Raw genomic sequence first — 114,579 nt, 5'->3', positions numbered from 1 at the left:
AATATTTTCATCTTGTAATAATAGAAATGATCTCGTTATTACGAGTTAATTATCTCGTTATAACGAGAAAAGATCTCGTTATTACGAGTTAATTATCACGTAATTACGAGAAAAGATCTCGTTATAACGAGTTAATTATCTCGTAATTACGAGAAAAGATCTCGTTATTACGAGTTAATTATCTCGTTATAACGATCTCGTTATTACGAGTTAATTATCTCGTTATAACGAGAAAAGATCTCGTTATTACGAGAAAAGATCTCGTTATTACGAGTTAATTACCTCGTAATTACGAGAAAAGATCTCGTTATTACGATATAATTATCTCGTTATAACGAGAAAAGATCTCGTAATTACGAGAAAAGATCTCGTTATTACGAAAAAAGATTTATATAAATGATGCATTTCTGAAAACACCTCACATTAAAATTTTGTTAAAGGTGCGAAAATGTAAAGCCTTCTTCATATTCCAGATAATTTGAAAGGGGAGATAAACTCATACCACTGGGTGCTATTTATTGTTTAATTAATCTCTTTAGAATTTTTATAATTATAATAAAAATTTGCATATTAATTTTAAAATCTATTCAATTCATAATAAAGAATAAAATATTCCCTTATGAATAATTTCACACGGTACCATTGAAAAAAAATCAACGAGCATAAAGTCTTCATAAAATGTTTATCAAATAATGCGGAGCGTAAAGACGGGACGTAAAGACCGGGGTCAAAACGCATTATAACTAGAAGTCTCAGAACTCCTACATTTCATGGAAAAAGGAGGATTGATTAAAAGTGACGTGGAACTTTGATTCAAGTCAAGAGAGATGTCGACAGTAAGTATTTATACTGTGTGATAACAAGTCTTGAAATTTAGTTTAATAGACAACCACACTATAGATACATCAACCAACCGAATTATCTCTATTGTATCGTCATTTGGATGAAGGTGTGCCTGTTTGTCAGGAGGGTGGCAGGTGTGTTTTTGACTTTCGAGTTTCAAAACGTGAAAATTCTAGTAAAATAAAGGATTGTATTATGCTAGGTAAACTGTTACTTTTGGACAGGTTATTAGATTTTAATTATATTCACATGTCTATTTCTCCTTCTGACATCTGTTCATTAACATACAGTTACATCCTGTTTGATTCTTTCATACAGTACATCCTGTTTGATTCTCCTGTTTGATTCTTTTACTCGTATTGATTGAGAAGTCACTTTCTGTTGGCCTTTTCATAGAGATCAGATCCAGTGAGGGTTGAAGTTCCTCTTCTGTCGTTTAATGTCCCAGTTGTTCATAATGTTCAGCAGAGTGGATGCTACATTGCTTGCCCAATTTCCCTATGTTCCCAAGCACCTCAAGAGCACCTGCTTTGCTGAACACGCTTAAGATGTGACACAATGTCAAAGCCTATAATTTAATATATCTCAAGCTAATATATTGTGATGGGAGAAATAATCTCAGACCAGACAGGGATTTGAACCCCGATCCCCTGAATCTAGACATGCTCTACCAACAGAGCTTAATTTCTGGTGCAGGTATTCCCAATCTGATTAAGATCAGCCGTTCTGATAGCTACCTTTTTTGAGAGCAGTAGTGTATCAGAACAACTGATTTTAATCAGACTGCGATATCCCAACTGGTCTGATCTTCACATTAGGAAATCTCAAGACTTCAAGACTTACAGTCTTTTCTTCTGATGCAAAACTCAGTGAATCAGTGGTAATCCATCTGACATTGATATAGTTTATCGTTACTATTCTAATAATTGATAGTACATGTGAATTAGTTCAGATAAAATTGTATTGCATTGATTATAGTTACTGACCATCAATAGCATTAATTATACTTCCTAAATCAGTAGTAGAGTAATATGTTCTAAAGCTCTTGGTAAGGAAAATTCCTGACTCTATGTAAATTGCTTATAGTATTGAAACTTCCTGAGTGTGTAGTTCTGTAGTATGGACACTTTTTTATTAAGTTTAGTGATATGTTTATAGCATTGATAATTCCTGAACAAATGTTCATGGTTTTTTTTTTTTTTGATTTGAACATATTTTATTATGCAAATATACATTTACATAAATGGATTAGGCAGCAGGCAATGCCTATTATATGTAAGCCTTCTCCATATCATGGTTTGCGGCATTCATTGACAAGTTGGTACTCTTTGAAAAAATGGTAATGTTCTATAGTATTGATACTTCCTGAACCAGTGCAGTAATATTGATATCTCCTGAGAAGTAGTGGTAATGTTTTGATAAAACGTTGACACTTGCTGAATCACTTTTGTAAAAATAAACTCATTGACTATTAAATCAGATCAGAAGTTCTATAGCGCAGTCTGTTCAGTCGCATTGATACATCCATGACCTGTAGCTATAAATCTCTGATAGAGATAGTTCAGGAACAACGGAATCTCATTATAAACAGAAAACTTTATTCCATTTTAAATTGTTTAGATTATAAATGGAGAACCTGAATCAATGAACCAGTGATGTTTGAATATTTAAGATCATACAAAAAATGAGTTTCCATTACTATTGGTGAGGAAGGCAAATCATCAAGATTATTTGACATCTGGATTATTAGTCCAATTACTGTACCGGTACTTGGTCCAGATTAAGCTGAATTAACGATACATGTACACCTGGATAATGGACTTGACAATTTGTAGACCACAGAGATGTACAAGGATTCTCTAAATTATTTCAATTTAGACTAGTCAGATTTGAACTTGATGGATGTACCACAAAAATAAAATTGTTAACCAATATCAGTTGGTTATACAGTAAAATGAACTGTGAAATGGGCGGTTAAGTTGCTTTTACAATGTAATATCTATGATCATTATAGTGGTATGAATAAGATCAATTTTCTTTGTCAGAACGGTGTGGAGGAAGTCTTTTTATTTGACCCTCAGCTCTTGGAGGATCTTCCATTTGAGGACCAGAAGTGTGCCACCTACAAACCAGAAATCAGCCCCACCCGCCCAGGGGATGGGCTCACCCTGAGGCCACTGTGTGTGTCAGACTTTGACAAAGGTAATCATTTTCAAGGTATTCCATTGTAATAAACGCTACCTTCCAGCTTTTAAGTTGAAAAGATGCTATATTTGAGAACATGGAGTTAATTTGAAGTGGTGAAAAATGTAGCCCACTGAATGGTTTAGAAATTTTTAGTAGTAAACAATACTGTTACTTTGTCCGTCTGTTGTTCCTTGTCGTTTTGCATTTTGTCACAAAGATGACGGCCATTCTCTTCCATTTTGTAGGATACCTGACACTTCTTGCACACCTGACGAAGGTTGGAGATATCTCTCATGAACAGTTCGAAGGTAACCGACAACCATGATGAAAAAAAGAAAAGAAAATCTGTCTGGATTTTCAAGTGATAGTTTGATACAAAAAACCAGCTTGTAGATTGTCTCCATCAATGAAGATTTTAATAAAATGCTGAATAACTACATTCTTATTTATCACACAAAAATATTCTATTTCACAGAAGTATTTTAATGCTGTGAAACATGTCCCTGTATAAGTTAAGATCATGAAAGCTTAATAATCTTATTTTGATACTTTATCAAGGAGATAATTTTGACCTGTTGTGGTATTTCAGAGCGCTTCCAAGCGATGGTGAGGACCCAACCCAATCTCTACTACACAGTGGTGATAGAGGATGATGTCACCCATCAAGTTGTTGGATCCGCCACACTGGTCAAAGAAATGCACTTTATACGTCAGTGTGCATCTGTAAGTACCGGTACTTCTGCGATACACACACCTATAAAACACTAAGTATAGCATAGAAGGGGAAATAAGGCTCCACAACAGCTTTGAGAAAAGATTCTCAAATCAGCACGAACTAATGTTTTGATTTAAAAAAATGAACAGCAATTTTAGAAAAAAATCTTACAAATTTTCAAGATTGTATTTCAATTCTTACATATAAAATTTCTCTCTATATTGGAATTATGGACTGTAGCCTAGGTCAGTAGTCTGAGGGTATATTCATTGTACTGCAAAGTTAAACAAATATATACTTGAACATTTATGAATACAGGTAATTTCACAATACATTTTAATTTCATTATTTCAATGTTAGAGCCACATACATAAAAAGTTTAATTCATGGGGTGTGAAGGACCCTTGGTTCCATTTAACTGCTCATAGTCAGCATTCCCTAATATTTTATTATCAGAACAATGAATACTCATACATGTGTACTTATATGTGATAACTGATCATATCTGCCACAGATACATTCAAATGTTGTGGTGAATAAATTTTTAATCAATTTCTCATTTTTGTGAAGAGGGGAAGAATAGAAGATGTGGTTGTGAATAGTACATATCAAGGAAAACAGCTGGGCAAACTGTAAGTATAAGTACCAAGGTACTGTATAATACTGTCAACCAACTTTTACTCTCATTTGAGAAAATGTCGTGAGGTGTGCGAAATTAGCCAGATTAAAAAAAAAAGCTTTTCCAGAAAATACCAATATTTTGGTTCACTGTATATATTATTTCAAAACAACACAAAGCATTTCTTTTTCTATGTAAAATTTAGATAAATAAACTAGCTTTTTCTAAGACAAAAGTTTCCATGCTATTTTCCCATAGGTTAATTTAATAATTGGTTAAAATGATAATATTTCTATTACCGTACAAATTGACTGTCAGTTTAAGTGGATACTTTGTATAGAGATTTACGACTGTAAGTACACCTCACTACTGCGGTTTGCTGAGTGTGTGTTCTGTTGTAGACTTGTTGACGTGCTGACACTGCTGAGCAAGAAGGTGGGATGTTACAAGGTGTCACTGGAATGTCTGGACAATCTGGTGCCATTCTACTCCAAGTTCGGCTATGTCAAGGAGGAGGGCCAAAACTACATGTGTCGGCGATATGTCCCCAAGTAGTGAACGGTCGGGAGAATGGCCCGGGACTTGTTTACTAGAATCTCTTAGGAAGCTGGATCTCGTCTCTGGATCTTGGAGATATCTGTGATACTATGTGGTTTTATTTATTTTCTTTTCAGCAGTTATGATTTTATTTAATTCTTTTCTTCACTGCATAATAAATTTAGTCCTCAGTAGGATGTACTTTGACCTCTGTTGCTGGCAGTAGAGGAAGCTGTTCATCTGTACACATATCAGCATAAACCAGAGAGCATCACATCATATTTCCCAGCATAATTCACAGAGCATAGTGTCATATGTCATAGCAAAATTCACAGAGCATAGCATCACATGTCCTCAAAGACTAGATCTTTTTGAAATCCAGACAATACAAAATGAGATACAACCAAAGATTGTGAATGATATAATGTATACAGGGGACAATACTTACGTCCATAAAATGTTTGTTATGGTGGGTATTTGTTAGTATAGCTCTGATCGTCTGACTTTCAATGTATGTAGAAGTGAAAACGTTTACTTATTTCTCACATGTATTCCATGGATTCATTGTAAATGGATCAAGAATTTATACATTGTTTAAAAATCCTTTGCTACTTTACAACAGCAGCAAAACTGTTGATTTTTATCAGTTTTCTTGGCATTAGTGTGACATTCCCTTGTATCATGGAAGCACTTTTGTTTGGTTTGGCAAAGTGTGATCTTTGTGCATGCCTTGATTTACAAATATTAATTTGATAGCCATATTTGTTTGTCCAATAAATTTCATCCCACTGTCGGGAACAGAATATGTTGTGAGTTACCATAACATGAGCTTGGCTTCACCAGAGGTTTTTAATGATTCATTGTTATTGTGTTACCCAATCAGCTTGCTGTAAAACAGACACATTTACTTGGTATGCTGAATTTACTTTAGAAAGCAAAGTTCCTCAATAAACTGTGGGTTAAGTCAAGTCACAAATCAGTCAATCTGTAAATCAGGTTCTGTTTCGAGTCTTGGTTCGAAACTGTGTGTTGGCTGAAACAGACACATTTACTTGGTATGCTGAATTTACTTTAGAGAGCAAAGTTCCTCAATAAACTGTGGGTTAAGTCAAGTCACAAATCAGTCAATCTGTAAATCAGGTTCTGTTTCGAGTCTTGGTTCGAAACTGTGTGTTGGCTAAAAGCATGCTTGCATGGTTATAAATGTACATGTATAACTGAACAATCCCAAACCTAGCACATATAGGATGACTACTTTTATATTGGATACTTAAATCAATATTCGTGTATCTTTTTGGTGCTAGGCAGGGGCTGGTAAAATTTGTAGGGTCTTTATACATGACCTGGATACAGACAATCAAGAGTCCTGTCTTAGCAATCTCGTACGAACACATGTTGAAAGCTTGCAGTAACATTTAATGCTTACATCTGCAAAATCCCAATACACACCAGTATATATGTTCCACTGTACAGTTGTGAAACATTATTACCTCAGAGTCTGTCTTCCATTTTGTGAAATGTGTTGTGTTACAATTATCAATTTTCCAGGGACACTACTTTTATCCTTTGTCAAGACTTTTAGAGAACTGGCAAAGAATACATCATAAGAATTTATGTTTTGATGTCATTTTACTTGCTGGCTTGTTTTGCACCTGAATTTTTGCTTGATCAAAACACAGAACACAAGCTGGTACTAATGAGTTGATATTTTTCATTTTGTGGTTAAAGCAATATGAGCTGCAATTTTCATGTTAAAATTTTTTTTTACGAAAATGTGTTTTTCTTCTAAAACTACCAAAAAAATCATGGTTTTAAATATCTGCAAGCTGTATTTTTGTGGGAAAGGCCTTTAAGAAGCCTTTATTGGAGCAAAATTGAATTGTTGTCGACCTGTACAAAAATTGATTTGCTATGTACATGTATTCCTATATGAATTTTTCAAACTTTATTTACCATATAAGTTTAAGTTACATGCAGACTTATCATACAAGCAGGTTTCTGCAGCAAAACAAAATTCTAAAAAATACAGCTCATATTGCTGTAAGTACTATTATCATGTAGACTTTACAATGGAATATTTTTTTTATTTGCATGCAATTCCAAGGAACATAAGTTATATTGGAGTCTGCATCTCCTGAATGGCTTTTGTAGGGCATAATAGTACTGAGGGGCATAAATTCTTGGTTAATGTCTGAGATTGTGTTACATTAAAATGTCAAATCAAGATTAAATATTCAATATTTTTTAATCAAATTTTGTTTAATTTATGTTTATTAATTGGGTATTAATACTGCATTTCATTATTACATATTACATGTATGATCTATTTACTTAACTATATATACAGTATTTATGCACAGTACAATATATTATTTACAAAAGAGGAAGAATAAATTTATTTCCATGATATAAAATGCATCTTGTTTTTATTTATCTCACTGAGAAAGGCAACAACTCTGCAAATATTTACATTATACGATCTGATTTTGGTTTATGTTAGAAGCAGAAAGACATAATTGTGGACTGTTATAGTTGACATTGATTTCACTTCTGGCACTTTGTCTATAGATTTCATTACTGGTAACAACAATACACAGGTACCGGTAGGCTTGTGCATCACGTACAGTAGAGTGTCAAAATATTTAATGTCTCAATCTCATTGATTTGGGTATATTTAGTTCGTTACTTTGACAAATTCTTATTATTCGTCATTAGTAATGGCTTAACACTATACATGATATGTAGTACATGTAATATACATGCAATTTGATTGTGAAAAGTAAATTCAGCAACAGATTGGGGATTGCAAATATATATTACAAATATATCCATATTCCACACAGCTGATGTTAGTAAATAAAAGCAGTAAGACTGACATTTTATGACCAGTTTATGTCACTGAGAATAAACACCCCCACTGGTATATTATAAGTAAAGAACACCACACAGTGAATCTGTGGCGTCAGTAAACGTTGACCACGTGGTCCTCCAGGCTGTAGCGCTCGTAAGCATGCTCCTCTTTGTGATTCTGATCGTTCAGAAGAGCTATATAGTCAATTTCCAGGTGGAACGGTCCATCCACATTGTCCATCAGATTGATACAGAAGAATCCTATCTCCGAGGTTTCGACTGGAGCCTGTTTATCCTGCACTATTCCCTTGTGACTCAAGTAAAACTTACTGAATGGAATCTGTAAAAGAAAAGGAAATCACAATTGTACTGAAACAGAATTCATGACTGCTGTTAAAAATACTTCCTTGAAATTATGAGTTATTGAACATCATCAAAAATTCTCTTTGTTTAGTAATTCTGTTAGTTTAGAAATAGTAGTTAAGAGAGATGATCCATATGGGATGGTACCTTGACTGTCTGCCAGTATGGACCTCCTCGAGTAAACATGGGGTAGTGGAACTGGTCATTCGCAGTCAGACCCATGGCAAAGTCTAAGCGGTGAGTCCTCTTATAGTTTTTCTGTAAGCCCAGCCCGTATGTTCGCCCATCACCCCTCATGCGTATCACTAGATGGGTAAAATCAGACCAGTTATAGGTTTGACTGGCTGACTGCAATAAGAAAATAGGGCAAAACTTAATCATTAAAGAAAAAAAAAACTTTGAAGTTAAGAAGCCTTTGTATAAAAGATAAAGATCAAAATTAGAATAGCAATTTTCATTTATAGGTACTGTTAGTATTATGATTAAAACTACTGAAGGTTTAAGGTAGCTGACTTCTCAACACACTAATTTAATGATATAAAAAAATCCACCATATTCTCTATGAGTACGGCTTTTTAAAAACTTATCATCTCCTTATATGATCTAAAATGTTAAAAAATAAAATAATGATTAAAGATAATTTTTTCCTCTTTTTAAAGAGGGGATAGAAATAGGGTGAACAAGGATTATGTAGATAGAATAGTCTATCATAAAAATGACAATAGTCCTATGGACCTCGTTTATCGCTGCTAAGCATAGCCTTGTCCAGTAAAATTATTCTTTTTAATAGGATTAATTATTGGCAAACAGATTCATGCGAACAGGTACTGGTAGAGAGGGTTGACAGACCCAATACTGTGCAATGTAGAATTAGATGCCATGTGTTATTATTATACTAGTGGGTAACCACAGAAGTCTGTGATGAAAACATACAGGGTTGACAGGACTCCTCAGTTGACAGTATCCTGTTCGTGTCAGCTCTCCATCCTTGGGAACATCAGTACACAAGTTCCCGTAAAACAGTGCCCTTTTGTTCCGACTCAGAGCCAGGAAAGCTCGGGTAAACCCCTGCTTATTGTCTGAATCTGAGGTTACAACCCAATCTTCAAGTTTTCTCTCACTGTCGAATTTCCAAAAATAGTTAAATTCACCGTGAAATACAGGAATTTTGTCTACACACGTAAGAGTTTCCCGGACAGATAAATCTATCTTTGTGAAAACCTTTGGAAAATTGTCTCTCATCCATCGGAATTTTTCGATTTCGGATTTTTCTCTGAATTGTGGTCTCCCTTGAAAGTCCACAGAAATGTTTCTTCTGCTTGTTTCGCGTACAGAAGAAAGTGACAAGAGATTGACACCATTATGTCTGCATAGCTGACAAATCGGTTGCCTTAGAATCATGTCTTAATTAAAATAAACAAAATATAAAGTCTGTGACACACACACGATATCATTCAGACCGAATATCCTCTGTGACATGGAACATCGAGCCCGATTCTTTTGAATTTCCTGCTTTGTCTTTCATTCATATTTCATATTTACTCATATTATTTCCATACTTTTAGAGTTTTATATAATTTAAACTTATAAGTGGTGTTTTGGACAGGAATATTTTGACAATGATTTTTTTTTCGAATCGGGATCGACCTTCTATAATATTTCCTTCTTACCCCCCTTTCTTCCTGGAATGCACAGGTTTGACAGCTGTTTTTCAGTCTAGTGCTTTGATAATCCTAATCAAAATGGGCAGCAGAGCATCTATTCAGCTTCAGGAAGCGGAATTAAACGAAATACAATCGGAGACTGGATGTGAGTAATTATTTATAACTTGGTCTTACACTCAGAAGACCATTGATCTGCATTTAGGCTTATCTGTTATAATAAAAATTCCACCCATGTTTATATTTACTGTTATTTGTTACACTCATCTACTTAAAATTACATTCTATATATACTTACAGTTTCCCACAATCAAATAGTACGCTTATACAGTAGATTTACAAGTTTGGATAAAGGAGCAATTGGATGCCTAAGGTAATAATATGTAAACTTTGCTTCTAAATTATTAAGAATGATCTATCCATTAACATATTTCATTCCAGTTCATTTTGATAGTTATATGAGATGCATTAATATTTATTCATGGGACATATGTAGTTATATACTATTATACTATGAGAGTATAAACTGTCTGACCAGTATTCAGGTTCATTAATTACATACCTTACAGAGTTGAGAAGAAGGTGATTCAGAAGTTTTTGCAAAGAATTGATAATTTTGTCTATATTGTGCTAAACAAATACAAATACACATACTGATACATAGTCTTGGTTGATGCTTCAGAATGATTTATGTATCTTAAATGAAAACAAGTTAGAAGTACCGGTATATGATGAAGTAACGGAATTATAACTGTTACAGATTATATAATATATGTTACATGTATTAACTTGATTATCTTTATTAGATAAGGTATGGAACATATTGTATACACTGTTGTTTTATTTCTATAACAAGACATATCAATGTTCAATATTGCAATGAATAATCTACTAATAATCTACTAACTTAATCTAATGTACCTATGCTTGTTATGTTGCAGTCGAGAAGATTTCCTCAGAATACCAGAGTTAGCTATTAATCCACTAGGAGACAGAATTGTGCATGCATTTTTTACTGAGAGGTAATTGTAATTGTCTCTATCATATGATTACATTAAATAGTTACTAAATGAGGGAGATGACATTATAAGTAAACATTAACCTTGTATAAGTCTTCAGCAGTTTAATTGGACCCAGTTTTTCACTTCTGATTAATCTTTGTCATAATTTCAAGCCTGCTTATCCTTCCGTGCTGACAGATGTAAAGCTGGTCAAACAGTTTTAAAGTTATAGATCTTAACATAAGGCAATCTGTATTAATATATTAATTTCAACCTGAATCAGGGTATTACATGTAATTCTCTTTTTCCAGTAACAATGAGACAGTGAACTTTAGACAGTTCATGCGAGTGTTGGCAAGGTTCCGTCCCACAAAATCAAACCAGAACAAAAATAAACTAAACACAAGAGAGGAAAAGCTGAAATGTTTGTATACAAAGTCTCTCTCTCTCTCTCTCTCTCTCTCTCTCTCTCTCTCTCTCTCTCTCTCTCTCTCTCTCTCTCTCTCTCTCTCTCTCTCTCTCTCTCTCTCTCTCTCTCTCTCTCTCTCTCTCTCTCTCTCTCTCTCTCTCTCTCTCTCATCATCCACTGCAACATGATCACCTGTTGTATATTTCATGTACTTCTATCTTTTTATGTATCCATCTTTTTAATTTTAGCATAAGGATGTGTCAATATTGAGAAATTAATCAATAAGCAAGGAAAAGATTACATTTGATGATTTGATTTAATAGATAAACCATATCATGTTTTATTTTAGTTGCTTTCCGGATGTACGATTTGGATGGCGATGACAAGATATCTAAGGATGAGCTATTGTCAGTGCTGCACATGATGGTGGGGGCTAACATTTCAGAGGAACAGGTAATGACGTTAAACAGCTTAATCTGTTCACACGTCTTTCTCCCACATTTTTATATTTGCATTTCTATTGTTCTTTCCCACTGTAAGCCCATACGGAGGAGCTGCAATTATTTCTCTATAATCGCAATTGCTCTGTCAGTATACTATGACGTCATAAAGGTGTAACGTTATATATACTTTTCCATGACGTTATACATTTAAACCACTATACGATACATCATGAGTTTTTCTCCAACTCCATTAAAATTGACGTACTTACATGTAATATTAAAACATGTTTTTGATAACATTTTACAGGAATTACTGTTATAACATATCATTGATTCTGTTAACAAATCTATGTGAATTAAAAATGATGTAATAGCTAAATGTCAAGGTCTAGGCTAATACAGGGTATTTGCGAGTGGTAAAATGCAAATATAAGTAATAAACAACGATTACTTAGTGAACATGGCGTTATGAATAGCAACTGCTCTGCAGGCATATTTTCCATGATGCGCTAGCGCGCATCATGGAATATGCCAACAGAGCAATTGCTATTCATAACGCCATGTTCACTAAATAACGTTGTTTATTTCTTAAATGTTGATTATTTGTTTACTGCATGAGTGTATTTATTGCTGCGTTAACTTGTTTTAGCTGGGCAGCATCGCGGACAGGACAATCAGTGAGGCAGACACAGACGGAGACAACCAAATCTCATTCGAGGAGTTTGTACAGGTCAGTCCCAGTTTGATAATATTGTTTACAAAACTGAATACTTGAGTCATGTGGAACTTTTTTGCCTGAATGTTCTATTCTAGTTGTTTCTCTTTTATTCTGGAATGATCCTGCTCTTATGATTTTAATGATACAGTTATCAACTCAAGAGGCTAGTTTAAAAGAAATTGAAAATGTTTGGACAGTCTTCCAAAATTGGAAGACTTTGTTTTGGTGTCCATGTCAATATAGTTCTCAAATTCATATGGCCACTAATTCAAAGATGTCTGCTGGTTCTTTTCAGGCGATGGAGAGAGTGGATGTGGAGCAGAAGATGAGCATCCGTTTCCTGCACTGATTCTGCACTTTCTGTATTACTCCCAGACTCTACTCCTCCTGCTGAGGTTGACACAAACTACACATACTTCTTCATTGTCATGCAGATAAACTTTCAGGTTTTCTTACACCTGTTTTTGTCATACAAATTTGCTTTGTTTTATTGTTATGAGTGGCTTATTCAAGCTTTATTGCTACGGGTCAGAATTTCATGCCAATTTAATATGAAATAATTCATACTTGTTAAATCCATTTGTCTTTTATTGATATAAACTTAACATTCCCTATCTCCTTGCCCTACCATTCTCTAACGATAGCTACACTTTACACTAAGGATAATGATAGCTACACTGTATACTAAAGATAACGATAGCTACACTGTTCACTAAGGATTACGATAGCTACACTTTACACTAAGGATAACAATAGCTACACTGTTCACTAAGGATAACAATAGCTACACTGTACACTAAGGATAACGATATTTACAATGTATACTAAGCTTATTGTTCACTTAATATCTTTGGTGAAATCCATGAAGAATAAGAACCTTGTTGAAATGCTTGTGATACCTATGCTAGTTTAATTGTTTATTTGTTAGGAAATTATGGCAGATAAATGTAACATGTATGTATAAAAGATAGGCATGGTAGACCAAGAAAGTCAGAATTCAAATGTTAAATGTCTGTTCTACAAAGACCTGATAAAATTCTCCAGAAAACAAAACCTAATTTTGTTATCCCTGACAAAAGTTTATGTTAACATTTTTTGAAACTATTTTTGTTGATTTGAATATTGAGAATTAAGATTGTAATTGCAGATGTACTTATTGATATGATATTTCCAGGGTACCTTGTTCGATGAAGTATTTTGATATTTTTTGAAATCCTCTCAAGATTTGGTTGATTGTCTAGTACATATACATACATTGTGTGTATAATTGATTTTACGAAATTCTGATAGTTATAGATAATTAGTTATTCCTGACACATACAAAGACATAACTTATCCTCCTCTTCTCTATCAGTTAAACAGACTACAATCAACCATTTATATAAAGAATTCTTAGATTCTGTCTTCCTAGGGAGTAGTGAGGATTAAATAACCATAAGCAATATCAGAAGAATGTGTATTGTACTTGAAGTGTTGTGATTTTTGTAAGAAATCGTCCATTACATGAATTCTGTATCAGTAATAGTTTGAAACTGGCTACTGGTTACATGAACAATTACCTGTGGACATATATATATGTAGCTGATGTAAGGTATTACATAATTATGTACATGGCATTCAGCCACAGGGAAATCTTGTCAGTCATGGGTGCGCTTACCTGTGGGCATCAGGTGATGCAAGGTGCTATAATGCAGGCACGAGTACTGTATTAATATGTCTCAGATAATTTCCACTTCATACTTACTTTATAGCAGGAAAAAAACTCGCGGAGTTTATTTTCGTTGATTTGCTGCAAATGAAAAAATCGCTATCTTTTCCAACCGTGACTTTAAGCTGCTAAATAGTACTTAATTTTTGAACATACACTGTAGGTAGATGTTGCTTTTTCTTTTTGTATACTCAAGAGTGAATATTTTTTGATTGTTGATCATGTGATAGATTATTCACTGTTATAATAATTATGTAACAATTATTTATTGATTATTCATGTAATGCCATAAATAAGTATAGGGGTGATTGTTGTTTTGAATGGATTGAAAATAATGAAGGCAGGCACTATGATTGAAATAAAATTGTCAAAATCTGTTGGTGTGTTGTGAAGTTTATCACGAAGAGAACGGTGTGGAACAAAGGACAATATACAAAATTAAAGTTCAGTGAAGAAGAGAAAATGCCTGTTACAAATAGTGTGCAAGATTTGACAACATGCAATGAGTACACAGTATGTACAGTACTGTATCACTGTGTAGTGTACATTTACTATTGCTTTGAGCTCTGAAAATATTTATGGAGAGATGTGAATTTCTCAATATGGATTGCTTGTGGAAAATTTGAACATCAGAGTACCCGTAATTATTGTGGGTGGTTGAGCAAACATTTATTGACTCTTAATTTGACTTTTGGTTGGAAAGAAATATGCAGAAAATCATTTATATAATAGTACATGTACTGGTAAAGTAGGTCATTTAGCCAAATCACAGTTAAACCTCGCATCATAGGGTCAATGTAACTCCCAGGTTACCAGTATCCTACAACATAGGGTCAATGTAACTCCCAGGTTACCAGTATCCTACAACAAAAGGTCAAAGTAACTCCCAGTTTACCAGTATCCTACAACATTTGTTAACAATAGGGTCAATGTAACTCCCAGGTTACCAGTATCCTACAACATAGGGTCAATGTAACTCCCAGGTTACCAGTATCCTACAACAAAAGGTCAAAGTAACTCCCAGTTTACCAGTATCCTACAACATTTGTTAACAATAGGGTCAATGTAACTCCCAGGTTACCAGTATTCTACAACATAGGGTCAAGGTAACTCCCAGTTTACCAGTATCCTACAACATAAGGTCAATGTAACTCCCAGGTTACCAGTATCCTACAACATTTGTTAACAGTAGGGTCAATATACAGAAATCTGTGGTTCTACACATACATATATTGCTACCGATTTTCGCGGAACTCTTTGTTTACACTCCACCTAAAGGTAGGAAAAATAGTCTTGATTTTTATATACCGACAAGTGATGGTAACTGAAAATGGTCGTCAGTCATCACAACAAGCTAATCTTGTTAGAATCCTTATGTTACCTAAAGTTGGTGCTGAAAAAGGTCTAAATTTCACACAGTGTATGTTTCATAGCATGTTAATTAATAACCATCTACAACAAGTTCATAAATAGCATTTATTTGGATAAACAAGAGGCCCACAGGCCTTGATGATCACCTGAGTACCAAAGCCATTAGATTAACATGTCAGAGTATCATGTTTGCATTTTAAGCTTCATAATGGGTCAAAACCCTAATCTGAGACTCATGTGACTGTTCCCCTGGCCACTTTTATTACTTGATGTTTGAAAAACATTATTTCATAAAAATGGGGAGGGGGGGGGGGCTACAAGAGTCGGAGGAATCTCGGATTATCTATGCATTTGCTCCAGGGGCCAAAAATTTAATCTTTTGGTAATAAGAGACCTGCAACCCTTCATAGTAAATCTATAATAATATTCACGTTGCATTTATAATGCAAATAAAATGAATACAGCTTTTTTCTACGAGTAGATAAATTCCTCAAATAGAACACATTTAATTCAATATTGCCAAGTGATAATTTACCATGTTGTTTTTAAGATGGGATTAAAATTGTTATGGATGACAAACATTACTATTACCCTAAGTAAAAATACACATCCAATGTATGGTCATATTTATCAAACCCCATCCCCTCCCATAAAAAGCCTCAACTTCAGAACTGTCCAATTGCCTAGGCATTGAATTTCACAATTTAACTTCAGGACATTATTAACATAATAACAATGCATGGCCCAGACCTTATCTCCCACAACTGTGGTGGTACAGAAAATCAATACATTTTCAACATGTGAATATATTGGCCCCACTCTAGGGCTTGAACCACTGACCCAGGGGTCATGAATTTCACAATTTTAGTAGAGGGCCTCATCGACATCATAACTAAGCATTTAGTTTTTCTCAATCAAATATGGGAGTAGACAATAAAATTTTCAAAGATTTTACTGTATGGCCGTATTGGCCCCACCCTTTGGCCTATTCCTGGGATCATAAATTTCACAATTTTAGAAGGGGGCTTCATGGACATTATAATCATTGCATTTAGTTTTTTCCCCACATGTGTGGTAGTAGAGAAGACATTGTTGAAAAATTTGGCTTTTTTTTTTTTTTTTTGCATATTTGGCCCCTAATAATTCCTAATTAAATGTGAGGAATTAATATTCATGTAAAATTGCAGGAAGCACATTGTGTTTTTTAGTATCTCACTTTTATTTTTTGGCCAGATGTAAACTAAATGAAGTTATGATAAAAATTTGGCATTCACGATTTTATGTTCTCGCTATCTGATGCCAAACAGTTGAATCACAGAATTAAGTGTAAATTAAGCGTAAAATAACTAAAGGAATCTACAGTACCCTTTCATAACATTTTCTACACGTATATTTGTTAACAATAGAGTACTCATCAAAATAGGGTTTTTACATGTAACTGCTAATTAAGAATAAATTTTACAAAGCCCTTTGTTAACAATCAACCTGTTTTCTGTTTTTGTATACCGGTACCTGAAAATGTTCTAAACAACTTAATCTTGTTAGAGTCCTTGCATCACCTAAAGCTGTTACTGATAAAGGTTCACATTTCATGTTTCATAGCATGTTTATTTATTAACCATCTACAACAATTCATAAATAGCATTCACAAAATCCACACATACATGTACATATATAACAAAGTGTACGTCATATATCTGATAAGATAAAGGTCCAAAGTCCATTCACTACACATATCCTTACAACCATACATCAAACTTCACACATAAAAGAATGAAATGAAATCATCTTTAATAAAAAGGACACAGTCCTTGTAATAGTGTCAATAAATTGCACGGTTTATCTGTTTATGACGTACAGGGGAGGGGGAATCCCTCTGTACTTGGCACAAGGCAATGCTGTAGTGACCCGGGGGTCACTGCGTCGTGTTAGAGAGTCATTCTGTCATTGTCGCCGATGACAACCATCGTTTCTAGCTCTATCACGATGAGCTGGACACAGCGAGTTTCTTTAAATGTTCCATAAACACCTGCAAACTGACGTCGTCCGTTAGCACAGCAGCACCACCGTCCTGAAAGTCAAAATACAACATGCTTAAGTAAATGTCACTTGGCTACATATTTGAAGGAGAGAGACTGTAGTTTTGGGATAACTTAAATGATAAATAATCAAGACACTCTCCATCAACCAAGAAGAATCTATAGAAAAAATAATTATTATCCAGTGCAAAAGAAAACCCAGAAAGAAAAGCTGAAAAATCATAGAAGTAAGGAGAAGAAAGTCCTATGACTACAGCACCAAATGATTTTGATAAAGAAATTTTATACTTTTAACATACATGTATGTAAATTGATGTCTTTATTTATTTGTACTGGAATAGGTACACGTATATATAAATATATAAGTGCATTTAACATTACACAAGACCTAAAAAACAAAACAGTGTGTGCTCCAGCCTTCCTGGAAATATTGTAATCATATCAAGACGGACTACAGCTGAATAATAAGTTGACATTTCATCCATGAATGACCCAACAACATTCCTATATACTGTTGTCTTTTTTCTGTCAGATACATCCACTCATGGGTAAGTTTTTCAGAAATCAACATTACACAGTTACAGCCAAGGATAAGTTGTTGAGTTATCATTCATGGAAATTACATGTACGGTACATAAACCAACAGACATTTAAACATTAAATAAAATTTCCGCATGCATTTCCCCCTCCATGCTGTACCCAGAGATGCCCATGTTAAATACCTGATAGGACTCAGATGAGCTTATGATCTATAAGAGAGCAACATAATTCACTGGACCTCGTATTAATACAATGTACTAGTATTCAACTTATTGTTTTAGTTGAATCAGTGGAATTAGATGTAAACAGCTGTTATTCCAAAACCAGTTTGTGTCTGAAACCAATCTACTTGGACAATGCTACTAAAAGGAAATTTACAATATCTGTCCCAAATTAAGACATCATAAGGAGAGAAAATACAAACCATTCCAGATGATTGCTGATGAAATGGAAAAGTCATATAAAGTTAAAGATGGATGCTACTAGCATATACTATGAACCATCATTTATAATTTAGTTTTGGTTACTGTAAAAATTAATGATTTATATGTACATGTGTAGATTTGCATTAGGTTTTTATTATGGTACATATATCAGAGAAACTACTGAGTCAATGAAGGCCATCCTTACCTGTCCCCATCCATACATGTTGTTGTGTGTCTGTGAGGGATTCACTCGGGAAAGCAAGAAACGAGACTACAATAAAGAAAAAAAAATTTACAATCATAGCACTGTCTCTCTGTCCATATTGTAAAGAAACTTAATATTTCTCCCTTAAATTGTAATAAAGCAATGGTATTAACCAGACATGAAGTGTTTGTGTGCATTACCTGGGAGCCATCATGCTCCGTGTCAATGTATCGGGGCATGGGGAACCGGGTCTGTAGGATTTCCTGAGCATCGTCCACGGGGGCGTTGAGGAGTTGTTTAAAGTTCTCATACTCTGGCTGGTCTTGGTATCCCTGTTTCCTCCACTGAGCAATCGTCTGTAACAAACAGATAAACAATGGAACTAGTGTACTCAGAGTCCTCTTTGATCTTTTACAACGGACATTCTCTGTCTCAGCACCTAGTTAACGGGTCAATCTTACCTCTCCGTGGTACAACACTATCTGGAAGAACGTGTCCATCAGCAGGATCCTGTCTGGCTGTATACTGCTGGTGTCCAGTAAAACAGGCTCGGGAGTTCCATTAAAGGAGTAGGCATACAGGATAGGTTGTATCATAATGAGGGACTGTGTCAAGTCCTCTACATTCAACATGTGTCTGTAAAGGTAAAACATGCATCATTATTACCGGGTATAATTTCAAAACTATAGATCATCTTAGTTTTTCATAAAACATAGTTTCATCCCTTTTAATAAATCATAACACCAGTAATCAGAACACATTTTAATTTTTCCAGTATTTACCGTTCTCCTAATCGTGTCTTTTATTGTTATTTATTAATTTTGAGGTCAATATTTATTAATTTTATACGATATAAAAGTGTTTGGGGCAGTTTACGCTTTAAAAACTGCGAAGCGGTTTATAAAAAAAAAATAAACTGATCCAAACCATTTTATATCATATAAAACTAATAAATATTGAATTCATTCCTTATAATTTAATTTTTGTGTCTATTAATTGTTAATAAAAACAGTCGTTTAATCTTTAAAATGACATTAAATTGTACAAAATTCAACATAACATCAAGCAGATTGATACAATTTTTGATGTTAGTCTTACTATGACGAAGGCAACATATTTTATAGTATACGATATAAAATAATTTTTTAGCCAATCAGAAAGCGTGTTACAACCAGAATTAAATTATTTCCCATTATCTTCATGTCTTACCTATAGTAGGATGTTTCATCAGGACTGTTGTTAAAAACTTGTAAAAATTGTGAGCGTCTCAGATGGAACATAAATTGAGGATAGAGAGAGAAATTCTCTGAGAAACGGAAAGAGTTTGGATCATCTTTTTGGTAATCTCCAAACTTCTGACACTGAAAGTTATAAAAAAATCATCTATTAGTATAACATATACCTTCTCTAAAATCAGAGTACTGGTAAACATTCTGGAAGAGTTCAAACTATTGTAAGATAAGTTTTTCTTTATATTTTCAGTAAAACAGACATGTGTATAATTTTATTTTCAAGAACATGTACTGTGTTTTATATTGAAGTGAGGAAATGTTCCCATTTTCGTTTACTCATTGGCAAGGAGCTAGTAGCAACACATTAGTACAACACAGTACATTAAGTACAGTAATTTCTTCACAGGACTCACCAGTCTAATCAACATTCTATCTAGCCAGCGTAGAACGTCTGGTCCGTCGTCTGTCTCCGCTCGGAACACGGCGGTTCGTGCCATCAGTACAGCCGCCGCCTCCTGATCAAATCCCGCCGCAATGTGCTGGATGTTGGTGCTAGCATCGGCCCAACTGTTGATAAGAGAAAAATTAACATGAAATAAATGTCAGGTCAAATATAACACTTAAATGTATCTAGAGTTTATATTCAATGTTACAAAATTTACTCAAAAGGTAACAAAACTAGCATATAACTTCTGGTCTTAGCTGTACACAGAATGTATACAGGTAATAGAAGAATACTTTGTGTTTTCTTTGTGGGTACTTACTTCCTGGCCAGTGTGGTGACCCTGACCCTGCGCTGTCCACTGGAGTGTTGGTACTGGGTGATAAACTGTAGGTAACCCCTCCCTCCCTGGGGAATTGGAGCATTGTGCTGCAAATAAAACAATAAACAACATTAATAAATAGTATAAAACCTCTGTAACATAAATAACATTAGATTCTTTATATCCAACTTCATTCACTCAAATGTCTGTAAATATTACATACCTGACTGACAACCTCAAAGAATAGAGCCAAGGTGGTGTTTGGGTAGAGTCCACACATCTTCCACTGGGAGGTGCCCCCCAGGCCCATCTCTGTGTCGGACACGCTCGGTCCCTTCACCCCTAGAGACACGCAGGGTCCAATGGCTCCAGACACTTTCAGCTCCCGCGATGTCTGTAACAAACAAATACAGCCATGGTCAGATATAAAATAAGAGGACGACAAACTTTGGTAAATTCGATAGCTTACTTGGATACCTGACTCGCTTATTTAAATATAGCAAAAGCTAGCTTGCCTTGACTTCCACAGTAGCACCAAAGCCCATCTTGAACTCTCCCTTAGCATCCTTGGAGAACACCCTCTGGAAAGTCTGCTTGAAGAGGGAGGTGTTGAAGGAATCACCCATCACCATGTGACCACTGTGTCAACAAAATGGGATTAGATAATTCTTATGTAAGTCACAAGTTCAACAAAAACAGCTTGTTCAATCATTGTTGTGTATCATCATTATCCAGTAATGTGAAACCAGTGAGTATTTACCCAGTGTATCTAGGACAGAACTTCATCTCATGTAATCCTGTCTGGTCCAAGGCACAAGCATATATATCAAGAACATGACCATTCTTAGCCGCTCGATTGGCCAACATCTCATAATGCTGAAATTGGAAAGGATATGCATTACATGCTGATCAAGACTTATCATGTTTAAATGATCACACACCGTTTTTCAGCCATTTCTAGGCTTCCTTTTGGATTTTTTCCCCCTACCTTCATTGCTTTCTTCATGAACTTCACATTGTCTTTCTCGATGTCTAAATGTTTCCTGATTGGATTCTTCAGCTCGTCATCAACAACCATGCCTGGTCCTTGTGTACAGGGCCCACCGGCAAACAGCATGATCCTTGCCCCCGTGTTTGGGAATGTACACTGTAATAACAGTCACTAGCTTGTTAATTGCACAATTTGATAAAATTTTAAGTATGAAAGAATTTGATTTACATGATTAACATTTTGATTCAAAATATTGTAGAATGACAACACAAAATTATAAGCAGAAATTACATTGAATCATCATTAAAAAAAAACAAATTTCAAAATCTAAAATATAAATTTATATTAAAGTATGTTCTCCTGCTTACCTCTAACAGACCCACAGCTATAGACATGGCCACACCCGTTGACCTAAGGGGTCTCTTTCCCTGGGACACGGGCCAGGGATCTCTTTGAAGCTCTCCGAGCAAGTCTGTCAGGTTCATGTCACACTTGTGAACTGGTTGTAAAAATCTGTAGAAGTAAATAAAGATATTTGTTATGACATGTAGAATTTATTGAAAAACATTGAACATGTAAACAACAGAAGGATTGGTCCTAATGAGGACACCATTATTGTTGCTGACCTGTTTGAGGGCAACTGCTGCTGCTGTTGCTGTGTAGGGCCCCTCTGTTGCTGTGTTGTACCACCCCTTTGTAATCCCAACATGTCCTGAAGGAGAAACAATTGTCAGTATAAGATGTACCAGGTACTGTTTTTTCCAACTTTAGGCGAGAGAAATTTAATTTTTAGTTTTACGGATTTTGTTGTAAAAAAGTTGGGTCGGAGGAGGGAATATAAAAAAAAAGAAAAGAAAAAGTGGGCAAACTTTTATTAATCAAAATTACATATTATTTGCTTGAACTTATAATATTAAGTTTAATTTGTCCACTATCCACTGTGTACTTTGTGTTTGTTTCAAGATCATTGGTATTTACCTTAAAACTTGTTCAGGATAACATTTTCTTTGCTTTTCATAAAAACTTTTAAGCCAAACCATGCATGGCTGACCTCCATCTTAAATACTCCATGTTATAGAGACGCTTACACTTGATTTTAAAAGCTCCCTTTGTCAAACGTTTTGCAGATTTCAAATCAAATAAAGTAATTTTAAAACCAAGATCGGTCAAACTTGAAAATTCCGGAAAAATTTCCGAAGATACGAATTTTTTTTCATTATTTTTTTTTTTACAAAATCGGAAAAATTGGGTCGGCGGATCCGTAAAACTAAAAATTTAATTTCTCTCGCCTTAATAATGTAGTTCTGGTCAATCTGGTCTATAAGTCAACTGAAAAGTCATTCCACGGCCAATGCTTACCTGAATCTGTTTAGCTGTCAAATCTTTGGTTCCCCTGAATACGTAGCTCTTTGAGCAGCCCTCACAGCCCAACTCATGGACCTGAACCATTTTCCCGTATGTTATTAATCCAATGAGGGCATTTGGTGGCAGCAAGCTCAGGGACATTTGTAAAGACTCCTACAACCAGCAAAAAATAATTTCCTTACAATTTGTGACAATTTTACTATCAATGCTTGGTCATAATGAAGCCATAAATACTTATTCATTTAGAAAACAAAAGTTGAATCGACAGATAACATTCTGTTAACAACTTTTCTCTGATGATTACCTTGACAGCCTGCAAATCCTCTTCATCCATACAGGTGTCAAGGACAATAAGATACACAGGAGGATGACATGTGGCTCTCTGAAAATAAAATAATTTTCAGGTAAGTATTTTATAACATACAAAAGCAAGCAAAAAAAGGTTTTATAAGTTGTCTTTCAAACCAAAATCAAATTGAAGTCATCTACACTTCCCTATATGTCTTTATTTATATAACACGTCTTTCCTTTTTATTGGTTCTCGTTTAAAGTATGAAATAATCATGAACCTTACAGTGATTGTGTACTCCAGTGTTGAGAACTGTGGGATGATCTCAGCAGGCTGGTGTTGATCTGAAATAGCTGCATACTGGGGCGGAAACTGAAATTAAAAGCTTCATAATTCAACAGAAAGCACACGGCTTTAAAAATAACAATCTTCACACAATACTGACTGTGATACCTAATATTTGGAGATAATATGATAATTATACTTGTTGTGTACTTTTTTACTCATTTATTACAATGAGTCAAGAAGTACAGCTATGAGCTTTTTCCGTATGCAAGTCCCCACACAGATTACATGTTAAAACATTATGGGGATAAATTGAAGCTAAGATTACAAACCAGTTAAAGTTTAAATATAATTATGCATGTAGCATTCATATGACATACAGTAAATAAAAGAACATACCGGGTTTCTTTGGAAACAGAAGTTGCAGGCCCAGACCTTAGCCCTGTAATCCACCTGACAGAAAGGGTTAAGGATGGCTCGACATGTAGGCCTAGTACACAGCACTGGGTCGTACTGAATGGGTGGCAGATCTGGCCGCTCTTTCAGAGGTGTAAACAGACATCCTAGTGGGACCACCATACGAGTGGCCTCAATACGGCTGGAGGGCCAGACGTTCCAGCTGAAGCGAACGCCATCTCTGTCCTCATTCTGTTGGATAAATTCTTGATAGGTAGCCATTGAGTACCTGGTGTAAAAATCAAGAACAAATTTCATGTTATTGTATAAGTATCGTAGATTGTTTAATATAAATCTTTACACAAATCAAGCCGGTTTTAATTCAATAGCAAGATATCATGTACCTCCTCTCTCCTATTGAAAACACCCTCATTTTTGATTCAAAATATATAAACTGACCAGTGTAAAATTTTAGTCAATAATTACCTCCAACAAAAAATAGGCTACGTGTATATTTTGTTGTAACGTAAAACGGGACAGTCTGGAATGCCACGTAATTTTCCAAATGGCCAAGTTGACGTCACTGGGGAATCCTTTTCCGGTTGTGGATAAGTCGTACATCAAATCGAGGATGTCAAGAGAAAGCCTGGCTGCCTGAATTCTTTGGATAGTTTGCAGCCATGGCAAACTATGTCATCGCAGTTCATTGTGGTATTTCTTATTCTTAGTTATTACATTTGTTTTCACACATGTATTTAACCAAAAGTTAGTACTAGAGTGGTAAGGTAATGCGAAAGTGATTTGATGTTGGTAAATCGTGCATAATTTTAGTCGATCTTTTTTCTTTTTAGCTCACCTGAGCATGACTTACTGTCTACCGAAACAGTTATTAAGATTCCTAATTGACTATTACTTCTGGTTGACTTTTATTTTGGACACCCCCTCCAAAAAGTAGGGCCCAAAATATTTATTATAGTTTCTTAACATGTACTTAAAGCTGCATGGTCAAAATTTTTCGCTATAATAGTAACAATTAATTTTTCATACAAACCAATCGTCTTAAAAAGTTATAGCCTTTTTACACCAGCAGAATAGGTCTCCTTTCAAAGTTAGAAATATTCAAAGTAAATAAAAACTAGACAACACTGAGATGGTGACCATCTCAAAGGGCCCCTCTTAAATAATGGACAATAGGATGAAAAGCATTTCAGAGAATTTTGTTTTGACCTTGACCTATAATTTAAAAATTTTCCAGATGGCATAAAACTTTAAATTCAATCTCATTACCCCTAACATACAACCTAAGCACGGTTAAGCAAATGGGAAATAATTTAGTCTGAAACTGATTATAAAGAGATCGATCTGCTTTGACCTTCACATTGACTTGGTTCAAAATATAAAGTCACTCTACACCATTAATCCAAAAGCTCTGTAAATGTGAAGTAGGGGCAGTATAGGGCCAAGTAGAAATATATATATATGCTCTGAAAAAAGTTTTTTCGTGTGATCTAATATGATCTTGACACTTAATACCTCAAACATCATTCAAAGTCACTGTACACCCTTTGATCTTTATGGGAACACTTAAAAACAAACCAAATGCAACATGGGCAGGTTTAGAAAAAGGGAACCGTTTGGTATTGTCCCATGTATGATGGAGTTTATTCAACCAGCATAATATGCATCAGTTGTAAACAAATCTCACAACTACAACATTAGGGAAAAAATGTAAACATGTTTATTTTTGATTTGCCTGCAAAACAATATGACCTTTATTTAGAGCAAATTCAAAGTTATGATATAATCATACCCGCTTGATATCGGTGGCGAATTTTAATATGGGACAAAATAACATGGTACATTTATGTCAAGTTTGTTTTAATTGGAAACAAATTTTTGTACTTTACTTCGATCCTCATTGAAATATTGCTGTATATTGACCGTGAAAACTGCTGCAATGTCTATTATTATACACATACTCAGCATAACCATTGTTTAAAAGCATTAACATTATTTAATATAAAATTGGACCAGGCAGTTTTAGTAATAGGTGTAAAGTGTAAAGTGAAGATAATTTAAGAGTTTAATGTAAACATTTAAAAAACTGAAGACAAAGAAAGGGATATAATAGATGAAAGTAGGAACTGCTCTGCCCTTGGATGAGCAATGTGACCCATGGGCCTCTCATTTTTGAAAAGTTGTTTTAAATTGTTATAATGATTTCCTAAAGCAAGTTTTGAGTATTATTGTCTTAAAAAGTAATGATTTTCATTGCCATGAACTGAAGACATCCAGACATTACTTTGCCTGTCTTTTCTGTCAATTCGAGAAAAACCAAATTAAGCGATGCATCGTTATGATACATTATTCTCAGATATGCTTTTTTTGTCAATTTCCTTTTTCCTTCTCCAGGTGCTGGGTATCACTCTAGACAAAAGGAGGAGGCATACAAGACATTGTGTAAATCCATTTGTTTAAAGGTTACATACATGTATTTTGTTTCATAATTGGAAAACTTTAAAGAATGCATGTAAATCCACCAACATATAGACAAGATCAGTCCTTTACAAAATACTTAATGTGCAGCTAATGGACTACCTTCAATTTCTATGTTGAAGCAAACTTACTGAAAATCAATTATAGTTTTCGAATTGACTGTTATTCTGTTATTTTGGCAGTCATGTTGTACTATTGTGCGGTAATTTTGTGTCACATGTTAGAGAAGGGCTCAGAGGCTGTGGAGTGTGTGACCGAGGCAGTCAAACTGTTAGAGGTATTCCTCAAGTTTTTCATTGGTAGATTGGGGAATGTGGTTAAATGTTCCTTCAATTTATTAATAATGAAACATTCACATCAAAACCATTTGTATTCATATAGGGAACTATAACATGTAAAGTTAACATGTATTCTCTTTTTCAATGGTTTATTGACATCACAATGTTGGCATACAGTCAAAATGAAATCAAATGACAGACAAAAGAAAATTATAGCATAAAGGCTACTGCATGCAAGACAGTTTTATACAATACATGTACTTCATAGTCCCTGGAACTGTTTCTCTGCATAAAACATTTTTCCAAGTAGATACATAGAAGTTTTGTAGCATTATAATCACATGGATTAACAATTTCTTTTTAATTATTTAGTGTTATTTCAAATTACATTTTATGAGATGTACACTAGTTATAAGTTTTCTTTATTTAACACTGATTTTTAGGACTCTAAGTTAACCAATGCGGGTCGCGGCTCTAGCTTAAACATCAGAGGTTGTGTGGAGTGTGACGCCTCCATTATGGAGGGGAAGAAACTCCTGTTTGGTGCTGTCGGAGCCATTTCTGGTAAGAAATCATTACTGATTATGTTCAAACAAGAAATATAATGAGTGACATATTGCAAAATTCTATCATTGATTGAGCTTGATTTAAAAAGTATGCCAGCTTGAGGTACAAACTAGAGGTACTGATTTCAGGCAGTAAACATGAAATTGTGATCTTTATATTTATCAAGGTGTCCAGAACCCAATAGAGGTGTCGGCCATGTTGATCAACAGACAGCTTGGGGAAAAGTTATCCCTGGGGAGGCTGCATCCCAGGTACAAACCAATATCTCAATCCTATCATAAGTATATAAGCTGATTTTTTCCAGTTTAGATAAAGAGCATTTTGATAGAAATCCATATACATGTAAATGTACATACAAATGGGGCATCTTGCTCATATCAAGTGTATTGAATTTCAATTATTACTCAATTTCCCAAATCTCTAGAAGCAGTGAACAAATAACGTGTGTAATCTATCATCTGCAATTCACCATTTCCTCTATAACGGGACCATATGGGTTTTACACTGACAGAAGATATCTTATGATGAATTCTGGATATCTTTGGATTTATCTGGACATATATATATATGATATGATGAATACTTTGCACAGTGTTCTTGTGGGAGAGGGAGCCAGCCAGTGGGCCGTGGCTAATGGGATACACAAGGTGGACCCTCGACTCCTGATAACAGGTGACTAGTGTAGTTAATACAAGACAGTAGACCTCAGATCTGATTTGATTTGATTTGAACATATTTTATTATGCAAAAATACATTTACATAAATGGAATAGGCAGCAGGCAATGCCTATGTAAGCCTTCTTCTCAGATCTCTTGATCTGCTTTTTGCTATTATAGAGATCTGTATTTTAATCAGAGTGCCCAATTCCTGTCTGAATAGCAGGGATTTGTTTTAAAATAAGTTTTTAATATGCAGAAGTACAGCATGTACCAATAGTTTGGAAGTGATCCCTAATTGTACATAGTTCTCTTTCTCTTTCATTTTGCATCTAGTTAATGACTGTTGACTTCTGGGTATTTGGCATTGAGTTGACATGACTGTTGACTTCTGGGTATTTGGCATTGAGTTGACATGACTGTTGACTTCTGGGTATTTGGCATTGAGTTGACATGACTGTTGACTTCTGGGTATTTGGCATTGAGTTGACATGACTGTTGACTACTGGGTATTTGGCATTGAGTTGACATGACTGTTGACTGATGTTTGGTATCAAGTTATCATGACTGTTGATAATGTTCTTTGGCGTTGAGTTATACTGTCTTTTGAATTTGATTTGTGTAGATGAATCACAGAAAACATACAATAACCACAAAAGAAAACTTGACTCTCATAACCAGAAAGTCAGCAAGAAAAGAAAGATAGATCACCAGGTAAAATAGGAATACAATAACTCTCAAACTATTTGAAATGGAAATGAGAAGATTACAGCACTTTTCTCTTTACAGATTGTGAATTAATATTTTTTTTAGCTTGTTTAGGTTGTTTTGGACCATATACATTTTTTCATAGATCAGTTTTTATCCAATATACATGTATAAGGAATATTTTTAATGGCAGTATTTTCATTCAGAGTGATGACAAAAGCGAGGAGATTGAGGACCTGCAGGAGGAGAAGGATGTTGTTCAGGATACCGTGGGAGCTGTTGTCATGGATACCAGAGGGAACATAGCATCAGCAGTGTCTAGTGGGGGGATCTCACTGAAACAGCCAGGGAGGCTGGGACCAGTAGGTTGTTAGATAAGTTTAGACATAGCAGGGCTAGGTAAATGTATATAGATCAGACCAAGTCACGGAGAGGCCAGATGAATGCAAGATATAAAACAAAAACACACCTGTACATTAATTTTTTTAATGTATGAGTAATGGCGTATGCTTAAGAAACTCTGTAACATACATGTGTATTTGATTTCAGGCAGCCATTTATGGTGCTGGATGTTGGGCCTACAACCAGAGGCCAGGAAAACCAGGTGTAGGAACAGTTACTTCAGGTAAAAACCAGGTGTAGGAACAGTTACTTCAGGTAAAAACCAGGTGGTAGGAACAGTTACTTCGGGTAAATATATGGTGTAGGAACAGTTACTTCAGGTAAAAACCAAGTGTAGGAACAGTTACTTCAAGTAAAAACCAGGTGTAGGAACAGTTACTTCAGGTAAAAACCAAGTGTAGGAACAGTTTCTTCAGGTAAAAACCAGGTGTAGGAACAGTTACTTCAGGTAAAAACCAGGTGTAGGAACAGTTACTTCAGGTAAAAACCAGGTGTAGGAACAGTTACTTCAGGTAAATATATGGTGTAGGAACAGTTACTTCAGGTAAATATATGGTGTAGGAACAGTTACTTCAGGTAAAAACCAAGTGTAGGAACAGTTACTTCAAGTAAAAACCAGGTGTAGGAACAGTTACTTCAGGTAAAAACCAGGTGTAGGAACAGTTACTTCAGGTAAAAACCAGGCGTAGGAACAGTTACTTCAGGTAAAAACCAGGTGGTAGGAACAGTTACTTCAGGTAAATATATGGTGTAGGAACAGTTACTTCAGGTAAAAACCAGGTGTAGGAACAGTTACTTTAGGTAAACTCAGTGTAAAAACAGTTACTTCGGGTAAAACCCAGCTGTAGAAACAGTTGCTTCAGGTAAATATATGGTGTAGGAACAGTTCTTTCAGGTAAAAATAAAGTTTAGGGATAGCTACAAGGTTTAGTAGCAGTAACATCAGGTAAAATCTAGTACATGTACATGAATATGGTGATGAAGCTATTGATTAAGGTAAAAATATAGTAATTAAGCAAGGTACACATAAGGTGAAGGAGCAGATACTTTAGGTGAAAAAAAAGTTTAGGAGCAGTTACTTCAGGTAAATAAAAATTGTAGTAAAAGTTACTTTATGTGAAATAAGTACATTCTAATAGAAGCAGACACTTTAGGTAAAAAAAAGTTGATGCAGCAGTTACTAGTATTTCAGGTAGCAATGAGGTATAGCAACAGATACTAGCAGTTACTAGTTCTTCAGGTTACAATAAGGTGTAGCAGCAGTTACTTCAGATAAAAAACATAGGTAATCACAGATTACAAAGCTCACCGAGACGAGACATCACCCTTATGAGACTTCACCTTTATGAGACCACCTTTATCATATTAAATGAAAATCATACTTTATGATCTTGGATATTCATGGATTCTGTTTTGACACAATATCGTATATCATCTGTTTAAAAAATGTATGATAATCATATGTTCATATTTTAATCAATACAATAATATAAAATTGAATATTGCATCCTATCATATTTACAACATATATCATATAAAACAATAAAATACCATAATAAACAATGATGAGATATGATATTGTAACGTATGATATGACATTGTATTGTGTTATATGTTATTGTATTTGATCACATAATACAATATCATAATATATAAATTAATATAGTATTATATTACAATATCATATTACATAATTACTATACATCATAACATTGAAACATATGATATAATATTGTTTAATATAAAATATTGTATGATACTGTATCATTTTTGATACATAATATGATACAATATAATTTGATACAACATTGTATCATATCAAATGATACAATATTATGTGATAAAGTAAAATATTATATAATACAATATTATATTATACATATTGTATCATATGATACAATAATATATTTTACAATATCATACAATACAATTTCATGTGATGTGATTATATATAATATTATATATAAACCAATATCATATTATACAATATCGTATAATACGATATTATATAATATTACAGTATCATATTATACAATTTCATGTGATATAATTCTATATTACAGAAACTAATATCATATTATACATCATCATATGGTACAATATTATGTAATATAAAATATTGTATCATAGGATACAATATTATATTTTGCAATATCTTATGTAATAGTATCATGTGATAAAATAATAAATTAATAATACAATATAATATTATACAATATTATATCATAATATACAATACTATACATAACGATATCATGATACAACATCATAACATAAAATATCAAAAAAATTGATACAATATCATATCGTATCATATAACTTTTTATAATATTACATATGATATTATATTGTATCATATTAAACAATATTGTTTCATACCATACAATACTATATCATAGGAATCAAGTTATATCATTTATCAACAAACACATCTATCTATCGAGCAGGTTTGAGTGAGGTAGGAGATTTCATAGCATCCTTGATAATGGAAATCAGGCTCTGCACCTGAAGCAATCTCTGCGTTTTATTTATAATATAGTTAAATCAACTATGCAAGCTATCATCTATAAAACATGTGACCTGTTCCAAAAAAACTAAACCTCATCCAGCATCCGAAACCTATGGCTCAGATTCAGCATTCAAGCCTGTCAAGTGCATCAGTACACATAAGGCGCATCTCCATGCAAGTTTGGTGAAGTTCAGACCAGTAATAACTAAGATATCATCATCAGAGGGCACTAGCAATTAAAACCTTAACCTGCTCCAGCATCCGCAACCTATATGGCTCAGATTCAACATCAATGCATGTCAGGTGCATCTGTATCATAAGACACACCATCCATTCAAGTTTGGTGAAGTTAGGACCTGTAATAACTAAGATATATTTTTAAGCATCCTTGATAATGGAGATCAAGCTCTGCATCTGAAGCTTCCTCTGTGATTCATTCATATTACAGTTTAATCAACTATACAAGTTTGAAATAGTACTATTATCTATTAAACATGTGACCTGTTTCAAAAAACTTAACCATATCCAGCATCTGAAACCTATGGCTCAGACTCAGCATTCAAGCATGTCAGGTGCATCAGTATCATAAGACGCACCATCCATGGAAGTCTGGTGAAGTTAGGACAAGTAATAATCAAGATATAATCATCAGAGGGCAACTGTTTCAAAAACTTTAACCAGCTCTAAAAACCTTAACCTCCTCCAGCATCCGAAACCTATGGCTCAGATTCAGCATTCAAGCCAGTCTGGTGCATCAGTATCATAAGATGCACCATCCATGGAAGTCTGGTGAAGTTAGGACAAGTAGTAACTAAGATATAATCATCAGAGGGCACCTGCAACGAAAACTTTAACCAGCTCTAAAAACCTTAACCTCCTTCAGCATCTTTAACCTATAGCTTAGATTCAGCACCCAAGCCTGCTATCAAAGGGCACCTGCAACAAAAACTTTAACCTGCTCCAAAAACCTTAACCTCCTCCAGCATCCGAAATCTATAGCTCAGATTCAGCACTCAAGCCTGTCTGGTGCATCAGTATCATAAGACACACCATCCATGCAAGTTTGGTGAAGTACGGACCTGCAGTAACTTAGATATTGCTATCAAAGGGCACCTGCAACAAAAACTTTAACCTGGTCCAACAACCTTAACCTCCTCCAGCATCTGAAATTTAGGACTCAGATTCAGCATCCAAGTCTTTCCAGTCCATAAGTAGGTCCAGATGCATCATCCATGCAAGTTTGGTGAAGATAGGACAAGTAATAGCTTAGATACAGGACCTGCAACAAAAACTTTAACCAGGTCCGGACGCCGACGCCGACACCGACGCCGACGCCGACGCCGAGGGTATAGCATAAGCTCCCCCTGACTTCGTCTCGGTGAGCTAAAAAATGTGTATGAGCTGTTACCTCAGGTAAAAATAAGGTATTAGTTTAGTTACTGCAGGCAAATGTGAAGGTGAAGGTGAAGGAGCAGTCACTTAAATGACACATAAGTTGTAGGAGCAGTTTGTTAAGGTAAAAATAAGGTGTTAGTGCAGTCATTTCAGGTAAAAGGAGATAAAGGAGCGATTACTTTTGTTTCAAACATAGGGTCACTCTTGCTTTTCATGGATTACAATTTTGGATGTAAACAATGGCACATATAGAATTCTTTGTTTTGCCTCAGACGGATGAATCGCGCCACATGATTGCCTTATAAATTTCTTTACATGGCGAGTGTCAAAATTTATACGGCAACATGGCGGATGTAATGTTATTTTAGTTGAATTTTTACACAAACGTTCAACCATACCTTTAATTTTTAAGCCCCAAAATATTTAGAGTAACCCCCCTCTGTCCATGACTTATATTACGATCTTACAATGGCATCCAGGTTTGCACACACGACTGACGAGGAAGGTAAAAAAACAGAGAATTAAGCTATGAATTTAATTGTTATATATTATTTTTTGTTTGTTTACATTTAAAACATTAGATCCTGAACAAAACAACACTTATTAGGTTTGTTACTGACTGTTTACAGAAATTTGTGGCATCGGCAAAGTCCACAATAACAAACCTAATTAGTAATATCGTACAACATCTATATTTGTATAGATCTGTACATACATGGTATCTTGTTCTTTCTACTTTGTCTTATGTCTGTAATCCCATGGCTGACAGTAACTGTAGTCTCTGCCTTCTGTACAGGTAGTGGTGAGCACATCATTAGGACTGTACTGGCGCGGGAGTGTGCAATGTCCATACAGAGGGAGAACAACGCTAGCCTCGGGCTGTCTCAGGGATTCAAACAGAGTCTACTAGGTCAGTAGAAACTCCGAAAAGATATAAAAACTAAAAGGTTCATTTTTAATTATACACATGCAGAATTTATAAAATGCTAGTCTGGGGCTGTCTCAGGGCTTCAAACAGAATATCATGTCAGTAGATACTTCTATGGGATACACAAGTGATAGGTTCATCTTGAAATATCGCTATACAAGAGGAAAATTGAAAGGTTTATTTATCAGGAAATGTCTCCATATGTGAAATTTTTTCAAAGTTATAGGTGACCAGTCAAAGAGCAATGCATTCAACAAGAATTGGGTTAATTATGATATTCAGACATCATTTTTCTAAGACAAATTTATTTTGACAGAGTCTGAGTTTTTATCTGAGGAGGAGGAGAAGTATGCTGGGGTTCTGGCTCTGGTCCACAATGAAGATAACACAGGTAAAAACATCACAGGTGTGACACAACACTAATTACAGGTGTTGGAGTAGGTCTACCTAGGCCTGCTGTTTAAATTCAGCAATTCTAACAATTTAAGTAATGAACAATAATGATAATTTACATACTTCTACATGTAAAAATAAAATATGTTTATAACTGAAATATTAATGATCAAGATTCTAAATTATACAAAGCACAGTAACCATATAATCACCTTGATGAATTATCATACTCCATCATGTACTGTGGAATCATTAAATTTCGTGGGGGCCAATTTTCGTGGATGACTTAAATTTTACAGGTTCGTGGGGACGTAATTTCGTGTATTCATATATATCTACAAAAGGGAATATGACTTTATTACCCTAATTCATCAATTCGTGATGGATGTTATTTCGTGGATGAGAGGTACCCACGAATTCCACGAAAAATGAGCCACCACGAAATCTAATGATTTCACAGTATCATATACAATGTTGCCTTGACCTACATGATACACTGACCATCCATGATACAAATATTATTTACGGTAAATTTTACCTGTTATAGTTTCAGTTACTGTTCACTGTTATTATTTAATGATATTTTTAACACCTTTCTTTAGATGAGAAGTTATTTATATGTTATAGTTTCTTTGTGTTCTCTGCTCACCATCCTTATTTTATGATTTTTTAAAACTCCTTTCATTACAGCAGAGGTATTGTGGGGCCACACCACAGACAGCCTGTGTGTGGGGTATATGTCCTCCTCACTCAAGAAACCCAAGGTACATATTGAATTTAAGCATCATTTAATTTCATTAGAAAGAAGTTAATTGACATGTAATTTAATGAGAGGAATAACTTAAGGAATAGACAAAACAAGTGTGAAATTATTTTACATGTTTAAACTAACAAATTTTATTTATACATAATACAGTGTAATATATATGGTAACCTTTACTCAGAAATTTGTTAATCTGACATGAAAGATACCGGTATTTACATGTATATGTATGTCATATAATGGCTGATTTCTTTGGTCGTAGGTTGTCATGTCTAGACTACCAACAGGGGGGATTCCAGGGAAATCCTTCACCATGTTGGGCATGCCTGTATGAAATGATATCCTCCAACGCAAGCGATGAAACAGCTTCTTGCTCAGAATTCGACAGTTAATCCCAGGAAGTCAGCACTCGAGTACAGTGAATGACCAAATGACCTACTCTATTCTGTGTCAAGTAGAACTGACCAGTAGGGTGTGATAAAAGAGTTCAGTGAATGAGATGAGCAGTATGAAATGACTTCTGGGTAACGTAAAAATCCGCCAGCAGATGCAGATTTCAATATTAAACACTGACCCAGCTCAACAGTCACAGAGTGATAGGCAGCCATGTTAGCTTCAAGTTCCACAGTGACAACAAGGATTTGTGTGTCAAGAAAATCAGTCCTGTACACGTAACTACATTGTACCCGAGCATAGATAACACAATGAAACAAATTAACAAATTCATTAAAATAATCTTTGTGCCTTATTTGAATTTTTTATTTCATTATTGACATGTAAATGTTTAAATCCTCAATCTTTAAAATACTGTCCCTGCAATCATAACAAAATTTTATATTCATGTCCTATGGTTCCAGTCATATTAAACTCCTGAAACAGAGTAATAGCATGCCCTTTAGAAATTCACAGTAGTTTTTTCCATGTACTTGATGAATGCAATCTACAGTGTCACAAGATGCACATACAGTATGTAGTACTGAGTACATGTCTATACTCCTGTTCAATAAATCTTCCATGCTGAATCAACTTAATCCCTGATTAATGCCACAAAGTTATTTATCCTTTTTGGGATTTAATCCCTTGTCCAGTTCCTCTTCAAGGGATTTGACATCCTTGGTGAGCTCATCGATCCTCTCGATGTCCTTCAAGGAGAACTTGGCAGATCCTCTCTGTAGAGGTTTGGGCTGATAACAAAACATAAAGTATTAAGTTTCAGGAAGGTTTACAGAAAGTTTGATGTGACAACATACTGAAAGTTCATCTGTCATTGACTGTCAACCAGTTTACCTGAGAAGGATCAGGAGACCAGGCAATGAAATTTACAATCTGGAAAGTAGCTTCTAGTCCCTCTTCTGTGCTGTACATTTCTACAAATACATACAGGACATATTTATTTCATCAACCTGTTTATTTAATCAATGCTCTCTCAACTACGGTAATTATATTTTTCAATTTTTTCCCCTTAGTTTTAGGAGCAGATTATCACCCTTAGCTAGTAAAGATAACACTCTTCTTGCATTCTATTTTTCCCCATTTTGAAATTTTCATATTTTTTCAAAAATCATATTTTTACCTCGGTATTTTTTCTCTGCTAATTCTATGGTGTTGCGATGAAGCATGGGTCTCCTAGTCCAGACACAGTTATTTTCACCCATACCTGGCCAAAATGAAAAAAACTTAATTTGAGGATAAGATTCTTTCTAAATTACACTGCATTTATTTCAAATAGGAGATAAATATTAACCAGGGTATAACTAATTCATTACCTTTTAAATCCATCATTAAGGATAACATATCATCGTATGAGGATTTTACTTCATCAACATCCTGTAATTATAAGGAATTTATTTTGAACTTGCCTTTCCATGTTATTTAGCATAAGAACCCACCGTGTTTATCGATGACAAAAATATACATGTAGATTACATAGTGTATCACCCTCGGTGCCAAAATAACAGAATCAGAAATACTGTTAATGACATCATTAATTGGTTTTTAAATTTCAGTGATGAATGTAGAAGACTTACTATAGTTAACATAGTGAATCCAGCACGATTTAAAAGGTTTCCTAGATCCCGGACATCAGTAAATGGAGAAATGTGTGGACTTATCCCCTGTAAAACAAATAAGTACAGTAATCTATGGATAGATTTAATAGGCTAGTTATTTACAGTACATATAATTTTAAATGTGCAAGTGTTGTCATTTATAGAAAATGAGCTAATTGAACTTCATAAAATAAAGATCTTATTTCTTAGTTTTGGGTCATAGTCGAAAACCCACAGTCGATCTCTCTTCTCTTACCTAAAAGCAAGACCGACCATGGGTTTCCAACAGTGGTTTTTGGTACATGTATTAGAATGAAAAGTTTTGAAGTATAGACTGGTACTGACCCCTTGTAGCTCCTGTTCTGCTAACTGTAGTGAGACCCTGAGTTCAAAGAGGGTATCCCCACCAAACATGCTCCCGATAAACGGGCGGTCAGGCTTCAGTGATTTCTGGACCTGTTCACAACACAAGCAATCATAACACTTAGTTCACTTAATTCAATAAAAAGTTAACATCTCTATGGTTTTTTGCTTCTTTAGTGATAGTAATTATAAACTTAAGAAACAATTGGATACATACGGCTTTAAAACAGCCAGGGAGATCATTCACCCAGTGTAAGCTGTAATGCAGGAGCAAATTGTCCAATTAGAACGAACAACTATAAATCTGACATCAAAAAAGGAAATAGTTTGAAAGGAAAATAACAGATACAAGATATAGTCACACAGCTCTATTGGATGAGATTACCTTAGACTACTAACAACTACATCTAGAGATTTATCTTTAAAGGGCAAGAACTCTTCATCAACAATCAGCTTATGTGTGGGTACCTCTGGAGAAACCTCTGCCTTTTTCTAAAAATAGAAACCAACAATCAAACAAGTAATTTCCCAACCACAATATTTTGAAATTTTCTTTGATTTTACAGGTTCTTGTGGATCGGTTTCAATGAATTATGAAGAAAAGAGGATGTAAAGTGTGTTAGGTGTTCCCCAAAAATTCACAAACAATTGGGCCATCTAAATTTTATTTATTCCACAGAAATATTGAAAACATATTGAGAATCATACATATTCAAGTAAGAAACTTACACCTTATTGTCCTATTTCTGACAATTTTAATTTAATTTAAAATAAGGATGGACAAACTATAAATAACATTAGATGTCAAATTCTAAAGCAGAAAATTTGTTGGTAGCTGAGCTTACTAACACTTAGATTTGAGGGCTGACTTACCAGTAATTTTTCTGACATTTCACACTGGTATATAAGTTTAGCGGTGTCCTTTGTGATGTGTCGAGAGACATAGCCCAGACCACAGCCCAAATCCACTGCCACATCAAATTCTCTGTCAAATACAATTCAATGAAAGATACATTACAGCATGCAAAATTTAAAAAAAAAAAATCAAGAATTAGAAATATACAGGGTTGTCTCTTAAAATTGAAGTAGAAGGAAGAAATTATAGAGTAGAAGGGGGGTCTGGGGGTTTAGCTAATAGCTAAATTATGTTTGAAATGCAATAATAGCTGGGTAATTTCGTCATTATAGGCGGAGGAATTCCCCGCCCCCGAGGCTTAGAGACAACCCTGAAATATACAATGTACAAATCAAAAAAGCAGAATTAACTTTCAAATAATGAAATACAAAAAAAACATTACAATACATTCAAAATAGAATCATTTAATAGAAGTGGTTAGAGAGACTTTGATGTTTGGTGTTTTCAAGTTCTGTCTACAACAAACTTTTAGAAGTTCATAGAGTTTATTTTCATCCTTTACTAAAAGCTAAACATTAATATGTTTGGATTTGTCATGACAAGATATCTCCTCAATTTTTGAACAAGATTAAACCCTTAAGTATATCTGACAAGTTTACATTATTCAAGACTTTGGAGAATGAATATCACTTCAACTTCATGTTAAAGAGCTGTAATGATGTTTTCCTGTAGTGCAACCTGTGTCAAAGATGAGAGAGTCTCAAACTAATAATAAACAGCAATTTATATCACAGATCTATCTTCTAAGTACCTTTTTATGTCCAAGAGTCTATCATATGTTCTGTATCCAATCTGAAAGGTAAAGATGAATCCTTATAAATAAGTATAGGTCTAAGAAAGATTTGCTCCGAATACAATAAATTTAATGATACTGCCAATTGGTTGACTGTATGGGATTATAATGGAGTCTTTACATTTTCACCTTTTAGTAAAAAGAGTAAATATAAGATGACAAAGAGAGGAAAGAGGGGAATTAAATTAATTGACAGTGTAAATTATCAGCATATTTACAAGATTTAAGCCTTTACCTCTTCCTTTACATATTGTGATTCTTCAAAATTTGGTAACGTGGTTGATCTATCTCTCTGAAGCCGCTTTGCTTTTCTGTCAAAGACATTCATAATATTTTCATCCTTTTTTGAATAACATTGATGACTGTGCCCGAATTTCCTCTTTAATACGTTACGCAAGAAATGCCTTTCCAAGCGCGTTTTCAACTGACACAAATTTCTACTACCCATAATAAAAAGTGTTACAGCAACTAACTATTCACGGACTCTAGTAACATTTGTTATTAAAACTTTTCATAGAATTGAATTTTCAATCGTGACCGTAATGTTTTCAATTTGCATGGGCGCTGCCATATTGTTTCGTTAAGTTCGGTGAGTCTAATCGCCGAAATGTAGACAAGATAGGTTTATTCAACATCTTTGTTCGAAATTCCTTTTATTTTTATTGCTATAAAAACTAAAACATTTTTGTTTCGATAATTTAACAGAATTTTATCATCCATTGTCAAAGATTTTGAAGATAACAAGAGGCCCAGGGGAAACATCGCTCACCTGAGTAACTATATTTTTTTACAGCGATAACGTTAACTCAAATTTATTAATCAAATACAAAGTCTCTGGATAATAATCTTGTTTAAACATGTTTTCAATGTTTTCTACATATTCTTATGTTGAAGATTGGTCCCATTTTTGTTGTTTCAGTTTTGGAGAAGAACTTTTTCCCATTTATTCATGGCCGTATGAAATTTCCCGATGCCGGCCTCACCCTTCCCCCGGAGATCATGCTTTGAACAAACTTGCATTTACACTATACCTGAGGACCCTTCCACACAAGTTGCAGCTTTTCTGGTCAAACAGGTTTTATAAATCTATGCCTGCCTAATTCTCAAAAGACGGGAGTTTTTTTTTTTTTATTAATACCAACAAATCAGTTTTCAATAATTCTAAATACACAGAATCCCTCTTTGGAAGAGGCTGGTCCTGCATTTTTTAAAACTTGAATTCCCTTTATCAATGGATTCTTTGAGCCAAGTTCAATTGCGTTCAAATCATTTACTTAGACCGTCTCCATAATCCGGCGGCCGCAAACACGTATGTAAATGGTATATCGGATGACATGATAATCGTGGGCTGTTTCGCCTGACAAAACACACAAAACGTCACGATTGATAAGATTCTGATTTATTGTTCATCACATCGAGTACATTTTCCGTTCAGCTGCTTGTGAGCCAAGATTAGACCCATATCATATATATATAAGCACCAGGGAAAGTGAGGTGTGTCGACCATTGTATCTAGTAACATGTGTTCCGGTCACCTCTTCTTGATATCACCACTGAAATACCATTGTTTGAATATACATGTATCAATAAATATTTAAGTCACAACAGCATTGTTCCATGACTTTATCAGGGACGTTTACCAAAAAAATGGTCATCTTTTCCACTTTTTACTGGACCAGTTAAACTGGAATGTAAACAATAGAAAACACGGACAGACACCGCTCATACCTAATGCTTTATTACATTTACACTATCAAAAATATATACATCATAATGACTCGTACATTGATAGACTTCTGCAACCATAAGAGATATAACAAGTCAGCAGTGTGCCCCCCCCCCCCCCACGTGTCACGGAGAACCAAACCCTCAGTTCCTCGCCGCCAGCCTGTGACTTGGCCGGATCAAGGGCTTGGACTGCAGAAACTGTAGCTCCTTCTTCAATATGGACTCCGTAGTTTTCAGAATATTTTCTTCGGTTTGTAGCTGAAATGTTCATAAATTTAGATAATTACCGTGTTGCAATTGAGGTCATTTGAAAAAAGATAACAACTTAAATTTGACTTAAATTCAGATACCGATATCAAATCACGTGTGCATGCAATCTTATTGTAAACTTTTATTAAAATCAAATGTCTGCATGTATATTCATTTAAATTTGGTTTCAGCAATGAAATCAATTTATTATTGGAAGACTAACCCTCTTAATTTCGCGCGCTATCTCCCTCCGCCGTGAGACAACTCGCTCCGTGTGTTCCAATAACTTCAACAGATTCACTGTGTCATCTTCTCTGTGTATTGCCGAAGCTTTCTCTAAAAATGATTATGAAAAATGGCATAAATATTCATATTTATCATCAACCATATGACTTTGTCATTTTGCTTTCGGCTTTAGTTATGAAGAATAAATAAATTAAAACCATTAATTAAAGTTTCGGAATATATGATGATAAAAAAACAGTACCGGTACACCGTATAGCTCAACTTATTTTGGCTTTAAAGCAGATTGAGAAACCAACAGACGTTAAAAATCGTTTGTAGGTGGACAAATTAGCGTACTTCGGTAATAACTTTATCATTGTACAGAAATCATTAACCCACAATGGCGAGACTGTCATACGTCTATGAATACTGACTGGATATTGGACTCTGACAGGATTTCGTCACAAGGGAGGAACTGTTTCGTCGGAGTTTCGAACCCAGGACCGGCTTCGGTTTGACCGCTTTCTTTGGTCCCAGTGACTTCTGCAGACCTTTTGGTTTGGATGTAGGGACTGCAGTCTTTGCCTTGGGAATGACTTTTCTCGTCACTGGCTGAATGTTGCTCATTAATGGTTTCGATTTTGATTTTTCTAAAGTAAACAAAAAATTAAAAAAACGTTGATCTTTTTTCTGACAGAACATTTTCTAAATAAATCACGTTAATTTATTCAGGTCACGAAGAACTGCTTACTACATCTATTGTTCATTAAGAATAATACACTTTATATTGTTTTCATTTAGTTTTTACCTGCATCTTGAAGTTTCCTCTTCTTTAGAATGAAATCCCATGTAATTGGGCTTGTTACAGCTGACGTCATAGGAACTGGTGTCGTCTGGGTAAAGATTTCCTACAAATTATATGAGGCGCCGTTTTAATATTTTTGAGGTATTTTCTGATATAAAAAAATAAATATTTGATATCAATAAATCGAATTATTGATATCAAAAAATAAAATTCTTGATATCAAAAAATAATTTTTGATATGAAAAAATCTATTTTGTGATATCAGGAAATCATTTTTTTGATATCACAAATTCGAATTCTTGATAAAAAAAATGGATTTCTAATATTACAAAATAGATTTTTTGATATCAAGAATTAAAGTTGATTTTTTGATATCAAGAAATCGAATTCTTGATATCAGAAAATCATTTTTTGATATAAAAAATCGAATTCTTGATATCAGAAAATCATTTTTTGATATCAGAAAATAAGACCTACATAAAATTACTATCAAATTAATGAATGCTCCCTGTGATGCAACTTTTGTAATTTGTAAGAAATTGTTTTTCAAACCTGTAGATGCATGTTAAGAATAATAATGTATACCTTATTCTAAACCCGATTTCATTTTGGCAAGGGTATACACATATACAATGATTAGCACTGCTTTCTTTGCGATTCGCTGTGAATATTGAATGGAATTCATTAGAACATGATGGCGTCACATAATATAAAGGAATTATACTGGTGCTTTCCATACATAAGACCAAAATTATCAAAACACTTAATAAATTTTTACATTAAATAAATATTCAAATAAAAAACAACAAATATTAAAATGCAAATCAGGCTCTGTAGTTCAGCAATTTAATTTTGGGTCAAGGGAGTATTCATTAAATACGTGAAATTTATTCGCCATTTTATTTGAATTTTTGATATCAGAAAATATAATAATTATTCTTGATATCAAAAAATCAGTTTGAATTTGTAATATCAAAAAATCATTTTCTGAGATAAAAAAAATTGAATTTCTGATATCAGAAAATGGATCGTATATTCTTATATAAAAAATTCGAGTTCTTGATATCAAAAAATCATTTTCTGATATCAGAAATTCGAATTCTTGATATCAAAAAATCATTTTCTGATATAAGAAAATACCTCTAAAATATTAAAACGGCGCCCCATAAAATAATACGCAACAATGCAAATATAACTTTTTCATACACCCCCCCCCCCCAAAAAAAAAAATCTTAAGGTATTATGGACATTTTCAGGTCTATATGGATGTACACAAGTTGTTAAAGATCGAAAGTGCTTCAAAACTAACTGAGATATGCCTAGATATTTGCACTATAAATATGACGTGCAAAATTTTACAATATGGTACATGTATTTGTGGGGGGTGGGGAGGGGGTTGAGTGGGGGTAGGGATCAGACAGGGATACCTTGATCCGATTACTGGACTGGAAGGCGTCCAGGAGACCACAGCTCTGGCTGTACTGAGCAATCGTCTCCGCATCATTGTTGATTCTAGCCAGAAGCTTCCTGTAAATTGGACAGTAACTAGCTTGTCTTTTGATTATTAAATCAAATAATAGTTTTTAAAACTTACGTATCTCTGAATTAAGATTTTTTTTTAAAAGGCGAAATTTTTAATTCCTTTCCTTTTACCACCATCGTTGTTTACCTGATTTCGGGTGGAATAAATCCTTGATCCGCCGTTATATCTCCAGCACTTTTTAGATCTCGGTTCTTGGCTTCAGGCGATCTCAAATTTGATATGTCTGTAAAAAAGTACAATAATTGATTTCCACACATTAACTTTACTTTACATGTAGATAGAAGGAATACCCTTTTTATTTATTTATTTTAATTTAGGAAGGAAGGGTAGTGGTATATTATCTAAAAACTATATTGATGCCTGCGCGTAGATGTTCAACTTTTTTGCGAAATAGAATGCCACAAACGCCATGTGGAAATCCACATTGCCCTTGTATATCCGACCATCTTTATAAATAAGAAGTTTTGGTATAAAACAAGAGACTTGATCATCACGCTTGCATTTTTATATAATGTTTCAATACAATCTAAAAGATACTCGTTATCTGCATGTGACTGGAATATTTCTGCGACTTTATGGCATACCGGTATTCCAAGAAGTTCTGACATTAATAGTGTATATACCCTAACCTGCATTCTCAGTTTGTGACGCGTCCTAAACATTACAATGTACCACTTTTTAGTGCCATTCGATTTTTAAACACAGAAAAATTTGATAGGGTTTGTATGTCTTGGACGGACATTTTGGCACCATTTGATATTTAGTGTCATTTGCTTTTAGACACACGAACGTTTTAGCGGCATTTGATATCTGTCACAAAGATGTTTTAGTTGCATTTGGTATCTGACACATTAGAACTGTAACGCCATTTGATATCTGACACAGGAACGTTTCGGCGTCTTTGATATCTGATACAGAGGCGTTATAGTTTCATTTGTGATCTAAGACAGAGGAACGTTTAGGCGTCATCAAAAATCTGACACAGAATTTTTTTTTAGGGTTATTTGATATCTAACACAGGAACGTTTCAGGTCATTTAATTTTTCATACACATGGACGTTTAAGCGTCAATTTATATCTGAAACAGGGACACATTTTTGAGCACAATAATATCTGACACAAGAACTTTCTAGCGTTATTTGATATCTAATACAGGAACGTATTATAACGTTTTTTATATCTGACACAGAAACGTTACAACGTCATTTGATATTTGATACCGGAATATTTCGTTGCCATTTGAAATATGATACCGCAATGTTTCGGTGTCGTTTGATATCTGACACAGAGTTGTCACACATTGATATACATGTATGAGTTACCAGCAAGCGGTGACCGTCTACCGAACTCCTCGGAGATTTCACAGAAGATCTCTAGGAGGTCCTTCAGACTCCGGGGGTCTCCCTCCGCTATGGCTTCCCCGGTGATGTGGTCCAGAGGGAGCCCGAACACGTCGTCCTCCAGTGTGTTGATCAGGAACTGGCACATGTTGGCTTCCTGTCGTCTGTTTTTGGTCTCCTTCCATCCTGTGTAAAGTATCATACATCTACATGTGTATACAGTATCTCAACAAATCGAGCAAACATTTATTGGTATTGCATGAATAAATAAATCCTCATAGAATGAGGGTAATATATTCAGTAAAGCTATTCATTAAAAAAATCAAAATTAGATGCATAAATAACACGTGAAATAATTTTTACTGGAGTTAATATTTTGCAGACGTAGAGACATAAAAATACCTGGAACTGTTTCACCCGAAACGACCTCAAACAATTGGAAAAAATGGGCGGGGCATATGTCATCTATGGACTCAAACTGCTGAAGATGTTTTAATGGTCTGAATGCTCTCTTGGCCAAACCAAGGATCTCTTGAAGGATCAAACAATCACTCACATTATGCTAATCTATCGAGCTATTTAGTTTATTTTCGCTACATCCTTACAACACGCGTTTTCTTTCGAACACGCACAATTCATCACAACTCGATCATTCTAATATTGAATCATAGATTATATGAAAACATTACCCTTTTCGAGATCCTTCACGGGACCACTCTCTATCTGTGCATGACTGGTCGCCATTTGTAGAACCGGGTCTGTGTTCATGGTCCATGAAACGTTTATTTACAGTGGACATGGTTGAGTGATTTGATGCATACCACGCATGAACTACCGGTATATATATGCTTATGCTTGTCTTAAGCTAAAAATGCCTCATAATATGATTGCTCGAAAAAAATAATGCTGGATAAAGAAAATATAGTTTTCTCTGAGTGTAAACATGTAGTTTGATTCTATGCATGGAATAACACCCTATAGCTGTAAACCCCGATAGGCATTGTTTTTTAATAAAAATCAATTTTAGCTCTTATTCAGTATATATACATGTAGTCGTAATATACACACACGAATACAGTGGTATGTATCTTAATCACAGACTTCTCAAAAGCTTGCAATATTACGCGGTTTACTAATCATCATTCTAACCGATATCTTAAACCAACTGACTATTATAGATTCCTAATTAATCGCGAATAATTTTAAATATTCGCGTAAAATCTTAACAACCGCGAAATTTGAAATCCTCCTATTATTTTCCTGTAGGTAGTTAATTCTTGAAATTTTAACAAAAACTTGATGTTCGCGATATTATATTCTTGAGATTTGATACAAATCAGCGGGAGAATCGCAGATTAAAGTACTTAGGAATCTACAAAAAATAATCAATTGAAATTTCTATTACATGACGATATTTAAATTGTTATGGTGAATAGTCAACCAAATAAACGACAAACAAGCCCTAATATCTGTATGCATGCATTTCTTATTAATGATGCGAATAAATCATTTTTTTCTTTTTCCTATTTCCCACCTTTTATTTTCTTGTTGTACCTGTTTTTTTTCGTCTTCGCTAGCCAAGGGTTTTCGGTCCATAAACATTTATGGGGAGCGAAGTGGACCGAAAACCCGTGGCTAGCGAAGATGCTGTTTGTTATTTTCCATGTCGTTTTTTTGTTCACACTCCTAAATTCTATTATGCCTTTGTAGATTAGTTCAAAATGTCTTTGTAAAACTACAAACACGTTCTATATGGTGACATCTGTACCTTGATCTCTAATGGAAAGAACTCATATAGGTACTTTGCCTGTTGTTTAATCCATATTCATTGTATTTGTATACATTATGAATAAAATTCTTCTTAAACTTAACTAATAAATTGATTGATACCAATAAATCGACTGCAAGTAACACGTGGTTTGTATTCCTTAATTAATTCTTCTCATGCACGTAGCACAGGCACCTGACGTTATATATTTCTCATATATAAAAATATATAACGTCAGGCGCCTGTGGCACGTAGTATCGTTTGAAAGGGGCGGGGCAGACATATCCGGAAGCTTGACAAGCAAAATGGGGATTTGATGGATAGTCCGTTGTACCTAAAACTTCTATTATAATAATATATGTTATTTTCCTTTTAATTTTTAGCAAACAAAATTGAGAAGGGGGGCTGGCTGGCTTGTAAAATTGCTCCTTTATGTTTCTGATATGCTATAAGATCAGTTTACGCACTTCTGATAACTTTATTTATATGAGGGAGGGAGGGAGAAAAGAGATAAAAATACAAACAGCAAAAGGATTTTTATCGTGTTTCGGTTATGCAGATAGTGAACATTGCATAAAAAAATATTGTTTTCCCTTGGACTGAAATGTCACATTTTCATTGGTTTAAACATAGCACGTGATTGCCTCATATATCTCTATATTTGTTCTGTGAGAAATAATATTAGGCAATATGGCCGTCATTGGTCGACGCTTCGCTTACTCATTTTGACATTTCATAGTATTTTATACATAAACTGCATGCTGTAAGTTCTTAAAGTATTTGGAGTTGTTGCCCTTTGAAATTCTTTAAAATTAGAGTAGTTGCCCTTAGAATATTGACGTCACATTGTTTTGTCTGGAGCAGAACAAAATGGCAGCGACGAAATTTGCTCAAATCTCTGCAGAGGAAAGGGAGAAAACATTTGAAATTAAATAGCAACAAAACATTGTAAGTAAACATGGGTAAAGCAAAGATTTTGAAAGAGTATTTGAAAGGTGAGATGAAAATTTTGAAGAGTTTAAATGAGTTAAATTGGACGAGATGTAAGGCATCTTGTACATGGCTTTGCGTAGATCATCGCTATTTGTGAATAAATATGTCGCTTGATAGTCCTCGAGAAAACAAAACACTTATTAGGTTAGTTACTGACTCACTACGGAAATATATTGGGTTGATCAATCTCATAGAAGGCTCGGCTTCGCCTCGCCATCTATGAGATTGATCAACCCAATATATTTCCGTAGTGAGTCAGTAACTAACCTAATAAGTAATAATATAAACCGCTGACACAGAACTTTAAAAGTGTAACCCATACTGATATCATACTTAATTATATAAATTCAATTGTGTTGTTGGGAATTGGACACTTTTTATTAACCATGCCCAATCAATTGCATTTCCTAATCCCAACAGGTATAGTGGATAATATTCCATTCCCTGCAAGGTTATTAAAATGCGCATTTCTAGTGGCATGTCACATTCAAGGATCATTCATATTGCACTTTGTTAAAGATCAAACACAAAGCAATCTTGGCTGGCTTGAGACTAAAAAATGTTTACAACCATTTGATTTGATAGTTTTATTGTTTAAGCTTGTTCACACAAGAGATGATTTCTTGTTGCTTTGTCTCCATCTTGTTGACTAACTCATTGAGTTCTTCTGGCAGAGATTCGGTCATGGGATCCAAATGAGCCATCTGTAGAATAACAAATCGGATATCAATATCAAGGAAAGAATATCAACTTAATCTAAATCAAGGCAATGAAATATCTGTATTTCTAACAATCCTTTGCATAACCATAGAACAATTACAATACACTGTATCAACAAAATTATCATACTTTGTTGATATCAGTATCCTTTTAAAACATAATTAAACAGATTATAACACAACTCTCTAGACAACTCTCTCAAAATGTACAGATATTACTAAATATTTTAAACTGAAACTCACACAGATATCAATATGACCCTTATACAGATATCAACAATCCTTTCATGAACATCAAAACCACACAATGTACAATACTTGCTCAGATTGGCTGTAAACTGGCCAATATCAACGAGACCTATACACTGATATCAACAACCATTTATTAAACATACAACACTTACACAGATCTACATTGTATACTTGAAGCTCATATTGATAAATCACTAACAACATGACCTTATATCTCAACATGATCAATACACAGATATCATTACATGTATATTCCTGAACAGATATAAACATAATGTTTACATGGATATGAACTGCACAGATATCAAAATAAAGTGTCTATAGATATTGAAATAACAATAATTTGTGTCTTGAAAATATTGTTGTCAATCTAATTTAAATTAAGTTGTATCAAAATAGTTTAACAATATCACCTTCATTTCAGTACACTCAGTACTTTGATTTTACCTTGATTTTGGCTTGTGTGCTTTTGAGCATCATTTTAGCAGACTGCAGTAGAGAGAGTGATTCTTGTGTGGATAAACTTTTATCACAGAAACTCAAGTACACTGGATAGAGAAACAGACAATGTAAATTAATTATTTACAACATGTTCATTTAAGATTGATCAAATTCAATTATTTCCAGTAAAAGAATTTAAAGCTAGAAACATAAAATAATTTTAAAAACGAAAAAAAAATAAATCATTAAGAATTTCTTTTAATGTCTCTATTGATCTGTATTAGGTATGAGAACTTACAATCAGCGAGCTCCAAGGATTGCTCCCCTACATTTTTACATTTGTCCACTGACTTCTCCCAGTGTAATTCTTGGGTCAAACATCTCTGTGACTTCTGTAGATACTGTAAAACCTGGAGAACAAAATTCTCTTATGAATTCATACTCCATATATACTTTTTCCAATAAAACTAAATATACATTTATTTTCAACATACATCAAATGAGATTTTCACACGCCCACCTTTTGTTGTGTTTCTGCTGTCTGTCCCGGTACACTGTTAATTAACTCAGCATACAGCCTCCAGATCTCACTCTCACCCACAACCTGACAAAATATTCAACCATCAATCATCAATGTTCTACTGTTACACTGTCAATCACTCATTCCCACGGTGAGTGTCCTACCTTTGAGGTGATCCTTCCAAACAGTTCCTTCAGAGCTTGCTTGTGGTGACTAAAAGGATTTCCCTGGGAGTCCCTGTAGTCCCCTGTACAGCCCTTCACTAAAACTCTCAAAACCTGAAATTTAGGAAGACTCGTATATGCATTTTTATATGACCTATGAATTGTTTCATAGCCAAAAACAATTATAAGCTAGGGTAGATTACATGTGTATTAATTGATGAATACTTTAGAAATGATCAATCAAAGTATAGCTAACTTCCTTTTTCCTGTAGTACCTCAATATCCGCCCACTTTTCCCTGAGGTCAATCAGTCGGTGGTAGGCTTTAATGGCCTCCTGGAACTCACCACAATCCGTGGCCACCTGTAACAAAATGAACATATAACCAGTGTTGAATAAAATCACCATGTGTTTATTTGATTTGACAATGACCTTCACATAGATAATTTTCAACACCTTAATTTTTTTTCTTCTTCAATTCTTGAATTATCTTAATAGTTTTAAAGCTTTGATAATTTTCTCAAGCTTCTTTATTACTTTTTTCATTTTGACCAAAAGTTAAAAATAATTTGGCTTGGCTTTCACTACATTGAAATAGTGTTAGGGTCATAAGCTTTCCATAAAGGGTAAATTAGATAAATGGCGAGGTGAAAGGTAGTACTAACCACCAAAAGGTTCTCCCATACTCTCCAGTTTTCATAATTACATTTTATGGATTCTTTTAATGTCAGGAAGGCTTTTTTCCTGGTAAATGAAACAATTTTTTAGACAAATGACAAATATTCTAGACAATTTGGGTAAAAGCATGCTAATTAAATTAACCTACTTGTCCTTTAGTTGTATGTAGGCTGATGCCATGTTATTCCAGGCCTCAAAGTTCTGTAAAAGCAAGGAAAGCCTCATCTTATCTTTAACTTTCTATGAACCGTTTTGGATAACAATGCACCAATTTTAACTAAAGACTTACATCAGTGTCAATATTGACACATCGTTTGAAGGCTTTTACAGCCTCCTGGAACTTCTTGGCCGCCATACAGGCACAACCAAATGTAAACCAGACAGGAACCTGAAAAACACAGAAAGTATAGCTCAATTTACTGCTTAGAAATGTACTGGTATAGAAATTAAAAAATCTGTAGGTTAATATGTGAGCTCTACTTACTTGGAGCGAGTTAATACTGAGGGATTTCTGGAAACACTCAATGCATTTCTCATACTGTCAAAACAATAAGAGAACTTTAATATATCTTTAACTTCAAACTACATGTACATATATATCTGAAAACAGAAGATTCGCCTTGTACAGAAGAAAAGGGGAGCTCTAAATTCTTGGTATACTTAATTTTTTTGTGTATATCAAAGATTCAAATTGATATTCTCATGTTTTTTTATTTTCATAAATGAAATTCTATTGCAGAAATAAACAGATCAAATTATTTTGTCAAATGGACAAATGTTATCACTAAGTTTCTGTTTAGAAAATTAGAGACTAAATGTTGTCCAACATGTCATGACCAGCTTCACGAGCCGACATAAGTGAACACCGTTGACCGGTTGTGACTAGTTGTGACTGGTCATACCTCCTCTTGCCCCATGTAGAGGTAGCCCAGACACCGCTGGGACCGGGCGTGTCTGTGTCCTGACATCTCCCACGCCTTCAGGTAATGACTGACGTCTCTTGTCACGTCGCCAAGGAAACACCACAGGTTAGGGGTCTCCTGTATTGCTAGTTGGTCTCGAATTATGGATTCGGCCTGAAAATAATGATAAAAATGATATCATATACTTAAAAGCTCTTTTTATTTTTTGGCATACATATCAAATGCACCTAAACTTAAATCACTTTTTTGCAAGGTTTTGCATAGATCAGTTTACAATATTGTATTATCAAAACCTGATAGAGGTTTAACATGGCATGTTTTAAGTTGAATAAACCTATGGTACCTTTCCCATTTTCCCTAGCCTTTTGTAGCACGTGATTACATCCTCCCAGAGTTGTAGTCTTTCAAATACTTCTACAGCGCTGCCGATCGCCCCGATACTTAATAGGAGCTCTGCCAGCTGCCTCTGTCAAACATTGAACAGCAATAATAACATATCTACACAGAATACCAGGCTCAAACTTATACAGGTCATCCATTAAAATAAAACATTCTAAACTATGGTGCTCTAGCCTAATGTTTGATTGGCTAACAGGAACTCTCAATAAATTAATTGAATTTGATGATGTAGACAAAACCTGAAATAAAAGCCCTTATACACTTGTATCATTATTATATCATGTCTATTACATGTACTAACAAGGTCTCACTGTGTTCACTGATACCTTTAGTAAACATAGATTTGTATTCCAAGGTTTAGAGGACTTACCTCCAATTTCCAGAGGGGAGGAATCTTCACAGAATAAAACAAGTAGAGTCGCTCTGTTGCCGGGGGATCACTGGACTTCCTCTGATTCACGATCTCCTTCAACGTAAAAATGGCAAAATCATGAATAAAACACACCACACTGATCTGATAACTACCGACATTTTGATGCATACCACTACTTGACGAGTTACCATGAAGCAGAACTGACCTCTATTTGCATCATGGATCTCTCCACTCGCCGTCTGCTTCCTTTCTCGAGACTTGACCTTCGATACAGAGAGGCCAAGGTCACACTCCAGCATTTAGCTTGGGACAGGATGCACTACAATGAAAAGAAATACAGGTGAGAGTGGTCACCTATACCTGTAATAGTGTTAGTATAAAGCAGGGTCAGCTGACTTCTGCTAGTCAGTGACTAGTCCCCGGGAATCACCTCTATGTGTGCTGCTGCCTCCTCCTCTGTCAGCTTCTCCTGACTGGCATGCGTCCGCAAATGATCCTCCCTTAAAAATTAAAATTTTGCAACTAATCACATTTCATGCAATTTAAAAGTATAGAATACTACATACTAATTACACACACAAATGTTGAGACTGAGTATGACCTTGACTTACATGGTTGCTAAGACAACGGCTTGTTCCACAGGTGACATGTCAACTGCAAACTCTGTGTCCGGTTCAGTCAAACTAATTTTATCCAACACTGTGTCATCATCCAAATTCAAAATCTAAAAGTGCAAGCCATATTTTGGCAAGAAGTTCTAAAGCTTACAATGTAATGATTCTGTGCATGTCAGAGCCTTGGTATTAACATTAGAGTCCTCTCACCTTAGGAATCCTTGTTTTGATGTAGTTCTCCTCTTTTGGGCCTCCCTCCCTTGTGACTTTAAGGAGAAGCTGAGCTTTGTCGTCTGTCTGAAATCTTGTTCTTTTTCCCATAGCACCTTACAATGAATTTAATGAACATTTAATGATAGATGGACTTAAAATTTTGCAAAAAAGCTGTCAAAGTATAATTTGAAAGAAAGCAAAGACAAAATAGATCTGAAATGCACTCTATTTTCGATAAATTTTTATGTAAATTTCTTTCCCTAGGCTTACCAGTTAAACTGATCTGTAGTCCTGTACATTTCTTGGCCGCCATTAAGTGTTCATGAGCCAACTTGTAATCATAGAATGTGTGACAGATGTAACCAACCTCCATGTGATACTGGACCACTAGCTCCCTGACATATGTATAAACAGGAAATAGTGTTTAGCCATTGAGAGCTTTATTTTCTAGTTTTTGCATTCACTCATCCTAACATTAGGAATATCTTTCACTCATTTCATGTGTATTGAGCCCATCATTCACTCTTTGAGTTCACAAAGGATTCACTGTGGTTACCATGCGTTCAGCTATTGCTTACTTTTATTCTTGACTTTGTAACAGTGTTTGTAACATCTTGCATTTACCATTTACTTTTTGTTCTTTGTTTGGTCTCTACATTTGCTCACCACTAACAATCCATTCAGCAAGCTGTGTTCACTGTGCATTATTACTGTTACTTTGATATTCACTCCAAATGCTCTACATTCATCCAGCATATACTCATCGTTCATTAAGCATTTGATACTGCTTTTTCCCATTTCATGAGAATAAACCTGTTCTTTCCCATTTATGAACCTTGATTAGTTACTATTCACAACTTTTGATATTTACCTGTTAGCATCATCTGTCATCAATGGCTCTTTCTTGGAGACTGATAAAAGAAAAATAGTTGTGGAAATTATATCAAACTCACAAGATATCCTGACTTATGAGAAATCGTTTGTAACAATCACTGGTACATGAATGATACTCTTCCTGTGGCATGCTCAGCAGAGGGGCTGCTACCTAGTGCTTACCAAAACTGGTGTTACAGATAAAGGGAACTTTTGTGGTCACTCACAAGCACTCACTTTACTGAAAATACCTCTGGACTTAGAGAATGGAAATCTCATTCAAAGATTCTTTTGGTTAAACTTATTTTCAACACAACTAGTACACTGTATTTCACCTGAACTAACAGTTCTGTAATCTTTTTAAAATATCTATCTTGAGTAGCTGGTATGTACGTTGCGGATACTGTAGATTCCTAATCAAGGGAAATAAATATCAGCGTAAAATCGCGAGAAGCAACCCTCACAGATTTTAGTCTCACTTTTATTTTTCAGACAGTTTTGAACTATAGGAAATAATAAAAAAAATTATAAGTGCTTGCAATTTTATATTTTCGCGATTTGATACAAAACAGCAGAGCCAGAATATGTAAAATAAGAAATTTACAGGATTTTACCTGAACCCACCTGTATCAATCAGAGTGTGCACCTGTTCTCTGAGGGAGGCACACTTGTCCTCCAGAATCTGTTGATACACATACACACTCCTCAGCATCCACCACTCCACTGTCTGTAGGATCACAACAACAACAATAATGAAATTAACAAATATCAATGTATTACATTACCTATCAAGGGCCATAATCTTACAATCATATACCAAGATCACACCAACAGAAAATGAATTAAACAAAGGCAACACCACTTTTCAACACTACCCAAGTACCAAGGGGGATAATCATGTACAAGATTCTTGGAGATTCGTGAAGCAGTAGCTGACAACACCACAAGAAAGGGGCTAGCTGTGTTTTATCCTTGAAGACAGTTAGCTACAAACAAGATCTTTATTCTCTTTAACTGTTTATACCTGTAAGTTCTGGCAGTGAGATTTACAGCTCTCCAGAACACACTGAGCTGTAAACAAGAACTCTATTCCCTGACACAGACTGTACACTTCCTCTCCATCACACATCAGCTCTTGAGCAATCTCTCTACGACACTGGGTCACCTAAGAAAAAATGAAATAAGAAATGATATTTTCAAAACTTATCAATTACAACACCATTTTCCCTTTTTTGACCAGTGTTTAGCTTTGATGTCTAGAAGATATGTGTATCAGAGAGAACACCTGTTATCAAATTAAAAAATAAAGGGGTTCAGGAATCCAAAGAGATCTGGATATCATAGCCTCCCTTTATACATGTACAACCTCTTATAAGAGCTAAATAATATTGTTAATCTCTTTAATAAACATCACTTATCTCTTGTAAGTACTTAGATAAATCAATTTAGTATATTGTAATCAATATGATAATTATGTAACAAAGACACTTTTTGCCTCTGCTGGGGTTTGAACCCGGGTCCTCTGGCATGCCAGTCCAGCACTCTACAGATTGAGCTAAAAGGTTAAGCATTAACCCACTAGCAAGAGCTAGTAGGAATGCCATATACCTGACTCTAACACAATTATGTAAGTGGGGTTTTTTTTTATGTGAGTGAAGTTAAACTTGAGACTTACATCTTTGGAACCTGACAGAAGTTTGACGATTTCATCAGATACTCCAGTTGACGGTCCAAGCCAGTTTTGACAAACAAAGGTCTGAAGACATGCAATGGCCACACACAGAATTTCCAACTCACTGAAACAAACCACACAAAAGTCATTGATCTATCAAATTTAAATTAAAAACAAATTACAACAACAACAAAGTCTCACATTCACATTTTATTACAGAATAACATTTTCAAATGCTTGGGAAAAAAGGAATTTATATGAGAATCTTTCCCAACCAATCCTGTAAGTTACCATTCTACTGTAAGTTACCATTCTACTGTTTGTTTGTCTGTCTGGGTGATGACCTTTTTCACATTTTCTGCTACAGCAGCTTTTGCTTGAGAAAGTGGTTGTTGGTGACTGTTGTCTAGTAAAGCTCTCACAATGGCTAGGTGAAATATCCTATCATAATCCCCACACAGGATGTAGTTAACTATCTCATTATTATCTAAAACAAAACAAAGATAAATTGTCAAAGATTATAAAAAATCCAAATCAAATATCGAGAGAGAGAGAGAGAGAGAGAGAGAGAGAGAGAGAGAGAGAGAGATTTTTATTTTATGACTAAAAATCACACAATAATATCAGCTAGAGTAAGGCAAAGATAAAGTACTTAATGCTGGTGCAGTTGTCAGGGTTGCTTGTCAAGCACAAAGCAATGAATACTGCCCAAGTTTCCGTTATACAGTGTTATATTTATCATGTTTATACACCGAGTACCTTACCTTGATCATTCGATTGATCTGTCGATTTCTTCGGTGTAACACTTAAAACTGACGTTTCAAGTTCTCTCAAATGTGTTATTTCGTCACCCATATTAAAACAAAGTCAAAATTGTCAATGTTTACAAATTTCACGTGTTAATCATATGGGACCCGCCATCTTTTTTTCTGGAAGGAAAAATGCATTAACTCGTACATTTTGTGATTCGTGTAAATTCTTTTTTAAATAAAAAAAATCCGCATTTGAATGTCACAACCTCTTTTCCCTTTTACAAGGATTTGAGTATTACATCCAAAAAGTAGAAATTTATCCAAAAAAAAAAGAAGGAAACATTACATGATCTCTTATTTCACTAGTTATTTTATAAAACTGAATTTAATCATTAGTGCAAAATGATCTTTATTTATATCTTTAATAGCAATTTAAAAAGTAAAAGTAACAAGTAATTAAAAGAACTCTTTAAGTTTTGGGGTTTTACATGAAAAAATTTGAAATAAAACCATTTACAATCGTTTCCTTCAAAATGCGCATAATGTCTGTCAAAGGATCGCCCGAGGCAAAATCCCGAGGCAATACATCATCATGAAATTTACAGGGGTCAAAGGCGATCAGTGTGCCGTCTTAACGCCCCCCGGAGAGACACGTGTAGTACAGGAAGGGACGGCCATTTATTTACAAACTTAACATAAGGTAAGCAATGCATATAATATCTTAATGAAATATAATTTACTTTTCAATCATTCCTTTCCGATTTCTTAACTTTATTTTGCCAAGAAAACACAAGGAGACATTCTTCTTGCATAATTATCATAAATATAAATCCACGACAAAAATAAAAAACATTGGGTTGTAACCGGTACATATGTTGGGTTTATAAGTTTAAGTTTAACATATTGTCATGGTAATTGATAAAATTCATAATTATAGTAATAAAGAATAATGTCTTTAATCATGTACTTCAATAAGTGCATGTGGTACTTTACTAAACATTTTTCATTTTTTAAGTTTTGAAAAATTACGTACTTTATGTCTTTATGTACACTTGTAACTTTTGTCATTAACCGTCGATTGATTAATTTGAGCACTTCCATATGTGAATATTACATAATCAACATGGTAATTTGATTTCTTATACCCCCAAAAATATAGAGAATTTCAATTCAATCTACAGCATACTGAAATGAAAATCACTTGTAATCTATCGCTTGTAAAACCTTTCACAAAATGCGCCTAAAGTATACAATATGGATTTCAATTATCATATTCAATTATTGCATTCAATTATTATATTCAATTATGTAACAAAATCTCAAATGTTAAAGAACATATGTGATGTATGCATAGTAATATACTTAGCACACACTTCAAAGTTCTTAGAATATACATGCATTTTATAAATAGAAGATAATTAATTATGATAATTTGACAAATTAATCAGCAATTTGGACTGATTTATTTCCTCCTTTGTAGCTAACATGCGTCGCCTGTTTCTACTTCTGGCATTGGTCGTCTGGTGTTGCTATGGTCACGGTAACCACGGACAAGGTGACCACCCGGGTCAAAACATTCCAGCTGACCAGTTCAATATTCACGACCCTAAGATCACACAGGACGAAGCGTAGGTTTACTTAACTTACCATGCAGTATTTGGTACATTGATTTTATAAACATACCGGTATTCATAGAATCAAACAATGTAATGTTACTGTTTTACAGCCACTTGAAGGAACATCTGAAGGACCAGATAGACACAAACAAACAAATGACACCAGAGGAGATGGAGTTCCACTACTTTAGGTACACCCCTTACATCTCACAATCATGCAGGGTTGAGCAGAAGATGAAATACGACATGAATTCCTAAGGCATTACTATAGTATTGGGGAAGAGGTTATCTACATTGTATATATAAAAAAGGTCCATGATTAACATTGGTCACGTAAGAAGCAATGCCCAGTTCTAACTCATTAACTATCTTGGTAGTTAACCTAATTTTTTGTATATTTATCGATGATAGAATTCAAAACATAAAGCCCGCATCCCATCGTGTTGTCATTTTCGATTTCCTATCGAGAAATGGGAACTGGGCGTCAGAATTATTTCTTCAAATGATTATGACCATGCACGAGAATAATATTCATTAAAAGTTGAAAAGAGGACACAGTGTTAAAAAATCAGTATGTAGGAACAGAAAAAATGATTCTTCTAGAAAAAATGGGGATGGGGGTGTGTGGGATACAGACCACAACCCGAAACTACGTGTGCCTGTGGGTTACACGAACGTGTATAACAATCGTTAATCGTTGTTTTGTAGGCAATGTTATTAATCTACCCTATTACGTTGTAACAAATCGTGGTCTCTAAATTCCCAGCAAAACTATTCGAACACACGTTATGATATTAATACGATCAGTTCTGTACGATAATAAACACCTTTTCCAGGTTACACGACACAAACAACGACACTAAACTGGATGGACTGGAAATCATGGCGGCTCTCAACCACATGGGACAGATGTTCAAACTCCAGCCCCAAGAGAGAGCGGGAAAAACACCAGAACAGATCGCCGCTCTGGAGGAGGAGAGACAGAAGGGGGCGCTCAAATACTTCACGGGTGAAGCCACTATTGCAACTCACTTTAATTTCAATAACATTTTTTACGCCCCAAAACTTGACTACTGTGCATCCTAATGTATACATTCCCATGATTTTTTTGTCATAACTATTTTTGTATTTTGCAGACATCATTGACAGAGTTCTTGTGACAGATGATATCAACAAAGATGGCTACATTTCTTACCCAGAATACATGAACGCCCGGAAACGTGACTTTGCGCAGTATCAGCAACAGGTGAATGCAATGCAACAGCAGCAGATGATGCAGATGCAGGCGGCGCAGTATCAACAGTTCCAACAGTTCCAGCAATTCCAGCAACAGCAAGCTAAATTAGGACAACAACAGCAACCAAATCAACAACAACATCAACAACAACATCAACAGATGAACGCGCAGCAATTCCAGCAACACCCACCCACTGGCGCCGCCAAAACCTCCTAATGATTGTCTGATAACATGTATATCATCTAGATGATCATGAAAAAACATAATCAACAAGTCCAGATCCTTATTTTGATTTCTTAAAACGGCATTTATCAGTTATATAGCAAAATTTAAAAAAAATACCGATGTTTTTAGTTAAACATAAAATCTTTTTGGATACCTGGTAAATATGAAACTCACATTTTGATGGAAAAAAGTTAAGTTGTGAATATTTGTACAGGGTAAACGCAAATATAATGATTGTTCGTATAGAAAACTTCGTAAGATGATTAGATGTTTTTACATTTGCGTGTGTTTTAAGGTTTTGTGTGCGTGTGCGTGTGTGTTTGAGTGTGTGTGAGAGATAGAGAAAGAGAGAGAGAAAGAGAGAGAGAGAGAGATGGACGGATGGTCGCAAAGCAGGTACACGACAGAGATGAAGTTTTAGCGATTGTCTTTATAAATGATGTGTCAAATTGTGAAGAATCTTGACAAACTTGTAATTCTAAACTTGTTTTTTTGGGTTAAAAATGATATTCATGTGTACATATCTAAATTCTCAATATATACCATAGTATTTATTATGATAGAAAATAAAAGTTCTTGTCATATTACTTTTTTGTTGGTTTTCAATTAAAGAACGGCTCCGCCTTTAATTAGGTCAAGTATAAAGCATGAGATTATTTAAAAAGGACTAAGACACGATTTGAGCCTAATTTTTTCAATTTTTTTTTTATCCATTTTAACGTCTACAATGGCCAATATGAATGTTCTTTTTTGCCAAAATTTTAAAGTCAAATATTGAGATACATGCGAGCTACAAAGGTTAAAATTCTTTGTTTTGTAAACAAAGCCCGAGTCCTGTTATTGTTTACAGATGTGCTATATTGGTATAAGTTTCAATCTAATGTTGCTTTTTGATGTTGATAAAATAGAACCATTATGACAATACCTTGGACTTTCGGTTGGATGTAGCTGTCTATTTCTTGCGTCAAAACAAGTTAAAAATGACGCGGTTTCAAGCGAAATATGCACCGATTTCGTAGTCTTGCCTCAAAAGCCAGACAAATCTTGTTGATTTCAAAGAGCAGTGGCTGAGTGGCCAGCAATGAAATAGACATGCAGGCCTACGTCACGTTGCTGTTTGACACAACTACCCAAAGTCCAAGCTCTTGTTAAAATGGTTCTAGTTTAAGAGCACATTGAATTAGTTTATCTTGTTTCCACAAGTTCTTTAGTCAAAGAAATTGAACTGTCTTTCCTTTACATTATTTGTAAACAAATATGAGACTCGAGCTTTGTTTACACAACAATGACTTCTTTCTTTGTATCTCGCTTGAACTTAACTTCTAACACTCAAATTTTGGTCAATCATTTAAAATGCACCAGTAAACCATTTTATACATAAAAAAAAAAGAAAGTTTCATCTCAAATCGTGTCTAGGTCTCTTTAAGGCAGGCGAACAAAGTGGCAGGCAGAGTATCATATCATTTTGATTGTGGTTTGCGATTAATAGTATTTCTTTCCATGTTTGAAAAAAAAATTATAAACTGTAGATACGAAATTAACAAGTCAAGGATTCGGAAATGTTTTTGAAAAAAATAATTACTAAAATTTCTTTAAAAAATATAAGATTAATGATGGTCCAATCTGCACGAAAAAAACCCTGAAATACCGAAAGTGCAAGCTATTAACAAAAAAATTGCATAGAGAAGGTTACTGTTATACTGGCAAAGTATTTGGTTTGAGTGATGAAATTACTATATATGTTTCCCGGAAAGCGTTTTGTGTGAGAACGTTTTGATGCTGTGACATATCGGTGAAATGATCTAAAAATAGGTTAATTTGTTAACGAAGTTATTTCACTTTACGGGAAACACAAAAGTAAACATTGTGTTTCCCGTAAAGTGAAATAACTTTGTGCTAAAAGCGATAGTGTCCGCAAGACCCCCCCCCCCCCAAAAAAAAAAAACCAAAAAAAAAAACAAAACAAAAAAAACCCTAAAAACAAAGATTTAGATATTGAAAAATTTTGTAATTGAAGTTAGTTCTAGATGCATGATTTTCTAGATTTTTTGTTTTTGAAAATGAATTGAATAACTATTTTCATATATCATGTATATAGAGTCCTCTATCGAAACTTGATTCTTCATACGAATAATCTATTGTACGAGCTGTTATGTATATATATGATCCGGAATCAATTTCCCCGCAAAACTCAAACTGTTGCCGGATTTACGGTTTAACAAAATATCGGATAACTTAGACAATGGGAGAAGAAATAAACATAACAGAAGATGAAGCAGCTTTGTATGATAGACAAATTCGTTTGTGGGGACTGGACGCTCAGAGGAGGTAAGGCCGTCACTCTAATAAGACAAAAAGGTCTGCCGAATTTCCTCTACAACTCCAATCACCTGTGTATGTAACACGGTTTAAGAAACCATACAGGGGCGTGTATTGGTATATACACGTATATGTCAACAGTATAAAGTAAGTACAAAGAACTAATACCAATTTTACATATTGTTATCAACACTCTGCGGAGGAAAAGTTGCGTAGCAAGGCCTAAAATTGGCTAAAAAAAATATTGCGTTTAGGGTAACCCTACCCCACCAACAGTCGTTTTACCGTTAACGAATATTTGCCAGTATTGAATAATTTTTAGAACAATTTTTAGAGAAAACAGAGTTAAGGTTATAAAAAAATCCAACATATAGGTAATAATAATACAGAAATAAATATTTTACCCATGTGTGGAGTTGTTTGTCATTTGCACAATTATTTACTGTATTGTAGTGATTTTATTGTCTACTATTACAACAACACTACAATACATGGGTATGGTACCGCTGGACTAGCCGGTTACCTCGTCCTACACATCCTGCGTTTACACTTGGCGGCTGCAGACTTCCAAATGGTGGTTACTGTTGTGTCTCCCCAAATCCAAAGCGCTCCATGCATGAGCTCCCCAAATTTTTAAGCGCCCCAATTACGGTTCACGAGCGCCCCAAATATCTTTCAGGGGAGCCCCAAATATCTTTCATGACTGCCCCAAAGTAAAAATTGTCATTACATTTAAGTCATAGATAATTTAACGAGTGCCCCAAAATTAGATTGTCTGATAACACACTAACGTTGGCTTAATTGAACTAGCGTTAGTAAGTCCCCAAGTGTGGTTATGTTCACGAGCGCCCCAAAATGGGTTCACCTGATTAGTCTTAACATCTCCGATAAGATTTCAATTAATGTAAACTTGGGATCATTTTCATAGGTCTCCAAAATGTGCTAACTTGATTTTGCATAGAATTTTGCTGGATTATTTTCAAGATCGCCCAAAATTCGATTTGGATTAAGGTTGACGCGAATTATATTACTAGTACTCTTAAATTGATTAACCAGTGCTCCAAAGTTTTCACATTTAAGTTAGGTACGAATTAGATCAGTGGCCCACGATACCCAAGTTTGCTCTCAAATAAGCTTTTTACATCGCTATAAAGTTAGAATTTGACTATTTGAATTATTTGGAATTTTGATTTGTAGATGTAAATATCTAAAAACCCAGGGTGATGAAATAATATTTTGAGAATGAATACTATAAATAATATCAGGGTTTGACACTAAGGCACGTCCGACCGACTTTGTCTAGTAAACGATAGGTCCGGTCGGGTTAAATGTCTGTGTACTAGCCCGACTGGTCGTGTGAAAAAAAAGTGTGCACATAATTTTCTGTAATATTAATAGAAGTAAAAGCTCTTTTCCTATCAGGCATAAATTCTACAAACCGTCATTTAAGTACAACCCAAGGACTAACCTAGAGGATGAAGTGGGGGACTTTTTGATCGGTAACTTTGTTAGAATTAGTTTAAAGTCGCCTTGTACACAGAGTTCATAATCGTGTAAATTAACCCCAAGGGCAATAAAATGATAATTATTTAATTCTAAAGACGTCTTCACAAACGCAGCTTACGCCTCTTGTTATTAATTAATCGAGTCTGTCTTATCTTGAGGGTTATAAATACGGTTGATGCAACCACATGCTGTACAAAACGATGTTAATTACTTTAAGGCTAGTGTTGATGTAACAGTGAATTTGTTGGTAACTTGTAATTAGCTAATAACACTGCCAAATTTATGCTAAAATATTATTAAATAATCACAAACCCTTTGTTTACAGTTATAATATCTTTAAAAAAAAATCAAAATCTCAACATAATGGTTGGGTTAGACTAATGCCACCAAAATACACTACAAAACAGAGACTGATATTATTTGTCATTTTAGTTAACACAGTTACAAAACATTTGATCAATAAAATGTATGAATACATCAAATTATTTAAATTGAATAAACTCCAAATAAATATCATTTAATATTTATTCGTTTGATGAGATATCGGCGCTTCTGATTGGTCGAAAAAATTCTTTGATACCTGCATCAATAAAATTTTTTGCCGGATCTACTTTTCTCAACTGTTCTGATCAAACACTATTTATAGAACGGGAATTTCCAAAATAAACACTGTCAACAAAGTGTAATGTTGTGTCTGTTTTATTGTCAGCAAACAAAATACAACTTTATAAACATACAAACTTGAAAGTCTAACCTTCAAAAATAAACAAAACACAATATCTTATTCACGAAACAGAAAATTAAGCGTCTTCTCACGATTTCGTCTGCTTGAGATCAATCAACATTACTGCGAGGCTGGCTGTTCCTTTTCCAGAATAATTATAACGAACATATAGACCCATACACTTTCACGGTAACACTGCTGTTCAAATTTGGTAACGATGATTTTTAAATTTACACAGTACCCTACATGATCGGTCATCAGAAATTCAGAATAAGCATCGTTATGAGTAAAATGCATCAACTCCTTCGGCGCATTCCAAGCGGCAGATACTAGTATACCATTTAAGTACATCACTGGCTATCTAGTTACCACAACGTTTACAAAAGTCGCTTATACATACTATTCTTTGTCGACATATCAACTATTTTCGTCCACGATCGCCTCTCCTGGCCTTGGATGGTTATGTCCAGTTGCATTTTCCACCAATCTCACATGAAAACTAGTTTTATTACGAATTTTTCTGCACAGTGAATAATATCACAAGCTATCGCATGTATTTTCCTTTCGTTTTCAATTCAGTCGGTTCAGATTTTAACTCACTATTTGTGTTTAATCCATTAAATTCAGTACAATAGCTCTGCATCAGCTGAAGGCGCATCCATTTTGAATATTGTTGCTGTTGTTGTTTTGTATTCATACGCGCCGCTTTATTTACATTATTTACATTATTTACATTTTTGATCAATGACACTTCACATTTTTTGATTTGAAAATGTTATATTAAATGATAAGAAATGAAGATAATAATTTTTCTATTGATCGACGTATCAAAGAAAAAATTGACCGGAAAACTTTTTCATCAATGCGCTACGCGCATTAATGAAGTTTTCCGGTCAATTTTTTCTTTGATACGTCGATCAATAGAAAAATTATTATCTTCATTTCTTAAATCATCAGATACATAAATTTGTAAAATTATTACTGTTATACATATGTATTTACAGTGAAATTGTGACAATTTTGATTTAAATTTTTCTTTGTTAACTTTTTTTTTTTTTTACAATTCTAGAATTTTTTTTATTTGTATGTGTTCCAAACCTTTATTATTCAATTCAATTATTTGTCCCATTTGAAATTAGCCTTGCGGGGGTATTAGTCCCATTAGGACAGTTCAAGTTATAATATAAAATGTACTGGAATGCCTCTATATAAGTTATGAAATGTTTCTGTTAATGTACTAATACATGTATATATAATGAAAAATTCATTTCAGCTTTAAAGCTACTTCATTAATCCTAATGGTTAATGTTACTTCAAAAAGTTACTTCATTAATCATAATAATTAATCTAGATTTAAGATTTAATTTCAAGTTTAATTTTTTAATGTTTGTACATATTTCTGATCTATGTCTGGGTCTAGTTTGTTTCTTAGTTTGATATACTATTTAACTTTGATAAGTCAGCCAAGAGTTATCATTCTTCATTCAATGCTTTATTAACTGGGAGTTTTAATCAATGAATTAATAAAAAAAGATACCCCCTTCAATACCAATTGTTTTTTTTTTATAGAATTTAATTTACATGTATTTTAGCATTGAATCATTATTTTTTGAAAGATACATGTACATGTACATGTAATCTCAACTGCAATGGAATAAGAAATCATTTTTTGAGTATTATGAGGTGATAATTTTTGTTGGGACATGGTCAAATCCAATATTTATGATAGATTTGACTAAGCTCGACCAAGATTATCACCTCATAATATTCAATGAATGACTTATTACTTATATTTATACAAATACAAATATATTATTGGCACAAACACAATTACAATAATTGGCAAAGGCCCAATGAATGTACAGGAACATCATTCACTGGCGTCGGAAGCAAATTGAAAGTGGGGGGGGGGGCTAGACTAATCCTGCGAGAAAAAGTGGGGGGGGGGGGGGGGGGGGCTGAACCCTCTATCATGCTATGTTTCTAATGGTTAGGTATAACTTTGCAAAAAAAGTGGGGGGGGGGGGGGGGCTAAGCCCCCCCTAGCCCCCCCGGTTCCGACGCCAATGTCATTGTTTGTTTACAATAACTGCATGTACAATATATACATAATTTTTAGCAATTGTATGATTTTATTTTAAAATATTGACATAAATATTTGATTTCCATTTATTTTTAAATTATGCAAACCCTGCTTGCGCCCCAACAATATGTCATTTAGTTTGTAGTTATAAAATAGATTTGTAGTGTTATCAGAGACAAAGACAATGACAAATGTTAATATACATGTATATATCTTTATTTGGTTAAAATTTACCATAACACACTGTACTAGATTACAGTACTTTTGATGGATATTTAATTTGCTTAAAAGCCATTTCTGTAAAGCAGGCATTTTGGTAAATGTATTTCTTGCTACCTCAGTTTATTTTTTAAGCCATAGAATTATATTATTAAAGGCTACTATTTTGATTGTGTTAATCTTATACTACATATTCCAGTCTACATTATCGGTAACAAAATCAGAATGAACATTACCCATCACATCTATTTGAATGTTTTCAGACAATTGGATGATCTTTTAAAAAAAAAAGATTAATTTTGATGAAGACATTGATATTTTGAACTCCAGTAACAAGATTTTAGTATTGTAAGAAAGTAACATATTATTATTTTCCTCTTCATACAATTTGACCAGAAGTTTGATGACTAGGTTCCTGTTCATTGTAGGCTTCGTGCAGCGAGGGTCCTGCTGATCGGGCTGAGAGGACTTGGAGCTGAGATATCCAAGAACATCGTCCTGGCTGGCATCAAGTCTATTACACTGTTAGACTGTACAGAGGTAGGTACATCTATTGGACGGCTACTGATCCACCCATACCAAAGAAAACATATTATCATTACACAGAACTTGGCTTTATTGATTTTTTATGGACTGAATTGGACCTGTCAGAAGTGTCTGTATATTTTCTCAAAGTAAAGTTGTAGTTTTCTGAAAAACTTAACTTTTATGTTGTTTTGTTTATTTTGACTTGCAGTGAAGCAAACCATTCACTAATTCAGTGTAGGTATAATGCTAATTTAAAATGTAGAGACAAACTGACAGGAAAAAATAAAATAAAGATCGCACTTATACTTGATGGATAAAGATTGATTTTCAAGTGGTTTTCAAGGTTTTATAGAAATATATGTAAAATTTTAATATCTGCCCTCCTAACAAACCTACACTAGTATATATTTGTTCCTTTATTAAATTCCAGGAAGGAAGACAATCTTTACTATACTTCTGCATGAATATGTAGAAATGAAATGTCAATTTAACAATTGGGTTAACTCTTACATAAGAACAATACATTTTTTAACAATTAACTGTCTGAGTATTGCTTAAAAAATTGAAGGTGGATTAAGGACATTGTTTACTCGGGGTTTGAGTTCTCAAATTCAGATTGTTATAAAGTTCAGTGTCATGAGTAAAATATGTGCTAAATGCAAAAAGTATTTATGAAATGAATTATTATTGACATAATATTTGATATTTTCAATATATTATTATGGAATAAGGCTCAAACAAAGTTGGTCTTTTAGCAAAACAGATGAAATTCAGACTAAATTTTTCAGATTTTGTTTTTTTTTTCTGAAAATTTTTTGTAAGTACTGTAATATTCAAAGTTAAGATTTTATTTGTTAGTCAACATAATTTTACATATTTTTTGTTGGTTTTATCTCAATTTTTCATTTAGATGATTGTATGGCATACAAAAACGATAAAAGACACCATATCTCAAAATTTTGACTATTGACCCCATATAAATTTTATGCCAGCAGAATAAGGTCAATATATATATATATATATATATATATAGTTTTATACTATTAATGTTTTAGTATTATCATCATTCAGTTTTTTGTTAAATTGAATGAAAAATGGGTAGGGATTTGAAAACTGATAGAGGAAATTCGGACTGAAATATCTATAAAAAATTGTGAATGAAAAATTAATGCTTAGTATCTATTTAGTTTCACTGCAATTCATAAACTGTATTTCAATTTTAAAAAAGTATAGCAATTTGTATTATTTTCACAATTAAGGAAATCTCAATGACAGAGTTAAATTTTTAGGGATTTTTCTTAAATTTTCAAGAAAATTTTAATGGCCCATTAACTCAAAAGTAGGTTATTGACCTACTTTTTTGAAAGTGAAAAATAACACTACATGAAAGGTCTTTAACACACAATAGATGGTTTTTCATTATCATCAGTGGAATTTTTTTTCATTCTGAGTAAACCTTAAGGGTTGTGCTTAAGTTAAAAAATTATGTACGACGGATAGAGTAAGATAACTAAGAATTTACAGAAATTTCATCCCATTTGAAGGTTTGTTTTTGGTGATATTTTCTGTTGGTTTGATGCAGTGGTTATTGACGTTTGCACCAGGCAATATTTGTCCAAGCTGTCCTATTGATTTTGCATGCTACATTATTTGACAAGATGACACAGTATGTCTGGGCTATAAGTGCATATCTTACTCCTGGTTTCCCTTGTCAATAAAATGAAACATTGCAAACAACTAGGAGTTGTATCTTTCTTTGGAAAATATCAATAAAATTATTGTAAACTATATGGTGAAATTACATGTATATGGTAATGTAGAACATAGAAACTGAGGTAAATTTTGATTTCTTGTAAAAGTTTTTCATCACAGATATCATATTATTAGTATGTATCAGAATGAGGTCCTTTCTGCCTATCTACCCTTCATTTTATCAACCTTTCTATTTGCTGATCTTTCTGTTACATAACAGACATCTGATAATACACATGATAATGCTGTGTTTTTTCAATTATAGTCAACGGAAGAAGATGGGTGTTCACAATTTCTGATATCCAGAAATGATGTTGGTAAAAACGTAAGACCTCTATGAATCTTTTTAACTTTGATGTAAAAAAAAAATCAGCAACTCCTCTTTGAATCATGAACGATTTTACGTATTTTCTCCCCTTTGATCCACAGAGAGCTGAGGCATCTCTTGAGCATGCTCAGCGTTTGAACCCTATGGTGGAGGTGATGTCAGATACCCAGAGTGCTGACGAGAAGTCGGATGAATTCTTCACCAAGTATGACGTGGTGTGTGCCACTTGCTGTAAACAGTCCACTCTCCTCAGGATCAACAAAGTCTGCTCTGATCACAAGGTCAAATTCTTTGGGGGCGATGTGTACGGTTTCTATGGCTACATGTTTGCTGATCTAGGAGAGCATGAATTTGCAGAGTAATCCACATTGTTATTTTGTTGAGCAAATTGGATTTTTTTGACATACTATATGAGTTACCCGGTAAATGAAAATGAACCAGTGTTTATTTGCTGAGAATGTAATATTTTTGTCACTTGATGGCTACAGGGAAGTTCCTAAACCAAAACAGAAGGAAGAAGGTGGAGAGCCAGACACAAAGAAAGCTAAGAAAGAGGAAATAGAGATGGTCACAGTCAAGAGGGTAATTACTTGTCTTTGTTACAAAAATATGATAGAAAAAGGATCAATACATTTTAGAAAAAAGGCCAATATATGCCAGGAAAAGGGCCAATATATGTTAGGAAAAGGGACTATATATGTACGGAAAAGGGCCAATATATGTTAGGAAAAGGGTCATTATATGTTAGAAAAAGGGCCAATATATGTTAGGTAAAGGGCCAATCCATGCCTGGAAAAGGGCCAATATATGTCAGGAAAAGGGTCAATATATGCCAGGAAAAAGGTCAATATATGTTAGGAAAAATGTCAATATATGTAAGGAAAAGGGTCAATACATGTTAGAGAAAGGGTCAGTACATGTTAGGAAAAGGGTCAATACATGTTAGGAAAAGGGCCAATCCATGCCTGGAAAATGGTCAAAATATGCCAGGAAAGGGCCAATTCATGCCAGGAAAAGGGTCAATATATGTTAGGGAAAGGGTCAATATATGTTAGAAAAAGGGTGAATATATTTCAGGTAAAGGGTCAATATATGCCAGAAAAACGGTCAATATATGTTAGGGAAAGGGTCAATATATGTTATAGTGCATGTAACGGTTATGTGTTTAGGAAGAGTACTACTCTCATTCAGTACTGAAGATTCATTATTTTATATGAGTACTTATTTCCACGATTAAACCATTTTGCATTAAAGTGTGAGAATATAAAATCGCAAAGTCAAATTTTTGTCATAGTTTTATTTAGTTTTCATCTGTAAGAAAAATAAAAACGAGATATTAAAACCAGGGAAATATGCTTCTGGTCATTTTACATAGTTATTAATTTCTCGCATTTAAATAGGAATTTACATTGTCTAAAATTGACTGTGACATAAATTGAGTGGCTTATTGTTGTAGAGTGTGACCTTCAGTCGACTCCACAGTGCCTTGGAGATTGACTGGTCCTCCCAGGCAGCCCTCAGGAAGCTCAAGAGGACACCCAATGCTTACTTCATCATGCAAGGTACTAACATTCTTACAGAACTTTGATATCAGTAAAATTACCAGTGTACATTGACACTACCTTTTTAATCATATGAAATCATGAATTATATGATCACAAACTCTATAAGACTTGAACTGCATCATGTTTATTAAACATGAAACTGCATTGTAAATTAGAATTAGGAATTTCAGCAAGTTACAGTAATTTTTATATTTGATGTCTTATAGTTTTACTGGACTTCATCAGCAACAATAACAGATACCCAGACTCCAAACAGAAGGAAGCAGACATAAAGCTGTTAATAGAGCAGAAAACCAAAACCTTGGAGAAACTAAAACTCAGTCCTAGTGTGGTCTCAGATGATTTTGCCAGGTAAGACAGGTGATTGGGGGAGGAATGGTCAATGATATCACAGCATCAAAACTAAGAAAGATTGTGTATGTTTTTGAATCACTTAATGCACAACGAAAAAAGAAAACAATTAAGATCTGTTTTTTTTTTCTTTTGATAGTTTCTGCTTTGCTGAACTAAGTCCAGTGTGTGCAATCGTTGGAGGAGTCATAGGCCAAGAAATCATCAAGGTAATTACCGCTTATGTTTCAGTGCTATTACTTCATGGGAGAAACAGAAAAATCAAACAAAAAGTAAACCTTATCCATGATTTGATCTGCATATGACAGAGCAAGAAGTGGTTTATGTTTCTCCCATGACCTTGGTGTGGCGCTTAGTGCCTGGTTATGGATAGTTATGGGAGGGGTCGCAGAGGGGTCACTCCCTCCCTATGGGCTCAGGTTGGTGATTGCCAGTGTTATGAGGATATCTTGGGATTTTTGATTTGCAAAGTAATTTTTGGCTTTGCATTATTATGTGCATATATGTTTTGTAGGAATACCACAAAAATTAAAGGTGTTCGCTTCATCAACATATTGAAATTTTCTGCCAACTTAAAGACATTCATTATTGTCATATGATATTAAATGTATTTATAAAATCGAATATTTAACAATTGTGACCACTTAAATCTATACAATTAAATGCTTTCAAGAACATGCTCTCTAAATAATATTTAAACTTCCCTCTTTAATACTAATTCAAAATTTGAATAAAACTTTGTTAGGTTCTTGAAAAAAGTTTTGGTGTTATGTATCAAATACTGTATGGTTTATAATATAAAAAAATGATTGTCCAGATTCAAATTCATTGCCACTTCTTTTAAAATAGACTATCCCCAGGTTTGTAACCCAATCAAAACTCATCTAATAGCTACCAAGGAAATAACATATTTTACACCTTCTAAAAAGACAATTTATATCTTATTAGTCTCTGTCAATTAAACAATTTAGTTAATGTTTTCTTTGTGTAATAAAACATAAAATAATGTTTGACTCTTTTACTGATGAAGAAAAAAATCTTTGGAAAGATGCCTCCTTAAACTTTGTAATACATTAACACAGGATCGAAATGTAGCTGTGAAAGTTTTTTACGAAGAGAAGTTATTCCTCTTGATTCTTAGAACAAAATTTCAGTGTTTATAAAAAAGTTGAAATTCAGTGTAATACATTATGACACTAATTTGCATCTGAGGACCATATAAATAGTTATTGCCATTACCTTAAACTTGTTTTTCTTATTGCAAGTTTTAACACTTGGAACAATTGTATCTGTAATACTTGTTTACATAAGATTGGACACCTGTTACACTAATTTACATAAAATTGGACACCTGTTACACTAATTTACATAAAATTGGACACCTGTTACACTAATTTACATAAGATTGGTACATCTTCATAATGGCAATAACAATCGTTGTGAAACTTTTTACACTGTTAACATTTGATTGGAATACTTATTATACTGGTTAACATAGGGTTGGGATACTAATTACACTGGTTACATTTTGATTGGGATACTTATTTCAGTGGTTAACAAATGATTGGGATACTTATAACACTGGTTAAAATATGGATGGGATACTTATTATACTAGTTACATAGGTAACATTTGAATTGGATACTTATTACCCTGTTTACATACACTTTGGATATCTATTACATTGCTATCCTATGATTTGGATACTTATTACACCTTTTACATACAATTGGGATACTTATTACACTGTTTAACATATGGTTGGGATACTTATTACACTGGTTAACATAAGATTCGGATACTTATTACACTGGTTAACATATGATTGAGATACTTATTACACTAGTTAACTTATGATTAGGATACTTATTACACTGTTAACATATGAATTGGATACTTATTACACTGTTAACATATGATTTGGATACTTATTACACTGTTTACATACACTTTGGATTCCTATTACACTGTTAATATATAATTTGGATACATATTACATTGTTACATACGATTGGGATATTTATTACACTGGTTAACATATGGTTGGGATACTTATTACAGTGGTTAACATATGATTGGGATACTTATTACACTGGTTAACATATGATTCGGATACTTATTACACTGTTTACATACACTTTGGATACCTATTACATTGTTAACATATGATTGGAAAAATTATTATACTGGTTAACATACGATTGTGATACTTATTACACTGGTTACATTTTTACTGGAATACTTATTACACTGTTGACATACAAAAGGATACTTATAACATTGTTAACATAAATTGGGATACTCATTATTTAGACAGGGACATCTGTTACACTGGTTTACACATTGTTTTAACACATCAAATACTATCATTTACTTTGGTTACAGGCAGTTTCTCTGAAGGACCAGCCTCACAACAATTTCTTTTTCTACAACGGCGTGGAGGGTAGTGGCCTCGTGGATAACATCTCATCTCCCTGACCTGTTTATATTTGTTAACCTGTCATTACTGAAGCATCTATTTGTCATTTGTAAAAAGAAATCAACTAGAAAGTATCCGAGTGTTTTATTATCATTTCTGTGTATGTAAACATTCGTTAAAAGAATTGCAAGATCTAAATAAAACAATGTTATCACGAATCTCAGCGATAAGGACATGTGGTCGAACGTTTATTTGAGGATTGTAAATGCGAAGGAGTAACTGGAAAAGCTGTCTCTTTAGGCTATGAGAGAGACGGCTGTCGGAAAATCAGCAGAGAATGCACAGCGTATATCTTCAGAGAATTAGGGCAGATCAGGGATCTAAAGAAAAGGCTTGTGTTCTGCAAGCCACTGTATTCTGCAGCAAATAACATTCTATATGATGCAACCAATGGGAAGGGAACAGGCAATAAGGAACAGATCGCCGATATTTCTCTCTGGGAGCCGTAAACTCACCATGCAAAACGTGTGCACCTCTCCATAAAACAATTAAAAGTCATAAACTAAAGTCTTATAAACACCACAGGTCTGTCGGTCCAATGATATGAATTGATTTATGAACGAACGTGTATAATAAAATTACTTTCCTCATTCTTTTCATGAAATACTGAATCATCATTGTCAGTGTTCGGGAGGCGCATAACAATGGATGAAAACCAATAGAGTTTATGATCGTGGAGATTGATGGGAGTCGATTTCTGGATCGGTTCCCGACCAGTGAGTCAGTGACCGATGAGTGTATAATGGCAGCGCACACGTTTTACTTTTCTTTGCAACAGTACAGTAACAACCGAGTAAACAGCTCTCTAAGTGGGTCATGGGCGTGGACGAACAAATCTGATCGGGGGAGAGGCAGGGCACCGTGTACTTTGATCAACCGTCGCTTTTTATTTACATCTGGGATAATCGAAGAAAAAGCTTGTGCAGATCCCTGCTGTTTGTCTGAAGTCTATATTTGTTATTCGTTGTACATGTACATATCGACAAATATCTGTCTACTCTGCAACGCATCTGAACACCGACTCCCTGACATAGCAGGATAACTGAGATTTATAAACCCTGTGTATTACCATCTAATGTAATTCACCTCAGAAAGCGATTGCGTCCTCGTACTACATGTATATACCCAATAACAACAAACAGTGCGATATATGTATGATAAGTCTAATTCTGTAATATTGTAAAATAAAAACTCTAAAATACATTACAAAAACATAAAAAATACAATGATATAATTATCTTAAGGCTTCTTTGGTTAATATAGGCACCGCAAAGCGAGGATATACTTAGGGACGTTAAATTAGATGTAATGAAGTTTTGAGCATGCAGTATAGTAAATCCCACAGTTCTTGTAAAACCCGAGAATAAACAACATAAAAACCGCGCATTCAAATGTAAATTTCTGGAAAGATTTCCTTACTATGCATAATTTTTTTTTCAGTCTTTAAGTGCACTTCTTAAAAGATTCTATTCTCAATTAAAATTTGATGTCAGCAATTGATATACTGGTATACATGCACATAAGGTAGGCAAAACTTGAGATAATAAATCTAACAATGTGTCATCATATAATATAGGGAACACATTTTTACATGTGAACTTCATATTTCAAATCTATGAACTCGATTAAAAATCTTCTGCAGACTACTAGTATATTCTGGGGGGTACGTGGGTATACTAGTATTTTGGGGGCACGTGGGAATTGCAGGGGCGACAACTCTGTCGGTTTTACATTTTTAGGATACCAAGTGGCACGCATAAATCGGCAGTTTGATGTTTAATGTTAGTACACTAGTCAGTCTAATGGTCTGAAGCCCTCTGTGGAGCGGATCTACCTAAGAGCGGATTTATCTGACCACTGTTACGGTGGTGGTGGTACGGGTGGTTCTGACCGCACCCCCGCTGGATCCGCCAATGATGATCACGTGGGAGCGTCGGTCGACGATCAGCAGGATTCCGCCGATTACCGCGAGGATGGCGGCAATGATACAGAGGACGAAGGCCCAGGACAGGTTACTGCGGTTTTGGTCTATCACAAATATCAGAATTCCTAGGATGATCAGGCCCGCTGTAAATAAAAAAAACCCACACGATCTAATAAGATGTTTAATACTGCACACAACCAAGCTGAATTATCAGTGTCGGAAAAGAATGTACAACGCAACGCTTTCTTTTTCTACGTTGTATAATCAGCTTCTATTTAGACAGACATGTCAATGATTAATTATAGCTACAGAAAATATTACGTGTTAACACACTCCCATTTCTTGGTAAACATGAAGCGAAAATTACCTTAGAACAACTCAAAATTTGATAAATTGTCGCAGTATGAACACCCCCCCCCCCCCCCCCCCAAAAAAAAAAAAACAACCAAAAAACCAAAACAAAAAAACCCCAAAAAAACCTACCAGACATCGACAAATATATTGTGCCGACTGATAGTTTCTGACACCCATTTTAAAAAAGGGTACCCTATTTTGAGACAAAGCTACAACATTAATGTGCAAGATTCAACTTTTTCTAAATAGATGGTTGTAGGTTGGACACCAATGACCACTTTTAAGTGATCAGTTTTTGCCAGAAACAAGTCAGTCCGAATAATATTATAAAACAGCATGACTACACGTAGATTGCACAACTGGGTCAATAATTCAACTACTGCGTTAATTAAGACGACAACTTCTGTTAACACAGTCTGACTAAAGCCAGCCCCTACTAATTCACTTCGTTAACGAAATGAATTAGTAGGGGCTGGCTTTAGTCAGACTGTGTTAACATTATATAAATAGTGCCTGTTTGGGAGGGTAACAGTTGAAATTGACACCCCGAGAAAACCATTGTCAACCGACGCGAAGCGGAGGTTGACAATGGTTTTCGAGGGGTGTCAATTTCAACTGTTATCCTCCCAAACAGGCACTATTTATTTTGTTATACTGAATGTCTTTTTTAAAAATTTTAAGAAAATTTTACTGCTTTTATATAGGAATAACGTGAATTCTACAGCGAACCGTACGCGCATAATTTTCGCGCATGTAACATTTTTTAATGTTACCCGTTGCCAAGTGCGTTGCTAACGCTGAAGGTAATAGTAAATATTATCAACTGCGTCTTAACCAATCAGATTTCAGTATTTAACATGAAAGTATAACAAAGTATACTGATGCCCAGAGCTGTGTAACGTGTAACTATATCAAGGTGCTTAATTAAGTGGTATATCAATAACAGTGAATTGACAAATGGTTATAGTTTGCTAGACAGTTGTGGAGAACCGATTTCGCATACTGATAATATTTTGTCGCTAACAAAATTGACTTTGTGGCTGGCGAACTGCATTAAACAGACCTAAATAAACAATCGATATAAGGTTCAGTCATAGAATAAATATCAACAGTTGTAATTTATCTTAAATACTGTTTAGTCGAATCTGCAATATCCGCTTTCCTTCACAAAGCCGTCTATAAAAGTCTATGTATACACTGAGCGCCTGTTGTCTGTATACTTGCATAGTTTGGTTGTCTTGTTTACGAATAAATCGAGAAGAAAAATATATCTCGCGTGCAAGGGTTTGCGTGTGTAAACCAGTGAAAACCAAAACTGCAGAGAGAGTTTTGGAATGGTGTCAAGGTATTTTGAAGCTGACACCCCCCTCCCTCTTGCAATTTACTTCATAAAGATACAATGGATTTGGGTGACAAAAACCACATTCGTCAAGTTCTTCGAATCTCCGGAAAGATAAAAAAAAGTATCTGTTCACGTATATTGATATAAATAATACGGAGTGTGTGTAATACACTGAATCATTGCAGGTGGCACTGAATAAGTCTATATGTAACAATGCTTGCATTCTGACTACAGCTGTACATATAATGCACCGCTAATTCCTGGTGCGTGTCTGCGATCAGATATGAAATATGAACAGGATCAAGATATGCGTGGTAGCGTTTTATACCCTGCCCCCTCAAAAATTTCTCTTGAATGTCTCACTCGCTTACGCAGCAACAGAACTTACAGCATCTTAGCTCGTCACACACGTGTCGGCCTTATAAACCCCTATGTACTGACAAGCACCTTGCAGATATTTTGCGGGAATTACAACATAACAAACAACATCACAGGGCTGCTGATCAAAAGGATATAGCGGCATCTTTTGAAATGCATTTTGATTTTCTAACAACACACATTTTTGACTTCGACCTATGTCGTTAAGACGTCCTCCAAACAAGCAACTATAACAAAACTCAACAAAAATGGAGATCCCAACAAAAAGCAGAAGAAAAACTCAACGAAAAGAGAGCTTCCAGTAAAAAAAAAACCTTTATAACACATCAAGTAGTTTATATAAAAAACGCACTGAAAATAAATGCATGTAAATCAAAATGGTGAATCAGAATGTTAAGAAAAAGGCACGGAAATTTTCTAATTTTTCCTAATTCAATTAAATACGATTTAATTGTATTAAAACACAAATTGCAGCCTGTTACCTGCTACAAAGGCGCATATAGCGGAGACTAGGACGAGCTGGAGGTTAGGGCTGGCACAGATGTGGACTAGGAGCAGGATCAGGATAATGACCAACAGGATGAAGGCAATGGTCTCAAACGCGCGGACCGCGCCCATAGCTCCCCCACCTAGTGGAAGTAAAAACACAATCAAAACAACCATTAATCATAACCATAACGTGTTTAGTCAATCGTTGAATGGTAATGTTAATAAACACAATGTATTATTAATCTTCATATCAGATTTATCACATTTATGTGTAAATCTTATTCCTGAACCTCTCTCTCTCTCTCTCTCTCTCTCTCTCTCTCTCTCTCTCTCTCTCTCTCTCTCTCTCTGTAACATAGCTAATATTGGTGGATCCTAAACAGACCCCACCCTTTCTAGCAATTATGTTACGGAAAACTACGGTCTATCCAGAAAATGATAATGAAGATTTGAACAAAAATAAACAGATGAAGAAAGAAGAGGAGAGATGGTTCAGGCTACTTACCATAGGTATCATAGCATCTTGTCGTACAGGACTGCCAGAGTCCATAATGGAAACCGGACCAAGACACCCAGTAGGGGCAGGCAAAGCCCAGGAGCTGACACACCGCCGCCCCGATCAACAGACCAAGGGCCACTTTCAATAAAACGGACATAACCAACATGGCTGCTGCTGATGAGTATTTTCCAAGCTAGCGTCTCCCTCAGGAAAAATGGATTAAAATGGCCGTGAAAAGCGACTGAGAGACGAGTGTGTACACACAGCACAAGTTTTGAGTGATGAATCAGAAAACCGGCCGCTTAACAGTAGAACGCCCACAACCTCCAAACGATAGACAAGCTTCCGCTGGCCTCTCTCTTACTGCCGCGATATTTCCTTGCTGTGTTTTTTTTTTAAATTAATACAATTAGAAAAAAAATGTTACTTCAGTTCCTACGTTCAAGTGATTTGGTAATACATGTATAAAATGAAATTCTCCTTAGACACAGGTGTACAAACATATAACCGACATTAGTGTATCTTTCTCTATCTGTCTGTGTAATGAAATCAACAACGGAGATGTTTGAAGGGCGCGGCCCTCCTTCATGTTTTGTTTGCATAGTCACATTTTAACCACACAAATTTCTACAGATTTGTTTTATTTTTGTTGTTGTAATTTATAATAATAAATTTATTTCAACAATATTCAAAAATAGTGTATGAGAAAGTTTTAAATTTGGAATTTTGATCTATTTTCTCGCCATTCACTATCTTGAACTGAGGGTTGTAAAGCAATCGTGTTTTAACTGGAATGTTTTTATAGCTCTACATATCAGATATGTATCTTTCATTTGTTTGAAATTGGATTGAGCTTACACTAAATCATTCACAGCAGAATGTCCCTATATTTGTTTCTTCTCCAATTAATTACATCAAGTTCTAAGTAGTTCGTATAAAATTCAGTTTTCTCATTCGAGTGCCCTTTATCGATGGTTCCTAGCCCTAACCCTACTCTAAATATCTTCTTTCATTTTTTCTTATGAGACCTAAGTTCTATTAACACGGAAATCATAATAACAACATCGGAGGAATGACGATGGTACTTTGACTTAATCATACAATAATTTCCCTAATGTTAATTTTCTCAAAAAAAAAAAAATTTCCTTGTTTTTAAACTACCTACACTAATTGCGCTCTCTCTCTCTCTCTCTCTCTCTCTCTCTCTCTCTCTCTCTCTCTCTCTGTTTATTTTACACGACAATCGTTGATTGTAGTATATATACTGGGCCCCCTTAAAACAAAAACCCTCTATTTTTTTTTCTATAAAGAAGCCAAGTAGTATGCATTCCTCTGGGATTACTGTATTTCAGTGGGCTCATTCAGAGTGGCACATACATCCTGCGGTAGTCATGGAGAAGGCATATGCCTGCAATTTTTATTGCGATTTTAAAACAATTGAAGAGAAGTAACTCGAAAATAATACTTTGGACACAGGAAGTAAGTGTGACGGGGGTCCTCCCTGTCACCGGCACTGATTGATAACTATTGTTTATATTTACAAGTTTATTTACATATTTACAACGAACACGAGTTACACAATATATAGGTAACACAGGTTATATCACAAATGCGTCCTCACTCTTTAACATCCAAACTCATTCTCTACTGTCTCCCACGTGTTCCCTGGGTATGGCCATACCAATTATCTTCACTCCTCAGACTCACTCATAACTCAATCAACTGCTCACTTTCATCTCTCAGAACTTTATCATGCACAATACACAAATGACAACTACAGATATTAACTCAGAAATTATAGACTCATGTTCGCTCTCTCTCACTTGCCTAACGAACTAAAATGATACTACCTGCAACCTTATCAAACCTTTCATACCACATTTTTCATCCGACACTTATTAAAGATAATTAACCCAAGGGGATGGCCCTGTAACATTAGACATAAGCAAGTAACCCCCCTAATAAATATTAAGTAGTAGGGTAGTCCACAAAATCTTAATTTTTCCGGTTTTTTTTTTTTAAGATTTTGATATTTCACTTGCCCTGAAAGTGAATACTTTAGATATTTCGGACTAATATATGTTGTAGAGTAACACACATCTTTATAAGAAATAGATGGGAAAAGTTAACTTCTTTATCTCAGAAGGTTAATGTTACTCTATATGACTATAAAAATATAAGCATGCGATTTTAACGTTGATATATGCTTATATATCAGTATATAAAATGCCTGGGTTCAGTTGTACATCATCAAAATACGAGAGACGAATAGGCCCACTTAAGAAATATTTTTATCTCGTAATCACGAGAAAAGATCTCGTTATTACGAATTAATTATCTCGTAATGACGAGAAAAGATCTCGTAATAACGAGAAAAGATTTTGTTATTACGAGAAGAGATCTTGTTCTTACCTCGAAATAACGAGATAGTTTCATGTGTAACTCTTAATAAACGAAATCTTTTCTCGTAATTACGACATAAAAATAAATTTTTTTGTTGCCCGAGTTGGGCCTATCAAACAAAATTTTTCTGAGCATTCTTTAATTTGTGAAGACAGACAAAATGAAATTGCACGAGAGAGGAACAAACAAGAAAAGTACACGGTCTGTAACTTGAAAATAAAGCTTATTACTCAAAGAATAAAATCAAAGTTTTTTTTTGCCAAGAACTTGTTTTTCTCTTTTTCTTTAAGATGTTTGTTCAAAGCTTCAGTTTTTTTATAGTAAAAAAAATGTTGATTTTTGAGATATCCAATTCCTTGAATAAAAATAAATTTTAAAATAGTTAATCGCAGGACTTCTTTGAACTGCAATGTAGCGACCTCTAATGATACAGTGTCCACTTATGATATAAAGCTGCATTCGTTATCATAATCATGTCCATTATTGATATAATGTTATCATTAACGACCTTTCTAGCCGTCCATCAATGACATACTAGCCGTTCATTAATGACATACTAGCCGTCCATCAATGACACACTAACCGTACATTAATGAACTCTCTAACCGTCCATCAATGACATACTAACCGTACATTAATGCACTTCCTAGCCGTCCATCAATAGCTTACTAGCCGTTTATTAATGAACTTCCTAGCCGCCCATTCATGACTTACTAGCCGTCCTAGCCGTCCATCAAAGACATACTAACCGTCCATTAATGAACTTTCTAGCCGTCCATTAATGACATACTAGCCGTCCAATAATGAACTTCCTAGCCGCCCATCAATGACATACTAGCCGTCCATTAATGCACTTCCTAGCCGTCCATCAATGACATACTAGCCGTCCATGAAAGACATACAAACCGTCCTTTAATGAACTTCCTAACGACATACTAGCCGTCCATCAATGACATACTAACTAACCGTCCATTAATGAACTTCCTAGCCGTCCATCAATGACATACTAGCCGTCCATCAATGACATACTATTCGTCATTAATGAACATCCTAGCCGCCCATCAATGACACACTAATCGTCCATGAATGAACTTCCTTGCCGTTCATCAATGACATACTAGCCGTCTATTAATAAACTTCCTAGCTGTCCATCAATGACATACTAACTGTCCATTAATGAACTTACAAGCCTTCAATTAACGACATTTAGACGTCCATTAATGACATACTAGCCGCCCATCAATGACACACTAACCGTCCATTAATAAACTTTCTAGCCGTTCATTAACGGCATACTTGCTGTTCATTAATGAACATCCTAATCGTCCATCAATGACATACTAGCCGTTCATTAATGAACTTTCTAGCCGTCCATCAATGACATACTAGCCGTCCATCAATGACATACTAGCCGTTCATTAATGTACTTTTTAGCCGTCCATCAATGACATACTAGCCGTTCATTACTGAACTTTCTAGCCGTCCATCAATGATATATAAACCATCCATTAATGACATACTAGCCGTCCATTAATGAACTCTCTAGCCGTCCATTAATGACATACTAGCCGTCCATTAATAAACTTTCTAGCCGTCCATCAATGACATACTAGCCGTCCATCAATGGCATACTAGCCGTCCATTATTGAACTTTCAAGCCGTCAATCGATGACATTCTAACCGTCCATCAATGACATACTAGCCGTCCATCAATGACAAGCTAGCCGTCTATCAATGACATACTAGCCGTCCATTAATGGACTTTCTAGCCGTCAATCGATGACATACATGCCGTTTATCAGTGACATACAAACATTCAATTAATGAACTCTCTAGCCGCCCATCAATGACATGCTAACCGTCCATTTATGAACTTCCTAACCGTCAATCAATGACATACTAGCCATCCATCAATGACATACTAGCCGTCCCTCAATGATATACTTACCTTCCATTAATGAACTCTCTAGCCGTCCATCAATGACAAACTAGCCGTCCATGAATGACATACTAGCCGTCCATTAATAAACTTTCTAGCCATCCATCAATGGCATACTAGCCGTCCATAAATGGCATACTAGCCGTCCATTAATGAACTTTAAAGCCGTCAATCGATGACATTCTAACCGTCCATCAATGCCATACTAGCCGTCCATCAATGACATGCTAGCCGTCCATCAATGACATACTAGTCATCCATTAATGGACTTTCTAGCCGTCAATCGATGACATTCTAACCGTGTATCAAGGACATACTAGCCGTCCATCAATGACATACTAGCTGTTTATCAATGACACACAAATATTCCATTAATGAACTCTCTGGCCGTCCATCAATGACATACTAACCGACCATTTATGAACTTCCTAACTGTCAATCAATGACATACTAGCCGTCCATCAATGGCATACTAGCCATCCATCAATGACATACTTACCTTCCATTAATGAACTCTCTAGCCGTCCATCAATGACATATTTACCTTCCATTAATGAACTCTCTAGCCGTCCATCAATGACAAACTAGCCGTCCATGAATGACATACTAACCTTCCATTAATGACTAACTAGCCGTTCATCAATGACATACTAGCCGTTCATTTATGAACTTTCTAGCCAGCCATCATTGACATACTAGCCGTCCATTAATTAACTTCCTAACCGTCAATCAATGACATACTAGCCGTCCATTAATTAAATTTCTAACCGTCCATCAATAACATACTAGCCGTCCATTAATAGACTTTCTAGCCGTCCATCAATGACATACTAGCCGTCCATTAATGAAATTTCTAGCCGTCCATCAATGACATACTTGCCGTCCATTAATAGACTTTCTAGCCGTCCATTAATGAACTTCCTAGCCGTTTATTAATGATAAAATAAAAATGGTCAAAACTCACATTTAATTATAAAATGAAAGAATAGAACGCCAAAACAATACATGACACGAATAACATACTTTTATTATTTCACTAGAGATTGAAATTAAACCATTAATCAATGATACAATTATGTTTGAAATTGAGCTGTTTTACACAAGTCCTGCAATTTTGCATATTCTCTGTTGGCCAAAGAGATAATCAGGTACATTACATAGGTAATCATTCTTTGAATATTATGAGGTGATAATTTCGGTCGGGCGTGATCAAATCCAATAAAGCCCGAAGAGCTTTATGATAGATTTGAACACGCCCCGACCGAAATTATCATTTCATTATATTCAAAGAGTGATGCCTTATTACTTATATTTATATAATGTTCAGCCATCGTACAATTAAATATTTAAATATAGATAAGCAAACCACGCTGGCGCCTCAATTTGGCGACATTTGAAGTTATGGGTTATATAGTACAAAATCGATTTGTAGTGTTTTCGCAGGCAAAGACACTGGAGAATGTAAATATTAAAAATATATTGCATGAAGCCATGTGGATGGTCTTGCCTAGTTGATGGACTTCATCCATAAATGAATCAGTCATGTATAAAAAATACCACTACTTTGATAACATAACAGTATTGAATGCCTTTCTGTCTATTTCTTGATGCATGTTGCTTTAAGAAATAAAATTAATTTTTCAATAGGTTTCAGCTTTACTTTCAAATTCTCTCATTTGAAAATGACTAAGGTTTATTAAACCAAGAGAATTGGTAACAAAATCTAAAAACCGCATGGAAAACCTTTCTGATCATCCTTTTAGCCAGTCAAGAAATAGATAAAGGTATATGCAGAATGAAAAATTAAAAAAATAATATAATTTCATACAAAACTATCATTAATGGTAAAAGTCACAGATAGAGAGAGTATAAACTTTTTATTATGAAAAAATATATATAACGCCGGGTGCTTGTGGTTGAAGTCTATCCACTAATGTAATCATATCAATGGTCAACGGTGTTCCTATTTTATCTTTTATCATTGATGTGAAGATTTACTATAAGTAAGTAAGTAAATAATTTATTATAGTGACATGTGTATATAGCATGATTACAAAATTCATTTTACAAATATAACACAATACACCCGGCCCAACGGACCTATAAGTCACTTTCAAACTGTTACAATATAAAAAGATTTACATGTTTTGGGAGCAAGACGGCTTTGTCAATTGTTTCTGTCTTAAATTGTATAATTCATGAATAAAATAAGCGATTTGGCGGGGGTAGTTACATATTAGGTCAACAAAAAGAGTACTGTCATTTGTATTATTTTGACTTACAGTTACATCATATCCAATTTTATAAAATAATTGACTTCTCTGGTAATTAAAGAATGGACAACGTAATAAAAAGTGCTTTTCAGTTTCAATTTTGTTAAGATTACATAAGTTACATATTCTATCCTCCACCGGTTCTCGTCTGTAGCGACCAGTCTCGATCCTCAGGGGGAGTACACCACATCTAAACATCGCCAATTTTGATCTGATGGGTTTTGGGAGATCAAGCGTAACGTATTTTTCGACTGTGTAGCTGGATTTAAAAAGGATATATGTACGAAGTTTTGGTATACTTTGGATATTGTTGTGCCATTCGGTTTCGAAATTTGTACGTAACTTTTCCTCTGCGTAGTGTAAATTACAGGGTGTAGAATTTAAGTTAGTACTTTCTATGTTTAACGATTCCATGATATTTTTAACTTGGGAGCTCCAATTAGAAGTACTGTTTTGCTCACGGTCCCAAAGAAACACGCGCTTGGTGATGCGTTCATTTTCCATGTAAATTAGTCGATTCCAGAGACGCAACATATTCATCTTGTGGCGGCAATTACAGCTTATAGCTTACTATATGTGATATGATTTTGAAATAGTGATTAATTGACAGCGAGGTAGTTCGTTAATGTTAAAGTAGCACAATTAATGATCAGAAGTCAGACCACTAATGCAACTTTATATCATAAGTGAATACTGTATAATTAAAGGTTACTTCAATGCAACCTCCAACGATTTCTCAAACAGTTGGTAACAAATTCTATTTGCGTTGTTTGTCAAAGAACAAAACCATTTATGTGTAAATATATCTTTTTTAAAAATGAAACAATATGAGAAAAGTTTAGCGGAGGAACTTTGCTATCTACATTATAAAAACCGCCGCCTTAAAAAAACGGTAAGTGTATAGGAACTTGGTTCAAATGACAGATGTTAGTTCTGGTACAGCAATACTGCATTTCACTCTGAGTAATATGATATGCATAGAAAAGTCAGTAAATGACCAAACCATTTTACAGTTAAACAATTTGGAAATTTTGCAAAATTGTGATACATTTCAACTTATATGATCTGGTTTGAGAGCAGTTGAATTACATTTGAGATAGATTCGAATTTGAGAGTTTCTATTTTTTTCTTTAAGTGTTTTATTTCGTTTTAATTTCTTGTTAAATATTGATTGTATAGCAAAAGTTTAACGCGAGTGACACTTTATTTGTAGTTTTTATCCGAAGGTTTAAAAATGTCTACAATTCATGATTTTCATTTTTATATATATTTTTTTCTCAAAAATATAACGTTTGTCTCGCCGTCTTTGACATTTATAGATGATTAAAAATGTGAAAAAGTAAAAGGTCTTATTGACATTACTGGACATGATTTTTTAAAATATTAATATTATGCATTTATTCACACCAAAGTTTAAACTCTAGAGTGTGTTAATTGCCAAGAAAACAGGTTGTCTACTTTTTATAAAAAAAAAATACAAAAATAAAAAATTATATAAAATAATTAATGACATATATTCTTCTTTAAATAACGAAATCAATTTTTTTTTTAGAATTGATACTTTAACGATCCATAAAATAACATTTTAGTGTTTTATTTCACCTTTTTATTTGTTGTGGTTTCTTTTTCGTCGGATAAAATGACCAGGTGTAATCAAAGTACATGATCAAAATGAATCTTTAAAACACATGACTACGCTGCAATCTGTGAATTTACACAATTTAATGTGAATTTCATTTCATTCCTTCTGAAAAGAAAAAGTATGTTCATTTGAAATATAAAACAATTGCTAGATTGAGTCTGTTATGTAACTGATGCATTTTCGCAATGGAAGTCTCATATTCGAAATGATGAACGTGTGGTTAAATTCCACAGATATTCGAATGTAATGAACTTTAGAAATGATGTCGTTGGAAACTGTAACATTCCATTGGTCCAACTCATTCAGTTCTTCGGAATACTACAAATAGACAAAACTGATGGATATTGAACTTTAAAAAAAATCAAGTGAATTAATTCTTAATTGCAATAAATATTGCAATATATATGTGTATATATCTCACTATGTTTATTAGATCAAGTTTACTAAGTAGAAGCTCCAAGAAAGCAAAATCCATACAGTGCATGTCGATAATTCTCGCAATGAAATAAAAGAAATAAGATAATCATTGTAATTTGGCTCTTAAAACCAAAAAAAGTAAAATGTTAAAGCTCCCGTCAGCATTTTGCAGTTTATTCCTTTCCTTATATTGCACAACAGAATTTGAACTAAAATTAAAAGACATTTTTGAGGGATAAGCAACTATAATGCATGCAAATACAATGTACATTACTTTTGAATATGAAAAAATAAATATCTTTATGTTATTTCAAAAGTAGATAGTAGCAGAGGAACAAGAAAATTAGACCTATACATCTTATACCACTGACCTTTCTACAGTGAAAATAATACACAGCAACACAGTGTGCTTGGTTATAACACAAGGCTTGTTTACAAAGAGTGAATAATTAAAAGGACTGGATAGCCGTGGCCATTTTAAAGGCCATATGTACCTCCTAATGAAGAAGGGGTCTATGAGCTGAAGTATTTGGATTTTTTCTTTAATAAATGTTAATATGAGGCCAAAAATATCATGTGTCAAAGTTTATGACATCCTTTACAGTGTACACCACAAGCACGCTCTTTGAGATTTGCAACTAAATTGGTGAACCATTATTGTCCTACTTCATCAATGTAGATAATCAGCAGAAAAGCATCTTTGTTAAAATTTGTCTTAACGTTGGTCTATAAATTGCCAAATGATTTTTAAATAACCCCATAAAATCTCTTTAACTCATTTATCCTCATTATTAACGTTATCAAATAGCGTCATTTTAGTAATAGTATTGTTATTTGATATCAAATTGTACTGGGAAGAACACATTAAAGACGATATAAATATTTTATAAATCAGCAGTCATGTCGTGCAATTTAACCGTCGTTTTAAATATTTCATCTCACTAAAAGTTTTTTACGTTTTGGGTACATTTAAAAATGTTTTGATTCAAACAAAATGAAATTAATCAAAATTAAAATAAACCTCTAATATCTTAGTTTGTTTTTTCCCCATTTTTTTCAATAAAATTTATGCTATTTTAATTAGGTTAAAAAAATTCGTTGTTTATCTTTTCATCAATCAAAAACACACTTTACGGTGTCTTTACTTGTCAATACTTACATGTACTAATCTGATCATTGAACTTTCGTTGTCCAGGAAATGCACATAAACGCGTGATGCCATAAAAATACTAAAGGACATATTTGCAAGGTTTGAAAACCTTTCTGTTAATGATATATTGATGTATGCAACACCTAATTTTGAATCTGGAAAAGAAGGTCCCTTGGAAGAAAACAGTGAGTCGTAAATCGAACTATGGTGTATACTGTTTGGTGATCCTTTAATGCTGGCCTGAGCATGACAAACTGTAAATATAAAAGATACCATTGGATAAGTTTGTGTTCATGTAGAATTGTAGGAAAATTAACAATGGATATCATATTTCACTTATGTGTAAGTTAATACACGCAATCGTGTTAACGCACAATAAACGTTGCATATACTCTCATGTAATAAGGATACCAAAATCACAAAGAAATTCTTCATCATGAAATTCATATTTGACCCAGGTAGCGGTTGATCCTAGAATTATTTGCCGTTCTCATAGTAATGCACAGCAAGCGCTTACCACTCATTTGGCCTTTGGCGTTCAATTGATGACCGTGTAGCTTGTGACAACGTGTTTATTGCGCACATTTAATTTAGTGGGTTCCGCAGATAAAGAGGAGTTTAGAGAACACTAACTATCGTTCAAAAACACAGTTTATAACATACAATTAATTTACCTGTTTCACAAGCATAGCCTTCGAAACCAAGACTACATTTCAAATATATCCCCGTTTAAGGGTAACATTTTTCACAGTTTGGAGGACATGGTCCTGGGCATTGGGGAATATTCGCCACAGGGCTAAGACAACCTGAACCCCCCCCCCCAAAAAAAATTAAATCAATTCAAAGATTTTTGTTAATCTTTATGAGTTTAACTCTTAAGAAAAATATTAACTAAAATTATCTAAAAAAACAAACATACATTTCAGTAAAAAAAATGTTGAAATCGGTGTATGGCAAACATTTCAAAAATTTTTCTCTCATGCAGTCATATTCATAATATTTTATCGATCAAAAAAAAAAAACCCACGATATTAAATTCTAGAATATTATTTCAGTCTTTTGGTGTCAATACTAGGTAGCAATTGAAAAATGGTTTATATTTTGAGGAAAAAAATATGAATGGGTTATTTCTTTTATGATAACATAATTCCTTTTTTTGTTCTTTTGTCGAGAGCGTAAAAGGGGTTTGTTTTATTTGTGTTTATGATTTTAAGCTCGCCTGAGTTTTTTCATAATACAAATAATAAGATTATTTTTTAAGGAGAATAATAGATGTTCGGGTGCATAAAATAACCTTCGTAATTGCGTCGCGAGACTTGGGATAGTTGCAAATTCCGTTCGTGTATACTAGTTCGTCCCTGGTTGTAAGTAAATATATATAAAGTATATGTATCGTATTGTGAAAACTAAACCGAGAATTAACTTTATAGATAATGAACTAAAAAGCGATCGCGATTTTTGCAGCTCAGACAACGACGGTGATTTTTTAATCCCTTAACACAGGAGAGTCTGAAGGTCATATTGGGGTCATAGATTGATCAAGGGGGACGGGGTGTTGAACCGGAGTTAACTCGTAATGAAGGTACGCGTATTCTACGATATAATAATATGGTTTCTGTACGTTTTCTGACGACATAAAATGTTTATCAATATAACGCAACTGGTATCTAATGAGAGAAGTTTATACGAATATATTGACATCTACCAAGTATTATTCCCTCTATTTCTTACGAAAACTTAAAAAAGTTAATTCATATAGCTCTACAGAAACAGCCATACTGGAATCTACACGCCCCGTTTATCGATTGGTCGAAATCTACATCGGCTGAAACTGACAAGAAACTGGCAGGACTGAAAATGATACGCCCTCTTTATAGATTGGTCGAAACCTACAGCGACCTGAGATTTTCAGTTTCAGTTTATTTCACTCAACACCATACATGTATAATGGTACAAGAGGTACATAAGAAGACCAAACATATTTACATATATACAATATAGTTGTAAAGTCAAGAAAGTAAGTGGGGTGGACGAACAGTATGATTAATTTTTGAAATAAAGAAACACAATTTTCTTAATGTGATATAATCGACTGAAGACATGATTTCATAGAACTTTTTAGTGTTAGGAGAAGAACAGTAATATGTATCTAAAAACTGACTTCGTAATTTACTTAATGCCTTGCATTCTAATACAACATGAAATTCATCACCAATTTTGTTACAATTACACAAATTACAATAACGTTTACTTCTTTCAACAATACCCCACCTTCCTATTTCAACAGGAAGATGATGATTTGTAGTTCTAAACTTAACTAATATTTTTCTTAATTTACTGGGTAACAAGAGTAAGTAGCGTTCACATTCAAAATTTGTTTTAAAAATTCTACATATAACACCCTTAGTCGATTCCTGAATATCTTTATGCCATTTTTGTAAAAATTGATCTCTTAACCTTTGGTTAATAGTTGTCTTAATCCAACTGGAGTTATAATGGTAAGATTCATGATCACACCATAAATTTGAAAGGCCGCATTTATCTAAAACATTTTTAAAGAGCATGGATTTAATATTTTTCCCTTATCAAAAAGAATACGCACATACATATATATGATTTTGCTTAACTTGTTTTCACTGCTATTGATTATGTTGGCCCAGAATGAAATCATTCTAGTAAAAATGGTTATATACAGAGGAAATCGTCCAGTTTCACCATATACCATGTAACTAGGTGTACAACTTTTCAGATTAAGTATATGTTTCAAATATTTTAAATGGACACGTTCAATAATCTCAATATTTTCATAACCCCCAACTTCGCATGCATACAATAAAACTGGTACAACAATTTTAACGAATAAATCTAATTGACGATCAATAGGTAAATTAAAAGTTCTTATCTTCCTTATAACTCTGTACATGGATTTCTGTGCTTGCTCACATAGCCGTTTTTTTTTGCTTTGAAAAATGAACCCGTTCTTCAGAAAATTACACCGAGATAATTAAATTCCTTATCTATTTCAATAGGTAAACCATTATATAAAAAGACATATTTGGGTTGACGACCTTTAGAAAATACATCAATTTTTGTTTTACAAATATATATTAACAGTAAGTTTCCACGTATCACAGTATCTATAGAATTCATTAAGGGCAAACTGTAAATCGTTTGCAGACTCAGCTAAAATAACAGTATCGTCTGCATAAAATATGATAAACATTTTTAAATATAAAAAAAAAGTTCCTTTTCAATTCCCTCAGGAATTGTCGACAGTCCAGTTACGTTTTTATCTAACAAATAATCTTCTAGATCATTTATATACAAGGAAAACAAGAATGGAGACTTTCTCCTTGTCGTACACCGACATTACAAGTAAAAAGATCAGATGAAAAACCATTAATACATATTTTTGATTTTATACCTTTGTACATGTTTTTTTTATGTAAGTAAAACATTTACCATTTATTCCACTTTTAAGAAGTTTGTACCAGATCGAGCCCATCCCTCCATACTGTATCAAGCTTGTTTGAAATCTACAAATGCACAGAGTAATAACGGACTGCACGAAATAATCACCAGACTCAGATTTTGACAGGAGACGATATGGCTGTTATTTTAGCTAATGTACTTATTAACAGTAATTTAGTGAATTTTACTTACATTTCTTAATCAGTTTATTAATTAGTAAAAAGAAAGATTTTAATATAAACAATAAAATGCTTTCTTTGATGACTCATGCGGGTTATGAAGGTAGCTAACGCAGATTATGTAGGCTATTTTTCTGCAATGTCGCTATCTTCATATCCCGAATGAATCACCAAATAAAGAATTTTATTGTTTAAATATAAGCAGAACCATTTTAACCAGACCTTTGACTTTCGGTTGGACGTAGCTATCTATTTCTTTATTTCTTACGTCAAAACAAGTTTAAAATGACGTGGTTTCAAGCGAAATATACACCGATTGCGTAGTTTTAGCTAAAAAGCCATACATATCTTGTCGATTTCAAAGAGCCATAGCTGAGTGGCTAGCAATGAAATAGACAGGCCTACGTCACATTGCTGTTTGACATAACTACCCAAAGTCAAAGCTCTTGTTAAAATGGTTCTATCAGTTTTGATTCAACTTATCAGTCTCTGTTGCACTTAAATTGAAAAATGTCCAAAAATGGATATCCGTGAATCACGTGCTGACACAAATTCGTTTAATTTGCGGAAAGGTAACATCTCGACGGATGTCAACATTTTCAGTTAAAGGAGGTACATGTATTTGCTTGGCTTGTTCCTTTAATTTATTCAATTAAAATTACTTAAAAATTAAAATTAAAAATTTAAATTATACGGGGGATTCAATCTTTTACTTGACATCAAAACTGGAATAATTTTGGTAAGATGCTCTGATATGTAGTTATTACTTTATTTATTTGGGGATGTGCATAATTGTCAAGGGGGCGGAACGTCCTGTTACCCTTTGACGGGGCGGATTTATTCGGGGGCGCATTGACTGCATGTTTTGAACATAATAGGCAAGATGGCGGGACCGACGACTGACACAAACCTTGGTCCAGTCATAAATATATTAAAGTACATGCCTGAAACAGTTAGATTTGCAATGTTAAGGCTTGGGAAAGATTGTAATGCCGATGGCAGTTATTCGTTCATGGATGCAAAGTGTAGTGTTTCAGTCATCAGAGATGAGAGGAAAGTGATGATGGTGAGAAATTTCAAGAAAGTTTTCAAACGTGGGATTGATCTTATGAACGAACTTAAAAGTGGAGACATGAACTCTTTCAAAAACATGGAAAAAAACTACAAAGCTGCGATAATTGTTTTGGCCAAATTTTTAGAAGAAAAGGGTATGACATGGTTTTATTTTATTGCCTAATTTTTTGCCTATTTATAAATGTGAATACACCACTATTACGTTTGTTACTGACTGACTGACCGACTACAGAAATATATTGGGTTAATCAATCTCATAGATGGCGAGGTGAAGCCGAGCCCTCTATGAGATTGATCTACTGATATTATTACTTATTAGGTTAGTTACTGACTCACTACGGAAATATATTGGGTTGATCAATCTCATAGATGGCGAGGCGAAGCCGAGCCTTCTATGAGATTGATCAACCCAATATATTTCCGTAGTGAGTCAATATATTGGGTTGATCAATCTCATAGATGGCGAGGCGAAGCCGAGCCTTCTTTGAGATTGATCAACCCAATATATTTCCGTAGTGAGTCAGTAACTAACCTAATAAGTGTTTTGTTTTCTCAAGGCTATCAAGCGACATATTTATTCACAAATAATGGTGATCTACACAAAGCCATGTACAAGATGCCTTACATCTCGTCCAATTTAACTCATTTAAACTCTTAAAAATTTTCAATCTCACCTTTCAAATACTCTTTCAAATTCTTTGCTTCACCCATGTTTACTTACAATGGTTTGTTGCTATTCAATTTTAAATGTTTTCTCCCTTTCTTCTGCAAAGATTTGAGCAAATTTCGACGCTGCCATTTTGTTCTGCTCCAGATAAAACAATGTGACGTCAATATTCTAAGGGCAACTACTCTAATTTTAAAGAATTTTATAGGGCAACTACTCCAAATACTTTAAGAACTTACGGCATGCACTTTATGTATAAAATACTATGAAATGTCGAAATGGGTAAGCGAAGCGTCGACCAATGACGGCCATATTGCCTAATATTATTTCTCACAGAACAAACATAGAGATATATGAGGCAATCATGTGCTATGTTTAAACCAATGAAAATGTGACATTTCAGTCCAAGGGAAAACAAATTTCTGTAGTCTGTCCGTAAAAAAACCAATTAGTGTTTTGTTTTTGTGAGGACTATCAAGTGACACATTTATTCACAATCACAAATGCGATAATCTACGCAAACCTATGTATACAAGTTGCCTTTCATCTCATCGTATTTAAGTTATTGAAAATCTTTAAAATTATCAATTTTGCATTTCAAATACTCTTTGAAAATCTGTGCTTCACGATGTTTACTTACTGTAACAATGTGTTGTTGCTATGTAAGGAATAAGGAATCATTCTTTGAGTATTATGAGGTGATAATTTTGGTCAGGGCGTGGTCAAATCCAATAAAGCCCGATGGGATTAATGATAGATTTGACCATGCTGCGACCAAAATTATCACACAATTAGTACACTTTAAAAAAAATAATTTTAAAATCACTATTTTTTCATGTAGCACATGCTATTAAATTAATAGCATGTGCTACATATTAATAGTTTTAATATATTACTACACGGCGCAGTCATTACCATTTTTTGGTTAAGCTTTAAGATCATTTGTTTTTTCAATAGGTACATACAAAGACATTAATTGTTTGTATATGTTTATTTGTAGAGATACATGAAAAAAGTCTGAACAATGTTTTAAACAGAAAGCAGAATGAAGGAGATGGTTCATGCCAAAACACTGAACTAACAGTAGCTTTAGCAGAGCATTTATTGGGAAGACTTGCACCAAGACAGTCCTATATCATTGATTCCAGAGCTAAAAGAAACGGAAGATGTAGCTGTGGAGAAAAGCATTGCGTAAAAGATCCAACATATGGAAGCACTGGCATAGGTATTAATACTGATTGTTCTATCTGACATTGTCATAAAGTATATGTATAAGGGTATGAAAGGCATCTTGATCCTAATGTGTAAATCATTTAGTAACATAACCATTGTTTCAGAGTACAGTGGAGCCTCACTTATCCGGACACTTTTGTCCCCAGGCCAAATCGTCCGGATAGGTGAAGCGTCCGGATATCTGAATTGTGATACATGAATTTATCTTTAATATTTATGGAAACATAACTCATAAATTAATTATACAATTAAATATTTTATTTTGATAGCCATAAGCACTTCAAACAAAGTTTAGATTTTTTTTAAATTAACAAAACAAAAAATTGTTAAAAACATTATTTAAGGTATGTTTTTTCCACAGGAAACTTAGCACTACATTCTCCAATGCAACACATGTACATGTACATAACAATCACTGTATTAAACCGATAATTTCATTACATTCGCATAACAAAGCGAAGAGAAGAAAATTGGTGTTCCACTTTACGCTGACAAATCTTTTTCTTCAAGCTAGCGGTGATCGCAACTCTCGCTCTCTTGGCCGGTGGTGTTGACATGTTTGCAGCTGCTCAACATTTGATGATTGAAAATTGGTGAAAATCTGTATATATTCCCTTATTGATAATTGTCCAAGCTATTTTTTCATTGACAGAACTTACCCAAGCTAATTTTACGTATCCAATTTTCTATAGAGTTAATTGCACCCAAGCGATTTTTACAAGTAGCGTGAACACTCATCCACGCCATGTTTGGCATAATTATTATTACACTGTTTATTGAACACACGCTATAAAATTAATGTCGATACCCTGAACATCCCAAGCGGTCTTAATAACTATCGTAAACAGAACTCAAATTATCAAATATTTCATTTCAATTACGTTTTAAAATGAATAGGCGTACGAACGATCTAATCACACTACGATTAATAGAATTTTAATTCAATCAATAGATGACTTTATTAAACACAAATTAAACAATTTTCATGACATTTTAATCAAACAATAACAGTTCATAAGTTAAATGGCGACAATTAAACATGTTGCATCCATGGTTATCGTAATATCCTCGGGCGAGTACATAGCGTGACACAGGTGACCCCGATTACCGGACGAAGGCATTGTTTAAAACCAACAACCAGTGTCAGATGTTTTTACACCAATTTGCACTTGCGCATAAAAAACTTTTGTGCCCCCGAACACTTAAATGTGACCGTCCGGTTAAATGAGGTAAAATTTAAAGGAAAACTGTATTATGTGGTAAAATTTGACCGTCCGGATCCGGAACGCGGAATTCCGGATAAACGAGACAAATTATTGTGTAAAAATTCCGTTCCCAATAAAAATCGACCGGTAAGTGAAGCGTCCGGTTATCTGGCGTCCGGATATCTGAGGCTCCACTGTATAAGATTGTGTCCATCAAGCAGACATACCAAGGTTTGGGAGGGGGCAAGACAAGTGAGCTAAGCAAAACTTTGACATCAAAGATATAAAGAAATTGACCAAATTCTAAATTTTGGGTGGGAGTATTGTGTTATCAAGTTCTGAGTTTATTTTAAAGCCCGCCTTAACAGGGATTAGGGAATTTTTGTCCCCCTTTTTTTACTCTAAGGGGGATATTCAGTGTGCGAAATTAACTTTTTTGTACTATAGACAATAGGTCTACAACATTTTCAAAATCTATAGACCTGACAGATTTCCTATAGACCAAAAACAACAACAAATATTGTTCTTTATTTGTATTGTAATTTTATTCAGGGTGAACATGGTGAAATAACCTGTTACTTCACAACACAATAGGAACTCTTACTATAGGACATGGTGAAGGGTGCCCGGCTCTAAACCCACACACAGTGACATTGCCTTGTAATGATTATTTTGTAATACCAATCAAATAAACTCATATAAAGTTAAGGAAAATTGATATATAAAATACCCTGTTCCCTTGAATACTGTAGATAACACGATACAAAAGGAAACAAAAGCGCAGAATCTAAGACAACGTTAGGAAAACTGAATGTCGGTCATTAATTCCATGTGTGCAGTCTGGGTTCACGAATGCGAAAACTAGAATGTCGTATGACTATCCGGGTTTTTTTCCCCAGGTCTAGCACCTTGTGAATACTTCAGTTTGTCAAAAAATGATATGCTCTGAAAATTGTTTTTTACTTTTAAATAGCACATGGCAATTACATTCTGCTTCTTATCGCAGTGTATTTAAAAAGGTATTGAGCAAAACGTTCAATCGACTAAACGACAGGCTGCGTTCGTTCTATAGACAAGTTGGTCTACAAATATTCGAGTTACTATAGACCAGGCGTATTTACTATAGATTTGGTCTATCGGTCTAGCGTTAATTTCGCACACTGGATATTAATTTGGCCTGTCAGTCTTTCTTTTCGTCTGTGGGTAACACTTGCGTTTCCTGATGATGTCCTAAAAGCTTATGAGTTTTTGAAATGATCTTTTAAATCAAAACTCCTTTTAGCCTAAAGAGGACCCCTATTTATTTTGATGTCAAAAGGTGAAAAGTCAATTCCTTCATTCTTTCTGTGCATAACACTTTGTGGTTTGCATTGAACTTTGATATCAAAATTCCTTATTGCCTAAAGAAAACCCCTTTTGATTTTGAGGTCAAAAGGTCAAAGTTGAAACTTCAGGTAGATCTTAACTTGTTTTGGTATAAAACACTCCCATTGTTAGCATTTCCCATTCAAAATTTTCTTCTTCAAAACAACAAGAACAATTCTTGTCTTCTTAAAGATATCTAGATACAGTCATTCTGATTTTTGTAGGTCATGAGGAAGTTTGGCATGGACATGTTGATATCATATTTTCATCACATGAGGGCGTTGAACCAGAAAGTACTGGCTGTGCTGTTAGGCCTCTAGTAACGGATTCTGAAACGAGAACCAATGGTAAGATACAAAGAAACTAACTATAATATAGGCCAACCTAAAGTGGTTCATTTCAGAAATAAACAGCAATTTAAAAAGTTCACTGGGATATATGAACTTGGTTGATCACCTGATCAGATCCTATGAAGCCCGAAGGGCTTCTCAGAAGATTTGATATTGTACCAACCAAGTTCATATCTTAGTGAACTTTTTTACATTGCTGTTAATTACTTATATTTATGTTTGAGAATGGCAATTCAGAATCATTAATACAAGGGTGTTTTTACGTTTACAATATTGCAATCGTCAAGCAATAAGTGCGAGAGGTTATCATTGTGACGTCATGAAAATGTTCATACAGAGTTGAATGTTTTCGCTATTCTATAGGTTCATACAGGGAAGCATATTTGCCAATGTAAGTATTACACTTTAAAAGTTTCTCAGATCTGCAGAAAATTGCTTGGTAATGTGAAAAGCATGATCGATGAATAAGAAATACATAAGTCAAATAGGTGAAAAATATACAATTTTGGATTATAAAATAGGATTTTTAAAAAATTTAACTTGGTAAATATGAACAAGAGCTTCAGTCAGATTTCAGCCTAAGGTTTGCAATTTTGAATCATCATCTTTTTTGAAATATGTACTATTACTCAATAACCCCTTTGCCAATTTTTTTCAAATATCCTTGGCCCAGGGGCTTATATCTATACTTAAAATAGGGATGTGACCCTTAAATGAGGGGAGATAATTAGGGAAATAACAACAAATAAATGGTTGCTTAAATATTTTCAACAATTACTGAGCAGATTATCATAAGGATGGAAATATGTTGAAAATTAAAAATTGCTCAAGGCATCACCCTGGAGCAACAGGCAGGGTTTCATGTGATCACAGTTGATGAACCGGAACTGATCAGATATCTTGGAAATGGTGAAGATCCCCACCTTCAAATCTTAAAAATTATTGATGCTTGTATCAAGGCTATTCATATGATACTGTCCTTTACAAATATTTAGACTCTTTCAAAATTTGTTCATGACAATGTCCATCTTTTGTCCAGTCTGTTTTAAATTGATGCAGATTATTTGCACAGACAAGGCTGACAAGCTATTCCAAATTTCAACTACTTTTGCATCTGGTCTTGTTTAGTTTGAACGAGTTTCCTCTTGTGCCTCAGCTGACCCTTCAGGAACTGTAAATGATAAAAATTCTTTAGAATGCATTGAAATCCCCACCTCTAAACCGTATACATGTATATTCTTGTTCCGTGTGTCACTTCATGTCTCTTAGTACAAGTGCAGTGGAGAGTGTAATTGTTAGCACGGTACTCTGTGTATTCAATGAAGTAAAAGAAACTTGTTTTTTGAGTATTTTTTACATATCTCCTGACAGTTTAAGACTTTTTTTTTTAATTTTACTGTTTATAAGTATAGCATTTCTAGGCTTAAAGACTTCTTGTTACTGAGATATACTGTTGTAATTAAACATTTGGCTCAAAAGAACCCCCTCCCCATGCTAAAAATCCATGTTAATTAGATATTGATCACATAATCTGCTCTTCATATTGATATTACTAAAATAGACAGGATAAAACCTGGATGTTCAGTGTAACGGACAGCACAATCACTGCCTTTGTTCAAACGTACATGAATTTTGTCGTTCCAAACCTGCATGCATTATTTTGAGTGTTATCATAAGCATCAAAATGATTAGAAAACCTACACCATACAAAACAACCAAAACCCATTTTCCAAAATTTTGTCATGAAGGTCTCTCTGACACATGCACACTACCAGAGTTGATATGGATGCTGAATTTAACCTACATTTTCCAGATGACCAATAAACTATGAGGCCTACCTGAACCAAACTTGCATGGATGTTGCATAAAGGGATGCACATTTTAATTTCACTTCAACAATTGGAATTTATTTTGTCTTTGCAAATTGATTACCTGCAACTTTCAATACTTTGAGCTCCGCTTGAGATAAGGAGTGACAGAATCAGAGTGACCTAGGTGGGGTTTAGGGCCCATGGGTGGCTGCTTAATTATTTTAAATTAATGTATGATAGTTGATTTGCAAATTAAATAGAAAATTTGTTGAATTTTGTAGATGCTGAAGAAATGGAAGATGAATCTGATGGATTGCCAAGTGGTAAAACAGTAGATGAAGACAAACAATCAACTATTGGGGCCGAAGATCAGTCTGTTGCAGAAACAATTGTATTTTCTTTAATTCAAAGAATTCACCATCCAGACCTTAAAACTCATTTGATACCGTATATTGTTATTTCTTCTTGTGATTTTAGGATACTTATGTATGATGCAGATAATGATGTTTTCCTTTGTAGTATGCTTCTTCCTTTACTTCAGGATAATTGTATGCACATTACATCTGTTCTAATTCTCTGGATGGCTCTGCACTATAGGATATTTTGCTCAGGAATAGATATTGATCCTAAAAAGATTGACAGAGTTCAATCTAAGTTTAGGAATATAGTCGGAGAGAAATGGGAGATTTATTCTAAATCATTAAAATTAGGTGTTGCAAATTTTCCAGTTGTCAGTAAGAATACTTTTCCTTCAAATGAAGACATAATGTTAGGAACAGAGCTATTTTAAAATTTGGATGGGGCTCAGTGTTACAGGAACTATTTTAGGAGTTGAATGGGGCTCAGTGTTACAGAAACTGTTTTGAGGGTTGGATGGGGCTCAGTGTTACAGGAACTGTTTTAGGAGTTGGATGGGGCTCAGTGCTACAGGAACTGTTTTAGGAGTTGGATGGGGCTCAGTGTTACAGGAACTGTTTTAGGAGTTGTATGGGGCTCAGTGTTACAGTAACTGTTTTTGAAGTGGGATGGGGCTCAGTGCTACAGGAACTGTTTTAGGGGTTGGATGGGGCTCAGTGTTACAGGAATTGTTTTAAGGGTTGGATGGGGCTCAGTGCTACAGGAACTGTTTTAGGAGTTGGATGGGGCTCAGTGCTACAGGAACTGTTTTAGGAGTTGGATGGGGCTCAATGTTACAGGAACTGTTTTAAGAGATGGATGGGGCTTAGTCATTCATTGAGGTTTAGAGGGCTCCATTTTTAGACTCTATTGATCTCATTTAGAAGAAGAGCTCTGTAAAAAAATAAAGGAAAAAGCCCAAATCTAATAGTAAAAATTTATGGTTTTTTTCTTGAGTTAAAAATAGTTTATAGGTAAACAAATCTTCTTTAATTTAAGGTAGATTTGATGATTAAATTGGTGACCACCGAGCCTCTTTAAGCTTTGTTATCTTTGCCTCTCTATGTTTTTTCTATGAATTCACATTTAAATACGGTGGACAGTTATTGTTGGTCATTGTATACATTGTATACCGTATTATGAATGCAACATTTTGTCATCTACAAACATTGGTACAATAACATAATTATATGCATTGATTATTGATATGATGTTATTATTCAGTTCCATGTTGGGCATTTTGTCAGGTTCGAATTGTTCTTGCTAATTGTTATTAGAAAATGTAATTTTTTAAAAACAATAAATTCAGCGTATTATATAGAATGTATTGTTATTTACAATTGAAAGGCTGTTGTTAATCATTGTTGGTCCACTTTTTAATCTTCCTAAATGATGATCTGATGCGTTATTAGGGTTCTTAATTTTGTAAATATCATAGAGGGATAGTCGTTCAGAATTTAATCCTTAACAATATTTTATCTTCAAAACTGTCATAGCGACTCCCATGATATTAAAGTTACAGGGCTTGTCCCTAAAACATTTTGTTATGACTTAAAGAAAAAATTCCCGCAAATACCGAGACCTTTTCAATGATATGAAAATTAAGGATCAGTCCCTTAATTAAGGAATGCTACGGGCCAAAGGTCTTTTCTTAACATATAAGAAGTGCATAATTGAGAATTTGTTAGGCATCATTCAAACAAAACCTTAATCAATATAATCTGTTTAGATATTATTCATCGTTTCAAAATTATGCGGAAGACCAATCAACGCTTGCTCGTTACAAGATCAAAAAATGTTATTACATTTTCCCACCTGTCGAATCGATAATGATCTTTTTTAGCTCACCTGAACCGAAGGTTCAAGTGAGCTTTTCTGATCACCCGTTGTCCGTCGTCCGTCCGTTCGTCCGTCTGTAAACTTTTCACATTTTCAACTTCTTCTCAAAAACCACTGGGCCAAATTTAACCAAATTTGGTACAAAGCATCCTTATGGAAAGGGGATTATAAATTGTTAAAATAAAGGGCACAGCCCTTTTCAAAAGGGAGATAATTGCAAAACAGTAAGTATAGGGTGCATGTCTTTAAAAATCTTCTTCTCAAGAACCACTGCACCAGAAATGCCAATATTATCAAAACCGATTTGGTTTGACTTTTCCTATAGCGTCACGATCATTTCTGTCAGCTACGTCATGCATAAATTATACACGCCGCCGTTGTGAAAACTTTATGATTGGTTGAGTTAGGCGGAGTTATCAGTACATGCTTATGCAATGCCAGAGCTGAAGGATTTCTCAGAACAGTTCATTTCCCCCCAATATTATTCATTCAAAATCGACTATCCCCTATGTTTAAATTCTGTGCAAAACTTTCTCTCTCTCTCTCTCGGTCTCTGTAAACGGGCGTTAAACCATAGCCTCAACTCAAGCTACGGTCCAGAGTACGGCGTTATAAAAAATATAATATTTAGAAGTTGCATGTGCTAATCGTTCAATTCATGTAAATACCGTAAATGTGTAATATGCACATGTATTACCTACTAACTTGCCAGTCGAAGTGATAGATATGAATTCCTCGATTTCTACACCTTTCGATCGGCAATCGACAGTCAATAAAAGAATTGAACGATGGTGTGAAAGAACGAGACGGAAGTGGAGAGTGCAAGGGGGTTTGTACATGTGCGTCTTCATTAGACAAGTGTCCGATTCGTTTCTCTTCTGTTGCCCTATCACTTTCGGTGTAATATATATATACACTAAAATATCCACAAACAATTTACTGCAGATTTCTTTATTTTACCTGTCTCTGAACCGCCGATCACCAGCTCCATACATGAACAATGGTTTGTTTACATACATAAAAAATACAGTTCTTGATCCGCCTTCCGAGTACGGAAGAAGGTTGTTTAATAGGAGAAAGTTTGGGGCAAGTAAAATACAATTATTAACAGTAGTAAACTAAATGAAGAATTATTATTTTTTTCAAAAATAGCGTTATTTTTATATGCGGCAAATTGCCGTTAAGTTTTTTTGTACATGTAAGTATTGTATGCACTGTAGCTTTATATTTTCTAACCCAAAATTTATACATAGAGCTATAGCTGTATATGTTATGTACCGTATGTATTGTTTTATCACAAGTATACACTTTCGAAATAGCCCAATTTCGACAGTCACGAGTACCCATGTGAATTTTTCATTCTCAGATATGTTGTTGTTCTGTCCGTGCATAATTTAGTCTTAGTTAACCAGCAGCCAATCAGCGGTAAGCTGAATCCACCAATAAAAAAATTGTGGTTAAGGTGCGGGTATTGTTTATGTATGACGTAGCTGAAAGAGTTGAACGCGACGCGATCGGTAAAGTCAAACCAAATCGGTTTTAGTAATATTTACACAAAAGCTTGTATATATAGTGAAGATTCTAAATTGTAAAAATTGTGACCCTCAGACCAAAACTGGGGCCCCAGGCGGGGTTCAAAGTTTAACATAGAAATACATAGGAAAATGTTTTAAAAATCTTCTTCTCAAGAACCACTGCACCAGAAATGCCAATATTTACATAAAAGCTTGTATATATAGTGAAGATTCTAAATTGTTAAAATCGTGACCCTCGGACCAAAACTGGGGCCCCAGGCGGGGTTCAAAGTTTAACATGGAACTACATATGGAAAATGTTTTAAAAATCTTCTTCTCAAGAACCACTGCACCAGAAATGCCAATATTTACACAAAAAACTTGTATATATAGTGAAGATTCTAAATTGTAAAAATTGTGACCTTCAGACCAAAACTGGGGCCCCAGGCGGGGTTCAAAGTTTAACATAGAAATACATAGGAAAATGTTTTAAAAATCTTCTTCTCAAGAACCACTGCACCAGAAATGCCAATATTTACACAAAAGCTTGTATATATAGTGAAGATTCTAAATTGTAAAAATTGTGACCCTCAGACCAAAACTGGGGCCCCAGGCGGGGTTCAAAGTTTAACATAGAAATACATAGGAAAATGTTTTAAAAATCTTCTTCTCAAGAACCACTGCACCAGAAATGCCAATATTTACACAAAAGCTTGTATATATAGTGAAGATTCTAAATTGTTAAAATCGTGACCCTCGGACCAAAACTGGGGCCCCAGGCGGGGTTCAAAGTTTAACATAGAACTACATATGGAAAATGTTTAAAAAATCTTCTTCTCAAGAACCACTGCACCAGAAATGCCAATATTTACACAAAAAACTTGTATATATAGTGAAGATTCTAAATTGTTAAAATCGTGACCTTCGGACCAAAACTGGGGCCCCAGGCGGGGTTCAAAGTTTAACATAGAAATACATAGGAAAATGTTTAAAAAATCTTCTTCTCAAGAACCACTGCACCAGAAATGCCAATATTTACACAAAAAACTTGTATATATAGTGAAGATTCTAAATTGTTAAAATCGTGACCCTTGGACCAAAACTGGGGCCCCAGGCGGGGTTCAAAGTTTAACATAGAACTACATATGGAAAATGTTTAAAAAATCTTCTTCTCAAGAACCACTGCACCAGAAATGCCAATATTTACACAAAAAACTTGTATATATAGTGAAGATTCTAAATTGTTAAAATCGTGACCTTCGGACCAAAACTGGGGCCCCAGGCGGGGTTCAAAGTTTAACATAGAAATACATAGGAAAATGTTTAAAAAATCTTCTTCTCAAGAACCACTGCACCAGAAATGCCAATATTTACACAAAAAACTTGTATATATAGTGAAGATTCTAAATTGTTAAAATCGTGACCTTCGGACCAAAACTGGGGCCCCAGGCGGGGTTCAAAGTTTAACATAGAAATACATAGGAAAATGTTTTAAAAATCTTCTTCTCAAGAACCACTGCACCAGAAATGCCAATATTTACACAAAAGCTTGTATATATAGTGAAGATTCTAAATTGTTAAAATCGTGACCCTCGGACCAAAACTGGGGCCCCAGGCGGGGTTCAAAGTTTAACATATAAATACATAGGAAAATGTTTAAAAAATCTTCTTCTCAAGAACCACTTCACCAGAAATGCCAATATTTACACAAAAGCTTGAATGTATAATGAAGATTCTAAATTGTAAAAATCGTGACCCTCAGACCAAAACTGGGGCCCCAGGCGGGGTTCAAGGTTTAACATAGAACTACATATGAAAAATGTTTAAAAATTTTCTTCTCAAGAACCACTTCACCAAAAAATGCCAATACATACACAAAAGGTTGTTTATATAGTGAAGATTGTAAAAATCGTGACCCCCGAACAAAAATTGGGGCCCCAGTAGGGGTTTAGATTTTAACATATATAGGAAAATGTTTTAAAATCTTCTTCTCAAGAACTATAGTGCAACTGTTTTGGATATTACTATGCATATATGTACATCCTTAAGGTAGCTCGCGGGTTTACAGCTTGCGAGAAAACCTACCCTGAAAATTTGTCCGCGTGATCGATAGGTTTCAATGATTTATTTCTAAAATTTATTTGAGATTCGTCTGCGTAGTAATAATTTTATCGTGATTCAAACACAGTGTCGCTGATAAAATCAAGCAACGCCATTTCAATGAAATATATAGTAAAATGCATATCTTAGTCGAAAACCGCATTTCAAAACTATGCTTCAAACTTTTAAACGATCTAGATGAACTTAATTTTACTCAACACAATAACAGAAGAGATTATTTTGAATCAATTCATAGAAAAAAATCAATATGTGTTCTCGGCCAATTTTTCGTAAAACAACTTTAAAGATTTAAAAGATTTCACAAAATCCTATATTCTTATCACGACGTTAGACCGACGTTATCAATTTCTTTCGTCTGAGAACCAAATATGAAAATGCGCTGGTTGACCAGACTAGCTGATTTACACATATTAGAACATGCAAATCTAATTAACATTATTATGAATGTTTTCGAATGCATGAAGGAAATTAATGTAAGGTTGTGAAGAGAAGAAACATGGCTACTTATCCTTTCAATGAATCAGTCATGCATTCAATGCAAAAATAATTACCATACACGTATTGACATATAAAAAAGTTTGTAATCGCATAATTACGATAACTAGCTAAAGCCAAAATGATTTTAATAGTTAGATCGGTATTTGAAAATACAGAATTCATAATTGTGAAACGAGCGAAGTTAATGCATACGGTTCAATTTATTTACAATGTACTTGTCTAAACAACAAATTAAAGAGTTCCAACGCACACTCATACCTTATAGAACTCAATGCGACAATGTATGTCATCTTTAAATTTTTAGCACTTGATAATTATAAATGTTTTCGCTAAACTGCAATTTAGCTTTTTAAAATATTTCATTTTATGTTTCTAAAGATCATTTGTTATTTCTAAAAAAATTGTATGAGTTTGTTATGACGGTCAACTCTTTACGTCGAATACTATTGTGACGTCAGCAAACCCGCGAGCTACGTTAAATAATGTAGGTTCAAAAAATTGTAACTCCCGGACAATTGATGGGCACCAAGAGGGGTTCAAAATTTAAACATTTTAAAAAACATAAAGGAAAAGTTTCAAAATTTTCTTCTCAAGAACTACAATGTTTTAGTTTGTGGAATTTCTATGCATGCATCCTTCGCTTATGTAGATTCCTAATTCGTAAAATCGTGACCCCAGACCAATACTGGGGCCCCAAGATGGGGTCAAAGTTTATTATAGAAATATAAAGGTAACATGTTAAAAAATCTTCTTCTCGAGAACTACAATGCTTCAATTTGTGAGATTACTATCATGCATACAACCTTGGATAATGAAGGTTCGACAGTTTTAAAATAGTGACCCTTGGACTAATACTAGGAACCCAAGATGGGTTTAAAGTTAAATGTAGAAGTACCAGTATACATGGAAAAAGTTTAAAAATCTTCTTTTCGAGAACTACAATGCATCAATTTGTCAGATAACTACGTAAGCACCCTCAAATAGTGTAGATTCGAAATTAAAAAAGCCGTGACCTCAATCTAATACTGGGGCCCCAAGAGGTGTTCAAAGTTTAAATTAGCATAGAAATATAGAGGGAAAATGTTGAAAAATCTTTTTCTAGGGAACTATAATGCTTCAGCTTGTGAGATAACTATGCAAGCATCCTTAAATAATGTAGATTCCAAATAATTAAAACTTTAGCACTGGACTAATACTGTGGCCCCAAGAGGGGTTCAAAGTTTAACATAGAAAGATATATTGAAAATATTTTTAAAAAGTTTTTCTCGAGAACTATAATGCTACAGTTTGTGAGATTACTTTGCAAGGATCCTCAAATTGTGTAAACTCTAATGTAGTGGAACCAAGAGTTATCTTTCTTGATGTTCTGTATAGTCTGAGAGTTATCCTCTTGAAGTGGAACTCTTCTCTTCTTTTCAGGTTGTGTACGTGCGGTCCCACCGCAGTGCTACACATTTTAATTCCTATGTTACTATTTATGTTGTTCAAGCCAACCATAAACCTCGGACCATAACTGGGTCCCCAGAAAGGGGTTCAATGTTTAAAATAGAAAAAGCATATGCTACGAAATGTAATGTTACAAGGAACTGCTGTTCAGGTGAGCGATGTGGCCCATGGGCCTCTTGTTTAATAGTATGATGATTGGATGTGATCTAAATTTTATGATTTTGAAGATTTTGATAACGCCTTTTCCAGTTCCGATTTATGGCTAAATGTACTGCACTTCAAGGTTTTGTCTTACGATTGAATACATAATGATTTATTTATTTCTTAACGCTCATATTCAACAAATTATTTTTTCTATATACTAAGTCTTGTTTGTCAATAATTTCACTTTGTGTTTTAAGACTTTGCAAACGTGAACTCTTAATTTTCCGGAGAACGCAGCTTCAGTCCTGAATACTCTGACATTGTATGGGATAATTGTTCCGATATAGATGCTAAACTACTTGAAGATATTCAAGTTGCAGCAGCTAGAATCATTAATTTCAGGACTAAGGTCAAATTCTTCAAGATGCTTGCTTTATGATGAACTTGGTTGGGATACACTCGAATATAGACGTAAAATACACATACTTGTGTTATTTTATAAGATAGTTTATGGATAAGCACCTCAGAATTTAGTTGATCTGCTTGGACAATGTTTACTACCTCAAAATTCTTATACTCTAAGGAATCTGGACAACCGTACATTTTATGCCCCCCAAGCAAAAACATCTTCTTACATGAAAAGTTTTTTTTACCCTCAACGATTATACTCTGGAATGAACTACCATATAATACCCGTAGTCTTTCAACACTCTCACCATTAACACATGCCATAAAAAATATGTATTGTTCCAAAGCCAAGAAGTACTTAACAATGGTGTTCGAAAGCAAAATATAATCCATTGTCACCTTCGTAATTTAAATGCTGATTTATATAATCATTTTCTGAGTGACAACCCAAGTTGTGACCTGTGTGGAAACAATTATGAAACATGTTATCACTTCTTTGATTGAATGTTCCAAATACTGTGTTCAAAGACATTTACTTACCTATAATATAGATTCCTTAAATTAAGACTGCCAATACCTAATGGGGGCATTAGTCTTACTTATGAACAAAACATTGCAGTATTTAATTAAAAATGTACGTGAATTTATTAAATCTACAAAGAGATTCAAATAATCCACCTAGTTCTGCTTATTTTCCTATGCCACAGAGCCTGTGTATAAAACCTTTTGTTTGCTTTTTTTCTCTTTCCTTATTATTATCATTACTAGTTACTATAAATTATAATAATAGTGTTATACCTTTTGAAATTTCTGGTCATATATTTCAAATATACATATTTTCATATATTTATCAATATAATATATATTATAATATTATACTGTCAATATTATACGGCACAAAATCTTGTATAAATGACCTTGACCTTGTATGTCGGAGAGGATTTATATAAGCAATGCCTGCTATCCCATTATGTGATATATTTCATTATAAAATATTGTTTGAATAAAATTTAGGTCTGCAGCAAGTAAAAAATGAAATGTTTAACGAATTGTATAGCTACAAGTAAACGAAAACAAATTACCGGGGTATACCTTTATTTTCGTTACATATTGTACTAACTCATGACTTGGGGATTATTATATGTTTTCTTGTTATTTTACATATTACATTACAAATTGTAAACTAAAAAGTTACAATTTTGTTCATCAATTCAAAGCCCGATTTAACAAGTTTTCACATTCATATTTGACCACAATCACAACCAAATACTGTAAAAAATTGCAAAAAGTATGCATGCGCTTCAAATATTTATCAAGACGATGTTTCCTTGCAAGGAAAATATTTTCATATTTTTATTATCGTGCAAGCACTGAAAGAAAAAAACAACAGCAGATACTATTGGATAAGATCAAAGATTAACAGAAAAACCATGTCCAACGTATTGATGGTACCAAGTAATTGGACGTCTAATCCACTGTTTTGGATTCTCTTTCGATGTATGAATATGACCTGAGGCAATCGAAGTCGAGATTAAAACGAATAAAAAACAAATAGTCTATAACTGTACAAAATGTTTACTGTAAATTTTATATTGTCACTTCTTAATATAATTAAATAAACAAATTGGGGAACAATGCCGTGCTATTTAAAAATAAATGAAGATTTAACATGTCCAAAGGTTCCAATATCCAGTCTTTTCATTTGAAATATAAAACAATTGCTAGATTGAGTCTGTTATGTAACTGATGCATTTTCGCAATGGAAGTCTCATATTCGAAATGGTGAACGTGTGGTTAAATTCCACTGATATTCGAATGTAATGAACTTTAGAAATGATGTCATTGGAAACTGTAACATTCCATTGGTCCAACCCATTAAGTTCTTCGGAATACTACAAAAAGACAAAAGTTGAATATTGAAATTACAAATCGAATTAGTTTATTCTAAATTCCAATCGTGTATATAGCGTAAACGTATTATTTTGTGAAATATTATAAAATTTGAAAATTCTAAACCGGCGAAAGTATCTTAATTAAAATGTACTTTAATCCACATTAATAATTGTAAATTGTTTTCAGGTGAAGGGCTGCTTTACACGAATCGGCAATTGTTAATTAATTATTTAGATATTTGAAATATGAAAAAAATAGTGTACATGACTTAAAAAGATTTTGTATCAAATGAACAGTAAACCAGCCGAGTTGAGGTGGGAGTTTGGGTTCGGGTGGTGTGGTCCAGGCCTCAAGCAAATGTTGGCAGTTGAAAACATGAGATTTATGCTTTTTCAGCCATGTTTAACAGAAATCTAAACGAGTGTTTACCTATTCATCAACATTTACGTAATTACAGGTTTTTATTAAAAAAACCTTTTTACCATTTCTTTACTAGACACTGCTTACCCATCTGATGGTTGAATTGTTGCTGTCCCAGAGGTTAACATTGACGTTTGATGCCTTATCAATACTGAAGGACAAACTTGCAAGGTTTGTAAATCTCTCCGTTAAAGATATACTGACAGAGGCTACACCAGATGTCGCGTCTGGAAACGAAAGCCCTTTGGAAGAAACCAGTTCATCGTAAATCGACCCAAGGAATATGACGTTGGGCGATACTTTAATATTCGCGTCCGCTTGACAGGCTGCAAAAAACGGAGATATAATATTCAGATGAGATTGTTTACATGTAAAAAAAAACCCCAACTAATTTCTTATGTGTATAGTGATATGATACATTAATGCACACTCAACAAGCTTTGCATTGACTTGCATATAAACAAATAACAAGCAATGATAAAGAAATACAATTATAATAAAATTCACAGTCATTGTATGAGCTTGACCTCCTCCCCGGAGAGGGATTAAACTTTAGACCTGGGAACCTTCCTTGACACACCAGTGTATGATTCAATGGATTAACAAAGACCCTTTTTATATGTGATTTCACAAAACCAATACCAAGTATAAATAGTTTTTCATGTGTCATGTTGGTCATTGCGACGTTCGTGATGATGAAGGGTAAATTTTAGTGTATTAGTTAATAGTGATTTATGGATTTCTGAGATGGTTGACGGTTTGTTATTATTTTTTTTTTCATAGAGTTACAGATTTGAGAAACCGCTGTTCTAACAGATCAAGCTGTGTTTAGGGGATTTAGAATGGAGCAATGTCTAGAGAGGTAAAGTTTTATGGGCTTTTAATTATTGGAGCCATGGGAGCTATTGTTTGTAGAATTGGGAGTCAAGGTCAGGTTGGAGTTCAGACAAGATGATTAGAATTTTACAGAGATAGGTGTAGAAATGGAGCTAGTTAATTGATAGATTGGAGCTAATGATTTGAAATAATCATCAATTGAAGCCGTAGTGTATATATATATATATATATATATATATATATATATATATATATATATATATATATATATATATATATATATATATATATATATATATATAGTAGAAGTTTTGGGGGGATTTGCTCTTATTTACTCAGCGTTCATGTATTTAACATAGTATGTGATGTGACTATTCTCTGGAATAACGTGAATAAACTAGTAAATTGTTTACCCGTCTTTGTGAATTTAACAATAAATATGAAATAAATGTGATTTAAAAGAAATACCAGTCACCTCCGTGACAGTTACCAGATTGATAGAAGTTGATAGTTTCCCTCCCTGCCCGCCCTATACACTGCATTGCATTGTTTGTCTTTATGTTATGTTTTTGTTTTGTTATATATGTAATGTGATTAAATGCGTTGTAACGAACGCACACAACCTACTTTTATTTGTTGATGTTTTTAAAATAGACAAGATAATATTTATTTTCGGAGGAGTGAAAGGAGGGAGAAAATAAGTTTATATTCCGTTCGTTTACATTTAAGACTTCTGTAAACTAAAGGAAGTTTCATTGACTTACCTTCATAGCTAAGCGGTTAGCACGCAGGCCGCGCGCTTTTCGGTAAATGAGTTGTGCGGTGTTTATAAAAGTTCAACAACTTTTGCAAAATTATAAAAGATATGATACACAAATAAAACTTAAATGGAATTAAAAGTCAGATTTACCAATTTCACAAGCATAACCTTGGAAACCAGTAATACATTTCAAACAGATCCCCGTGCCAGGATGACATTTTTCACATTTTGAAGGACATGGTTTTGAGCACGGAGAAACTTCTGCTACAGGACTGGGACACCCTGAATAAACAAAATAATAAGACAAATGTCTGACTTAGCAGAAATACTGAATGTGATATGAATCTTTGTGAAAATTGAATCGTAATGTTAATTAATATTTTACCATAAACCTGTACTTCACACAGGTCCGCATGAGCATGAGGGGAAGAACCAACCGGATAAGTAACTCCTGGTATACGTTCGTTGTAGTAGATGACGTATTGTCCAGAGTACGGGCATTTGATAGACATGTGATCAGGGATGGTGTGTTTTGTGTACTTTGAGTCGTGGAAACAACGAACACCCTCAAGTCGATCGGTAGTGTTGGAAATGTACAGTGAAAATCCCAGAGGGTAAGACGTAAATCCGTTAGTGTAAACTTTAAAAACAGTTCATCATTACAAATTATGATTTGTTATTTCTAAAGGTATAAAACAAGTAAAGCATGCTTAAAAAAGAAATAAATGTGTAAAATTTAAAAAAAATCTGTAAATAAAGAATAAATTCTTAGATTGCAATTTAATAATTATTTGTTTTTATTCATTAAATTATTTTTGACAGTTAAATTTGTATATTGAACAATGTAGGCGAGTTTTATTAAGTTGTATTCACCCCATTTTAGATTTTCTGTGCGGAAATACAGATTAATGTGATCAATTCTGTAAATTTTCCCCAAGTTGACCCTCCATATTACACTACGTTGATTGAGACCACTTATTGCACATTGCCCGTCATGGTAATTACGTGACGTATAATGTCCGTCAACGGCCTTGTAACTAGTCCCAAGAGAGGAAAACGTCGATGACTGCCAGGTTGGTTTCATGTAACTCAAATTTTCAAGATCTGCAATCTCAATAAAATTATTTTATTATTATCAGAAAAAAAATAAATAAATGGGACTAGACAATCAAACATTTTATGAACATTGACAACTATATGTTGCTAAAGGGTGTAAGTGTTCAGTAGCTTTAGTATCATTTGCACACCATATACGGAAAGTACGGAAATAACTGATAAAATTTAAATATTTAAAAGAGAAACTTACATTTTTTGCACATAGCAAAACATGGAATCGTGCACTTTGGGTCGGCATTACCATACTCGAGTATAGGACAACCTTTAAATTAAGCTTGATATTATACAAAATGATAATAGAAAAAGCAATAAAGAATAAAATGAAACAATTTGTGTTTATAATTCATATCAGATGTCAATTTACCATAGACTTCTACTTCACATAAATCAGTAAAGGCGAATCTACTGTAATCAGTTGGGTAAATAATCCCCGGAAGTCTTTCATTGAAATAGATGACGTATCGACCAATCACTGAGCAGGAGATGTCCACCTTAGAGGGTATCGTGTACTTGGTGTAACTTTTATTATGATAACAAACGACGCCATCTTTGTGATCAGTGGTGTTCGATACGACGATAAAAAATCCAAGAAATCTGTTTGTGAATCCGTTATTTACATCTACAAAATATTGGTTCTTTTACACTTTTTACAGTAACATTATCGAACAATTTTATAAACATAATGTTAATACTTCATCAAAATAAAAATGTCTTTTACCCCATTTCAAATTGTCCGTTCTAGAATAGACCATAATGCGTTCAATACGTCGAATTTTTTGTAAATCCACCCACCACATGGCGAATACTTTGTTGTCCTGTGTTGAGGTACACTGATTCCCGTTATAAGCTAGATTACTTCTTTTACCATCGACAACTCTGAAACTTGGTTGTCCATCAGACAATGTATGTAGCTGATAAGTCGGACGATGCAATGCAATATTGACTGCAACCAGGCAGTAAAACAAATAAATAATGATAATAAATTTATCGTCATCACGCAGTCATATTTATAATATTTTATCGATGCAAAAATCCCCACGATATTACATTCTAGAGTATTATTTCAAAATCTTCATTTTTTTCTTGTACGATTTATTACTGTGCCGATTGATATATTTCATACTATTCATACATGGTTTCTATTTATGAAAGACTTGATATGTGAGATTACCCAATGTTACTAGCTAGCTACTAAGAAACAAAGCAAACAAAACAAACATCATTCTAACTTAAAAAAGAGATCGATTGTTCGGTAAGTAATTCTTGATAATTGTTTTGTTTTGGAAATTTTAATAATTGAAACAATTTTGCAATTACAAAAGTTTAGAATTTATTTGATTGTCCAGAGAAAACAATATTGAATAGGTCTATACGATGTAGCTTACTTCGCTTATATTTTTCACAAAAAGTTCCTTCGAACCCCGGATGACAACCTCCAAGGCATTTTCCAGTTGAGTAGTTACAATGTGTGCAGTTACCGCGGCATGGAAGATTACAATTCGAACCGTAGAATCCAAGAGGACAGCCTTATTAAAAGAAAATATATTGTTGAATTAAAAAAAAAAAGAAAAAAAAAAAGAAAAGAAAAAAAAGACAAAACCCCCCACCCCCCCAAAAAAAAAACCAAAACAAACAAAAAATTAGAATAAATTCGATCTTCTAGTGTTTGATTACA

The 114,579-nt window shown here is 34.2% G+C and overlaps 13 protein-coding genes across 17 annotated transcripts; 6 read left to right on the top strand and 7 right to left on the bottom strand.

Moving 5' to 3' along the window:
* Positions 1-683: 683 nt before the first annotated feature.
* On the top strand, positions 684-6,111 carry LOC105320207 (glucosamine 6-phosphate N-acetyltransferase). Its single transcript, XM_011418055.4, has 6 exons — positions 684-836; positions 2,889-3,045; positions 3,276-3,338; positions 3,620-3,753; positions 4,316-4,377; positions 4,766-6,111. Exons 1-6 carry the CDS (start codon positions 828-830, stop codon positions 4,917-4,919), a joined length of 579 nt encoding a protein of 192 aa, XP_011416357.3. The 5' UTR covers positions 684-827; the 3' UTR covers positions 4,920-6,111.
* A 634-nt stretch (positions 6,112-6,745) lies between these two features.
* Positions 6,746-9,602, bottom strand: LOC105320208 (complex I intermediate-associated protein 30, mitochondrial). The gene is made up of 3 exons (XM_011418056.4): positions 9,048-9,602; positions 8,262-8,462; positions 6,746-8,091 (listed from the first exon to the last, which is right to left on the bottom strand). The coding sequence occupies exons 1-3, from the start codon at positions 9,513-9,515 to the stop codon at positions 7,864-7,866; spliced, it is 897 nt and encodes a 298-aa protein (XP_011416358.3). The 5' UTR covers positions 9,516-9,602; the 3' UTR covers positions 6,746-7,863.
* Positions 9,603-9,764: 162 nt separating this feature from the next.
* LOC105320204 (calcineurin B homologous protein 1) lies at positions 9,765-14,431 on the top strand. Its single transcript, XM_011418053.4, has 7 exons — positions 9,765-9,923; positions 10,076-10,148; positions 10,717-10,797; positions 11,088-11,200; positions 11,535-11,638; positions 12,278-12,358; positions 12,642-14,431. The coding sequence occupies exons 1-7, from the start codon at positions 9,857-9,859 to the stop codon at positions 12,693-12,695; spliced, it is 573 nt and encodes a 190-aa protein (XP_011416355.1). The 5' UTR covers positions 9,765-9,856; the 3' UTR covers positions 12,696-14,431.
* Positions 14,432-17,012: 2,581 nt separating this feature from the next.
* LOC105320203 (protein transport protein Sec23A) lies at positions 17,013-24,578 on the bottom strand. Of its 3 annotated transcripts, XM_011418050.4 has the most exons (20): positions 24,443-24,578; positions 23,960-24,245; positions 23,561-23,647; positions 23,291-23,368; positions 22,981-23,139; positions 22,248-22,333; positions 21,990-22,134; positions 21,619-21,777; positions 21,391-21,506; positions 21,146-21,269; positions 20,854-21,024; positions 20,631-20,737; positions 20,280-20,433; positions 19,844-19,995; positions 19,096-19,270; positions 18,835-18,990; positions 18,635-18,700; positions 18,429-18,443; positions 18,187-18,213; positions 17,013-17,496 (listed from the first exon to the last, which is right to left on the bottom strand). In XM_011418050.4, exons 2-20 carry the CDS (start codon positions 24,236-24,238, stop codon positions 17,407-17,409), a joined length of 2,346 nt encoding a protein of 781 aa, XP_011416352.3. In that variant the 5' UTR covers positions 24,239-24,245; positions 24,443-24,578; the 3' UTR covers positions 17,013-17,406. The 3 variants fall into 3 exon arrangements, with proteins under 3 accessions (XP_011416352.3, XP_019919604.3, XP_019919605.3); XM_020064045.3 differs by lacking the exon at positions 18,187-18,213 and having other exon boundaries at positions 24,443-24,577; XM_020064046.3 differs by lacking the exons at positions 18,187-18,213; positions 18,429-18,443 and having other exon boundaries at positions 24,443-24,577.
* Positions 24,549-35,787, top strand: LOC105320201 (threonine aspartase 1). Of its 2 annotated transcripts, none has more exons than XM_066089285.1 (13): positions 24,549-24,667; positions 26,369-26,418; positions 26,663-26,729; positions 27,174-27,294; positions 27,464-27,548; positions 27,890-27,969; positions 28,580-28,668; positions 28,869-29,024; positions 29,212-29,287; positions 33,765-33,878; positions 34,213-34,287; positions 34,980-35,053; positions 35,315-35,787. In XM_066089285.1, exons 1-13 carry the CDS (start codon positions 24,647-24,649, stop codon positions 35,384-35,386), a joined length of 1,080 nt encoding a protein of 359 aa, XP_065945357.1. In that variant the 5' UTR covers positions 24,549-24,646; the 3' UTR covers positions 35,387-35,787. The 2 variants fall into 2 exon arrangements, with proteins under 2 accessions (XP_065945357.1, XP_065945356.1); XM_066089284.1 differs by having other exon boundaries at positions 26,369-26,438.
* A 31-nt stretch (positions 35,788-35,818) lies between these two features.
* LOC105320200 (arginine-hydroxylase NDUFAF5, mitochondrial) lies at positions 35,819-39,620 on the bottom strand. The gene is made up of 11 exons (XM_011418045.4): positions 39,408-39,620; positions 39,131-39,171; positions 38,337-38,448; positions 37,849-37,955; positions 37,681-37,720; positions 37,446-37,556; positions 37,080-37,166; positions 36,819-36,879; positions 36,626-36,709; positions 36,340-36,419; positions 35,819-36,236 (listed from the first exon to the last, which is right to left on the bottom strand). Exons 1-11 carry the CDS (start codon positions 39,618-39,620, stop codon positions 36,105-36,107), a joined length of 1,068 nt encoding a protein of 355 aa, XP_011416347.3. The 3' UTR covers positions 35,819-36,104.
* A 1,266-nt stretch (positions 39,621-40,886) lies between these two features.
* LOC105320198 (uncharacterized) lies at positions 40,887-45,876 on the bottom strand. The gene is made up of 9 exons (XM_011418043.4): positions 45,752-45,876; positions 45,465-45,593; positions 45,045-45,248; positions 43,849-43,945; positions 43,607-43,706; positions 42,183-42,282; positions 41,809-42,024; positions 41,373-41,485; positions 40,887-41,158 (listed from the first exon to the last, which is right to left on the bottom strand). Exons 1-9 carry the CDS (start codon positions 45,828-45,830, stop codon positions 41,042-41,044), a joined length of 1,155 nt encoding a protein of 384 aa, XP_011416345.2. The 5' UTR covers positions 45,831-45,876; the 3' UTR covers positions 40,887-41,041.
* Positions 45,877-48,395: 2,519 nt separating this feature from the next.
* On the bottom strand, positions 48,396-56,594 carry LOC105320197 (tetratricopeptide repeat protein 27). Its single transcript, XM_011418042.4, has 24 exons — positions 56,428-56,594; positions 55,973-56,150; positions 55,667-55,787; positions 55,016-55,156; positions 54,616-54,718; positions 53,990-54,029; positions 53,389-53,513; positions 53,116-53,231; positions 52,903-53,015; positions 52,722-52,791; positions 52,497-52,610; positions 52,289-52,384; positions 51,863-51,985; positions 51,499-51,672; positions 51,081-51,134; positions 50,886-50,984; positions 50,745-50,797; positions 50,584-50,662; positions 50,195-50,281; positions 49,920-50,033; positions 49,756-49,839; positions 49,534-49,645; positions 49,242-49,342; positions 48,396-48,527 (listed from the first exon to the last, which is right to left on the bottom strand). Exons 1-24 carry the CDS (start codon positions 56,516-56,518, stop codon positions 48,411-48,413), a joined length of 2,505 nt encoding a protein of 834 aa, XP_011416344.3. The 5' UTR covers positions 56,519-56,594; the 3' UTR covers positions 48,396-48,410.
* Positions 56,595-56,984: 390 nt separating this feature from the next.
* LOC105320196 (multiple coagulation factor deficiency protein 2 homolog) lies at positions 56,985-60,064 on the top strand. The gene is made up of 5 exons (XM_034468819.2): positions 56,985-57,115; positions 57,896-58,043; positions 58,142-58,222; positions 58,868-59,040; positions 59,168-60,064. Exons 2-5 carry the CDS (start codon positions 57,901-57,903, stop codon positions 59,482-59,484), a joined length of 714 nt encoding a protein of 237 aa, XP_034324710.2. The 5' UTR covers positions 56,985-57,115; positions 57,896-57,900; the 3' UTR covers positions 59,485-60,064.
* A 1,588-nt stretch (positions 60,065-61,652) lies between these two features.
* LOC105317408 (SUMO-activating enzyme subunit 1) lies at positions 61,653-73,505 on the top strand. The gene is made up of 9 exons (XM_034468820.2): positions 61,653-61,821; positions 66,773-66,884; positions 68,890-68,949; positions 69,054-69,310; positions 69,441-69,534; positions 70,409-70,514; positions 70,724-70,868; positions 71,008-71,077; positions 73,254-73,505. The coding sequence occupies exons 1-9, from the start codon at positions 61,736-61,738 to the stop codon at positions 73,344-73,346; spliced, it is 1,023 nt and encodes a 340-aa protein (XP_034324711.2). The 5' UTR covers positions 61,653-61,735; the 3' UTR covers positions 73,347-73,505.
* A 1,550-nt stretch (positions 73,506-75,055) lies between these two features.
* LOC105317410 (hypothetical protein) lies at positions 75,056-78,703 on the bottom strand. Its single transcript, XM_034468821.2, has 3 exons — positions 78,340-78,703; positions 77,828-77,974; positions 75,056-75,414 (listed from the first exon to the last, which is right to left on the bottom strand). Exons 1-3 carry the CDS (start codon positions 78,497-78,499, stop codon positions 75,194-75,196), a joined length of 528 nt encoding a protein of 175 aa, XP_034324712.2. The 5' UTR covers positions 78,500-78,703; the 3' UTR covers positions 75,056-75,193.
* A 13,949-nt stretch (positions 78,704-92,652) lies between these two features.
* On the top strand, positions 92,653-100,800 carry LOC105320195 (uncharacterized). 2 transcript variants are annotated; one of them, XM_011418039.4, is made up of 5 exons: positions 92,653-93,015; positions 94,549-94,773; positions 97,576-97,698; positions 98,065-98,092; positions 99,794-99,936. In XM_011418039.4, the coding sequence occupies exons 1-5, from the start codon at positions 92,691-92,693 to the stop codon at positions 99,798-99,800; spliced, it is 708 nt and encodes a 235-aa protein (XP_011416341.3). In that variant the 5' UTR covers positions 92,653-92,690; the 3' UTR covers positions 99,801-99,936. The 2 variants fall into 2 exon arrangements, with proteins under 2 accessions (XP_011416341.3, XP_011416339.3); XM_011418037.4 differs by lacking the exon at positions 98,065-98,092 and having other exon boundaries at positions 99,794-100,800.
* An 8,584-nt stretch (positions 100,801-109,384) lies between these two features.
* On the bottom strand, positions 109,385-113,841 carry LOC105346372 (uncharacterized). Its single transcript, XM_034468823.2, has 8 exons — positions 113,623-113,841; positions 113,269-113,523; positions 113,095-113,166; positions 112,662-112,892; positions 112,174-112,428; positions 111,939-112,070; positions 110,279-110,517; positions 109,385-109,770 (listed from the first exon to the last, which is right to left on the bottom strand). The coding sequence occupies exons 1-8, from the start codon at positions 113,699-113,701 to the stop codon at positions 109,600-109,602; spliced, it is 1,434 nt and encodes a 477-aa protein (XP_034324714.2). The 5' UTR covers positions 113,702-113,841; the 3' UTR covers positions 109,385-109,599.
* Between the last annotated feature and the right edge of the window lie 738 nt (positions 113,842-114,579).

This window comes from Magallana gigas, chromosome 6, assembly GCF_963853765.1.
Source record: "Magallana gigas chromosome 6, xbMagGiga1.1, whole genome shotgun sequence".
Lineage (NCBI taxonomy): Eukaryota > Metazoa > Mollusca > Bivalvia > Ostreida > Ostreidae > Magallana > Magallana gigas.
Note: the sequence above shows the minus strand (reverse complement) of the source record. Positions and strands in the feature narration are given on the sequence as shown.

Coding starts and splice junctions, on each gene's coding strand:
- LOC105320203 (XM_011418050.4), bottom strand. CDS start 24,238: ATGGCTACCTATCAAGAATTTATCCAACAGAATGAGGACAGAGATGGC. Junction 22,334..22,980: donor TGACAGCTAAACAGATTCAG/GTAAGCATTGGC, acceptor TTTCTCCTTCAG/GACATGTTGGGATTACAAAG. Junction 21,025..21,145: donor GTGCTACTGTGGAAGTCAAG/GCAAGCTAGCTT, acceptor TGTTTGTTACAG/ACATCGCGGGAGCTGAAAGT.
- LOC105320208 (XM_011418056.4), bottom strand. CDS start 9,515: ATGATTCTAAGGCAACCGATTTGTCAGCTATGCAGACATAATGGTGTC. Junction 8,463..9,047: donor TGAGGAGTCCTGTCAACCCT/GTATGTTTTCAT, acceptor TTCTTATTGCAG/TCAGCCAGTCAAACCTATAA. Junction 8,092..8,261: donor CATACTGGCAGACAGTCAAG/GTACCATCCCAT, acceptor TTTCTTTTACAG/ATTCCATTCAGTAAGTTTTA.
- LOC105320195 (XM_011418037.4), top strand. CDS start 92,691: ATGGCGGGACCGACGACTGACACAAACCTTGGTCCAGTCATAAATATA. Junction 93,016..94,548: donor CAAATTTTTAGAAGAAAAGG/GTATGACATGGT, acceptor GTTTATTTGTAG/AGATACATGAAAAAAGTCTG. Junction 97,699..99,793: donor TTCTGAAACGAGAACCAATG/GTAAGATACAAA, acceptor TGAATTTTGTAG/ATGCTGAAGAAATGGAAGAT.
- LOC105320207 (XM_011418055.4), top strand. Junction 3,046..3,275: donor TGTGTCAGACTTTGACAAAG/GTAATCATTTTC, acceptor TCCATTTTGTAG/GATACCTGACACTTCTTGCA. Junction 3,339..3,619: donor CTCTCATGAACAGTTCGAAG/GTAACCGACAAC, acceptor GTGGTATTTCAG/AGCGCTTCCAAGCGATGGTG.
- LOC105320196 (XM_034468819.2), top strand. CDS start 57,901: ATGCGTCGCCTGTTTCTACTTCTGGCATTGGTCGTCTGGTGTTGCTAT. Junction 58,223..58,867: donor ATGGAGTTCCACTACTTTAG/GTACACCCCTTA, acceptor CACCTTTTCCAG/GTTACACGACACAAACAACG. Junction 59,041..59,167: donor GGCGCTCAAATACTTCACGG/GTGAAGCCACTA, acceptor TGTATTTTGCAG/ACATCATTGACAGAGTTCTT.
- LOC105320200 (XM_011418045.4), bottom strand. CDS start 39,620: ATGGGTAGTAGAAATTTGTGTCAGTTGAAAACGCGCTTGGAAAGGCAT. Junction 37,557..37,680: donor TCCCTGGCTGTTTTAAAGCC/GTATGTATCCAA, acceptor TGTTGTGAACAG/GTCCAGAAATCACTGAAGCC. Junction 36,420..36,625: donor AGCAGAGAAAAAATACCGAG/GTAAAAATATGA, acceptor ATGTATTTGTAG/AAATGTACAGCACAGAAGAG.
- LOC105317408 (XM_034468820.2), top strand. CDS start 61,736: ATGGGAGAAGAAATAAACATAACAGAAGATGAAGCAGCTTTGTATGAT. Junction 68,950..69,053: donor GAAATGATGTTGGTAAAAAC/GTAAGACCTCTA, acceptor TTTGATCCACAG/AGAGCTGAGGCATCTCTTGA. Junction 69,535..70,408: donor AGATGGTCACAGTCAAGAGG/GTAATTACTTGT, acceptor TTATTGTTGTAG/AGTGTGACCTTCAGTCGACT.
- LOC105320201 (XM_066089284.1), top strand. CDS start 24,637: ATGGCAAACTATGTCATCGCAGTTCATTGTG. Junction 27,295..27,463: donor TGCTGTCGGAGCCATTTCTG/GTAAGAAATCAT, acceptor ATATTTATCAAG/GTGTCCAGAACCCAATAGAG. Junction 29,025..29,211: donor AGCCAGGGAGGCTGGGACCA/GTAGGTTGTTAG, acceptor ATTTGATTTCAG/GCAGCCATTTATGGTGCTGG.
- LOC105320198 (XM_011418043.4), bottom strand. CDS start 45,830: ATGAACACAGACCCGGTTCTACAAATGGCGACCAGTCATGCACAGATA. Junction 45,249..45,464: donor TTCGGGTGAAACAGTTCCAG/GTATTTTTATGT, acceptor TACTTTACACAG/GATGGAAGGAGACCAAAAAC. Junction 42,025..42,182: donor GAGGAAACTTCAAGATGCAG/GTAAAAACTAAA, acceptor TGTTTACTTTAG/AAAAATCAAAATCGAAACCA.
- LOC105320204 (XM_011418053.4), top strand. CDS start 9,857: ATGGGCAGCAGAGCATCTATTCAGCTTCAGGAAGCGGAATTAAACGAA. Junction 9,924..10,075: donor AATACAATCGGAGACTGGAT/GTGAGTAATTAT, acceptor ATATACTTACAG/TTTCCCACAATCAAATAGTA. Junction 12,359..12,641: donor CATTCGAGGAGTTTGTACAG/GTCAGTCCCAGT, acceptor GGTTCTTTTCAG/GCGATGGAGAGAGTGGATGT.
- LOC105346372 (XM_034468823.2), bottom strand. CDS start 113,701: ATGTGGTGGGTGGATTTACAAAAAATTCGACGTATTGAACGCATTATG. Junction 113,167..113,268: donor ATGTGAAGTAGAAGTCTATG/GTAAATTGACAT, acceptor CTTAATTTAAAG/GTTGTCCTATACTCGAGTAT. Junction 109,771..110,278: donor ACAATTCAACCATCAGATGG/GTAAGCAGTGTC, acceptor GTCTTTTTGTAG/TATTCCGAAGAACTTAATGG.
- LOC105320197 (XM_011418042.4), bottom strand. CDS start 56,518: ATGGGTGACGAAATAACACATTTGAGAGAACTTGAAACGTCAGTTTTA. Junction 50,034..50,194: donor AAAAGTGGGCGGATATTGAG/GTACTACAGGAA, acceptor CCTAAATTTCAG/GTTTTGAGAGTTTTAGTGAA. Junction 49,646..49,755: donor CAGCAGAAACACAACAAAAG/GTGGGCGTGTGA, acceptor TTTGTTCTCCAG/GTTTTACAGTATCTACAGAA.
- LOC105317410 (XM_034468821.2), bottom strand. CDS start 78,499: ATGTTGGTTATGTCCGTTTTATTGAAAGTGGCCCTTGGTCTGTTGATC. Junction 77,975..78,339: donor AAGATGCTATGATACCTATG/GTAAGTAGCCTG, acceptor TACTTCCACTAG/GTGGGGGAGCTATGGGCGCG. Junction 75,415..77,827: donor TATATGCGCCTTTGTAGCAG/GTAACAGGCTGC, acceptor TTTTATTTACAG/CGGGCCTGATCATCCTAGGA.